At 41.6% G+C, this 144,179-nt stretch overlaps 1 protein-coding gene across 2 annotated transcripts; it reads right to left on the bottom strand.

Moving 5' to 3' along the window:
* Positions 1-34,288: 34,288 nt before the first annotated feature.
* Positions 34,289-93,046, bottom strand: CDC42EP3 (CDC42 effector protein 3). 2 transcript variants are annotated; one of them, XM_081943451.1, is made up of 3 exons: positions 92,875-93,046; positions 46,356-46,410; positions 34,289-36,575 (listed from the first exon to the last, which is right to left on the bottom strand). In XM_081943451.1, exon 3 carries the CDS (start codon positions 36,275-36,277, stop codon positions 35,507-35,509), a length of 771 nt encoding a protein of 256 aa, XP_081799577.1. In that variant the 5' UTR covers positions 36,278-36,575; positions 46,356-46,410; positions 92,875-93,046; the 3' UTR covers positions 34,289-35,506. The 2 variants fall into 2 exon arrangements, with proteins under 2 accessions (XP_081799577.1, XP_081799578.1); XM_081943452.1 differs by lacking the exon at positions 92,875-93,046 and adding an exon at positions 92,544-92,817.
* Between the last annotated feature and the right edge of the window lie 51,133 nt (positions 93,047-144,179).

Raw genomic sequence — 144,179 nt, 5'->3', positions numbered from 1 at the left:
CCTGGCCTGTTAATTTTAACTTATTTTTAATGTATTGTTTTTTTTTTAAATTCGGTTTGTTTTTTTGGATAGGGATTTAATCTTTTTTAACTTTTGGGATGTGTGTTTTTTAATGTTGTACGCCGCCCTGAGTCCTTTTGGAGAAGGGCGGCATATAAATCCAAATGAACCAAACCAAACAGCTGAGGGAGCTTGATGTTCTCTTTATCTCTTTCAATGCTAAGGTAGCCTTTTTCCTCTTCTTCTAATACAATTTCCCCATGAACATGATTTAGCACAACAACATGGTTAATGATGTAGCTGGGGACTGAGGTCTGCCTAACTCCTACTGGCTACTCCAGGCTGATGCAGCCAGGGCCCCTCTTGTAATTGTATATGGAAAAAAACCTTGGGAATCTGGCAGTGGTGGGTTTCAAAAATTTTTAGAACCTCTTCTGTAGGTGTGGCCTGCTTTGTGGGAGTGGCTTGCCAGCCATGTGACTGGGTGGGAGTGGCTTGCCAGTCATGTGACTGGGTGGCCGTGGCCAACTTGTAAAATGTGGTGAAACTCACTTAACAACACTCTTGCTTAGCAACCAAAATGTTGGCTCAGAAACTCGGACATTTGAAGCACACAAGTCTTAAAGCTGTCAAGTTACAAGACCCTTGCACCCCTAACCCTTTAGAAAAAAACCTCCAGGGGTGTTCAAACTTGACAGCTTTAAGACTTGTGAACTTCAACTCCCAGAATTCCTCCTCCAGTCATTTTGGCTCAGGAACTCTGGCATTGAAGCACGCAAGTCTTAAAGCTGTCAAGTTACAAGACCCTTGCACCCCTAACCCTTTAGAAAAAAAACCCCAGGGGTGTTCAAACTTGACAGCTTTAAGACTTGTGGACTTCAACTTCCAGAATTCCTCCTCTCTATCTTCATCTTGATGATGTGCGAACGGGCGGGGGGAGGGAGCTGGAACCGGTTCTAAACGGCACGGTAGATTTGCGGAACCTCTTCTATTGAAGAGGTTAGAACTGGCAGGAACCCACCCCTGGAATCTGGGCAAAAAGATGAGACAGAATACACGAACAAAGAACAGAAGTATACATTCCAAAATTAGGGTACCATATATTGGTTGCAAATACACAGATAACCACAGGATGGCAGCAAAAAGATACAGATCATTCTCATATGTTGCGGCCATCTAACGAGTGTTTAGATTTTTACAACTCAGATCTGGTAGCCCTACTAAAATAGCTCTCTCAAACTGTTTTTCAAAATTTAGTCCCACCTACGTCTATGAGGTTTCCTATCCACTCTGTGACCTTAAGCTCCTCCAAATGTTACATGGTTTGGCCACCAAACAGCTGCCCCACCCTTGCCTTAAACAAGCAGATTGTATCTTCTAATCTAAGAAGAATATTGCTTGTATGCTTTTTCTTCTATCGTTGGAAGGAAAAGCTAGAGATAATCTAAGCAATGGGCAATAAGAGCTTTGGGTAGATGGATCTGATCACCTTAAACACGCAGCTGAGTGCTAAAGGATCTACTAGTTCTTAAGAAGGCTAAATTCTATTTATCCAACAATGGATTATTTCTCTTCTTTTTCTTCTCTCTCTCTCTCTTCTCTTCTCTTCTCTCTCTTCTCCCTCCCTCTTTCTTCTCCCCCTCCCTCTCCTTCCCCTCCCCTCCCCTCCCCTCTCATGCCTTTGAGTCAGCATTGACTTCTGGTGACTGCCTCAACAGTTTCCTTGGCGAGATTTCAGAAATGATTTGTCCTTGCCTTTTATCTCAGGCTGAGAGATAGAGAATAGCCCAAGGTCATCTAGCTGGCTTAGAGCGGAAAGCAGTCTAGGTTTCTAGCCTGATGCTTTAACAACTACATCAAATTGATTTTCAAATTGTATGTACTCATTGTATGATTAAGAATGAGAAACCATCAATGACATGGAGCAAAAAGCTTGTTTCATTCTTGTGATTGCTTCCTACAATGAAACAAATGGCTCACTGTTGAATTCAACAATTTTAAGTGATTTTCCAAAGGCAGCATCAATGTATGCATTAGTCTTAAGATGCCAATATTTCATATGTCATATGTTATTAAACCAACGTTTTAAATCTAGTAGTGTAAATGTTGAGAAATCAAAGTGGGGGTGCCTTGTTAATCAGAATAATCACATTTTCCACCATACTCGGCAGACAAGCTCTTTCTAATGAAAATACGCTCAGCAGGCTTTTGTTAGATATAGATCATAAATATAGGAATGCTGTTCTTTAAAACTTTTATAGAAGCATTTCCTGCGTTAAAAAAAACAACAGGACTTGTGCCCAGGAGAAAAAAAACAAAAAATAATTTCTGTGATAAGATACTTGTACTACTAGAAACTTTCAAAATATTGTTGAATTTTGGGGTGATGGGGAGGGCTGCATCTTTGTTCAGTTGAATTTCTTTAACAATATGGAATATATACTGAGTTTCAAAAATCATAGATACTAAATCAAATATCAAGGTAGTTGAAATTTGATATCTCTATGCAGAGATCGTATGGTTTACTGATTGTATATTATTAAAATTCTCAGAAGACTCTTGAAGAAATTGCCCTTTTCACCTTGTTAGTGTTCAGGGACCAGACTGGTGAGTAATGGCAATTGTACTTTACTTTACTCAAAGAGAAACAAAATCCAATAAGCAAAATGTCTTGCTGGACTATTCTGCCATCCTGATGCTCATTCTATACCTTGGGGGGTAACACAGTGGTGAAATCTTTTTTTTTTTTTTGCCATTGGTTCTGTGGGCGTGGTTTGTGGGGGGGGGTGTCATGTGACTGGGTGGGTGTAGCCAACTTTTTCCTCACTTTTTAAAGCACCTTTTTCCTGCCAGTTTGACTGAACCAGCAGGAAAAAAATGCTTTAAAAATTGGGGGGGGGGAAAGCTTCCGACGATCACATGGATCAGCTGTGAGCCGCACGATTGTTGGAAGCTTTTTTCCCCACTTTTTAAAGCATTTTTTCCCCTGCATGTTCGCCCAAACCCGCAAGAAACAAATGCTTTAAAATGTGGAGGAAAAGCTTTCGACCATCATGTTGCTCACAGCTGAGCTGTGCGATCCTTGGAAGCTTTTTTTTAAAAAAAACTACTGGTTCACAGAACCAGGGACAATCATCTCTGCCGTTTTGGTCGAACCGGGCTGAACCGGGAAGTTTTCACCCCTGGGGTAACAGTTTCTGACCAATTTATTTTCATTTGCTTTATCTTTTCCAAATGTTCTTTACCGGATTTCTCTTGTTGCTCTACCTAGAGCAGAGGTGCCAAACTCAATTTCATTGAGGGCCACATCAGGGTTTTGTTTGACCTCGGGGGCCAGGGTGGCCATGGCCAGCTTGATGTCACTCATGTTGGGAGCATCTGTAGTGGCCTGAGTGCTCTGTCAGTGAAAACAGGCTCTCGAGCTCCATTTTCAGTCACGACAGCCTCCGGCTCCCTGAGCTTTGTTTTCACTGGCAGAGGGCAGCAGGAAGCCAGTCCTTTGCTGTTTCTAGGGCAATCCCGTGGGCCAGATCTAAGCACCCCATGGGACGGATCCGGCCCCTGGGGCCTTCAGTTTGTCATCCCTGACCTAGAGGAATAAAACCTGCTGGCTGGTCTCCACATAATCTGGAATTTACAGTAAGGAGCCAAGTTCTCCAACTGCAACATCAATGTGGTAGTTAGAAAGGAGAACATTGAGAGCCCATCATTGAAAGCTTTGCAGAACTCCTTCCTTCTTGACTTTATGTTTTGCCGATGAAGCCTCCGCTTTAGCTAGCTAATTCTTGGATGCAGTAGAGGCAGTCCACTAGTTATTTCCCCCTGGGGAAAGGCAGAACTCTGCCTACAACCAATTCTCTTTTCGACTTAGCTTTCCTGGCCTGTTACTGATGTAAAATGCCACTCATCACCAGTTTGGAATAAGATTTAGAGGCTGTCTAGTCAATTACTCAACATGGTATAGAGACAATGAGCACCAGGCTCTGCTTTGCCTTAGACTACAGAATGTATTTGGCCAATCACGAGGCTCAGGAAATTATGTGAAACTCAAACTTCACATCTACCTGACCCACCAGAGCGGGGAGACAAGGAATGTTGCTGGTCCCATCCATTAGGGAGCTACACCTGGTGACCTTCTCCACAGTGGCTCCCTCTCTCTGGAACATCATTCCCCCAGAGATTAGAATGGCCCCCACTCTAACACTGTTCCAGAAGGTGCAAAGACCTGGTTCTGCCAGCAGCCTGGGGAACACAGAGTGGGATGGAGCCAGTGGTGGGTTTCAAAATTTTTTGGAACCTCTTCTGTAGGTGTGGCCTGCTTTGTTGGAGTGGCTTGCTGGCCATGTGACTGGGTAGGAGTGACTTGCTGGCCATGTGACCGGGTGGGAGTGGCTTGCTAGCTATGTGACTGGATGGGAGTGGCTTGGCAGTCATGTGACCAGATGGGAGTGGCTTGGCAGTCATGTGACTGGGTAGGAGTGGCCAAGACGATGTCACTGAATTATTTGCCCCAATGGATGATCTACAAAAAGATATAAAAAAGAAAATTTATTATTTTGTGTACTTACTACCTAAATAAGATTAAAATAAGTACACAAAACAATAAAAGAGCTACTTAAAGAAGGAAGATGACTGTCCTTGCCAGTCTTCAATATCACTGACTCTAATGAATGGCCTGCACAAAGAAGAGACACAGAAATGAACTTTTTCATTGCATCTATTGCATTAGGATGAAACGAGCACACAAAATAATAGAAAAGGAAGATTACTGTCCTTTTGTGTGTTGAAGTCACCCACTGACCACTCAATGAATGTCCTGCACAAAGAGATACAGAAAGGAAGACTTTAATTGCTTGCATTACTATATTAAGGATGAAACCAGCACACAAAGCAATAAAACAGCTACTTACATAGGAAAGATGACTGTCCTAGTGGTCATACTCTGTTGCCTCTTCATCCTGTTAAATAATACTAACTGCAGAAGAAATAAAACAACATTGGACTCGATTGTGGTTGTAAGCTGAGGACTATACTACAGGTAACAAAAGGAACCTCTGTTTTCACCCAACAATGTACGGTCTTTTCAGGAAGGATGTCTCCCAACAAACAGGAAAGATATAGTTTTTCATCTAAGAAGTTAGATCAACAATGAATGTCATAGGTCACAGAGCAATACAGATTTCTTTTTCTGAAATTTATTCCTCAGTTCAAAAAACAGGAATATATGAATTAGGTTCAGAACTTAGGACAGACCAAGTAGCTATTCAAGAGTTAGTGGTGTCATAGTTAGAAGCAATGGTAAAGCAAGATATGGATTTAAAACCAGTAATATTTGGTTGGGCATTTCAAAGGGAATACAATACATATTTAATTTTACACATGTTAACAGCTGCTGAAATTGTGTTTGCATAACAGTAGAAAAACAAAGATATGAAAATGAATAAATATTAGGATGTGCAGGAATGAATAAATTGACAATTAAAATCAAGAAGGATTCGAATACTTTTTCATGTGAGATTTGTTTTATCAATTGCTAACTAACAGAAACAGAAATTAGAAATCTAAAAGTATGAAAGAAAACACCAATTATGTAAGGAAAGGTCACTAAAATATATAAGGAAATATTATTAGTACTTGATCATTATTAATGTGTAGATGAAATATTCTACACACAATAAATTAAAATAAATCATTTAAACATATTCTATCCACAATACTTTTAAATGTATTGTGGATAGAATATTTTTCAATTGTTTTATTTAAAAGTATTGAGTATAGAATATTTTTAAATGTTTTATTTTAATTTATTGTTGATAGAATATTTTTTTTAAAATAATCTAAGACAATTTAAAAAAAGATTCTACCAACAATAATTTAAAATAAAACCATTTTAAAGTATTCCACACACAATAATTTAAAATAAAACCATTTTAAAGTATTCTACAAACAATAATTTAAAATAAAACCATTTTAAAGTATTCTACACACAATAAATTAAAATAAACCATTTTTAAAAATTCTATACTCAATACTTTTAAATAAAATGATTAAAAAAATTCTATACACAATACATTTAAAAGTATTGTGTATAGAATTTTTAAAAATGGTTTATTTTAATTTATTGCTGATAGAATTTTTTTTAAATAGTCTCTAGGATAATTTAAAAAAAGATTCTATCAACAATAAATTAAAATAAACCATTTTTAAAAATTCTACACACAATAAATAAAATATTATTTTAAAAAAACATTAAAAACATAAAAGAAAATAAACAGGTCACTTACCAGCAGGCAGAATCAGCAGCTCTCCGATGCGATAGATGCAGCAAGGAGAAGGCAGGCGACGAGGCAGCAGGTAAGCTGGACTGAAGGGACAAGGGACAACCGGATCAGCTAGACCCGCCGCCTGGCAGGCTTAGCTAGCCAGGCGAGGCTGGGGACTGGGAGGGCGGTGGGTAGCAGAAAACCCCCTTTCAGCCACGTGGCATACGCCAGCCTCCCGCCACCGCTCACCCCCTTTCAGCCACACGGTGTATGCCAAACAGCAGCTTTCATGAGGGAAGGCCCACCCCCCTGCTGCCGCCGCCGCCCACCCCCTTTCAGCCATGTGGCATACACCAGCCCGTGGCTTTCGCGAGAGAAAGCTGAAGGAAGTAAGGCCTCACACTTAGTTGCTTACCTGAGGAAAGCAGCATACTGCTGGAAGGTGAAGTAAAGCAAAGCGATGGGAGGACCTGATCAGCAAGCGCAATGCGACAGCTGCTCGGGAACGAGAAAGACTCTTTTCAAAAGAGAAAGACTCTTTTCAAAAGAGGAATGTTGGCCGTTGGCATTGCACTTTTAAACATGTGTTAGAGGCGGGCAGGTCGACTGCACCCCGCTCCCTGATTGGCTGGACTCCAGCCAATCAGTGAGCGGCGGGCTGGGCTAGTTTAGTGCGGACAGGCGGGGGAGCGAGCAAGCTGCAATGGAATGGACGGAGCGAGCGAGCAACAGGGCCGGGGCAGGCATTCCGGAACTTACTTCCGGGTCCACCGGTGGAACCTCTTCTAATCAGTACGGTAGATTTGATGAACCTCTGCTACTGAACCGGTTAGAACCGACAGAAATTCACCCCTGGATGGAGCCCATTAAATGACTCATATGATGTGTTGTCGCCGGGGTGGTGGGTGGTAGGTTATTTTATTATATATGATTCTTTTATTAGTTTTATCATTTTTTATATGAGATTTTTATATTTTTGTAAGCCGTCTTGTGTCACCATGTCCAAATAGTTGGCAATATAAACCTCCTAAATAAATACTTTTAAGAGAATCTGCACTCTGCTTTCTTGGTCCAATAAGTAGATAGAACACAAGAGTTTGATAAAAGAGAAGTTTGAAAATAGAGCCAAAGAATAATTCCAAATGGCAAAGGGATTTTGCAATGATTCCTCCTACAAATTAAAGAAAGAAGAGGCAGTGGGATGAATGAAAGGAAACGGCTTATGACAAATAGATGACACTTCCAAACAACTGCCAGCCTCTAATCCTTGGCAGCAGTTTTATACTGTCAGTAATGTATTGCCCAACACACTCTCCAGATGACCAATAAGATAGCATAAAAAATAATAGTTAGCCAAAGGTCTGCCTCCCACTTTTTTTTCCTTGCTACATTTGCTTCTTATGATCAGGGGAGAAAAGGAAGTCTTGTCATTTTAATTCAATGTTCCCTGCAGCCTCTGTTGAATTTTATGAGAAATAGAAGCATAATCTTTGCTCAAAAAGCTCTTCTGAAATAATTTGATTTTAAGAATTAGTGGGTTTAAAATGGATAGCTCTTTGAACGACATCTCGTTCGATTGAGAAAAAGAGAATAAAACAGAGATTCTCTTTCAGCTCCTTACAATGTAAAACATAAATTTTTATCTCCTTTATCTCTTTACAATAAAGAAATGAAGGAAGATTTTCTTAGGAAGAAAATTAAGTGAACAAGATTTCTATAAGTTTGTGTAGGTTTGGACAGCCAGTAGACTTCCTTACCTATATTTCTAATTCCGATGTACAATAGAATTTGTCTTTATGGGAGCTCAGCCAAGAGTGCTGGAGATTTCTTTCTTTCCCCGTCCAGGCATGCTCAATTGTACCCAAATTGCTGAAAACTGGGAGGCCCAGTTTTGGAAAATGTTCACTCATTCATTTTTATTGACAGTTGTCAAAGTGGGCAAAGCTTATTTTTTTACCAGTAGCATAATACAGACAAGCTTATTGGACTAAGGCAAATTGTGATAATACATTGCCTGCTGTGATCCCCCCCCCCTGCCCCCAGGGCATGAGCTCAAGGAAACTGATGCTGCTTTTATTTTTAAAGATAGCCAGTCATTTATTTTAAGTCTCTGCAAGATGGGGAGTCCACTGTTCCTTAGAATTTCTATAGAAAAATCGAAAGTAGATAACATTGATCATTACTAAAGCTGAGATCTGGCAAAATTGGTGCAATTTGAGGAAATGACTGAATGATTAATTGCCTATAATGAAAGTCAATCATTATATACGCAGCCTTAGAAATAATATCATACAGTTTAGGATATTTTGGAGTCAAAGATAATGCACTTCTCACTGATATGTAAGCTCAGTGGAGTTGTTTTTACAGCTGCTGTTATGCTTCAGACTTCTATATTAGAAATGTGAGGACACATGAGCTTATCCTGCACATGACAGCTCTAATTTCACATGACATGGCTCTGTCACAAGTCACTTGCCAAGCACTAGAACTCAAGTCGAACTCAACTGACAGGGTTTCAGCTCACATTACCACAAAGCTAGAGTTTTGCCAGTGAAACTGTCAGAAAGGTTAGGCAGCATTTACTAGACACATTTTAACTTAATTGTGAATCCCATCTAGTTCATAAAAGAACAATTGTTTGCCTTTTGGGGGGGAAAGCTTGCCTCTTTATGGTTCAATTGTCAGCTAAATCCAAAACATGTGCTATTAAAGGCTGCTCTGACTAGCCACACAGCACACGGAGCTATAATGTGGTTTTAACTCAGTGTGGGTGTATGAATGACCTAACTGATTTATTCAATAAGCCATCCTGCTGAAATCATTAGATCTGTATGAACCTGCAGACAGCTAAGCTAGGTGAGCTAAAATCTCAATGTTTGTGATATGGGATATGTGTAATTCTTAGGAAACCAGGGTTTGAGTTGAGCTTTCAGATTTGGTTTCCTGTATGACAACTCATACAACATGTGGAATCCACTACAAACTAGCTGAACACAAAGCATACATCCAGGTTGAGCACTCACAGGCTGCACCAGAACTGAGATTGTGTGCCTGTAGCAGTTCCTGAAACCTGGCAAAAATCACGGCAATTAAATTAATACTTAGCTGTTCTTTCCCCATGTGTTAACTTTTACAGCATCACAAGGCAGAAAGTTCTAACTCTGAAGGCTGGGAGGGGTCATATATCCCACTGGTAATTTTCCCAAAGAAAACTGATCCCTGAAACAGTGGGGACCAGAAACTTGCATGACAACTTGGTACATTGCTTTCTGAAGCAAACCATTCCAGTCCCCCTGAACAGATTACTGGCAAAGCACAGGCATCGGATGAAGTTTTATTTTTTAGGTAGCCATTCTGATAGAATTTTTTAAAAATGTTCACCTACTTTAAATTATTTGTTTTAAAAACTTAAAATCTAAAGTTGTTCTTTGTTCTTGATTTCTGGAATATCTTGACCTGGTGAATCAGAGAATGTGGTGGAAAGAAAGAAAAGAAAGAAGGAAGGAAGGAGATTAAAGCTGACCAACAGGAGAAAGAATCTGGTGAACCCATAAGAGCAGGGAGGATAAGAAAAGGCAAGATGACAGTCACAATCATACAATCAAAGTCAAACCTCTTTTTTAAAAATTTGCATTGCATGTTTTTGATCAGGCAGTTACAACCCTCATTTTGACTTTTCTGACACATACATCGCCATGGAGACATTGGAATTTATAGACTAGTATGCAGTACATCATCTAAGATTTAACCAATAAACCAGAATTCTGGCATTTATGGTTTACAGTTCCATGAAGATGCTGCTTATGTGTCTGTTATTTCAGTTAGATGCAACAAATCACTTCTTGAAATGAGATTGAAACATGTGATTAAAAAATAATTCAGAGTAATGATGGGATGTCGAACTAAATTACAGGTAGGCCATGTAATATTTTATGGAGAATCAGTTAATGGAATGATGAGTGATGAAATGAAGCAGGCAGAATTGGGATTTCCCAGTGTTTTGGATAATGGTTTAAAACCTTTCACATTCCATCTATTTTATCTGTTTTGTTCAAGAGTGGGAAAGCGAACTTGATTGGCACGTAACACCAAAAAAGGGGATGACCAGCTTCCCCCTTTTATTACTGTATTTGGCAGTCATTTGATGATTAGTCCTGATGGTTTTGTATTAGGTTGCTCTAAGTGGTACGGCAGATGCAACTCTTGTTAGAAACTCTGAGAACTGTTATCATTCATCAAAGATGCCTTTTGGAAATAGACACTTGCATAGACCTTTGAAGTGTCAGCTGCTTTCTATGCTTGGCTGGAATGCACAGTGGTGAAATTTCTTTCCTACCCACTGCCTGCCAGCAAGAATTGGTCAAGGATATGTTCATATACATCAGAGGTTCTCAACCTGTGGGTCGGAACCCTTTTGGGGGTCGAACGATCCTTTCACAGGGGTCGCCTAAGACCAACGGAAAACACATATTTTCAAAAAAATACAGAAAACATAAAATAATTTTATGGTTGGGGGTCACCACAACATGAGGCACTGTATTAAAGGGTCGCGGCATTAGGAAGGTTGAGATCCACTGATATACATGAAGAGCAGGGGTGGGATTCTACCAGTTTGGCCCAGTTCGGGTGTACAGGCATCTCCGAAGATCAGCTGAGAGCGAACTGATTCTCTCTGACTATCAGATGGACCCGTCCGCCCTCCCCTGGGCTATACTCACCTGTATTTCCTTGTTTTTTAGCCCAGTTGCTGCACCTCAGCTGTTTTGGCATGCTTCAGCTGCAGTAGAAGGTAAGTTTTTTAGCTTTGTTTTAACCCACTGCGCGCACGCTCAGCAAATTGGTTGTTAGACCAGTTGAATCACACCACTGATGAAAAGTCAGAAAAAGAAAGCACAGAATAAATGCTTTGCTATATAAAGTGAAAGTTACCATTTTTTCCTGACTATAAGATGCACCGGAGTATAAGATGCACCATGATTTTGAAGAGGTAAATTAAAAAAAAAGTTTTTTTGCATTCTGCAGGCTTCCCAAACCCTCTGCACAACTCGTTTTTTGCACACACACAAAAAAAGGGCATGCAGAGGGTTTGGGAGGATTGTAGAGTGCTGGAGGTTGGGGGTGGGGACAAAAACAAGCAAAAAACAACCCATGTTTTGCAAAAACAGGTCTTTTTTGAAAAAAAAAAGGGGCATGCAGAGGGTTTGTGAGGCTTGTAGAGTGCTCCTGGGGATGGGGGGGGGGCAAACACAAGCAGAAATGGCCCATTTTTTGCTTGTTTTTGCCCTCCTCAGCCCCCAGGAGCACTTTGCAAGCCACCCAAACCCTCTTCACATCCATTTTTGCAAAGGGAGCAGGGTTTCGGTAGGCCAAAAATGCTGTATTCAGTGTATAAGATGCACCCAGATATTCACCCTCTTTTTTGGGGGGGAAAGGTGCATCTTATACTCTGAAAAATACAGTACTTAATAACCCAAGAAAAGCCCTTTGTGGTCAGCAGGGTGCATTTCATCTTGCAGTTTTCTACATTCCTGTACCTGGTAGTCCTTAATGGTATTAATGCTTTTGTAAATTGGTGCAGGTATTAACACTTTTATTAGGTGGTGCAAATATTTCGTGTGCATATTGGGTTAATAGCAATAATAGATTAGCACTTTCAAGAATCCTGCCGTATACATGTACTCCTCAACGTGCGACCACAATTGAGCCCAAAATTTCCATTGCTAAGCGAGACAGTTGTTAAGTGAGTTTTGCCCAGTTTTATAACCTTTCTTTTATAACCTTCAGCTGTTATGTGAATCACTGCATGTGTAAAATTAGTATCACAGTTGTTAAGTGAATCTGGCTTCCCCATTGACTTTGCTTGTCAGAAGGTTGTAAAAAGTGACCACATGATCCCGGGACACTGCAATGGTCATAAGTATGAAACAGTTGCCAAGCATCCGAATTTTTTTTTTATAAAAAAGTTTTTTTATTTTTAAACAAACATAGACAGACAAAACATATAACATAAAAACATCTTCCATTACATACAGTGTGTCGGTTGGTTACAAGGTTTTTGTGCATCCTTTCCATAGTCATCACTTAAACTTTATATAAAATCACATATTGTCAATCAAATATATTTATGTACATTGTTATTATAGTACTTCATTTACCTGACTTTCACTATTATTTCCTCATTTTAAACAAAATATTCTAAATATGGGTTCATTTATATTGTCGTAGTTCATTACATCATCTTCAATATATCCAATAATAAAATATTTTTATATCCTATTCTGATTCATTATTGGTAACATTCTCTAATAATTATTCAATTCCATGTGTATTTTTTTAATCTAACCACAGATAAAATAAATCCCATATCCTATAAAATTGTTTATCTTCTTGTTCTTTAATTTCATGTCAACTTACTCATTTCAGCACATTCCATTGTTTATATCATCAATCAAATATATAGATATACAATTATTATGATTATGAAAAATTCATTGAGTATAACTATTATTACCTCCTTTTTATGTGAAGCATGCTAAATTTAAAATAAATTATATATTATGGCATTTCATTACATCATCCTGGAATCATCCAATGGTATTACATCTTTATATTCTCACTTACAGTTTATATAAAATTCCATATTATCCCTCTAGTGTATATGGATACATTATTATCATTGTTAATCATTTTTTCAACTATAACTATTATTACTTTGTCTTATACATAATACTCAAAATTTAACTGTTTAACTTAATTTTCGTTGTAACATTTCATTTCATCATCCTGTATCCTTCCAGAAATAGTGCCATTCAATAGTGCCATCCAATATCTCCTGCCATTTGTAAAATCTGTATTCTAGTTGTTTTCTTGGCAAATCTTACGTGAACTTCTCTTGTTGTTCATTGCATATCTTTTAAAGTCTCGAAACCCTCCATCTGTTCTTTCCATCAGCTTGTCTTTGGTACTTCTGCCAAAAGTACTCTCATTGTTTCTGCCAAATTTTCTCCCCTTTCTTCTTCCATGTTTTGAGGTTTAAGATAGAGTTCCAGTTCATCAACCTCTCCAATATCAACAGTTTTCTTATCACTTTGTTCATGTTTTTCTGCAGTTTTTTGAACTCTATCCTCAAATTTCATCCATCGTTTTGTGGATATTCTCAGTTCTTCCTCCCATTCTTTCTACTCTTTGCTCTATAATCCCAAGATTCTTTTCAATGTTCTCTGTACTTATTAGCATTTTTTGGATTCCTAGCATAATTTTTTGCAAAATTAATTCTTTTTCTTCTCATGTTGCACCATTTTTCCAGGTTGTAAACACTACCACTAAAACATCCAAGGCTTATTGCTAGATGTCAAATGAATTCACTATAGTCTTTCAAGTCCAGGCTTTCTCTTTCCAGCTATTGATAATACTCCAAAAGAACACCTGTATAAACAACTCGTGCTCTTCCCACTGTTCCTTTCAATAAACAAAGTCAAGGACTTTAAAATATAACATATGATTCAAATGATCAAAGGAATTAGTGTTTCCAAGCCTCCAGCCTCTAGATGGCACTGTTACTTCATTTTCTTCTGCCTTTACCCTTCTCTTTGTTATGAGGTTTAAGGGGAAAATGCTTAAAAGGTAAAATCCACCTGAACATTACAAAAAGGAAGAGATTCTTGCTCCACAGATACAAAAAGTGAGGAAAAATAGAAGAAGGAAAAAAGAAACCAGTACAATTTAAAAGGTAAGAGGCATTTGTAAGAATTCCACCCCCCCCCAAAAAAACGGAGTTAAAGAAAGATAACACTCTAATTTTAATACAGGCTTAATCCGCTGCTTGCTCTCTTCTGCCTTCAATTTTAATTTTACTTTAAGTCTTTTGGGGTATTCTCTTCTGTAATAGTAAATAGTAAAGTTTATCTCACCACTTTCAACACATTCTCTCTTCTACTCAGCTTCCGTTCAGGGGTCTGTCCCAACCTTATGCAGCTTTAAATGGCTGTGTTAGGGTTCTAAATACCATGCAGAAATAAATCATTGTCCAAGGCAAAACATCCTTTAAGGTCCAATTTATTCCGCAGGCATGTTAGCACGGCTATGGAAATTTCAACTCTAAATTACATCCTCTAAGTTCAACCAGTTGAAAGTTCATGATCTCTCCCCACACCCACAAATCCATCACATGTTCCAATCATATTCTTCCACGCTGGCATGTACACCCATCTTCTTCCGGCCAGGTGTCGAGATGCGAAGACAAAAGATGACCTTGGCTTCTACAAAAGAATGTCAACAATCCATTCTACAATCCTACTCCTTTCTATTCCCCCTCCCAACTACTACACTAATGAAACCCTCCTTGGTAGGACTCTTCGTCACCTGAAGTTGGGGGTCCTCTTCCAGAGGTCGGTTGGGCATTTCCCCCTCCGAGGCCTCCCCCTTAGTTGGACTCTTTGTCACCTTCAGTTGGGGATCCTCCTCCGGAGATTGTTTGCCCTTTTCCTCTTCCGAGGCCTCCCCCTTGGTAGGACACTTCGTCACTTTAAGTTGGAGATCCTCTTCCAGAGGCTGTTGGCCCAGATGACTTTTCTGTGCGGCCATCTGGGGCCCTCTCTTAACCACCGTGGCAATTGGTGCACACGTTTGTTCTTCGGCAATTCCCTCCTCCGAGGCCTCCCCCTTGGTAGGACTCTTCGTCACCATAAGTTGGGGATCCTCTTCCAGAGGTCGTTTAGGCTTTTCCCCCTCCGAGGCCTCCCCCTTAGTTGGACTCTTTGTCACCTTAGGTTGGGGATCCTCCTCCGGAGAATGTCTGCCCTTTTCCTCTTCCGAGGCCTCCCCCTTGGTAGGACACTTCCTCACCTTAAGTTGGGGATCCTCTTCCAGAGGCTGTTGGCCCAGATGACTCTTCTGTGGTGGCATCTGGGACCCTCTCTTTACCGCCGTGGTGGTTGGTGCGCACGTTTGTGGCATTGGGGCTGGAGCCAAGCACTCTGACGCTCTGTGGCCAAGTTGACAACAATGGTGGCATTTAATTGGGCCCCACGAGGAATGGAACCTAGTTACATCTCTAAACTCAGGAACCGTTTCATCACACTGCTCCAACTTGCAGCTGCCCCCTTGGTAAACCCTTCTTCCATGGTGGAGATTGCTTCTCTGTAGGAAGGTGGAGTAAGAACCTTTTGGGGCATTGCAGATGCACCTTGTCCCGCTTCCCATCTTGCAGGCCTGGCTTTGGTAATCCCTTCTTCCATGTTGGTGATTGCTACTCTGTAGGAAGGTGGGGTAAGAACCACTTGGGGCCTTGCAGGCGCACATTTTCCCGCCATCCACAATGCAGGCCTCTGTTTGGTAATCCCTTCTTCCATGGAGAATTCTTCTCTGTAGGAAGGTCTGGTAAGAACCTTTTTGGGCCTTGCAGGGGAGACTGGAACCGGTGGGGAGGTCAATCCCTCGGTTGGCCACTGCCCAGCTTTCTGCCATGGTGCCATCTGCTGAGGGAGGGCAGGTGCCCACTGGCATCCCTCCCATCCATGACCTGGGGTTAAGACCCATCCCGGGGTTGCCTGCTTCACAGGTTGCAGCTCAACCAATGATGGCTGGCTAGGGGGTTTTACGTGCCAAGGACCCTCCTGCTGGCTTGGAGGAGTTATGGGCCAAGTAGGTGCCCTTTGCTGGCTTGGATGAGTTATGGGCCAAGTAGGTGCCCCCTGCTGGCTTGGAGCATTTCCCCATGCTGATGGCAAAGGAGTTGGTAAGTAGCATCTCTTCCATCCAAGTCCTGGGAGGAAAGCCCAATTTACTGCCCAATTTGCTTCATTTACTGGTTGCAGCCCCATTTGTGGTGGCTTGCAAGTGACAGATGCTGGAAAAATTCCTTCTTCCTGCCTCCTTTGAAATTCCCATTTTGAAAGAGAATCTTTCTCCCAGCTAATTGCAGGGTGACAAGCCATTTCATTTATTGCCGTCTGGAAGGAGCCCAAACCTTTGTTCTAGGTTTTTTTTTTCCAAGCCTTGTTTCCAAGCTGGGGGGAAGGAGGGGGAGCATGCACTCACAATTTTCCTGAAGAAGTCCGTCTGAGATTTCCTTCGTCTTGTTGTGTCTCCTCCTGCATTCCTCCAGATGCAATTAAACTGGAAACAGCATTCCATTGCCTTTGAAGTTCCGCACTCAGCTTCTTATCACCAAAAGCTTCTCATTAATTCTTCGCTGATATTTACGCTGTCCCGGTCAGCATTGGGAATGCCGAGACCCCATCACCAGATCTTCCATCACCAGCCCTTCCCCCTTGATAGGGGGAGGGAGCTAGTGAAATATTTTTAAAGTAGAGAGTTGAAATAATGTTAGGGTTCTAAATACCATGCAGAAATAAATCATTGTCCAAGGCAAAACATCCTTTAAGGTCCAATTTATTCCGCAGGCATGTTAGCACGGCTATGGAAATTTCAACTCTAAATTACATCCTCTAAGTTCAACCAGTTGAAAGTTCATGATCTCTCCCCACACCCACAAATCCATCACATGTTCCAATCATATTCTTCCACGCTGGCATGTACACCCATCTTCTTCTGGCCAGGTGTCGAGATGCGAAGACAAAAGATGACCTTGGCTTCTACAAAAGAATGTCAACAATCCATTCTACAATCCTACTCCTTTCTATTCCCCCCTCCCAACTACTACACTAATGAAACAGCATAGAGAATTATTAAAAAGTGTGGCAGGCCAAAGATCCTAAAAAGAATATAATTACAGGCCTGACAGGCTGCTTCTCTTGTAGCTGGCAAAAAGAGCTTCTTCCTGGATCAATCAGGGACTTTGCGATGTCCCTGAGATCAGCAGAACATGCTCTTCTCTATCACCGTTTCTTCGGGACAGTTTACGTCCAAAAAGAACCATCCAGCAACAGAGATTCGACAGCAATTCTGGAGCTCCAAGATTGCATGTCGTGTTGTAGTGACGTCAGGCCCCGCCTTTCTACCTAAGCATCCAAATTTTGATCATGTGACCACAGGGATGCTGCAATGGTTGTAAATGTGAAAAATGGTCATGCCACTTTTTTTTCAGTGCAGTTATAACTTTGAACAATCACAAATTGTCGTAAATTGAGGATTACCTGTACAGTAATGGCCTGTTGCTCAGACTGCTTAGCTTTGAAGCCAAACAACAGTTCTGAAACCAATCAATGGCCTTAACTTCTTTTCTAATAATATATCAACTGTGGCATGTTTGGACTGTTGTAATTACTCTTGGCAGATGTACCAGTAAATAATACTTTAAAAAGTGGTTCTATTCTTACTATGCCAGTCACGTCTATTGTCTTTTCAGGATTTTATGCAGTACCATAAAATTTAGAGCCTGCTTTGCAAGTTGAAGGAAGTGGTGGAAGATGGATAGCCAAGCCAATAAATTGCCTATTCTTCTTTACTAATTGAGAAAGAAGAATAGGAGGTAATCCTTCCAAAACTATTTAGATATAGATATGACCACTTTGGCCTCCAATGGTCAATGGGACTATCCATTATTGTTGTTGATTATTAGTTAAAATAGTATGTGTTAAAAATTATTTCCATATAATAAATGTTTAGATGCCAATGAACCATCTGAAATGGCATGAAGGAGTAGATGAGTTGAACAGTTTGGGACTCCTGATTTAGAGTTGGTATCCATCCATCCATCCATCCATCCATCCATCCATCCATCCATCCATCCATCCATCCATTTTGTTACATTACTGACCAGAAAAGTCTCTTGATAGTTTACAATTAAATATTTAATAAATGCATCCTGATTTCAAAGGCATTTAAAATGATATACAGTATTTTCTCTTTATACCAATCCTATGATTTGGTTGACGAACAATTACCTATTCCTGGCCTGAGGATGAATATGACTGGGTCCATGGATGGAAGATTCAAAAGAATGAGGAACCTTTTTAAAATAATCTCCCCGTTTGTTTTCTCCAATTCTTCAAAAAATGGCGAATTATAGTAATCACATTTAAGCCAATGGATAATCCTGGCTTCTTTATGTTTGTTCTGATCCCACATCCTGATCAGAAGAAAGTGAAGAACAAAGGCACACAAACCAAAGGATGTTGCCTTGTGCCAAATCAAACCACACTTCCTTCTAAATTCGCAAGATTGAAACCAACTGGATGTGGCTTTTTGAATGTTAGGCTTGAGGGTTTTTAAAATTTACTTGGACATGCCAAGAACTGAACCTGCAACCTTCTGCATGTGCTATCCCAACCAGATTCCTGCACATGCTATCCCAACTTTCTGCATATGCTATTCCAACCCTTCCTGATATGGACAACAATCAACCAGATAAACAGCCTGCAACGTTTTCCAAAATTGAAATACCAATGATGCTACTATTGCATACTGTGGAATGAAAGTTATTTACCTACAAGGACTTTAGGATCGTTCCCCTAAGGTCCTTCACTACATGAGGCAACCAGTAACCTCAAAGGAGAGTGCTTTTCCTGTTGGAGTGCCCATCCATGGAACAAGTGACTAAGAGAGAGATATGGCACCTCTATAAGGAGCCATGGGGCGCTAGATAAAGCTACAAACTCATTTCCCACTTCTATTTTAAGAACTGGGTTTTATATTTATAGCTTCTATTGTCGTGCTATTATTGTTGTTGTTACTTTATGCTCTATTTATAACTGCTGGCCTGACTTTGATCTTGTGGGAGGTTTTTCTACTGTTTATATATTGCTTTATTCTATGCAGTTTGATATTTTGTGTACCCTGGAAGATTTTTTATTGGATTTTGTAAAGGAGCAATAAATAATACAGTGTTGCCATTCTTACAATGTTTTTTTTTTATTTAGGAAGATTGCCATTGCTATTTGTTTAACAAAAATGACGTCTTTTTGTGCTTATTATATTCTTTAATATTTTTCCTACTAGCTGCTGAGCTCACAATTAGCAGGGACAACTAGTGTTTCATTTGATATCCTTCCACCGGGTATACCCACAGAAATCTGTGGCAACAGCAGGTCTCTCCAGATTTCCAGCCACATAGAAAATTGGTCTAAAGAGCCCCAAGTTCAGGAATGCTGTTTTCGGTTGTCACTCATCTTACTTCAAGCTTTGCATTTTTGTTCCCATTTGAGAAGCACAACTAGTGTATGGAAACGTTTCCAGGAACCTCTCCACAACCATTCTTTGCCTATTCACGATCTGTGGCAGACTTCACACAGTGCCAGCTGTGTATAACTGCTGAGCTGATTTCCTTCCAACTTTGCAGCAGTTTAGTTGAAATTGAAGTAAACAAGTGAATTTCAGATAATAATTGGCAATGGTTTGTTGGGGACATGGTGTCCCCATTGGCAGGAACTCTTCTCGCAGCCTACATATTGGCTTCTGAACTTATGCTGTGTTCTCCAACCCAGCATACAGGTTCACCTTGGAATATCGCTCAAGAGACTTTCCATTTCAAGGCCATTTTTCAAACACATAAAAATTCACATATCTCTACATGCACAATAACCAAGCACAACATCCTAACCTTTGTAGCCAGCTGGTTCCCCGCTTAAGAGCAAAGACAAACATGTCAATTTCATTCCTATTTCCTTTCCCTGGATTATTGTGCTCAGGGATCTGCAAACGGCTGCAACAGTCCTGGTCAAACTTGACTGTTGCTCCATTCCTGATGCTACAGCAACAAGTAACCATGGTTAGTGTCAATGTGAAAAGGGGCTAATTCCAAAAATGGCAACTTGCTAAGCTTTTGGCTTTGACATTTGCAGTGGCTTTTAGAGAGAAAAAGAATGGGATCTCTGTTGCCAGTTAATTCTTCTCATAGCTCAAGGTGTTTTGCAAGGTGAGATTCATCTCACATGAAAATTCATGAGAACAAAGATTTATTCCAAACAACTTACCTTCCTCCAAGAAAGGTTCAAAGAGAGTGAAATTGAGGTTTCCTAAAATTTTAGATTCTCTAATCCCCACCATGGTTGAAGACCTCTGGATCCTACCTAACCATGCAATGCATTTCATGGTGGTCTAGAGGCACCTGTTCACACTTAATTGAGTTGCCCTAAAGTTGACCTTCCCTGGACATCTGCTTTTGTGCAACAGCCAAGTTAAGTATGACAGTGCTTCAAACAGACCAGTGCCTGGCACCTGTTATTTTATTATTTATTAGAGATTGCACCAGTAGTTACTTCCTTGTGCTCACTACGGTCTAAACATGGAAAGGTGATCTGCTCTTCTCCATTCCCCCATCCCCGGCAATAGATTATCTGAGAAAAGAAACAAAGGAAGGGATATGCATACTTCGGAAGCCATAGTTTAAGAAAATAGTAACTTTCTCCAAGTTCAATATACTCATCTTGTCTGATGGAATTTAAAAGCAAAATTAGCCTCCGAAAAAGGGTATTGTGGAGATGCTGGGCATGATCCAAAACATCCTTATCCTATGAAAAAAAAAGGGTGTGTGTGCATGCTTTCAAATTCAGCAGTCTCCTCATTTCCTGACTTCCAAAATGGGTTTACATTCAGGAGGATTTATAAGATAAAACAGAGAAGAAATGAGGGAAGAGAAGAGCTTATTGCCCAGAGCTGTTTGATCTATAGTATGACTGCAGTCACATGGGAGGGGGGGGGGACTGTACAAAAGTAGGATGATTGTGTTAAAGTCAATAAAATCAATTAAAACAGGTTGCTTTACATTATAATCAAATCATCAGATGAAATATATAAATAATGTTATTGGGGCTCATGGCAGCCTAAAATATGTTAACTTGCAAGGGTGTCCAGGGAAATCAAAGAAGTCAAGAAAGCAACTCTGACCTCACAATCAAAATTCTTCCTCTTTTTTTTAATGTCTCATGTATAATGGCCCGTGCATCTGCCAGCTTGACTTTTGTAATTGTATTATCCATGCAGACATTCCTGTTTCCGCCTGTCTGTTTAAACATGCTTATCTACCCATGGACACTGCTGAAATCTGATTCTTACTGATGTACAAGTAATGGGTTCACTGACTTTGCACCTCCAATGCAGGAGCTATTAAGTTGATTAACTTTGGGTAGGCAAGAGCTTAAAGGGGGTGCAAAGGCTTCTGTGGGTTGGATGATGAGTACTGGACTGGGATTTATTTTTTTCCCTTTTGTAGGTCATGGAGACAAAGGAGGAAAGGATTTTGGGGGTTATTTAATTTATACAGCAATTTGTTTTATTTAAAGCCTGTTTTAATTATTGGGAAGCTTTCCACTGAAACGTTCCATTCCTTCTTCTGAAAAATGGAAGGAAATCAGCCATTTGCCTTCATTTGTGGGACATTACACTGTTGATTTTGTGCAGTTGTGTACCAACATTCAGCACTGCAAGTTTTTTTTTGGGGGGGGGATTACACTCTTGGAGCTGGGGAAAAAGAAAGGTTCAGATGCTCAATTGCTAAAACTCAAAAGGCATTAAAATGTGTGAGCCAGAACAGTCTTCAAAAATCTTGTATCTTCCAGATGTGTTGGAATTACAACTCAGAATCTATCCATGATGGGAAACAGTTAATAAGAACAAACAAGTATATATTATTAATGCTTGTATGTTTTGGTACTGACTGACAAATTCAAGATCTGAATGTGCAAGTTAGTGAACATAGGTAATATGAAACAGAGTTAATAACATCAAGTTTCAATGAATTTTTGTAGGGAAAAAATGGGTCTTCATAATATTGTTGGTCATGGAGTGTACTTGTGCATTTGATATTGCAATGAAATCAGGTCTTTTTAAAGAACATTAAAGTGGCAATCCTGCGCCCACTTACCTAGCTGTAAACACTGAACTCCATTCACACAGTACATTTGACCAGCTCAGTTGCTTAACATGAGCCTCAGATTCCATCACAGGCCAATGAAAAACCCAAACCCCTCATCACATAGTGCACTTTGATAACTTCGTTGTGTGAACTGAAGCAACCACACACTGTAAAACATACCGACTTTGCAACCATGCAGGACAAATGCTAGTAAGAAGAACTGCTGCACAACATGCTAAAACGTGTTGCATTGTTAACCTTGGCCTGTTTTGTCTTCTTTATTTAGATTTGAGGGGATGAGCTAAACCTGTTGCATAAATCCATCTTGTTTGGCTGCTTTTTCCCTCAATGCATTGCAATTAAAAAATAAAATTCAATACGAAGTTAAATGTGCAAATGCAGCTATTTGGATTTACTAATTAAGCCTGGGGTAGAATTCCATTCTCAGGATGGATCCAGATGGACGTCTGAAAAATCTGGTGCAGCTCTTCTGTCTTCTCTCCATTGAAGAGGAAAAAAGAGGGAAGATGATTGAGGAGAAGATCTTCTCAGCCGTTAAATGCTGTGAATGAAATAGGGTTTAATAATTCCCTAGTTAAAAGCATCCTAAAGATAAGATCTCACTTGGCCTTTCATATATGTTTTTATCTGTCTCTGATTTTTGGTGGGAAGACCAATCATCTCCCCCCTCTCCCCCCCAATGAAATGGTATAGCTAGGATTGGAGAGATGGTCTTCAGAATAGATGCTACATGAGTATCCATGGATATACAGCTGTAGTTCTGTGAGGTATACATACAGGGGTAGACAAAACAAGTTACAAGTTGCAAGTTACATTTTAAGAGTTCCAGGTACCTCCTCAGCTGTATAACCTCTGTGTACATAACTCTGAGATTTATCACAGCTTGTGAATTGTCTGGTTGCTTTGGAGGGCCCCAGGCTGTTTAGATAAGTGAGGATACACTGCACACATATTTGATTCATGAACGAGAAAAGCACTATTCATTTCAGTAAAGCTTTGCAGCTCGTTTTAAACAACTGTCTCCCTGGACCCCATGCTGGCAGTTCCTTCCAGTGTTCACAGCTGTGGACCATTTTATAAATGTTTGGGTTTGATCTGCATTAGGGGTGTTGACTGTTGACAGACCCAGTAGCACCCCTGCAACAAAGAGCAATTCTCTTTAAAATTGGTGGTGGAGGAGCAATTACTTGAGAATTACCTTTCATTAAGGAGAATTATACCCTACTGAAATAACATATGCATTGATTTATTTAAATCAATTTTTAAAATCCTGCTTCTTTAGCCCCAGAACTTGCAGAATAACCAACGAAGATCATTGATAAAACAGTCCTGGCACTGAGGCTTCCAGCTGAAAAGATTGGATGCTATCCATGTGGCTGTTTTGGTCTTTCTAGATCAAGATACTCAGTCAGGTTGTAGGAGGAAGAGAAGTTTATTGAAATAAACCATGTTCTGCTCTATGCACATTTCTTTGGGAGTAAATCTCAATTCACATCTTTGTTTGTCCAAGTAAATCTCCTGGAAATGTCTACTTCTGCTCTTAAGCTTTGCTGATGTGAGGCCTACAAGGTTTTGGAACAAGGCTGGATTTTAATGCTTTGCACTATTCAGTCTGGTTGGCTATAATTTAAACTAAAATTTCTCAATCTGGTACCCTTCAGATATTTTAGACTACAGACAGATATGGATGGGCTGGGGTTAAAGGGACTTTTCGACCTAGAGATCTGAAGGACAGTAGGCTAGGGAAGAACTGCTTAAATCTTTTATTTTCTTAATGAATCCTGCCTTGTCATTCCTTCTCTTCCCTAAGAGGAGATAAGTTTGCAGTCCAAAGTCACCATTCATCATCTTGTCTCGGGGGATTTTCTGCAGAGCCTGTGGCCATAAAATGATGGAAAGTGGTGTCATGAAGGTTGTCCAATTAATTGTCTAATGAAAACCATGCACCATTCTCTACCTTTGTGGAGAAAGCAAAAGGAAAGACAGCGAAAATGCATGCAGCATAATTATCTTTGCTATTCTTCTGGAGAGATTGTCTATGCCAGGGGGTGTCAAACTCATGGCCCATGGGCTGGATGTGTCACATACTGGTTCCATGTCCACCCAGTTTAGCAAAGGGGGAAATGCCCCAATACATCACTGTCACGTCACCCTGATGACACAAGTTTGACACCCCTGGTCTCTGCAATGAACCAAAGGATTGCTTCCTATCTGAGTAATTTTCACCTTAAAATAAAAAGTCATTTGATTATTACTAAATATTCACTGAAATCCAGAAATTGTTTTCCACAGCCCAGATCAACTGGGAAGTAATGTAAGACTTCACTGTGATAACCGTATGATCCTTAAATAATTTTTTAAAATATATTTGCATCCACCTTTATTTTTGAAATAATTCAAGGCGGTGAACATGTCCAACACACCTTCCTCTTCTTATTTCCCCCACAACAATAATCTATATGGTGGTTGGGCTGAGAGTGATTGGTCAAAGGTTAACCAGCTGGCTTTCATGGCTAAAGCAGGATTTGATGCCCTGATGGCGCAGTGGTTAGAATGCAGTATTGCGGGCTACTTCTGCGGACTGCTCACCAGCTGAAGATTGACTCAACCTTCCAACATTGTGAGGTCGGTAAAATGAGGACCCAGATAGTTGGGGCAACATGCTGACACTGTAAACTGCTTACAGAGGGCTGTAAAGCTCTGTGAAGCAGTATATAAGTCTAAGTGCTATTGCTATTGATCTCATGATCTCCCGCTTTCTAGCCTGGTGCCTTAACCACTAAATAAATGGCTTATTAATATCTGAATAGTATATTTATATTCATATATAATTTCTATGTTATATATTTATACATGAATAATCAAATTATTCATCAACCATATGACTAAATGCATATTTCTTAACCAGCTTACCAAAGTCAAATATAAAATGGTTATATAAAGTAATGGACTTTTAGTTGGTGCATAAAACACATTATGGTTTTGATTAAGATTATTTCACATTTTGACATGGAATACTTATATTTCAACCTACCACTCTGTTATATCAGGCATCCTGAAGTGTGTGTGTGGGGTTTGGAGGGAGAGAAGCAGAGACAGCCAATATTAAATTATCAATTAAATGTGAAAAATAAGTACATGGCACTGAAAAGAGAAAGATAATGAATAGCATGAAAAGATGGTTTGCTTTTAAGCACTAGCTCTTTATTTACTTTAACCACATTTTGAGTTCAGCTTACTTTGGTGTCTCCTTCTTAGTAGAGTTCTGTTCTGAAGGAACTAAGAAAGAGTGTTGAGATTTAGAAAAAGTGAACTTCTCTTTCTCTAACATTAACATAAAGATTTTTCTGATGGTTAGTTAATACTATCCAATAGGTCTTGAGCCAGCAGAAAATTACTAACCTAAAACTTGCTGTTTCCATTGGTTTCCATCTTTATATGTCACATATGCAAGGATATTACAATACAAGCTCTTAACAGTGAATGAGACATATTAAGAACAGGACTGGGTGGATTCCCCCAACTTTATTTCTCTGCCTTCCCACCAACCAGGCAGCTGGAAAACATCCACATATCACTCTTTTACATGTGAGATGCAACTGGGCTTGGGGAAGGAGACGAATTTTGACAATGACTAGACTGGCTGTTGTAATAATCTTTTAAAACCTGTTTTGGTTTTTCAGTTTTTTTTGTTGATGCACTCAAAAAAAGTTCCATTATTAGGTAACTGGGCTCCTTTTAAATATAGGCTTAACATGTTCCAAAATGATTAAAAGCAGCCGAAAAAATAGCTGACAGGCACAGGTGGGGCTGAATAGGAAGCAAGGAGAGAATCTCCCACTGCTGCTCAGTTGTTGCTTAGGCTAATCTAGGTTTACAACCTGGGGGAGAGGAATCAAAGAGAGATCCCATTTTGAGAGAATAATGCCCAAAGTCTGCTTGGAAAGGATATATATCCCTGTTCCAATCTAAAATGGCCTATGGAAGCCATCTGATCTCATACCAAGGGTAACTGAGGAATGGCTGACAGAGTGCAGTTACTGATATCTAAGGAAAGCTTATGTTGGCATAAGGCAGGGCTGTCAAACTCATGGCCCACAGGCCGGATGTGTCATATGCTGGCCATGCCCATACCCGGTTTAGTGATGGGAGGAACACATCACATGACATTGCTGTGCCAATGTGAGTTTGATACCCCTGGCAAAAGGGGAAAACACCAATTTAAGAATGGTAGAGCTATGGATGATTTAAGGCTGTCTCGGGTATGGGCTGGGGGTCAGGTGAAGGAAATGTCACAAGGACACAGCTACAACAAGTTGGTAAATGTTTATACCACAATTACGGGCATGTGAGGAAAGGTTTTCAGTTTATTACTGTGTAAAGGGCAGAGGTGGTATTCAGCAGGTTCTGACCAGTTCTGGAGAACCGGTAGCAGAAATTTTGAGTAGTTCGGAGAACTGGTAAATACCACCTTTTACTGGCCCCATCCCCAACTATTCTCCGCCTCCCGAGTCTCACCTGATCAGGAGGAATTGGGGATTTTGCAGTAACCTTCCCCTGGAGTGGGGAGGGAATGGAGATTTTACAGTATCCTTCTCCTGCCATGCTCACCAAGCAACACCCACCAAGCCACATCATGCCCATCAAGCCATACCCACAGAACCGATAGTAAAAAAAAATTAATCCCACCACTGGTAAAGGGTCAACATTTAGCATCTCTGTCCATTCTTAGAAGATGATTTCTAACTATCTTTGCCCTATTGTCCCTTGGCCTCTGCCCTGTTTTGAACCAACAGTAAAGCAGGTGAAAATATGACTGTCCCTTACATCTTTAAACATCTAAATCAGCATTTCTTAACTTTGGCAACTTCAAGAGAAGTGGATTTCAACTCCCTGCCAAAAATGCTAATTAGGGAATTCAGGATATTGAAGTCCACCTATCTTAAAGTTGCCAAGGTTGAGAATTGCTAATCTATAATATTTGCAAAATAATCCAACCCACCCCAAGTTTTTTTTTAAATATGTTGATATTATTTATAGAAAACAAGAACCAAAACCACTCCTAAATATCATATGTAGCCTTATCTATGTCTTTTGACCCAATTAAAGAGTTAAATGGGAAACATTACTGGAAAGAAGTGAAGCAAGAATCAAGAAATTTAGATATAGCAGCATGCTATATTTAATGTTGTTTTTTGACAGCACGTTCTAGAAGATCCTCATTTAAAATTTCAAAGACTACAGGATCAATGCTTCTTTCACTATGGAACAATTTATCTTAACTCCCATTGCAGCCCATAAACCTGTCATTTTGAGTATGTTGTTGTAACCTCCTGTTTTTGATGGAATGTGCTGAGAATCAAATCGAGAGCTGACCATTTTTAAGGCTGAGTCAAGGAGAAAGATAATTTATTGCTTTACGTCTTGCCAGAATAGGGTAAAGATAGGACAAAACCATAACATATTGATTAAAGTTACTCCAGATACAGTCTATCTCCAGCAAGATCTGTAAATCCGGGTTGATATTATTGGTCAAAGGTGCATGAAAAACTATTATTTCAAATTATTAATAATATAGGTCCAATGAGAATTAGATTAAAATAGAATTCACTGCAATGAAGAATGTATAATCCAGCTCCATTCGCTTTTCTAATTAAGCTGTAGAAAGTTTTGTTCAGCACTCTCTATAGGGCTATACTGTATATGTAGGTTATTTATTAATTTCAAGATGGAGAAAGCACCAGGAATTTCCAATGCAATCTGAGCCTCAGGACCAAGTTTAGCACCAGAGCTCAAATACCTTCAGAATGCTAAAGAAGGTAAGTTAAATTCCAATTTAACAGTTGGAATGTAAAACAATTGCCTCCTATTATTTATTTCTCCAAACTGGTGTGCTTCAATTGTTTTGGTACTATAACTCTATGAGTTCCTAATTAGCAATTGCAATTTCTTCTGCTGAAATAGTACAGTCCATCATATAGTTAGAGCAGGGGTCTAACTGGTAGCCCATGGGCCGGAGGCGTCACGTGCAGGCCACACCCACCCCAGCTCCGTGGAGGGAAAAAACATCACAATATGTGACGGCAATGTGACCTGGCGAGTTTGATACCCATGCGATAAATACAACACTTTTGATTCATCACCGAGAAGTTTTCTGCAGAACTTTTGATCTTGCTCCCAATTTTATAGTGTGACAATTTGTCCTAATAAAGGTGTATCTTTCTCTGGCAAAATATTTTTATTCGCAAGAAACCTATTAAATACTTCTTTGGTACCAACTCCAATCTATTTTACCTCGAAGTTAAAAGCAAAAGATGATAAAATTGGTGAAAATTGAAGTATCACCAGTTCCAATGAAATGCCTCTAATCATATATATTATGTATATTGGACATTAACACAATTGAGCGAGTCCAGAGGTATTTCACGAGAAGAGTACTCCATTCCTCTACTCGCAACAGAATACCTTATGCCACCAGGCTCAAAATTTTGGGCTTGGACAACCTAGAACTACGCCATCTACGGTCTGACCTAAGTGTAGTACACAAAATTATCTGCTACAACGTCTTACCTGTCAATGACTATTTCAGCTTCAACTGCAATAACACAGGAGCACACAATAGATACAAACTCAAGGTAAACTGCACCAGTCAATTGCAGAAAATACTACTTCAGCAATAGAGTGGTCAATGCCTGGAATGCACTACCTGACTCTGTTGTTACATCCTCAAACCCCCATAACTTTAACCTTAAACTGTCTGTTGACCTCACCACATTCCTAAGAAGTCAGAAGGGGTCTGCATAAGTGCACCAGGTTGCCTATTGTCCCTGTCCTAATATTCCCATTTATTTGTCCCCATTTCCTGTGTTCTTATTCATGTTTATTCTTATTCCTGTTATCTTGTACATGAGTGACAAACTAACTAACTTTGTTTGCCTTTGCCATGCATTTCAAACCAGCCTTCTTTCTTTTGTGCATGCAGTGTCTCCTGTGTGATCCACTGGTGTGAAAACAGTCATATTCTCACAACATCAGCATTCTCATTTGATGAGCTCAGGTAGAAGCAGTTCCTATTTTGTTCAAATAGTTTTCTCTCTCTAGTTAAGTGGCAAGGGAAATAATCAAAGAATACAAAACACAGGAAGGTATTATCTTAATTGCAAAATCACCTGATATATTTCCCTAGCGAGAGATTCCTTTCCAAAGAATAGCACTTTCTTAAAGGCAACATAACAGATTGCCTCAAACGTGCAATACAGCCAAAAATATCAGACTTCTGGTCAGTGCAGGTCTTGGAAAATTGTATTTTCTGATTCCATTATAGCTACTCTGAAAGACTATCTGGCCCTGCCAAAGATGAAACCATTCCCACAGACCCGCCCCCCCAAACCTCCAACACTTCTAGTATGTATTTGCTGACTTGACAGAAAGGTAGAAAGTTCACATTTATTGAGTTCATCTGTATTTTGTTTGGGCTTTGCTTTCTTCTCCTTGGAAATACAGGTCCATTCATACAACATGTTAACCTGGTTAAAGTCATAGCAGTTACTATACAATAATACAATATACTGTACATTTTGTTACTTTCAAAACATTACTTTTTCTGCAGCTTATCCCGCTAGGTGAACATGCAGATTATATGCAAAACACGTAAACCTGACAACTGATTTTGGGGGTTTATTAAGTAACCTAACCAAGTGGACTTGATTCACTCAAGGTTCTAAGACACAAAAAGGTCAAGATCAACCATATAGCATGTGCAGTATATGAGCCTGCTACCTCTTTTAATCGATTCAGCTAAATGTATTGTATGAAGTCACTAATTATAAGAACTATATATACAGTACACTAGGTGCAAAATATCTTGTTAAAGTAATGTTTTGTCCCATTGGAATGAGATAGGAAGCCTTAGATTAAGAAGCCTACATTTAGGCTGGGAATTATGGGGAATCAAAGACGGAGTGGCTGTGGCTACCGGTGCCCCGGTTCAACCAGTGGACTCCATCACTGGCCATAGGGGGCGAGCAACTGCCCCCCGTGGAGCGGGCGTGCAATTTGGGCGTCCTCCTTGATGCCCGGCTGTCGATGGATGACCATGTGGCAGCCGTGGCGAGGGGGGTGTTCCACCAGGTTCGCCTGGTGCGCCAATTGCGCCCCCTATTGGACCGGGATGCCTTATGCACAGTCACTCATGTGCTGGTGACGTCTCGTCTAGACTACTGCAACGCTCTCTACATAGGGCTCCCCTTGAGATGCACCCGAAGACTACAGCTAGTTCAGAATGCGGCCGCGCGGGCTATCATGGGGAGGACCAGGTACTCCCATATAACACCGCTCCTGCGCGAGCTGCACTGGCTACCTGTGGTTTTTTGGGTGCGTTTCAAGGTGTTGGTTACTATCTTCAAAGCGCTTCATGGCACAGGACCTAGTTACCTGCGGGATAGCATCTCACCCCATACATCCCTGCGACCAATTCGCTCCCACAGAGAGGGACTCCTCCGGGTGCCGTCCACTAAGCAGTGTCAACGGGCGGCGCCCAGGAGTAGGGCCTTCTCTGTGATGGGCCCAACCCTCTGGAATGACCTCCCCTCCGATATTAGAACTACTACCGACCTCTGCTCCTTCCGACAGAAACTTAAGACCCACCTGTTCCAATTAGCTGGCCTAGCTGATCTATAGTCCCACTTTCAACCTCCTGGCAAACATCTTATTTTGGGGTAGTTTTTAAGGGTAATTTTTAATTTTTATTCAAATTTTAACCATTATTGTACAGTGTATATCCTACCTCCTCCGTCTATCTATGTATATCTATATTTTTGTATCCACATTGTTGTTTTAATATGACTGTACACCGCCCCGAGTCCTTTCTAGGAGAGGGCGCGGTCTAGAAATTAAAGTATTATTATTATTATTATTATTATTATTATTATTATTATTATTATTATTATTATTATTATTATTCACATCTGCAAGGCACTAGGTTTTGGAAGGTTACAATTATGCACTGTAAAAGCTCCACTACTGTTCTTGATTTAATGCCCAATATAATTGCCTTCATGTATCACATGCATCAGAAATCTCATTAGGTAGAATTCCTTAATTGTTCAAACTCTGGCAAAATCTTAATGACTAGCATTGTAGAGGTAACAAATGTTATGGGAAAATAGGCCACCCTATCTTTGTTAAAATGGAATGAAAATCTAGCTTTGTGAAGATAAATAATGAAACAGATTTTATATCAGATTTTCAAGAAATAATGTATGTATGCTCCAGTGGTAGGTTGCAAGCGGTATGCCGCTGCACGGGCGTACCGGAGCCTGCCCGGAACACCGGATACCGTTCCGTTCCGGTGCTACGGAGGGCCCACCCGCCCGCCTGAGCTCATCTGTGCTTTAAGCCTTTGGCACTTCCGCACACATGCATGGCGCATACAGCGCCTGCACGATGCTCCACCGAGCATCTGGAGCATCGTGGAGGCTTGCGGAAGCATCGCAGGCAAGTACGATACATGCGCTGCAAGCATCCATGTGGGTGACGCCGGGGCCGTTCCAACCGGTACGGAATCCAGAACCCACCACTGGTATGCTCCTACTTTAATAACTTTGTATGTGAGCATTAAGTCCAAGAAGGGAGACCTTATATACTTCAATAGCAGAACCATGTTTAGACATCCACTTCCACATGTATACAAATCTATGAGAAAGGAACAAGGAGATCAGCCATATTGGACTTAATTCTCATTAACAGAGGTGAAATTATAGGTGTTGAAGCTACAGGAACCTTGGGGGTGAGTGATCAAGTAGTATTGGAATTCAACATTATGCAAATACAAGCAATAGAACAAAGTCAAACTAGAGTCTTGGACTTTAAGAGAGCTAATTTCAATAAATTTAGGGAGAGCTTGGTAAGGATTCCATGGATGAGAATCCTCAAGGGGGAAACAACTCAAGAAGCTTGGGAAATTTTGAAAAGTGAGATTATAAAAAACCCAGTCTAGCACAATACCAATGAAAAAGAAAAATAACAGCTCTCAAAAGAAACCCCATGGCTGCATAAAGAACTCTGACAAATTGAAAGACAAAAAGAACAAGTATGAAAAGTGGAAAGAGGGACACAAAACTAAGGCAGAATATCAGCAAATAGTCTGAGCCTGCAAAGATGAATAAAGGAAAGCTAAGGCTCACAATGAATAAAGGCTTGCAACAAAAGTAAAAAATAATAAAAAAGCTTCTTCCAACATGTTAAAAACAAGAGAGAGAAAAATCAAGGAAACAATTGGTCCATTGCTGGGAATAAGTGGCAAAAAGATGACAAGCAACAGACAGAAAGCGGAACTACTTAACTTGTTTTTTTGCAACTGACTTTACACAAAGAGAAAAGAACGGTCCAACCTATCAAAAACAGCACCACAAAAAACAGATTAAGAACACAAGTTAAAATAGGGAAGAAAATGGTAAATGAGCACCTGTCTACCCTAGACAAGTTCAAATTACCAGGACCAGATGGATTACATCCCAAGGTTTTGAAAGAACTGGTAGATGAGATCTCAGAACCACTGAACTATATTTTTCAAAGATCCTGGAGTACCAGGAAACTGCCAGAGAGCTGGAAAAGAGCTGATGTAGTTCCCATCTTCAAAAAAGAGGGGGCAAAATAGATCCAGGAAACTACAGAACTATCAGCCTGACCTCAATACCAGGTTACCAAGATTCTGGAAAAGATAATCAAGCAACGAATCAGCGAATACCTAGAAGCAAACAAAGTAATAACCAAAAGCCAACATGGGTTTGTCAAAAACAGGTCATGCCAGACTAATCTTATTGCATTCTTTGACAAAGTGACAAAATTAGTGGACCAGAGGAATGCTGTCCATATAATTTACTTGGACTTCAGTAAGGCATTTGACAAAGTAGACCATAACCTACTACTAGATAAAGTAGAAGAATGTGGGTTAGACAGCATCACCACCAGATGGATTTGTAACTAGCTAACGAACCACACTCAACATGTAGTCCTCAATAGAACTGCATCTACATGGAGGGAAGCATGCAGTGGGGTACCCCAAGGCTGTTTTAGGCCCAGTACCCTTCAACATCTTCATCAATGATTTGGACAAGGGGATAAATGGGGAACTCATCAAATTTACAGACACCAAGCTAGCAGGAATAGCCAACACTCTGGAAGATAGGCTTAAGATACAGAAGGATCTTGACAGACTTCAACATTGGGTGCTAACAAAATGAAATTCAAAGGTGAAAAAAGTAAGGTTCTACATTTAGGCAAGGAAAACAAAATGCACAGATACAGTATATGTGATACCTTGCTGAATAGTAGTTAACTGTGAGAGAGATCTTGGAGTCCTAGTGGACAACCATTTAAATATGAGCCAGCAGTGTGCAGCAGCTGCCAAAAAAGCCAACACAGTTCTAGGCTGCATAAACAGAGGGATAGAATCAAGATCACATGAAGTGTTAATACCATTTTATAATGCCTTGGTAAGTCCACACTTGAAATACTGCATCCAGTTTTGGTCGCCACAATGTAAAAAAGATGTGGAGACTCTCAAAAGAGTGCAGAGAAGAGCAACAAAGATGATTAGGGGACTGGAGGCTAAAATAGCAGTTTTCCAATATCTCAGGGGCTGCCACAAAGGAGTCAAGCTATTCTCCAAAGCACCCAAGGGCAGGAGAAGCAGCAATGGGTGGAAACTAATCAAGGAGAGAAGCAACCTAGAACTAGGAGAAATTTCCTGGCAGAACAATTAATCAGTGGAACAACTTGCCTCCAGAAGTTGTGAATGCTCCAACACTGGAAGTTTTAAAGAAGACATTGGATAACCGTTTGTCTGAAGTGGTGTAGGGTTTCCTCCCTAAGCAGGGGGTTGGATTGGAAGGCCTCCAAGGTCCCTTCCAACTCTGTTGTTGTTTTTTTCTTTTCTATGTACTGTATAGTTGATATAAGAGCTCCATACACTAATTGAAAAACTCAAGAGAGTAGGGAAATCTGAACTGCAATAAAAATGAAGATACTATTTTATTTTAATGATAACACTAGTGTACACAGCTCATGACACAGAGATCCATTGTTCACATATTTTACTTAACCTGGGTAAAGTCATAACAATTGCTATATAGTGCTACTACTAGTAGTTAGAATTATGTAATGGGAATACATTAAATGATACCCAGCAACATTTTGAAATAACCCATTCTTTCATAATATATAAAGGAGTCACAAACACGATTTTACATATTTATTCTTTATTGTATTGCACAAAGTAGTATCTACGCAACTCAGGGCCATCACAATAGCCCCTGAATACCAATTGCTCTAGCACAACCTCTTCTGAGCATTGCAACTAGCTGGTGCTTCCTTCTAAAATGTAAAAGAATCCATCACAAAATTTTAAACATTTGTCAATATTAATAACCAAGAGGACAAAGTTAAAAGATCAAAATATGGATTTTATGTGAATGCACACAAATATACAGTTTATATTCAGATTCTCAAAAAAAAAAAAAAAAAAAAGGGAAAGAAGCAACAGTTCTCTGGTGCAATCACAAGAGTTTGTTTGTAGAAGTTGTTAAAAGTGTAATGTGCATAGAAATAGATTTCAGCTCATAAAATAATGCAGCTTTAACTTCACTTTGTTTCTTCAGATTGTCTAGTACTGAAAATGTATTGGCGTAAGAGCTTGCACAGGAATCGCCCTTAACTTCAGTAACACCAGTTTGTATTGGCTACACATTCTTAATAGTTAAACAGAAAAAGCCATTCCCATTTCAGCTTAGAACTATACATTAACACTAAACAATAACAGTGCAGCCAGAATGAAAAAAAAAAACATTGCTAATATAATAACCACAATAGTTATAGTAGTACTAGTAAAAAGAATTTCATCATTCTGGGGAGTTACAAATAATTTTGAACTAATTATTTTTATTTCATAAAATGTCTGCCTGGCATACACAGAATATTTGAGAATCAAACACTTTCTGATTTTCAGAATAAGTTCAAATATTACATGGACATATCTTGTTTCAATGAAACATTTTAATACTGCTGAAAATTGTGTCATTAAAATATGTACTCACTCGAAAACATTTGCCATGCTAAAAAATATGTAAAAAAATAGTTTAAAGTCATTTGTTTTTAGAAAACATGTCAATTGCAAAAAAAGAACCAATTTCATTATATACACACAAAAGGCACAATCCATCCAAAGGTAAGCCTATTTCTTTTCCATTTATTCTCAATAGCTGAGATTTAAATATTTACTTAATTTTGCTCATTCAAAGTAGTTGACGTTTGACACCTTTTTTATGAATAAGCAAAAACAACGTGGGACTGCAAAAAGTCAGTAATGCATTAGATTGTAACTTTAATCGCTTGGCATTGGATGGATGGTGTCTGCACATTTCAAATATATTTATTTGAAGAAAACTGAGAGGGCACAAAGCAGCAAGTTCTATGATTTGTTTTTGTCCATTACACTGAGTACTTCATCCAAAAGTGAGGGTCCGAGGTCAAGCTGCAAAGAAAGGAGGGGCTCTGTCAGGTCTGAAAAAGAGTCGTCTGATTTAGGCTGCATCTTGGTTTGATCACATGACAGATGGGGGTTGTCAAGGAACTCCTCTGTTTGCCATTTGGTGTATTGTTCTGAATGGCTAGTTGAATGGCTGTCTGTTCCATTAGTATAATATGATGCTGGTGCTTTCTGCTTCCATGTGATGTCATCTTTGTATATTTTCCCATTCTCCAAGTGTTTGCTCTTCTCCTGCAACTTTTCTTCCATTACGGGCTCACAACTATGCCTGGGATTCCTCAGGGGTCCCAACGAGTCCCGCTTTGAATTAAATGTCACTGGTGACAACAAGGGCAACATAAGGGCTTGAGAACCACCGATGGCAGGAAGTGATATGGCATTTTTAAGGACGGGAGAAGGAGTTTCAATAAACACTGAGTCAGAAGTGCTGTTTGCCCTTAGGAATTCATTGCATCCTTCATATTGCCTGGCTGCTATTTCTCCCTCATTTCCAGGTAGAAGCTCATAATTTCCTTTCAGAAAAGAAATGTCTCCAAACACATCGTGTTGTCCTTCTTTCCCAATGTGAATTGTGTGGCGGAAGTCACCCAAGGGTGGACTGATCATATCCGGAGACAAAATGTCCCTCAACTTGAATTTCTTTCCTTTCTTATTATTGTCAGCTTTCAAGTAGATGGGTGTTTTGGCTGGCATCTTTTGACAATATGTGGAAAGAGAAGACTTTGTCTTCTTTGTTAAAAAAAAAAGGGTGTGTGTGTGTGTGTCAAAATACTCTAGATGTACAAAATCTTTTTCTCCATCCAATTATTTTGTCTTAGTATGAGTCTATGCTACATTATTGATTGCAGTATCATTTATAAAAACATTCATATAACTACCACTGATTCCATCTCACAAACAAAATTTTGGAAGCTGATTTGTTTTTATGTATAGTATGTTTCTTTAAGTCGACTGAGAGAGCTAGAATGCTGTGTTGTTTTCTCTCCCAACCCTGTAAAAGGAAAAAAAAATATCGCTTAGTATTTACTCTCTATAATACATTTAATCTCTATTGCAGAAACAATGAATGGTACTTTTAATAGTTCTGGTCTGATTAGCTTCATGAAATAGCTTTTCTTTGTTAAGCAAGATAAAAAAATAATCTAAGTATGAGCTAACTAGCCTTTTTCTAACCTGGCTCCTTGGACACATTGCCAAACACAACTATCTTAATAAATTTACTATTGTGGTTTCTTGTTTTTCTTGTTCTATCATGGAATAGAATTCTTACGCTCGGTGGTTACACTTAAGGACATTCCATTTAAACATCTATGCCAAAAAGGACCTTCACGTTTATTAGCCTTTGAAATTGAAAGTTGAAATATATTTCTATTTGAGATTTTAAAGGTCAAAATCAAAACTGTTTAAATAAATGCCTACAAATATTCTGACTCACCCAGGTGATTACCGGTAGTTCAAATAGTGGCCTAACTTCCTATTTGTATAATGTGGCAAATTTAATACTTCATGCACGGAGTTAAATGAGTGGGGATAGTTGTATGGTACCTGTGTGGTGTGTGTGTGTGTGTGTATACCCATCAACGTACAGATGCAGAAAGTTCAGGTTGCATGTGAAGTATAAATATTGAAATCATAATCTTACCGTGTTTCCCCAAAAATACGACATGTCCTGAAATTAAGGCCATGCCACATTTTTCAGGTGGCCAAAAATATAAGCCCCCCCCCCCAAAAATGAGCCCCCTGGACAATCCCCCCCTCCGGCCAGGCAGAGCACCACTCGCCAACCTAGCGGTATCCCGAAGGCGCCAAGCCGCGAGTGCCCAGCTGGAGAGGGGGGTTGCCAGGCAGCTGCTCTCTTGCGAGCAGGCTCCTGAAGAGCCAGACACAGCCTCAGGGTCGAATAGCTGTGTTGCACTGGCGCAGCAGCAACACAGCAGCCATGAGGTGACCATGCTCATGAGCAGCTGCTCGGCAACTCCCCTTTCCAGCCAGACACAGGGCCATTCACTGACCTAGGGGTATCGCCAAGCCGCAGGAGCGCCTGTTCGCTGCCCTCCGGTTCCCGCAGTTCCGGTGCCTTCATAATGCCCCTAGGTCAGTGAATAGGGTTCTGCATGGCTGGAGATGGGGGTTGCGTGAGCGGCTTTTGCACTCCCTGCTCGCGTGACTCCCAGGCTCACGATGCCCTTGCCTAACTCTCCCTGCAGAGCCAGGGCATCTCCGCTGCTGCCACCGCTCACCGCATGGCTTTTTCTGTGGCTTCCAAAGCACGAAGGTAGGATGCTGAGTCTTCTGGCAATTGCCACTCTGGGAGTACGCTCTATGGTTGTACGCGGGCAGCTGCTCATGAGTGTGGTCACCTCATGGCTGCTGTGTTGCTGCTGCGACAGCGCAACACAGCCAATCGACCTTGAGGCTGTGCCCGGCTCTTCGCTCGCCCACTCGCAGCAACCCAAAACAATAAGCCCTCTCCTGATAATAAGGCCCAAGCTAGATTTTGTGGGTCAAAAGAAAATAAGACCCTGTCTTATTTTCGGGGAAACATGGTAGTATTAAAACTGTAGTTTCAAACCTTATTGACATGTTTTGTCCCTGTCCAAATTCGCTTTTAGTGCCTGGCTTCCAATTTTAGGGCAAAAGAATTTAACAAAGTGAAACCATGATTAAATTATCAGTTAAGATCCACCCATTGAAATCCTGCCTTGTTATAGTAACCAATTAAATAATCGCTTCCTCAACAAACAAATGGATTTTAAGCTGTGAAAGCAGATTTCAATAAAGGATTCAAATTAACTTCCTATTCTGAATTTCACATATTTCATAAGGACACACACTAAGTAATAGTTATTCTAATACATACAAAAGTATAAGTTGCTCTTCCCATAATAAATAGAAGTAAAGAGAGGCACTTAAAGAAATAAAAAATGCTAGAAATATACAAACATGTATTCCAATTATATAATAGAAAAAAAAGGAAATAACTTAATATTCTAAATCAAAAGTCCTTAAATTTTGCAACACTATAGCCCTTTAAAATTAAAAGACTATTCTTCAAAATTATCAGAAAGGGCATTGGTACTTACCTGATACTCCTCTTCTCATAGTGGGGGAGGAGTATCCAGGATGGCTTGACCTTGTCCTCTTTTGATTGGACTGAGTCAGATAAGCTCTTTTAGCCACACCTTGTTCACCAGGCTCCACCCAGTTATCGGCAAAGAACTCTATCCGACTCTCTGTTTCATCCACTCTAGACTTTATTTTAGTCTCAAACCTTTATTTTTGTTTGTAGAGGAGCCACTAGAGGGTGCTGCTTGTGCCTACTGTTTGGAGTGATTGGTAATGGTGCCTTCCTTGCTGTTAAGATGTTGAGATTTGAACTGCCAAACTGCAACTAGCAGTCAGCTGAAATAGCCTGCCGTATTGCCACCTCGGCTCTAGTTGCCAAGGCTATTCTGCTGGTTAGGTTGTCAAGCTGACTCTCCAGTTTTTGGAATTCATAAGGGTCTTTACCCGAACTCGGAATTCGTCTTAGACCTGGCTAGCTTGGTACCTTCTATAGGGGTTGAGCCCTTCCCAAATAATTCATAAACAATAGTAACTAATCCACAAGAGCATAACAATCCCTTTGGCTGAACTACATCTGCCTTTTGGCCCTTTGGCTGCCCAAAGGCTTTGCAGACACAAGGTAAGCTGTTGTCGGGATGGTTGGGGCGTCTTTATTGCCCCTCGTTGTCAGGACAACTTATCATTAAAGTTCAAAGGATTTGGGAGGTCGGGTCTGGGCTAGCTGACCTCTTTCTCATTCAAGTTTCGTTTCCAGATCTTTCCACAAGGCTTTTACAATCACTTAAGGAGTAAGGCTTGGAATCTGCATCAGGTTTCTCTTTCTTTGTTAGGCCACATGTGTTTGGCCTTAACAACAGCAGATCAGATTACATAGGTTGGGAAAGGGTGGGGTTGCTTTATCATGCGATTCCTGGATCCCTTCCCCTGGAGCTTAATTCAATAGAAACAAGGTCGATCTTGCTTTCAAACAAGGAGAGAGAGGAAACATGCTTTTCTAACTTTGCAGAATCTGCTTTCTCGGTGCATCAGAGAAGAACAAAAACAGGCTTTTCAGAGCAGATTGAATCGGCTAGGTGGTAGACGCTGCATTTCTCATGCAACTCTTGGCCTTTTTAACACATTTTCTTAATCACAACAGAGTCCTTCATCTCAGGAGGATTAATTAGCCTTTCTCACTGAAACGGGATGTTCCTCTTTGCTCCAAGAGGGGGTGGGGGAAATCCCGGCACCTGATTTCAGTTAGACTGCAAACAGAGTTTGGGATTCAACTTCAATGTCCCTTTTACTCGAGGGGAGCTCAAAATAACCTCATCTTTACACTGTTCTGCCTCGGGTGGTTGCCCCACCCCAATGCCTGCAGAGGTAGAAGGGAGGCTTGAGGAAAATGCTTCACAGTGAGGGTGACTGCCATCCCTGGATAGAACCCCAGATGCCTAAGGTATCAATGGGAATCCTCACTTGCTGGGAGGGATCCTCCTCTGTGATCACATCAGGCTCCAGACCAGGGGAAGCCTTCTTGCTGATGGCCTTATGGCAGATGCGCCCTACAGCTTTATGCCTCTGCCTTTCATATTTAGAGGCAGGTTTGAGATGCTTGGAGCCGGAGTTTGCCTCTTTAGCTGCCCTGGAGGAGGTGTGCTTCATTTTGCTCTTTGTCTTGCCACCCCCACCCTTGGATGGACCTTCAGGGGTAATCTCTAACCTGATTGGAGGCTCTTCTGCCCCTCCAGTGGGGCTGCCGGCTTTAGAAGCGAGGACTTGATTCCTGCCTGTGTCCTCCGAGCTGCAGGAGGCCGCCATCTTGGGCCACGTGGAGACTCTCCTCCCCCTTCTTTTCAAATGGCGCTGCACGGCAAATACAACAGCACTGCCAGTCAGGGCTTTGAAAAAGCGGCTTGTGCTACTAAGAGCTGCTGCGCTCTCTCCTGTGGCCTCCTGCTGTTAACAGTAGCTCGCTGAGAGCCTTGCCGCCCCCTCCTCCAGCTGCTTTCCTTTCTCTTCCTTTAAAGGGAAAGTTTTTCCTTAAAGGGAAGACCTTCTTTAAAGGGAAAGCCTCAGCAGCGATCTGAGCCTCGTTGCCCTGTCTGGGCTTCTCCGGCTAGTCAGGATTGAAAAGGATTGAATAGGGCTTGCATAAATCATGATAGCAAGGTTGCCAGAACACAGGATGACAAAGCCCTGAGGTGTCGAAATTAATCAACACCTGGAGGGTGGAGTCCCCTTCTGCAGCCTTGTCAGGTGAAGAGAAACCTGGTAATCTTCCCTCAGGTTCCAGGCCAGGGGTGTGTGTGTTTTCCTGTTGTTGGCCTTATGGCAGATGCACTCCAAGGCTTGGTGCCTCTGCCTTTCATACTTGGAGCTAGGCTTGGGGGGTTTGGATCCACAGCCTGCCTCTTTAGCCCCCTGGATGGAGATATGCTTCCTTTTGGCCTTTGCCTTGCCTCCCCCATCCTTGGCTGATGCCTCCGAGATGGTTTCTAAACTTTCTAAGGGCTATTCATTGCCTCCGATGGGGTTGCTGGCTGCAGGGCTGAGTGCTTGGCTCCTGTCAGCCTCCTCTGAGCTGCTGGGGGCCGCCATCTTGGACCACGTGGTTTCAAAATGGCTCCTGGCTCCAAATTCAAAAAGCTCCTCTTCCTGAAAGCACGTGGAAGTGGCTTGTGCCTTTGCAGGCTGCTGTGCGGCTTCCGCTGTGGGCTCTCTCTCGCCTCCCCCTGCCTCCCACAGCTCTTTCTGAGCCTCTCCGGCTCTCACCTTGTTCTCTGGCAATCGCTGCCAGCGTGGGCGCTCCGGGGCATTTTAAAACGCTGCAGTTCGTCGCTCAACCCCTGGGGGGAGCGGTGGAGCACCCCGGTACCCTTAGAGCCTCCTTGGGCGTTGTCCTTGCTGCAGAGGCATCGACGGAGCTCACTTGCCTGTCTTTGGTGAGAGTCCTCACCTAGTGCCCTGGGTCTCGCTCTGTGGCCTGGGCTGCAAGCCACCTTAGCAGTTGCTGCACGGGCTTTCTACCCCCGCTGGGGGTTTCCTCAGCCTCTAGGCAGCATGGAGGCAATTTCAATATCTTTTGCAGCAATTTAAAATTTTCCCTTTAAATTTCTTCAGGATCTCAGGATGAACACAGCCATACGTTGATGGACTGAGTCGATAACTGGGTGGAGCCTGGTGACCAAGGTGTGGCTAAAAGAGCTTATCTGTCTCAGTCCAATCAAGAGAGGACAAGGTCAACCCATCCTGGATACTCCTCCACACATTATGGAGAATGTTGCTCTTAACATAATTTATTGTAAATAACTCATTTTAAAATATTAGAAGCGTAAGAAAGAAAAATATGCTGTAACGAAGAGCAACCTACCATACCATGGGGATCAGAAAGAAAATGAAACTTTGCAGGATTGAGTGAATCCAAGTGCCTTCAAGAAGGAACTGTATTGTGAAAAGCAAGGGAACAGAAAATATTTCCAATGTTTAAATGAGGAAAAGATCCAAGTGGCTTTCACAACAAGCTATCATGATAACCAGAGAGAGGATGAAAGGCTTGGGCAATGAGATAGAAGCATACACAATGACTGGAAACAGGCTTTTATCTTCAAGCAAGAAAGAATAAGAAAAGATATGCAAATCAAGAATGTCAATAATTAGAGGAATATAACCAGAAAACGGAAATGAGAGCTCTTTTAAGAGAAATCACAGGAAAATATAGGTAGAGCAGGAATGCTCTCAAGAATAATCATGATCTGATAGAACAAATGAGATTGAAAAAAAGGAGAAGTTGGAACAGATAAATATGTACATGTACTAAAAATGCAAATAGGAGATTAAGGAGGAATGCAATAAAAATTTAGATAAGATTATGGAGGATAAGGTTATTTCTGTAACAGCAAAGCTGGAACAGTTAGGCAATAGTCTTTCTAGTAGTAATATGTGAAAGACAAATACTGTGAAAAATAAGGGAAGAAATAAAAATATTTAAATTATGGATTTGAAAATAATAAACTTTAAGAAGAATCAATCAATCATGCAAAGGTCCCTCATGATATATTTAAGATTGCTTGGACTGGTTTGTTAAGAGTATGCCTGCACTCTTCATGTTCTCAGATCTGATTGTAATATTATTCCTGTAGTTAAAAAGCAGTAAACAAACAAACAAACAAACAAAATGCACAGTTGCTTTTTCTGTCCTTGCTTCCCACAAAGCTAAAAAAAATAAATCCAAAATATACTACAGGTATTATGTCACCTCTTGAAAAATGTGGGATGGTAATAATGCCTATAGAAAATAGAAGGAAATATAATCTGTGGCTCTAGGGGTTCTGTAACTTCAGGCTGAAAAATGTGCTAATTGAATAGTATGTTAAAGAGGCTAGTCCTCTTTTTCTGATATGCCCCTTAGCGAAGTGCCTGATAACATACTCTTTTTTAAAAAAAAAAACCACTGTTTTTCAATGCGTAAGAACAAAATTGTGCTTCCATTGTTTCCTGTGAGGATTTACTTTATTGTTTTCAAAAATGTTTAAAAATCATACTCTATGCTAAATTTTCTGCAATTTAAGTGGTAGGCAGCATTATAGACTACTACCCAACTACTACCCGACTGCTTGCAGCCTTGGGTAAAAAAAATCAAATAGCTGATCAAAATACCTAAATCATATTCTTACTTAAGGGACAACAGTTTAGAATCAAAATCCTGCCCTTGTTCCAATCATTTTGATTTTTACAAATCATTTATAGGGTAAAGAAATAGTTTCTAGAGATATTTGGAATGTAAATCTTTCTAATAAAATGCACAAATAGTATTTAGAAGCAGTAAACCTGTCCTAGCATGGCTCTACACATAAATGCTCAGAATTAGAACCCAACAACTTAAAAAAGTATAACACAGGATCTAATCTGAGTCAGTCACTGGGACCAGACATGTAGTCTTTCGAGCTTTCGGACTCATACTGGAGCCTATCCTCAGGGACCTTGTCAGGAACCGAAAGCTTGGAAGACTAAACCTCTCATTCTGGTGACCAACCCAGTTTGGATTCTATAAAATTAACCTGCGGGGGGCAGGGCCGGTGTCGCGACGATACGATGTGCGATCTCAATGCTCTGAGATCGCAATTGACACTTTTGCCACTGGGAGGAGGGTCCAAACGGATCTAAACTGTCCCGTAGAGAGAGTGAACAGGAAGAATATGTCTTGCTGAACTCAGGGATATTGCAAAATCCCCGAAAGAAGCAAGAGAAATTTCTTCAAGGTGACAAAAAATCCAGCCAACGCTGATGTAGTCGAGGCGGCCCCAAAACGAAAGGAATGGAAAGTGAAAGTGTTTCCAGCTGGTGAGGAATCTTTATTGTTTTAAAAGAGAGATTGTCTATAAAAACTTATAAATTGATTTGAAATTGAAGAATAGAAGATTCAAGCGGCGAAATTAATCTTGCAACGGTTCTGGACAGTGGCTATCCCATTTTCTTATATGCTATCTTCATGGATAAAACCCTTACAAGCTTTTTAAAATGGACGGATTAAGTCTTCTGTTTCTATTTTTTTTTCTGTCACTCTCGGTGATTTATAAACCAAATCTTTCCTCTTTCATGCTGTGAGTATCATTATTTTAATTCATTTAAAGACTGGATCTCTTTTTCTAATTTGAAATACAAAACAGATATAAAAAAAGAAATATTTTAAAAGTGCTACGTGCCGGGAGGTTTTGTTGATTGGAGCTTGGTGTATTTAAGCGGAACTTTTCCCTTTCTTTGTGGTTTGTTTTGATGGCTCATTACAGAGCGATAGGGGTAAGCCAAATGTCCCTTTGAAGCGTGTTTTCAACCAGAGAAGAGGGGAAAAAACGGCTTTTGTGAATCCATGTTTTAACTTTAAAAAACCTTCCAAGCGAGAGCTCTTTGTTTAAGATGGCAGAGTGTCAGGAAAATGGAGAGATTGTAACCCTGCAGACAATATTTTCAGAATTACTAAAATTAACAAATAAATATGAGAAGATTGAACAAAAACTGGGACTTTTGGAACAATTAACAGAAAGATGTGATCGAAAATTTGATGATGTTCACCAAATGCAAAACGAGGGGAATAAAATTCAAAGAATTGAAGTGGAAAAGGAATATAAAGCAATTAAACTTGCTGACATTTATGGTAATTGGTGTGTTTTTGAAAATGCAAAGAATGGAATACTGAAAGAGGAAATAAATGGAGAGGAAACCTATTTCAAAGGGCAAGACATAGAAGAAGAAGAAAAAAGTAAATAATTTATGGACTATGAAACTTTATTAACGAAAATATGGATAACACTGCTGACAACTAAAGACAAGTGGAATAAAGAAGCAGAAAGAGGGCATAAGGATTATATGAGAGATCTTATAAGCAAGGAGTTGCTAGAACCAGTACATACAAAGCTGATTAAGAAGAAACTTAGAAGATTGATACCACAAATGGCAGAGGACATAAGATTGTTTTGTTATTGGAAAGATACAGGTTGATAAATGGAAGAGTATAATTTAAAACTACTAGCTAAACCTAGTGAAACTCTTGTGATAATAGGTATAATTAAATAAAAAAATGATAATGATAATACTGTATACAATGTGCAGTGTTATGATAAGCAACATTTGGATATGAATATTGAATGATACCCTAGATTATATATAAAGGTTAATAATAATAATAATAATAATAATAATAATAATAATAATAACAACAACAACAACAACAACAACAACAACAACAACAAAAAGAGAACTAAATTAGACACAGTTAAGTTTTGATTATTAGGGGGAAAATGTTGTGACACAGAATATAGCCAAATAAAGAAAGGATAATAATAATAATAATCTATATATATGTATGGGTATAATATAAGGAAATTGGATGTAAATTGTAAACAGCAATCTGGAAAGGAGGATCAGAAAACTCTGTTATTAAATATTATGGATGTTCAGCTAGAATAGGATATAAGGATTTAATGTTAATGGAGGATTTTATAAGTAAATGAAATACCAATATGTGGTTATGTATTAAATTTTGCTATATTTCATGATGAAGGACGTTTAAACAATTATAGTCAAATAAAAATGGAGGTATGATGATGGTAATATGTATAAACATTTGAGTTAAGATAATAGAGTTAATATGAATTATACTTGATGACGGTAGAAGAGATGCACAAAAACCGTTTGTAACCAACTGATATATTTTCTACAGGATGTAAAGAAGGAGGATTTTTATGTTTGTATTAAAAATTAAAAATAAATAAAAAAGTTTTTGGCAAAAAAAAATATTAACCTGCGACGCATATATTTCCCTTGATTCTTAAATATAACACACTCCACATATCCCCTCTTCTCCTGAAGGTGCCTCTCTGTGCCCTCAAAATATGTTACTAGAAAGATATGTCTGCATTTAAATGTGTGTATTTAATAAGCATTTAATTTAAGAGCCAAGTTGGCACAATGGTTAGAATGCAGTATTGCAGGTTAACTCTGCCCACAACCAGAAGTTCGAGCTGACTGGCTCAAGAATGACTCAGCCTTCCATCCTTCTGAGGATGATAAAATGAGGACCCAGATTGTTGGAGCAATATGCTGACACTATAAATTGCTCAGAGAGTGCTGTAAAGCACTATGGACCAGTATATAAGTCTAAGTGCCATTGCTATTTAATTTAACAAATCCACTGTTTGTGACAGATTGGCTTATGGGAAATGCTCACCTTTCGTTGTCTTTATAATGTTACAAAGTTTGTGTTGTTGCAGTAGAGGGTAGATCTGAAAGAGAAGAAGAGGCAAAATTGAAATAACAACAACAACAACAATATATGTGATAAAAGCATATTAAAATGTATTATAAATTATTTAAATATACGTGTCCCTTTTATATTTTTATAATCCTCTCCTGTCTCTTTAGTGGTTTTTCCATTGACTTATTTCAAATAATCTCATGTGGGAAATCTAAACCAGTGACAGTTTTTATACAACAACAACAAAATGTACATTTGTGAGCATATGTTTATTAATTATATTATAGATTTTCTAAGGTTCACTAATTTATTAGGAGAAAATTTCATTTGAAATACTAAAATCAGTTATGAAATCCACACTTACACAATTATGGTGACAGTGACAATTTAGAACACAGCTACATAATAAAAGCTATGTTACTCATTGTTCAGTTTTACACAATTCTTTTCCAAGCTTGCAACAGAATGTGGAAATTTAGAAATAAGCCAAGACCCTAAAAAGAAAGAAAACCTTAAGTATTAGTGTCATCTAGTTAAATTTGAAATTAGTCATGTTGACCATTTAGAAGTATTTATGGTATTTTTCTGGAACATTTGTAAATCTCAGTTATATATGTGGATTTTAAGACAGCTTTGCTTGTGTTTCATTGCAATCAATAGGCTTGAAGGTTTATTTCATCAATGAAACCATCTGTATTGGGAGATTTGCAAGGCTTTATTTTAAATAAATAATTGAACTTGCAGGTCTTTATCTCTGTCTTTTTCTCTATCTCAAGTAAAATAAATAACCAATCATCAGAACGGGAGGCTATATGTATAAATGTCACCTATTTAATGTTTTTATTCTTCATTTTAAAAAACAACCAATTTCTTTTTAATATTTAGATATTAAAATTATAGAGAATGTGAGGATTGCAGCCTCCAGAATTTTGTTGCTATATAATCCAAATATGTCAGACTGCAGAATATAATAATAATTAAAAATTACGAATTATAAATAATGTAGTTTACACTTGGATTTTCTTTTGCTAGAGTCCCCTTATATGATTTGTGAGCAGCCATTCAACCTACTGTGGGAAATTTGTTTGTTGATGGATTTAAGGTAAACATGAGCAGAAATTGGTATAAATGTTATGAAGCTAAAATGATAAGAGCTGGACTTTTTCAGTGGACTTGTGAGTTTTTCATTTACCCATTACGAACTGGATAGGCCTGAAAATTATGGTTTTGTAGAGTTTCTTTGCCCAATATCAATAGTTATTCTTCAAATGTTATGAGATTAGTGTAAATGTTTGTGTAATAGCTGCCAGGAAAGGACACTAATGCTGTAAGACTATTGTGGAAAAATATGTGCATATAAATCTGAAAAACCTGTGCAAATAATGGCCTGGGCAGAAAGCAAGAAAGCAGTTTTATTTCTTCAAAAAAAAAAGAGAGCAAGTAAAGTCAAAATATGCATTGAATTAGTGAAAAGACAGGCAAGAAAATACATGCAAACCATTATCTTTAAGCTAGTTTATTGCTTATATTTGACATAAGGCAATGTTTATTCTTACTATGTATATATACATTTACACATACTCTGTATATATTAGCCTTGGAGGTTTAATTCAGTAATTCCACCTCTGCATGCCATATGCAACTGGACTGATCTATGTTAGCCTTTGTACCACAGAATTGCTTTTAAAAATCCTAATATAGCATTTATATGTGTGTATGTGTCTCTTGCATGAGTGTACAATATGTGTATATGTCACCGTGAAAGACCGAAATTGGTGAATGTCGACACATACCAATTTCGGTCTTTCACTGTGACATATATAACGAGTCAGCGTAACGCTTTACTTTTGCTTTTCAATTCTAACCGCACAGGATTGCAGGTTTAAAAAAAAAAAACTCCGCGAACAGAAGACGCTTAAAAGGAAGCGAGGAGCCGAGGTATTAGGTTAAGGGTATTAGGGTAAGGGTGTCGAGAGGATAAGGATATACACCAAGCGACTATGTGAATGTCGACATTCACCGGTGAATGTCGACATTCACCAGATTTCGGACTTTCGTTCACCGGTGAATGTTGACATTCACCAGATTTCGGACTTTCACAGTAACATATATATGACATGATCACAATTAACAAAACATAATAAGAAAGTAAAATGAGCAAAAGTCCATATTTTAAAAAATACATATAGCATGAGAACATATAAAAATGCATCTGTAGCATGAATTTTAAATTCTCCATAGCAGAGGTAACTTATTACCATAATTAAACAAGGGAAGCTAAATATGAGTTGACCAATTGTTGAGTAGAGGATTCTTCAAAACATTTTGTTGAATTGTTAATTTGGTACTAGTATTTTCTGTGTTTTAAATACAATTTGTCCCTGAATGATGGATTATGTACTTTAGTTTTCCATTATTGGATGGAAAATGGAATTGTAATTTGTGGTCACAATATATGAAAATTTTAAAATGAAAACTATGAACCTTCTTATTCATTCCATATTTCTATAAGATGAAACAAACTGGAAAAAATGGATGTTCTTGTTTAGTAACCCAATTTATTTATTTTTAAAAAAAATCTGCTCTATTAATCTTTACTATTTATGCCAAAGTTCAGCAGTAAAGTTATGTCCAAATTTCCAGTTATAAGATTTAAAACTTTTCTGAAGAACAGAATGTTCATATAGCACAAAATACTCAAACAATATATTTTTTGTTAGACGTCATTGATTATTACTGATCCTTACATGTGTTCGTAAATTGCTACAGATAATTTCCAGTTTACTTTGTCCATCACACTCTCAATCAATCCCCATATCCAGATCACAACATGCTCACATACCACTCCCTACAGGTACCATAAATATAGCTTGATGTTTATTAAACATCAGCAAAAACCAAATACTGTATGGATAATAATAGTGTGGGAAATTAGTATCAACAATCCCAAATGGAATGGCCTTTGGTTAGGTCTAATCTTTTTTATGTACATAATGGCGGCAGAATAGAGATGGAATGTAGGACAGTAGGAAACCCTCCTCTATTTTGCACCATTAAAGAAACAATTAGATGGGTGGGGATGATGTATCCAGACAATAGATTGTATGGATGAATCACAGAAGGCCTGATTTCAACATTCTCGTGGTTGGGTGCCGTTTGGCAACTCTATTTATCCACGTTACTCTTTTATATAATTAAAGGTTAATACCCTAAATATCCTAAATAAATCCTTTCTTCTGATTTCCATGCTAGTAATGAGCATTTGCCACATAACTCACTCTTTTGTGTGTGTGTGACTGTGAAGGAGTTTCCCAGATCACAAGCTTCTATGCAAAGAACAGCTCCTCCACAAAAGTATAAGGCATCTGATTCTGTCTTTTCCATGAATGATCACTTTCCAAACCAATTTAATGAGGGTCAGTCAACATTGAAGAAAGGATAGACAAGCATTCCATTTTTGAAAAGCTCTTCATCAGTTTATATACAAAGTAACAAAGGAAACAAAAATGTTTTTAAAATATAGGTACACTGATTGAGCTTTGAGGCCTGACATGTAAATCAGTCTCAAACGGCGTATATAAGTACTAATTAGTACTGTAAGTATTCATTAGCAGTAGATGTTGTGGGAGGAGTAAGTTACACCTGCGATTCAAAGGGAAATAATAGTAGTTCCTCTCCTTTTAGTTTCTACCCCCTGCCCATTCCAAGGCACAATGGATATGGATTCAGGCTCTGGCTCTCGGGGAAATAGGTTAAGTTCCTGGCCTAGTACAGAGCAGAAATAAACTTTATACTAAGAAATTTCCACAAGTACACTTTCAAAAAGGGATGCTTAAGGGGATACTACCATGTGATTTCCCGAATCTTTCAATATGCACTCACTAAATCTGAGAACAGTTTACAAGAGCACACAGTTGCTTGGCAGAACGGCTGCTGAAATACAACACATCACAAGGGATTTCTAAATTAATTGTATGCTGTGATGTAACAATAGGAGGTGGCATTCTAATGAATTTATTCCATGTGTTTCATGAGCTGTCTTCTTCAATCTGAGAAGCCTACATCTATTTTGGTTCAGCCTCTCTGTGAAGAGACTCTGCATTTGGGAAGGCAGAATTCCAATTCAAGCATGATTAGAAATATAATCAGGAAATGAATGAGTTTAAATATGCAGGATTGGATGGGTTGCACTTAGGTTACAGATAGTTTGGCAGAATCTTTATGCATTCTCTTTGAGAAATTTTGCAGAACAGGAGAAAAACCAGATGACTTGGAAAAGGGCAAATGTTCATATCTTGAAAAGGGAAGGAATGGACCTACCGAATTTGTCAAGGCCAGCCTTGTCAGAGTAAACTTTAATTGTTTATTTATAATTCCAACAGAAGTAATTAAAATGCTGTGGACACACTATTTCTTGATATTTGACAAAGTACATGTCTGCCTTCCAAGGTAGACCAAATTTGGAAACCCAAAATATACAACTAATACTACTTTTATTATGGCTGTAGTAATCTTGCACCGTAAGATCAGCTTCCCCCTCCCCGCCTCTTTATCTTCTTGCAAACTAGGAAGATCCTTGCTTGAGATGTTGACTCAAATTACATTCTGCCTGGGTCTCAGATTTTTTTTAAATGTAACCCTTGTTATGTTGCGTTTCTTTCTCTTCTTCCTCAAGGCTATTCTTTTTACCCATTACAGTAACCCATAATTTTCTCTTCAATACTATTGAAATACAAGGGCTGGATAAAAAGTATTTGTTAACAGTTTTTCACCAGACCGGAATATAATATATGAACCGCAGGACAAAGATAGTTCAAGAACATAGTAACGATATGAACAAAATAGGTGGAGCACTCTTTCTACCTATAAAAATTAGAAAGGGCTCCGTAATAGTTTTTCCTTGAATTATATTTATTGATATTTACCATACTAAAAATTAAAATTGATGCACATACTTCTTACGATTATTTGAAGTGATTTAAATATTGCATTATTTTTTCAATTATTTTCAATTATTTTTCAATATAAGCAAAGTATTTTGATCTTGCAAAGTCTTGGGGGACCATGAAGGGTCCTTGGACCGCACTTTAAGAAACAGTGTTCTAGAATGTTTCTCAACCGTGGGAAGGTCTTCAATGTTTGCTGTGGAATTCTGGGAGTTGAAGTCCATGAATGTTAAAGTTGCCAAACCTGAGAAACACTGATCTCTTAATTTCTAGCTGGAGAGAATATATGTGAAAATAATTTTTGAATTATATTTAATCACAAGTTGAATATGACGCAGCATAGGTCATGGATGAACTTTCTCCCAAGAATAAAATAAATTATGTACTATCAATATAATCCTAACTATGGGATTTAATAATATATTATGTACAGTTCTGGACATTATACTTTAAGAAGCATTTAGAGAAATTGAAACAAGCACAGAGAGAGCCAACAAAGATGATAAACAGACCAGAAACTAATTCTTATGGGTAAAAAAACTATACTTAGTGAATTAAAAAGGAAATGACAGTACTTTTCAAATATCTGCGGTTTTGGAGGCTCAGAAAAAATGGTCAAATTCTGTTTTATAGTCATGTGTAAAGAACACATAGTAATGATATTCAATTTCAGGAATGCTAAGAAAATATTCCTATTAGTAAGTTAAATTCCATAATGGAACTGATTTTAATTACACTGATTTTATGTTCATTGTACTACCTTTTCCCCCTGGCATTTATTTACCTTAGTTCATCTCAACTAATGAACTAGTTACATAGAAACCTGTCAAAGTTATAACAGATCCCGAAAGAGCTACCTATCTCTTGGATTCAAAATTCCAACATTTGCCCCACCAGACATGTGACCATATTTTGATCACTCAGCAACTGCCCCACATTTATGGCCATTTGCAGCATCCCACAGTCATCTGGTCGCGATTTATATTTTTTCAAAAAATTGGTGGTTATTTCTGGTTTCCGGCAAAAAAAAAAATGCCCCACAGCAAACAATGGATTCACTTAATGATCATGGAAAGAAAGGACATAAAATCTGGAGTTCCGGTTCCGCTGGCGGGGGCAACGGGCAGCTCTTTGCCCGCTCCGGCTCCCCGGTGGGCTTCCCCACTCCTTGGGGGGCACAGGACACCCCGCAGAGGGGTCCTGCCGGAGGGGCGGCATCGCGGGGGTCTCCTGCAGCGGCGGCGGCCGGCGGGAGGTCTCTCGCGCGCCCAAGGCACCGGGGAGCAAGATCAGAGGGCGCTTCGCGTTTCTGCGCCTCGCGCCTCGCTAAAGCCGACCGGAGAATGCAACAATAGAAGGACGCAACTGCGGTGCGGTGAGGTTGCTTCTCTCTTCACCCCCTATTCTGCACGAAGGATTATTCAGCTTTCTTTAAAACAACTTTCGGAGCAAGTTGGAGGCGTGGCTGGAGGGAGGGGTTTTTTTCCCCCCCCCCTTGGACAAGCGCCGAGGAACAATTTTGCTCTCAGCCCCTGGGGGAGGAGGAGGGGGGAGAGCCAACGAATGAAGCCTCACCCAGGTTGAGATGATTTTCTTTTCAATTTAATTTTATATATTACTGTGATTTGAGGACTTCTGGAACTTTTTTAAAAACTTTGTTATGCCTCTGTGCCCAAAACTGGCAGGGCAAGATGGCACACTTCCGTTGTCTTTATGAACTGTGAAACCTGACTCCACCTTTAAAATTCAGGCTTCCGGTCTTTGTCTCCGTGTCTCCCAGAGGAAACTCTTGTGGATTGGTATTTTTTGAACTTTCTAGGGGAAACTTTTCATCTATTGCCAGACTTATTAGAGAGATTCTCTTCTGCCTGGTTCTCCTGCTCCCGGAATTCACCTGGCTACCCTTCTTTTCTAACTGTTTATCTTATATATGGACTGAACTTTTAACGTTATAAAGGATGGCATCCAAAAGACCACCTCCTGGAAAACCTGGCTTTGCCACGTCTGCTCCAACATCTGCAACATCCAGTCCAGCCACACAGTCAAAGATAACAGAACTGATGCAACCCAAGACTACAGAGATGGACTTTCAACAAATGCTTCAACAAATTTTACAGGGCCAGGAGGAAATCAAGAAACAGCTAAGGGAAATGAAAGATGAAATTAAAGAAAATCAAGCCCAAATTTATAAGAACTCACAAAGACTGAACCTTGTGGAAGGGGGGGTGGAGGAGGTGAAGGGGGTGGTAGAAGCTGTGCAGAAAGGGAACAAAGATCTTGACATCCAACAGATGAAATTAGAATTTGAGAGAATGTCCTATTATCTTAGATTTCAAAATGTTATAGAAGATGGGGAAAACATAAGGGACATCATGACAAACATCCTGGCTGACACACACAAAGAAAAACAACAGATGGGGTGGGATATAGACCTGGTTTATAGAGTGAACTCAGCTTATGCTAGAACACACAATGTACCCAGGGAGGTTCACATTAAATTTCTTAGAAAAAGCACAAGAGATGAAATTCTGGGTGTACAAAGGGGGCAAGCATTGACATATCATGATATGGAGATAACCATTCTGAAGCAGATCCCTAAGAAGATTAGAGAAAAAAGGAAGAATTATTCGCAATTAGTGAATAAATTATACCAGAAAGGGGTGTGGTTTAGATGGTTGATGCCTGAAGGTATGCTGATATTCTGGGAGGAGACAAGAATCAGAATCAATTCACCCATAGAGGCGCAGGCCTTTATGGAAAAAAATAAAACACTCCTAGAGAAAACACCAGACATTACAACGGACACGCAGGACACGGGAGGGGCCAGAGCTCTGCCAGTGGAGGGAGATGGGGCAATAGCAAGAAGACTCAGATCACAAAAATAAACAAGAAAATCATATTATTATAAATTGACCGAAAGTGATAATGGAATTATACTTGGATTTTATACTGTAATGTTTAATCTGATTGAATTTAGTAATAGAACTAATATGCTGATTGTAATCAATTATATACCAATGCATTACATATAAATGTATACTATGGGTATGGAGGGAGGGGCGCCTTTCACATTTTGCAACTGCCAAAATTTGTAGACCTGTCCATTTACCCTTTTCCCTATAAATGTTGAAAACCCAATAAAATTTTATTATAATAAAAAGAAAGGACATAAAATCATGAATGGTCATGTGGTGACTCACTTTATGACCATCATGACATTCAACCGCAATTGCAAGATCAATTGTGGTCATAAGACGAGGGCCACTTGTATTGCTATAAGCTACTGACAACTTCTGTAAGCAGAACAGATAGGGCAGAAAACAGATAAATAAAATAAATAGGATAAGAAATGAATGCATTCCCCCCTTTATTGAAAGTATAGAACCATGATGGTGAACTTGTGGCATGCAGAACCTTCTCTGCAGGCATGCGAGCTGTTGCCCCAGCCAGATCCCCCGTGCATGCGTGTGCGTCTCTCGCTGGCCAGCTGATTTTCAGGTCTCTGCCATGCATGCATGGGGGTGGGGCACACGTGGGGGGGTGCCTCTTGCACCCCTTTTGTTGTCCCAGGAGGCTCCAAGGAGGCCTGCTAGGCCCATAACAGGGCATGGGGGGGCGGGGTCATGCGCGCATGCACAGGGCAGCAGGGTGCATGGGGGGGTCACACACGCATTGCATTATGGATGTGGGCATGCGATGACAAAAAGGTTAGTCATAACTGGTATAGAAGCACAGGTTGGATTGCCAGAAGTGCTGCAGCTGACATCCCCTCAATGAAGTAGCAGACTGGACTCAATAGCCCAAACATCCTCTTCCAACTGGAATCAAGCAAACAGAAAGGTTTAGCTTGTAAAAAATTAAATGCATTGAACCTTGCTCGTATGAATCAGCTCAGCATTTAAGCTGGCTTCACTACAGGTAGTTCTTGACTTACAGCAGTTCATTTAGTGACCATTAGAAGTTACAGCAGCATTGAAAAAAGTGATTTATGACCTTTTTTCATTCTTACGACCGTTGCAGCATCCCCATGGTTGGATGCTTGGTAACAGACTCATAAATTCAGATGCTTGGTAACAGACTCATATTTATGACCATTGCAGTGTCCAGGGGTCATGAGATCACTTTTTGACGCAACCTGACAAGCAAAGGGGAAGCCAGATTCACTTAAACAACTGTGTTACTAACTTAAGAACTGCAGTGATTCACTCGACTGTGGTAAAAAGTAAAATGGGGCAAAACTCACTTAGCAAATGTCACACTTAGCAACAAAAATTTGGGGCTCAATTGTGGTGGTAACGAGACACCTGTGTCTCTTTTTACTGTTATGTTTACTGTCACCAAACAATTCCTCAATTAGATCTGTTTTATTTTCTACTGACATTTTCCAGTCACTTTGTGAAAGGCGCGATAGTGACATTCTACAGTCTTATGTCTAGCTATCACCTTTGGCTAGGATAAGACACAAAGGAAAAGCAGCAAGAAGCATTTCTAGACTCCGACTCCTCCTCTTTTAATCCTCCTTGAGGTCATCTAACCATTGCCAATTGTAAGCTATTACCTTGAATTCTGCCTACTATAATAGAAAAAGACTGACTCCATCTTATGCAGCACTGTGCATGCCTTTAGTGGGAAGAAGAACCCGAGAAATTGGCAAGGCTTATAAATCTACAAGGCAACACTTATTTTGTATTTATTTGTGTTTTTTTTAATATGGTCCAAATATCTGTTTACCTAGGAATCAACATGGGATACTCTGGCTGCTATTCTAAAGCCCTGTCCTCAGTCGCTGCCTTTCTAAAGTCAACTTTATTATTTATCAAATGTATTGTTTATCACATTTATTGGCTGCCCATCTTTAAAATGAGTTATATTTGGAAAGAACGTTGGTCCTTGCCTGAACGTTTCTTTTCTGCAGTGAAGGCGGAAGGGGCTACAGCTGGGTTTAGTCACAGACTGATTGGTCCAGAGACTGAGGGAATTTTCTTAAAGGCACCATCCTTCCCTACTGGCTCCCAGTTTCCTCGAGGTCGATGGAGAAGCTGTAATCTTATGTAAGGCAAAACAACCGGAGACACATATACATATACCCCACGACCGCCCCTCGCCGGCCTAACTGAACTTACTAGGGCGGGATGTAGCCCCTCCCACCTTCACTGCAGAAAAGAAACGTTCAGGTAAGGACCAATGTTCTTTTTCCTGCAGCTCGGCGGGAGGGGCTACAGCTGGGACATACCCAAGCTAAGTCCCAGGGTGGGATGAACACCCCGGGAGAGGGGAGGTTGCCACGTGCTGAAGAATTCGACACCTGAAAGATGCGTCTGCCCTACAAATGTCCTCCAGGGGAGCCCTAGTGGCCCACGCGGCCGTGGTAATGGCACTTCGGGTGGAATGGGCCGTGATCCCTTGGGGAGGAGTCTTCCCTGAGGCTAAATATGCCTCACTAATGGTCTATCTCAACCATCAACCAATGGTGATAGACGAAACTCTAGCACCCATTGTGCTGGGCTGAAAGGATAGAAAGAGTGCCTCTGACGGTGGAAGGAGGATGTGCGTCTAAGGTAGATGCGCAAGGCGCGTTGTACATCCAGCCGGTGCCACAGGTGTTCCCTCTCATGTGAAGGAGAGGGGCAGAAGTTAGGGAGTATGATTTTTTGCGACCACATGGAATTATATATCTGTGTGGTCGACGGCCACCTGGCCGCTTTGATGGTGGAGATAACCTTGGCCGAGAGATGTGCCTCCCTCAGGAGGCACCGCTCAAGTGCAAGGCAGTCAATTGGAGCCACTGGGGCTCTGGATGAAACAGGACCCCTGGCACAGGATGATCTCCTGAGGAATCCTCCACGGGGAGAGATGAACAGCTGAAGAAGGTCTGCAAACCAAGGCTGTCTCGGCCAATATAGGACTACTAGGATGATGTGTGACCTCTCTATCATTACCTTTCTCAGGGTCTCCTGGATCAGAGGAAGAGGGGGAAAGGCATAAAGGAGGCCTGGAAGCCATGGACTTCTGAGCGCGTCCGCCGCTTCCCCATTGAGTGCTGGGAAGCGGGAGAAGAACCGGGGAAGTTGGGCATTTGTCGGGCTTGCAAACAAGTCCACCAATGGGTTGCTGAAGCAGTGGCAAATGTTGTGGAAGAGCTCTGGAAGCAGCTGCCACTCGCCATGATTGACTGTCGCCCGACTCAGCCAGTTGGCCTGATGATTGGCAATGCCCGAGATATGATCTCATGTTATTGAGGCCAGGTTCTTCTCCGCCCAGAGTCCAAGCTTCTGACCTTCCAGCCAGAGACAATTGGAGTGAGTCCCCCCTTGGCGATTTATATGCACCTTCGTGGCTACATTGTTCATCAAGAGGAGGACATGTTGGTTGGCAATCGAGTCTTGAAATTGCAAGAGTGCAAGGCGTGCTACTTTCAGCTCCAGCCAGTTGATATTGTGGCTGAAGGTCTGATTTTGACCAACGACCCTGTGCCAGTCTGGATTCCATCAAGGCCCCACAGCCATAAAGGCTCGCATCCGTGGTGACAGTAATGCGATCTGGTTCCCAAATGTCAGAACCGTGAAGTAGGGCCGGAGATATCCACCACCTCAGAGACCAGCGGAGATCCGGAGGCAGTCTGACTAGAGGCAAGGAGTTGCTTATGCAATGACGTTGGTAGGGGATGAGCAGCCATTGAAGTGTCCGAGAGTGGACACGCGCCCAGGAAATTATTCCTATGCATGACACCATCTTGCCCAGGAGGCGGGCCAAGGTCAGGATGGAAACTGACCGACTTGCACGGACATGGCATGCCAAGGATTGGAGACTTTTGAGACAATCCGGAGAGAGCCGAACAAGTCCTGCTACAGAGTCTAACACTGTTCCTAGGTGTTTGATTCTTGTCGAGGGAGAGAGATGACTTTTGGGGAAGTTGATGGAAAACCCCAGGGAATGAAGAGTTTGGATGGTCAGTTCAGATCGTGGACAGCCTGCATGCGGGATTGGGCCAGGAGGAGCACATTGTCCAGGTAACAATGGAGTCTCACCGGATGGGAATGCAGGTGAGCAGCCAGAGCTGCTAGGACCTTTGTGAACGTGTGCAGGGCAGAGGCTAGACCGAATGGGAGTGCCCTGTATTGGAAGTGACATCCTTTGTGGGAGAATTGGAGGAATCTGCGATGGGCTGGCAGTATGGAGATGTGTAGATACGCTTCTGTTAAATCTATTGAGGCCATGAAGTCACCCCGCCAAATCCCCAGGGGGATAGACCTGAGAGAGGCCATCTTGAAGCACCTGTAGACCAGGTAAGAGTTCATGCACTTCAGATCCAGTATTGCCATCCATCCCCCCCGAGCTCTTCGGAACCACGAATAGTTTGGAGTACAGGCCTAACCCGTACTCCTCCTTTGGAACAGGTTCCACCGCCCTGATATCTATCAGATGTTGGATGGCTAGGCTCATGAGACAGAGACGTTCTGGATCCCGAGATGGAGAGAAGATTCTGAAGAGCATTGGGGGAAGGGAGAGAAATTCCAACCGGAGGCCGTACCTGATAGTGGACCTGACCCAAGCGTCTGACGTTATCTGATCCCACTGATCCACGAAGGATGCCAGGCGGCCGCCTATGGGTTGACACGGGTTGGAGTCATTTCCCTCTGCGAAAGGGCCGCTTGGAATGTCCCTGAAATCTACTCCTATCCTGGTAGAATGATCAATGACTCTGCCTGTCATACATGTAGGGGGCATAGAGCTGCTGCCGGAAGTCGGGTTCGGGAGGTTGGTATGAAGAAGGTCTCCTGTAAGAAAAGGGACAAGAGTCCTGCTTTTGGAATTAGAAGGGAGAACCTTTTTCTTATCCTTGTTCTCCACAACGATCGGGTCAAGAGATTCCCCAAAAAGATTGGGACCGGTGAAAGGAGCTGCGGCCAACCCCATTTGGACTTGTTGTCCATTTGTCAGTTGCGAAGCCACAAGAGATGTCTAGACGTGACTGACGTGGACAGCGTCCTGGATACAAACTTGATGGAATCTAGAGTGGTATCTGCAGAAAATTGTGTGGCCGTGATAATTTTAGCCAGGTCTTGATGGACATGTTCATCTTGGATCGGACTGCAATCCTGCAGCTGGCAAAGTCACATGACAGTTGTTCGGTTAAAATAGGAAGCTGCGGCTGCTGATTTGATCGCCCAGGCGGAAGCAATAAAAGTTTTGCATAAGGTGAGCTTCACTCGTTTATCCTCGGGCTTCAATTTATCCGCCACATCACCGGAAACGATGGTCAAGGTGTTGGCCAGGAGTGCAATGGGGGGAATCTACGGTTGGCAATTGAAGGACCTTGGAAAAAGCCTGCTCCATATTGTAGAAGCGGCGGTCATTACCCCCAGGGTTGGGCAAGGAGGACGGTCGGGCCCACTGGTTCTGAACCACCTCCAGGAAGAGAGGAGGGGCTGGAACCTCCTCCTTATCTGTATTGGGATTGATGAACATAGCTAGATTTGGGTCCCTGTGTTGAGTCACAGGCGGGGCCCCAGTGCCAATCTGGACAGTCTTCTTGGCCTTATGTAAGAGGGGCTTGAAGGCCGGTGGTGTAAAGAGGCCTGGAAAGGCCTGGGAGTCTGGAGGAATAGTATCCTCGTCATCTGAGAAGCCTAATTCTGGATGAGTACCCTTCCCCAGTGCTGAGGCGTCACTGACCACCGATGGAGAATGGGCCCTAGGCTGACTCTGGCCCCGGGACAAAGAAGGAGACCTATGATGTCTATAGTCAGCATGAGATCTAGACGCCCTTTGGGAGGAATGGTCCCTTTGGTCTAATCCTGAGGCAATGCCTCTAGAGATTGCAGAGGAGATGAGCATCTTGATGCTCTCGGGCAGGAGGTACAAATCCTCCAGATCATCCTCTGAGGGTCGCATGGGAGATGGACCCTGGGGGGCTAGATGAGAGGAAGGTAGATAATCTCCAGATCCCCTTTCCAAAGGTTCGCCACCCCCATCCCTAAATGATCTAGGAGAGATAGGAGGGGAAGGTGAGGTCACCTGCCTGCAAAGTCTAGACGGGGACACGGAGGGAGAGGAAGGACTGAAGCCCCTAGGAGGGGAGGGAGAGGGCTGAGGAATGGGCCTCACAGGAGATCTGTATCTGTCTGGAGATGCGGGGTGAGATTGTTTCTCAGCTCTGGCCACTCTCTTCTCCAAGGCCTTTTGTCTTCCAAGTTCATTCCTCACTGTAGCTCTAGTGGGGTGCTGATCCACAGATGACCTAGAAGCAGCTGCCCTGGTTCGCAGCCTGCCCTGGCCTTCTTCTCTCCCATCATCAATGCTCCCTTCAGGCGCCTGCGCTAACCTGGTACTTGTAGAGGCCATGCCTCACTCATGTGTCTGGTTCTTATGGGGAGTCAAGTCAGAGCCTCCCGGCCTCGATGTGTTGCTGCGATACAGGCCTCAGTTGTATATATCTGCCACCGCCATGAGCTCGCTCCAAAATGGCCACCGCACCTTGTGGTGAACCAAAATGGTGGCCTCCGGTGAAATGGCTCTGAGGCAATGGCCTTCTGGCGAGCCAAGGCCATTTGCTCTGCTCCCCTCTTTGATTGCCTTTGCTGCACAGGCTTCCGAGCCTCAGGAAATGCTGCAAGTCTTTGAAGCCGCGGTTGCTTTAAAAACAAGGCGAGACTAGGGCGATGCAACGAAACTTTCTCAGCCGCGGCAAGGCTGTTAAGACCGTGGTGGGCTTTAAGTCGCGGCGAGGCAATCCCAGTGGTGCGGTTCGCAACCGCAGGTGCGGCCCCTGCGATCCTACCTAATGCTAACAGTTCGCCCTGGAGCATCTAGGAATTTCAGCTGCAATGGTAGCCCATCACCCCAGCACACCCAGGAGTTGGGCAAAGCCCCCTCAGTCCAGAGGCAAGGACCAGGAAGCCCTGCCTCCTTATGAGACTGACTAGCAGACTCGATGGCCAGCAGTCCGATAATTTAAGAATTTAGAATACCCAATTAATTGAATTAATATAATATCTATAAATATCCCAAGGAGCCAAAAACTAGTGCTTGGACCAGAGACTGAGAGGAAACTGGGAGCCAGTAGGGAAGGATGGTGTCTTTAAGAAAATTCCTTCAGTCTCTGGACCAATCAGGCTGTGACTAAACCCAGCTGTAGCCCCTCCCGCCGAGCTGCAGGAAAATTGTGTTTATTTTAACGTTAGGTTTTTTTTAATAATAGCCAATGATCTGCGGTTGAAGGAAATAAATCAATTCTAGGTATAAACAGGATATTTTATGAAATTTGTGGATGTTTATGAACTGAATAGCTTTGAGTCATGTATTTGTATAAAATGCAGAGTAGGAACTGAAGAGCTCTTATATATCAACATTCCTCTTAAAAATATGGATCACAAAGACATTCATTTAGAAACACATCCCACTGAATTCAGTTGAAAATATTTTCAAGTAAGTGAACTTAGAATTGCAAGTAAACAACTCTATCCATAATCACAGCACCCCATACTGCCTACCAAAATTATACCTTCCTATCAACTTTTATCCAAGTGATATAATTACTGTGGTAGAGCAATATTATTTGCAATAGGGAATCAAGTCAGTGGTTAATTTACAAGTCAGAGTTTAGTCAATTATTAGGCATTTGATGATCTGTTTGTTGTAATATTTTAAGTTGTGTTCATCGATCATATTACATCATTATAGATAGTCCTCGATTTTAATAGTTCAGTTAATGTCAGTTCAAAGTTATGAAGCCTCAGAAACTGATGTATGACTTGTCCTTAAGTTACAACATGATTGTACCTGGCAACTAGCTTGCATTTATGACAGTTGCAGTGTCTTTGCTGCCATGTGATCATAATTTGCAACCTTCCCAGCTGACCTCTGCCAAGCAAAATTAATTGGGGGAAGCCTATTAATTGTTCAGTGCCAGTAAAGAGCTTTTCCTATGATTGTCAATATTCTCTTGGATATTCCCTTCCACTGCCCGTTACGGCTTTGATCGTTCAAGGCTTTCACGTGCTGCTTTTTAATAAGGTTCAGAAGTTATAGACCGAATTACCAGTCTGGGTATCATATCAGAGGTGGTATTCAGCAGGTTCTGACCAGTTCTGGAGAACCGACAGTGGAAATTTTGAGTAGTTCGGAGAACCGGTAAACACCATTTCTGACTGACCTCGCCCCCATCTGCCTCCTGAGCCCCAGCTGATCGGGAGGAAATGGGGATTTTGCAGTAACCTTCCCCTGGAGTGAGGAGGGAATGGAAATTTTACAGTATCCTTCCCCTGCCACGCCTACCAAGCCATGCCACGCCCACCAAGCCACGCCCATAGAATCAGTAGTAAAAATTTTTGAATCCCACCCCTTTATCATATGTGCAATATACAGTGTGTGTCATCCAACCTAGCAATAAGAATAGTACTGGTCATTGTTGCATGTTTTGGCCAATATGTGACAAGAGCAATCCTAATCTATTTTATTTCAAAGAGGTTTCCTGGTCCCGATGTAGAAATGGGCTAAATACAACACTATGCTAAGGTTACAAAGCCATCTAGGAGGGAGTGTTCTTTTGTTTCTGGTTTTTAAAAACATCTCTGTCTCTCTCTTTTTAACGTGGGGAAGACATGCAGAGCTATGCAAAGCTCTTGACTATCTGATCTGAGGCCCCCTCTACAAAGGAAGGAGGAGCAGGGGAGCATGCAGCAAAAAGGAAATGACAAAAGGCGCGGGGTGGTGGTGGTAGGGGAGGCTTACAAGTCCCAAGCAGGGCTGAGAAAGGGAAAGAGTAGGATGAGCTGCAATTGTCTCCTCAGTGTAGTTTCATGGCAGATAAAGGGCTAGAAGAAACTGACAGCCTACTCATGTTTTGCAAGTGGCAGCATTTTAATAGAAGCCGATTTAAAGTAGGGAACCGCCTCTTTCCCTTTCCCCCTGACTGGTAAATGAGAGAGGATCAAACTTTCTGAATTTAGGCAAAATAAGCAAACTCATACTTCCTACTAAAATATAGTTTTGAACATTATTGGGGGATTGCTTATTTTATAAAATTCCTTTTGTTTATTTTATCAAGTTATAAAATACTATCATTGTATTATCTGCTTTATAGATTAAATTTTATTAAAAAGGCCCAAACCTGACCCGTGTTACATCATTTGTTTTATTCATTGCAAATCTGTGCTATTTTAAGGGAATTTGATATTGCAGTTTGAGAACTTCATCCTAATACATGTGAAACTCTTCTTTTTCTTACCAAAACACCATTATTATTTTTCATACTACTCACAAAGTTTTATTCCCCTGACTTTTACTATAGCCAGAGAAATTTGTTAGGAGAACTGTAGAAGGATTAAAATGAGGATCTGACTTGAGCTCAAGAAAAGGTGGATAGAAATCTAGCAAAGAAACACAAAAATGTTCCATCCCAACACAGAAATTGAAAAGAATAAACGTAAACTAACATATTTTCCAGAATGATTTTAGCTATTTGTCCTCAAGATTAATTTTTAGAGGTTAAATAAGACATTACAATTTGGCTGGCATTGCACATTGCTTTCAGTAATATGGTTTGCTAAATAACCCACATTAACTGGATTTATACAGCATGTTACGTTAAAATTAGTTTTCCCCAAACCTTAATTGCCTGGATTCACTCACCCACTAAACCAAAATCTTAGCATTGTGTGTGAAAGCAGCTTATAACCATTGGCAATTTCTCAATGTGAGCCAAAACTGCTGACTTCCAGATATTATTGAAGCAGAACGGTGACAAGATGCAAACAGCAGGAGAATAAAATAAGCTGCTTATATTGCCCATGTGCTGAGATATTACAAATCAAAATTGTGCCTTGGTCCAGAAGAAAGAAGCTTTCTACTCTGGCAAGTACTCAAGACACAAAATAAAATTAAGAATGTAAACAGTTAAAATTATAGGTAATCCTCACTTAAAAATGGTAATTCTGTCGTTAAGGTCATAAAGCAGGGGTGGCGAACACGCGGCTCGCGAGCCGCATGCGGCTCCCGGCCAAAATAAATGAGGCTCTTTGCCTCTTATCATTATTTAGTATACTGTGGCTCGGATCGCACGCTCCCTTTCGGAAGCTGGGGAGGTCCTTTGCAGGCAGCTAGAACGGGCCGCCTGCAAAGGACTTCCCCAGACTTGCTTTGAGGAGCACGGGGCGACTGAGGCTAGTTGTGAAGCCCCAAAGCCCCCACCGCCACCGGAAGAACTGCTGCCACCTCCTCCTCATCCTCCTCTAACAGGCAGCACTGCCGGATTTGCCGCCCGGCGCTGCGGCTGAGATGAAGCCGCCAAAGCTCCAGCCGGCATCTCCGCGCGTGGCAGCGGCGCCTCCCCTCCGCTCGGAGCAGCTGAGCTCAGTCAGCGCTGGGTTACCCCTGCCCCCTCCTCCTCCTCCGCCGTGCTTTTGAGGAGCCATGAGGCTGCAGGAGCCAGTAAGAAGGCGGGGGGGGGGAGCAGGGGAAAAAAAGCCTCATGGCTCCTCAAAAGCACGGAGGAGGGGGAGGGGACAGAGGTAACCCAGCGCTGAGCTCAGGAGCAAATCTGGTGATTCTGTTGGAGGAGGAGGAGGAGGAGGAGGTAGCAGCAGTTATTCTGGTGGCAACTCGTACTCGTCGGCATCTTCAGCAGAAGCCCTGCCCACAATGAAGAAAGCAAAGATGGAGCAGATCCACGCAGATGACGTCGCTGCAACATGACTGGAGGAGGAATTCTGGGAGTTGAAGTCCACAAGTGTTAAAGCTGTCAGGTTTGAAGACCCCTGGGGGTTTTTTTCCCTAAAGGGTTAGGGGTGCAAGGGTCTTGTAACTTGACAGCTTTAAGAGTTGCGTGCTTCAAATGCCAGAGTTTCTGAGCCAACATTTTGGTTGCTAAGCAAACATCGAAAAAAAATTAGAGGGAACATTGCTTCCGGGTCTGTTTTGGCAGGTCACTGCGTGGTGTGGCTCTCTGACTCTGAGAGTTTAAAATTTTGGCTCTTTTTGTCGAACTTGTTCGCCACCCCTGTCATAAAGCATGATGTTACGTGACATTGCCAACCTACAACAGCAGCTGCAACAGTCCCGGCTGCTATTGCTAGGTGAATCTTATGCAGTTGCAGGTTATGTGATCTTGCCATTTGAAACCTCCTGCCAGCTTCCCTCACTGAAATCAGCAGTGAAGGTTGCAAATGGTCACTTGACTACAGGGTATGGCAACTGTTGTAATTGTGAGTCGGCTGCCAAGTGCCTGAATTGCGATCGCATGAATGTGGGGATGCTGCAACAGCCACAACTATGAGCAAAGCTGGAAGTCCCCCTTGTTTAGTGCTATGGTAACTTGGAAAGGTCGCTGAATGAGGACTACCTATAAAGTCAAAATTTAATGACAAATGCTAAAATCGTCTACCTATTAAAGCTTAGCAAAAGATAAGCTTCTTCGCAGTTTTCCCAAACATTGAAAGTAGAGAGCCCAATTAAACTCCTGCAGAAGCATGGGTTATGCCTGGAAGCAATTCCGCAGGAAAATGGACATCTTTGAAAAATCAGATCTTACCAGCCAAATAAGAACTTAACAGAGAGGTAGTCCCTTAGTCAGTCAGGCCCTAAACCAGGGGTGTCAAACACTATTTCATTCAGGGCCGCATCAGAGTTGTGTTTGATCTTAGGGGGTGGGTGGGTGGCCAGCTCGACGTCACTCCTGTCATTTTTGGCTGCGACAGCCTCCTGCAGTGCTCTGCCAGCAAAAACGGAGCTTGGGGAGGGGGGGGGGGCTTCGCATAGCCCTCCTGAGCTGTTTTCACTGGCAGAGGCACCGTGGGCCGATCCTTCACTGTTTCCAGGGCAGCCCCACAGGCCAGACATAAACACCATGCAAGCCTTGAGTTTAGGCCCTGCCCTAAACTGTTTTAAGAGCTTTAGCACTCAGTACAAACAACTTAAATTGTCCCTGGTAAGTAATTAACAACCTGCATCATATTATCAGAGGAAGGGAGGCAAATGACAAAATAAGCATTGCAGCATTGTGTCCTTTTTTGTGTGTGTGCTGTGACATTGCATGGATATACATGCATTGTGACATTGCAGTGCTTTTTAAAATCATCCTGGAAAAAAAGGATTCTGCAGATGCCTCTGCAGTATGACCTTATGCTTTGTATTGATTGGCAGATTAGTTAATGCATTTTTTTTATCAACAGCAACCTCTGGACACTTTTGAAGGATACCTTCAAAACAGCATGTACTGTAGTGAAAGCAGGCAATGAAGGTGTGGGTAACCACTCAGTCTCGGAAACTGTTGTAGCTGATGCACTTGGCGGATTTGTGTTAAAAGTATTCCTGGCCATTGCTTGTTATAGCTGTGAGTCTAGTGACAACTGAGGATCAGTATATATTCCAAGGCTGCAGATCTGTCTTCTTGTGGAAAGGCAACCTATCTAAAACAGGTTGAACTTTAATCCCTATTCACCAATAGTTTCTATGTTTGCCTGGATTTAATCAATGCACAGATGATGAATATATGGCCACTGCTTTTAAAGCATTCTTTTAAAATAAAAATCAAACACTTTTTTGTAAAATTAATATAGTTGACAATATTTAGTAACAATGTTTTATTTATTTTTGCTTCCAAGAAACTCAGGCATATATGAATGTCTTTTCCTGTTTTCTACCACACAGTATTTGATCCTTCCAACAGCCCAATACAGCACATTAGATTGAAAAAGAGTGACTTGTCTCATATGACCTTTGTGAATAAGTAATTGCTCATAATAATGTATTTGGTTTTAAATCTCTGCTTGAATTACATGGAGCAAGATCAGCGCTCACTATAATTTGAGCACAGACTTAAATAATTGGTTCTTTTCCACCAAAATATTGTATTATATTTTCAAAGAAAGGTGTTGCATCTTTGAAACACAGAAATGTCACACTTTAAAGATTGTTAAAACTTATAAAACATTTCAAAACTATGTTGGATATCTTTAACCACTGGCCATTCTCTTATCCTACTAATCTAGGCTAATGAAAAGAGTTGGAGCAGACATTTTAAGTATACATATTTATGCTTTTAGTAGCAATTAAGGGAAATATGTTCTTATGAACATAGGTGCTGCTTCCATTCATGGAAGTGTCTGAGATCCAGTGAAAACTTCTAATGGGAGAAAAAGAAACAATCTGTAACTATTTTGCTTTTCCATTTCTCCCTTCCACAAAGAAGTCAACCAAAGAACACAAGCAAGGTTGTGTTGGAAGGGGTATGGAAGATCTTTATTATCTTTTTGTTAGCTGGTGAAATTAACCAAATAAAATAGAATGAAAATAGTTATTTAGACACTGACATATATTCAAGGTTTTTTGGGGGGATGCCATTGCAAATCCTGCAATCTCTGCCTTGTTTTCGCGTAATATTTTCAAGTGGAGCTTTCATGCTTATAGCTGAAATCCAGTGCTTATATCTCACACATCTCACAAGGTAAAATTACAAACTACTGGTCCCAGCACCTCAAAAAGTGTTGATAGTTGTGGATAGAAGAGCTCTGTCTTCTTTTCCTACTGTACAGATAGTGTTCACAAGAAACTCAAATTTGGTGATGGGTTTCTGGAGGGAGAGAGAGGAGATGTGTCTGTGAGTGAAACACAGAGAATATAAAAAGGTATGTGTGCATGGCTGTCAGTGGTGGGATTCAAAAACATTTACTACCAGTTCTGTGGCTGTTGGCATGGCATTGCTTAGTGGGTGTGGCAGTGGAAGGATACTGCAAAATTGCCATTCCCTCCCCACTCCTGGGGGAAGGATATTGTAAAATCCCTATTCTCTCCCCACCCCACTAACCTGCTTTCCAGATCTGTTCTCCTGTGCAGGGCAACAGAAGACCCAGCTGATCAGCTGGGACTCTGATCAACTGGGACTTGGGAGGCAGCAAATAGATGGGGCGGTAAGGCCAGTCAGAGGTGGTATTGCCGGTTCTCCGAACTACCCAAATTTTCTGCTACCGGTTCGGCAGAACTGATCAGAACTGGTTGAATACCACCTCTGATGGCTGTACATGAGAGCCGAATCTCCAACCTTATATTTGGCAATCAAAGCCACAAGAATATCCAAACCTTGTAAAGTTAATCCACTGATTCCCAAACTGTGAGCCATGACCCCTGAGAGTTTGTGAACAAATTCAGTGGGTGGGGGAAATGCAGCTGCCAGAGCCAATAGGGGAATGTGCTTCATCATTGCTCAGCTGTTGGTGCAGCTGTCCTTCCGCCCACTGATGCTGAGTGATTCTTGCTTCTTCCTCAGCTAAGTTGGGCTAGAAACAGTCTTAGCGACATCATTCAGGAAAGGTTAGTAGGGAGGCTAAGGCTGCCTCCATCCAAGGATGAGATTGCACATAAGCCCACGTTGTCATGTATACACACCACACCCATGTTGCTTGGACTTGTGCATTTGGTCATACAATATCCTAGGGATATAATGGCTGAATAGGAAATGGTAAATCTGAGGGCAGTGAGTATTTAATGGAGGAACTCTGCATTTCTTTGTTAAAGCAATTTTTCTACCTCTTTTGCAACAGAATTCCAGAAAGGATGAGGATGATGACAACACACAAGATAATGAGGTTGTATAAAAAGAAGCAGGCACTGGAAAGTCCCCTCCTCCTCGCATTTAACTGAGTCCTGCAGAAGGATCATTAGTGGAAAATGTTTTATGCTTCTCTTTTACTGAAACAGTAACTGAATAGCTGAGTTAACAGTAACGGTTTATTCTGCTCAAGATACAATGTAACGAACTTAACGACTCTCCGTCTGACAGCCCTTTTATAGCTGAGCTGTCAGACAGTTAACCAATAGGCTTGTTTAACGTTCCCCTCGAGCCTGCACGGACGCAGGAGCCAATCACTGGACACAACAGAATGTGTTTATTTTGCATTTTTTTTTCTTCAACATCATCACTGTATCATTATTCATTACTATTTAAATGTTATTTTATTAGTATTAATGCTAATATTGTTATTGTTGTTAGTGCGCTTTCCAATGTGACACCAATGAAAACGTTATACAGTACATTGGGGGGGGGGAATTCTAAACACTTTAACACATCTCAGCTGGCCCTCGCCAAACCATTTATCCTTTGGCACAGCTGTCACATTACCATCCCCAATGGGCAGCCACGTTGATTTTCTTCCAATTCCTGTATCCCTAAATAGAGAAACTGTTCATGCTGTTATTTCAGTTACCCTGAATGGGAGGGAGGGATGTCCTGAGACTGCCCTTTTTTGGAATGAGGATTCTGTAAATATGCACCCAGTTTGGGGAAGAAATACCTCCAGTTCTTGTTGCAGCTGGAGTTAAGAAAGTGGATGTTGCACAAGACTTTTGTCTGTGATCTCTCCTCCCTTGTCAACTCTTCCTTTTAGGGAGTGGTCGCCTTAAATTGACTAGGGCTGTGCTGATTGCTATGCGGTATCCAGTGTATTGGTAAATTATATTCATGGGAAAAGGGGATCCATATAAATTCATTTATTATTTCAGAGGGATCACGGCACCATAAAATTTGAGAATAACTTGGTTAAGTGAACAAAATAAAATTACACATCATACAACATTCCATTCCCACCAGAAGATTGCAGTTTAAAGACTCTACTGCTGTTCTGAGTATAATTACTGTGAATAGGAGCCATGAGCACAGTGAGATTAATTTGTAAGCAAACATGCATTTGATTGGCCTGTATGTCAACGTTAAAAGCTGATTAAACAAAAGATACCATGGCAAATGGGAATTTTCCCAGGCGTTTCAATGAAGTGACAATGCAGACAAATGTGAGAAATCTTTTTAGGAGGGTTTTTTTTTTAGAAAGAAACATTTTTTTCCTAACTTCATATTATTTTCTTAAAAATTCATTTCATTTTTAATATTCAGTACATATAATATTTGACTTATAATATAATACTGATAATGCTTGTCTTTCAGAAAAGTAATAAGGTATTTCCAATTAAGTAAATATTTGATCTTGAACATTTTTTTAAATTATTATTTTTCAAGATTTATAGACCGCCCCCTCTCCCCGAAGGGACTCGGGGCGGTGTACAGGCGTCTCATTAAAAACAGATACAAAAGATAAATACCCTATACCCTTAAAAACGAATTAAACCTAATACAGCTGTACAGAATGGTAAAAGTTAAAATCAACTAAAAAGCATACCCCTAAAAATTTAAAAATGCAGGCTTGAGGGACTAAAATTGGGAATTAGGCCAGGCCGGCTAAATTGAACAGGTGGGTTTTAAGCTTCTTACAGAAGGAGCTGAGGTCGGTGGTAGTTCTGATATCCGGGGGGAGGTCATTCCAGAGGGTCGGGCCCATCACAGAGAAGGCCCTACTCCTGGGCGTCGCCCGCTGGCATTGCCTAGTGGACGGCACCCGGAGGAGTCCCTCTCTGTGAGAGCGAATCGGCCGAAGGGATGTATGGGGCAGGATACGATCCCGCAAATAACTAGGTCCTGTGCCATGGAGCGCTTTAAAGATGATAACCAACACCTTGAAACGCACCCGGAAAGCCACAGGTAGCCAGTGCAGCCCGCGCAGCAAAGGCGTTACGTGGGAGTATCTAGTGACTCCCACAATTGTCCGCGCGGCCGCATTCTGAACCAGCTGCAGCCTTCGGGTGCATCTCAAGGGGAGCCCCATGTAGAGACCATTACAGTAGTCCAGTCGAGACGTCACAAGCGCATGAGTGACTGTGCAGAGGGCGTTCCGGTCCAATAGGGGACGCAATTGGCGCACCAGGCGAACCTGGTGAAACGCCCCCCTTGCCACGGCTGTCACATGGTCATCCATTGACAGCCGGGCATCCAGGACGCCCAAATTGCGTGCCCAATCCACGGGGGCCAGCTGTTCGCCCCCAATGGCCAGTGATGGACGTAACTGGTTGAACCGGGGTGCCGGTAACCACAGCCACTCCGTCTTGGATGGGTTGAGCTTGAGTCTGTTACTTCCCATCCAGATCCGAACGGCTTCCAGACATCGGGACATCACTTCGACGGCATCGTTGGAGTGGTTCGGGGTAGAGATGTACAGCTGCGTGTCATCAGCGTACAGATGGTAATCTACCCCGAACCCACGAATGATCTCGCCCAGTGGCTTCATGTATGTGTTGAACAGGAGAGGCGAGAGGACCGAGCCTTGCGGCACCCCACAAGTGAGCGGCCTCAGGCTCGACCTCTGCCCCCGTCAACACACATTGCGTTCGACCAGAGAGGTAGGAGGAGAACCACCGCAGAACGGTGCCCCTCACCCCCAACCCCTCCAGGCGACGCAATAGGATACCATGGTCGATGATATCGAAAGCCGCCGAGAGATCTAATAGGACCAAGATGGAGGAACAACCCCCATCTCTGGCCCTCCAGAGATTGACCATTGGCTTACCTGAAGGGTCCTTTTCTGTGCACCGCGGGAGAGTCCAAGCAATGGGTTAATTCACTCTGGTTGCCCTGGATACTGAGGAACTTTTTTTCTCCCTTTAACCACACCTCCTCGTGTGATCACAGCCAGAATAATTTCCGAAAAGTCAATCTGTCGAGAGGATGGAGCGAAGGCGTCCAAGGAGTTTCCAGTTGAAAAAAAAGAGGAAAGAATCCCCGGGCCGAAGACCAGGGTGGGTTGGACTCTCCCGCGGTGCACAGAAAAGGACCCTTCAGGTAAGCCAATGGTCATTTTCCTGTGCACCGCTTGGAGAGTCCAAGCAATGGGACATACCCAAGTTATTGTCCGATTGGGTGGGCAGAGTCAGAGTCCCGGGATTCGGTCGAAGACACGACCCCTTGAAGTACCCTCCTGCCAAAGGACGCCTCAGCCGAGGCGTAAACGTCCAGTTTGTAATGACGGATGAAGGGCGACGGGGAGGACCACGTAGCCGCCTTACAAATGTCTAGTATTGATGCCTGGGTGGCCCAGGCCGCCGTGGTAGCCGCGCTGCGAGTGGAATGCGCAGTGATGCCTCGGGGCACCGATCTGGACTGACTTTCGTAGGCCAGGGCGATGCAGGCGCGCAGCCACCTGCCAACAGTGGAAGAGGAGATTTTCTTGCCCAGGGAACCTGGATGAAATGACACGAATAAGGACTCCGACTTCCGGAATTCGGAGGTGCGGGCGATGTATGTTTTCAGCGCCCTTCTCACGTCCAACATGTGCCACTGTCGTTCCCTGGGATGTGACGGTCTCGGACAGAAATCAGGAATCACAATTTCTTGCGTTCTATGAAACCAAGTATTAACCTTTGGAATAAAGGTAGGGTCCAGTCTCAACACCACCCTATCTGGGTGGACGGTACATAGGTCCTGGCGAACTGACAGGGCTGCCAGTTCTGAAATACGACGAGCTGACGTCACGGCGATGAGGAATGCCGTTTTTAGTGTAAGAAGACGCAGCGACGTAGTGCTGAGAGGCTCGAAGGGTGGAGCGGTGAGCGCCTGCAGAACCACGGACAGCTGCCAGGTGGGGTAGCGGTGGACCGTGGGAGGTCGTAAGTTACAAGCTCCCTTGAGGAAGGAACGGACCCTGGGCACCTTGCTAAGGGGCAAGACCGGGTCACCGGCCCAAACGGTGGAGAGGGCCGCCACCTGTCGTCGAAGGGTATTTGGAGCGAGGCCCTTGGCAAGGCCCCCTTGTAGGAAGTCCAGGACGCGGGAGACCGGAGCCGTCACCGGGTCCAAACGTAAGGCGTCGCACCATTTGGCGAAGGAGGCCCACGAGGCATCGTAGATTCGAGTGGTCGATGGTCGCCTAGCTGCCTGAATGGTGTGTATTACCTCCCCTGAGAAGCCCTCGCGCCTCAGCTGGTCCCCCTCAAGTGCCAGACGGCCAATTGTAGCCATTGGGGCTCTGGATGAGTTACGGCCCCCTGGCTGAGGGAGACTTGGTCTGGAGGAATCTTCCACGGAGGTGATAGGGAGAGGCTGACCAGGTCGGCGAACCACGAACGACGGGGCCAGTGCGGGGCCACGAGGAGTACCTCCGCCTCCTCCGCGATGATCCTGTGGATGACTTGTGGAATCAGGGGCAGCGGAGGAAAGGCATAAAGTAGGCCCCGGGGCCAAGGAGAGCGAAGGGCATCCGTCCCTTCCGCCCCCGGGGACTGGAAGCGGGAGAAATAGTGGCGAAGTTGAGCATTTTTCCTGGATGCGAATAGGTCGACCACGGGAGTGCCGAACCTGCGGGACAGCTGGTGAAACAGAGCCGGATCCAGTTTCCACTCTGCCGGGTCTATGGTGGTCCTGCTCAGCCAGTCCGCCTGGGTGTTGTCGACTCCCGAAATGTGGTCGGAGCGAAGAGATGCCAAATGCCTCTCCGCCCAGCGCCCCAGGGATTCCGCTTCCTTCATCAACGTCTTGGATCTGGTGCCCCCCTGGCGGTTTATGTGGGCCTTGGTGGCCACATTGTCCGTCATCAATAGGACATGTTGATGGAGAATGTCTTGGCGAAAATGCCGGAGTGCCAGGCGGGCCGCACGCAGCTCCAGAAGATTGATGCTGCAGGAGCTCTCTGCGGGTGACCATTTGCCTTGCACCACTAGATGACCCATGTGTGCCCCCCAGCCGGCGAGGCTTGCGTCTGTGGTGACCACTAACCGGTTGGGCTCCTTGAACAGGTGGCCCTTGAGGAGTGCAGGGGACGTCCACCATCGGAGCGATCTCTTCACTGCTGGGGGAACGCTCACCAGTCGATTCGAGTTGCTCCTTGAGGCCCTCTGGTGAGGAAGGAGGAGCCATTGGAGAGCTCTGGAGTGAAGGCGAGCCCATGGGACGATCGAGATGGCAGAGATCATTTTTCCCAACAGCTGTGACAGGAGGACGATCGGTACCTGTCTCGCGAGCATCACCTTGCGGGTCATGGCCACTAAGCTGTCTAGCCTGTCCTGGGATAGGAAGACCCTGCATAGGGAAGTGTCTATGACCGCCCCCAGGTGGATAAGTCTGGTGGTGGGAACCAGATGGCTTTTCTTCAGATTTAGGGAAAAACCGTGGCTCCTCAGGGTTCTCATTGTGATGCGGAGGTCCCGCAAGGCCTGCTGCCTGGACGACGACTGGATCAGGATGTCGTCCAGGTAGCACTGGAGCCTTATGGGTCTGCGCCTCAGTTGGGCTGCTACAACTGCCAGGACCTTGGTGAAGGTCCTGGGGGCCGACGACAGGCCGAAGGGAAGGGCCCGGTATTGAAAATGCCTGCCGGCATAAAAAAAGCGCAGGAACCTCCTGTGCTGGGGACGGATGGGGATGTGTAGGTAAGCCTCCTTGAGGTCGATAGAGGTAAGGAGGTCTCCCTGACGGATCCCCGACAGGATGGACTGGAGGGACTGCATCTTGAACCTCCGGTAGGCAATGTGCCTGTTGAGGTTCTTTAGGTCCAAGATGGCCCTCCAGCCCCCCGAGTTCTTTGGTACCAGGAAGAGGATGGAGTAGAACCCCCTCCTTTCCTGGTCGGGGGGGACCTGCTCTATCGCGTCTATCTCCAGGAGATGGCGAATCTCCTGGTTCATAAGCTCCCTCTTCAGAGGGCAGGAAGGAGTGGGACACCGGATGAAGTTCCGGGGAGGGGGGGATAGGAATTCTAGGGATAGGCCCTCCCTCACGATCTGGAGGACCCAGGCGTCCTCCGTGGTCTGGACCCAATGGTGGGCGAATAGCTGGAGGCGCCCCCCTATGGGTGACGGGCCCGGGCAGTCACTTAGATTTGCGGAAGGGCCTGTTAGAGGCACCTCCGCGGTTGGATTTACGGAAACCGAATTGTTGTCTACCTCTGTCCTTAAAGGAGGACCTGTCCTGGAACCTGTCCCCTGACTGACCGGCCGGTCGGTAGGGCGGGGAGAAGGAAGTAGAGGTAGAGGGTTCAGGGGCACGAAAAGGCTGCCTCCTGGGGTATGGAGCGGACTTGCGGTCCTGCTTTTTCGTGGTGGAAGGCAAAATCTTCCTTTTATCTTTGGATTCAATGAGGAGAGGCTCAAGCGCCTCCCCAAATAATTTGGCGCCCTTAAAGGGGGCTGAGGCCAGCTTCCACTTGTGCTTCTGGTCCGCCTGCCAGTGGCGGAGCCAGATCAGGCGGCGTGAGGTGACGTTGGCCGCCAAGGCTCTAGAAGCAAATTTAGAGGCGTTAAGGGATGCGTCCGCCGCATATTGGGAGGCCGCAATAATTTTTGAAATATCCTGGCGGAGGCGCAAGTCTCCTGCCGGGAGTTTGGTCAACAGTTCCCTCAGCCATATAACGGAGGCCCTGTTAAAAAAGGAGGCGGAAGAGGAGGCTTTGATGGCCCAGGCAGCCGCCAGGTGGGCCTTATGGCACACCCTCTCCGCCTTCTTATCCTCCGCCTTGAGTCCATCCAGCAGTTCTGCTGGGAGGGAAGAGTTGGAGGTTAGGGCAGTGATAGGTGGTTCCACGGCCGGGAGAACCAAAAGGTCTTCCAAGGTGGGGTCCATAGAGTAAAGTTTCTTGTCTGCCCCGCTGGGGGAAGACAAGGTGGCTGGTTGGGCCCACTGGCGTTGGATCACGTCCAGGAACAAGCCCGGAACCGGGACCAGTTCCTGTTGGGGGGCCGGGACGTCGAACATGGCCGCATTGGGATTCTCGGGAACAGCATCGGCCGAAGGTTGGGCCGGCTTAGGTTTAATCCCTACCCTGGTAGCTAGTTTGGCCTTACGGAGAATGGACTTAAAAAGAGTGGGTTTGAAAAGTCCGGAAAAGGCAGGGGCTTCCGGGGGGAGGCCCTCGTCTTCAGATAGCTCCAGGCCGTCCTGGTCAGCGTCCTCGATGGCGGAGGTTTCGCTGACCACGGATGACTCAAGGGACGGATGGCGGGCACGCTTGGCTGGAGGGGGGGCCGCCGGGCCCCGGGAAGAGGTCCCTGGCCCCGAAGGGGGAGGGGAGCGCTTTTGGAGGCCCTCAGCAATGCCTCTGGCGATAGCACGATCGACCAAAGCCTGCACGCGCGGTGACAGCTCGGGCTCCTGATCAGAATCTGATCCCGGGTCCCTGGGGTCTTGGAGATGGTAGGGAGAACCCCCAGCCGGGGGAGCCCTGGTGTGACCCTCTGGGACTGGGTCCTGCTCATATGACCAGGACGGGGCAGCAGAAGATGGCTCCGCCAGTGATCTGTCCGGGGACAGATCCTGAGACTCTACCTCCTCATTCAGCAATGCCAAGATATCACTTCTGGATGGGGGAACGGGGGCCACTTCTGGGGGGGACCCTGTCCCAGCCTGGCGCCGGGCCTTCTCAAATTGTTTATCAAGGGCCCGCTGGCGTCTCTCAGCGTCCTTGGTTTCGGCTGCAGTCGGGGCCTTGACAGGGTGCCTATGGGTGTCCCCTGAGATGCCCTTGCCCACACTCCCACCCCTACTGGAAGGGGGATCCTTGCTAGGGGCCTGAGAGGGGCCGGATCTAGCCTCAACGGAACCTGATGGAGGGAGCTCCATGCCAATGACCGCACAAGGATGATGCAGAAAACACAGGCAAACGGGTGGGCTGCAGCGGAATTCGACTGGCTACACTGAAAGGCCTAAAGAAAAAAGACAATTATGATTAATAATACAGGTATAGGAAAAATTAATAAATCCATTTCAGCCTAACACCAGTAGCCAAATGGGAGGAGGACACCCAGGAGGCTGAGCTATGAGGTGGGCCTGCAGCCCAGGCTGCAGTAACCCTTGCAGGAGAGGCAGGGAAGTCAGTAGGCCAGGAGACTAGAGCTTAAAAAAAAAAAAAAAAAAAAAAGGCGAAGGCCTGGCCAGATCTTAAGGATAAAGAAAATCCTTCCCTGTGCCGGTGCAAAGGACACGTGGTGGCCAAATTACCAGCGCCGCTGATGTCCAGTGGGTGGTGGCCGAGGGTCCGTTGGGCGGGCCCGGCGAGGCCCTGTAGCCACCAAGCGGCCTCCTGCAGGAGCGTGGCTGAGCGGCAGAGGCCTAAAATTAAAGGCGCGAACTTTTCGCGCCTAAAAATGGCCGCCGCAACAGCGAGGAGCTGGGGGGAGAGGAGAGCGGCAGCCAGGATCAATCCGGGCCGCTCGTAGCTCCGCGGGGGCTGAGGGGTGTAAAAAACGCAGGGAAGTCAAAAAAACGAAAAAACTAGGCCGGAAAATAACAACCGGGGAGGGAACCGACCAAAAAACAAAGAAAAAAACCCCTTCGCCGCTGTTGCCGCGCTCTGGGAGCAAGCGGCAAGTTTCCAAGCCTGCAAAAGTGCGAGGCTGTGGAGAAACAACCTCCCCCACACACGCTTACCTCCTGGCCTCCTAGATAGCTGTGTTGATTGAAGAAGAATAAAAGACAGGGAGAAAAGTTGGTTTTGAAGAGGAAAAGGTTTTCCAAATTTTTAGGAGAGTCCAAGCCAAGGATTAATAGCCTGAACTCAAAAATACATCCGATCTGGGCAGTGAGGAAAATTATTCTGGCTGTGATCACACGAGGAGGTGTGGTTAAAGGGAGAAAAAAAGTTCCTCAGTATCCAGGGCAACCAGAGTGAATTAACCCATTGCTTGGACTCTCCAAGCGGTGCACAGGAAAACATCCACCAACACGACCAAAGCCGTCTCCGTGCTGTGACCGGGCCGGAAACCGGACTGGCGCGGATCCAGATAATCAATTTCCTCCAAGTGCCGTGGGAACTGTTGCGTCACCACACTCTCTACAACCTTCGCCAAAAAGGGAAGGTTGCAGACGGGACGGTAATTAACTAACTTAGCTGAGTCCAGGGAAGGCTTCTTGAGTAGGGGCCTCACCACCGCCTCTTTCAAGACGGCCGGCAAGGACCCCTCTCTCAGTGAAGTGTTCACTAGTTCCTGGAGCCAGCCTCGTGTGACCTCCCAGGATGCCAGTATAAGCCAGGAGGGACACGGGTCCAGTAAACATGTGGTGGCTCGCAGTCGTCCACGTAACCTGTCCATATCGTGGGAAGTAACAGAGTCAAACTCATCCCAGGATGGCACCTCAAGACCCACCTCCGACGTCTCTTCTGAACCGCTAACGGAGACCCATTCGCTGTGAATCTGAGCGATTTTGTCCTGCAGATATTCCCCAAATTCCTCTGCTCTACCCTGCAAGGGGGCTTCCCGCGGTCTCTGGGAAAGGAGGGAGCGGGTCACCCTAAACAGGGCGGCAGGGCGGTTATCTGCGGACGCAATAAGAGTGGCACAATATTGTCGTTTGGCCACTCTTAATGCCACAAGGTAAGTCCGTAAATAGGCTCTTACCTGTGCTTGGTCAGACTCGGAGCGTGACGATCTCCAACTGCTCTCTAGGCGTCTCTTGCGGCGCTTCATCACCCCCAGCTCCTCGGTAAACCAAGGGGCCTGGGTGATTCGATGCCGCAAGAGAGGCCGCAAAGCTGCAAAGGCACATCAGGCAATTAGGTATAACTAGTAAGTTTGGCAGATTCCCAAATGCAAAAGGATTTTCCTTTAGGAAGCCAAAAACACTGAGTATTTTCAGGAATTGACATTGACAACTGACAAAGCACTAAATTTTTTTGGCATGTAATTCATGTAGCTAACCTTTTCAGGACTAGATTTATCTTATTTAACTGAGTCAATTTACCAGGGTAAACTAAGAAAAAGTTCCCGTCTTGTTTTGTTTTGTTTTTGCATGCTTGTTTTGTTGACTACCCACTACAACTGCTGGAAACAGGCTGAATGAAAGTACACAATTTAAACATTTTTAATGCATTTTAAATTAGCTGAGATTAAGTGAGTTGAAATTAAATCTCTTCCAGTGACCTCTATGGATCTGTGATTTATGTTAATAGTCACTCTCCCATATATTTTCCATTTTTCAAGGAGACTTATTAATTTCATCAAATAGTATTGGTGCCTTGGTGGCACAGTGGTTAGAGTGCAGTGTTGCAGGCTACTTCTGCTAATTGCCAGCTGCCAGCAGTTTGGCAGTTCGAATCTCACCAGGCTCAAGGTTGACTCAGCCTTCCATCCTTCTGTGGTGTGTAAAATGAGGACCCAAATTGTTGGGGACAAGGGGCTGACTCTGCAAACTGCTTAGAGAGGGCTGTAAAGTGCTATATAATTCTAAGTGCTATTGCTATTGCTGCTATCCTACAAGGTAGAGATTGAGACACAATAAACTACATCAAGGATTTCTTCTAAGGCACCTAGAATTAAACTACAGAGCATTGCAAGAATGTTATTCATGTATTGGAATTTATAATCCATTAGGATTTCCTTGCCTTTGGTGCCATGAAATAGAGAGTGGGATATGTGTTTAATAAAATAAGCAAAAGTTTAATAAGATACACTTGTGATCATTTATCTATTCCAGTTATGGCTAACCTTTTCGGTACCACGTGCTGAAACTAGAGAGCAGCCTGGCCAGTGCGCATGCGTGCTGGACCAGCTGTCCTGCGCACATGCGTGCGATGGAACCTGGAAGAGCAGCTGGCAATGTGTGCGTGCTCACAGATAGGGCTCTGTATGCCACCTCTGGCATGTGTGCCATAAGTTCACCATCACAGATCTATTCTATTATAGCTATGCTTAGATTAATTAGAGTTAAGATTAATTCAGCTTTGGCAAATAACATTATAAAGATAAATATCTGCTTCTTTTACAAACCATTTATTTGAAGAATTCATTGATTCATTTGAAATCAGGCAAAACCTTTTGTGAACATCATTCCTCAGACAGAGCACTAGTTCAAGAACTAGTTTTTTTTTTAAATTAACACTAGAATCATTGGAGAAAAGACTTAGAAAATGACTTTGATGTTTGGGCATATTTCTGAAAGAATAGGCTACGTTTCTGCATATTCATCACCCTTTGGCAGATAAACAACCTTCCATTCTATATTCTGAATTTCTAGAAAAAAGTCTATCTTCTAAAAGTCTTGGCTATTTGTTTTAGCAGATCCTATCTCTATCTTATTAAAGGTAATCCTCGACTTGTGATTGGTCACAACCAAAGTTCTGACAGATCTCCAAAATGTACTTACAACTTGGATTCAAAATTCTGTTGGCTGATCTTCACCCCACCCCCACCTCCATATGTGATTGCATTTTGGGTACCTCATTTATAGTCATTTGCAGCATTCTGTGGTCACAAATGTGATTTACACATTTTGTTTTGATGGAAACTGGTGATTTCTTGCAGCAAAAAACAAACAAACATATTTTGGACAATGGGTTTGTTTAATGACCATGGTTTTAAGATTTATTATGGTAAGCTGCCCAGAGTTACCCTGTTGTAAGATGGGGAGCCAATAAATTTTATAAACCAACAAACCTACCTACCTACCTGCCTATCTATCCTACCACTGCAAAAGACGTCATAAAATCAGGTTGGTCACATGGGTGCCTCAACTTACAACCATCATGGGATATGGCAAAAAATCCAGGTTCCGTTATAGTTGTAAATCGAGGACTACTTGCATAACATTTTCAAATAGTTGGACCAGTCTGAAATAGAATGGTCCAACCATTCTCTGAACTGCTTTATGTACCCTAAAATAAGTTGAAATAAGATCATTTAACTGAGTGAATTATTCAACTCAAGGGGCAGAAGTCTTCAAAGAATTATTCAAAGCATACAGAGAATTATTCAGAAGAATTATTCAAAGAGAGAGAAGTACTTTCAGGGATATATATTTATATACTACAGAAAATTATCTGTGACTATTACATTCTATATTTGACACTATAGCATATTATTTTTAATTGTATTTTCCAGTGTATATTCCAGCTATATATTGTAATGTCAACATAAACATTAACTTCAGCAATTACAGAAATATTCCAAAGATAAAACAAGAGATACCAGTGCTATAGTCAATAAAACAAAATGACTTTGCTTTTTACTATTTAAATCAGAGAACATTTTAATACTTTACTAATCATTTATGTTTAAAATTTATGACAAGTTAGCATGTTGCTACCAGACAGCACAGGACAAAAATATTAGTATTTTTAAAATTGTTACTCAAATGCTTTCTCAATATCTGCGCCCAAAGAATATGTTCCAGCATTTAATTTCTTAATTATTGGAGAACCTATGTATTCATGAACATAAATACATCCATGTAGCTCTGAATTTCCATGTATTTTTGTAGAAATGTAAGCCACAGCCACCTATGGAAAGTTCAACTACCTGTGGTCATTAGCCAGAGCACAGCTGAGCTTCCACAGCAGCACATGAACCAGAAACCAATGCTATGCACCCAGAAACTCTAGCTTTTTCAAATACTGCTCTGGGCAATGAGAAAGTCATATTAGGCGACAGTGTTAATGCATACCCAAGTGTCAACAAGGAGGAAACTTATGCATGACAAGCACTGTGCACAGAAGACAACTTATGCACACTCCATATGTGTTGGAATGGCAATGTTCAGAATTCTTGGCCAATATGAATAACACCAGGAAACTCAGAATGTTATAGACTCAACAAATTTAGCTGGAGCAGGGCTGAGGGATAAATGTTTGAAATAATGAAGATCTTATAATTGCTAACTAAAAAATTAACAACTGAATGAAAATAAAAGTTCATCAGAAGGAAGAATATTCTTATCAAAGTCCTACATTGCTTTCCAATGGAAAACTTCCTGTTAGTATTATAATTTGAATTTAATAACAGTAAAAACCATTTCCAATTGGGAATTTAATTTATTATTGGTACCCTGTTTCCCCGAAAATAAGACCTCCCCAGTTAATAAGCCCAATTGGGCTTTTGAGCGCACGCACTAAAACAAGCCCTCCCCAAAATTATTGCAACACAGCAGCAGCCATAAGGTGACCAGGCTCACCCCTCCTGCACCTCAAAAATAATAAGAACTCCCCCCAAAATAAGGCCAAGCGCTTCTTTCGGGGTTCAAAAGAAAATAAGACCCTGTCTTATTTTCAGGGAAACATGATAGTACTGGCAGCAAGCCGTAGAATCATACTATTATCTAGTTTCTGGATATTTGTAAGTAAAAACAGACACTTCACAGAGTGTATTGAATGTGTATCCCAAAAACTTTAGACAAAATAATAGTATATGTTTCTGTCTTCTAAAACATCCACCCTTAAGTTGTATACCCAGAGAATAAATTGAATTAAAGGCAGATGGGATTCAAAGTTAAATCACATTATATATTGAACTTAATTTGAGCTGTTGGCAAAAGTAGGGGATTTATATCAAATACAAAATGATAATTAACAACTAACTGCAGCAAGAATTTAAAATAATTTTCATCCAATTCTGTCATAGATTCCCATACAGGCAATATGTGTATACAGAGAGCAATTTGCCTCTTGTGCAGTATATAGTAGAGTTTATAAAATGCATGTAAAATGCCAATCTTGCTAAGGATCAGTAATAGAGAATGGCATCTGAGAATTTTTTTTAAGAGCTGAATGTCCAGATATGTCTGGATATGTATATCTGATGCATGTCAAGCTGTGTTCCAAAGTCAGAAAGTCAGTGGTGATTTGGTTTTGAAATTCAGATAGCATAACTCATTAAACTGAAGTGCATTTTTCCATGCCTACCAGCAACAGAGGGAAAAACATATAGTGACATAGCTGAACTATTTTCTATATGCAAACATGGGACTCTAAGGCTCAATAGAGGAGTATATATTTTAATAGTGGGCAAGCAATATCTGATATACTTATTAAGGGCAAGTACCAAATGCTTTCCCCTTATCATTACAAAACTGGATACTGCACATATGTTATTTAAGAAAAAAGTGCTTCCATTGTAAATGTCAAAATAAAGATTCCACTTAATTTTGTCTTTGAAGTTGTACATAGCTTTGTACCATGAAAGGGGTTGGGAAAATGTATTTCTTTTTTAGTTGCTTCCCTTTCCTTAACCACAGGTCAATGCCATTCCAATAATCCAGGGGTGTCCAAATTTGGGAACTTTAAGACTTGTGGACTTCAACTCCCAGAATTCCCCAGCCAGCATGGCTGGCTGGGGAATTCTGGGAGTTGAAGTCCACAAGTCTTAAAGTTCCCAAGTTTGGACACACCTGCAATAATCGATTCTTTCAGTGATTTCACTTGAAATTTGACAGATCATTATGGGAAGAGAATCTGAAACTGTAGAACTGCCACTTATAATGCCACTTCTAGTGCTCTCCCTGATTAAATTAGAACACAGATGATGCTACCTGTACTGGTTGACTTGAGAAGTCCACAATGCACTAAAGAAAAAAATGGTAATGCATTAATCAAAATCCCTATTAATGAGTTATGACTTTTCTAGAATAGTGTTTCTCAATCTCAACACTTTTAAAATGTGTGCACTTCAGCTCCTAGAATTTTTATTATTTATCTATTAATTTTAAATCTCACTTTTATTACTTTGTAAGTAACTCAAGGGGGCAAACATACATTGTACTCTTTCCTCTTCGTTTTCCTCACAACAACCCTGCTAGGTAGGTTGGGCTGACAGTGACAGGTCCAGAATTACCCAGCTGGCTTTTATGCCTAAAATGGGACTAATAACTCACAGTCTGTATAATTTGTAGACCAGCACCTTAACCACTAACCAAGACTAGCCTGGTACAACCATCAATACATTTGCTCAGCTAACACCGTTATCACTAATACCCCAAACAACATGCTGTACAATTCCCACTTATCCTTCCCTCCCTAGTATTCCTCACAAACTTTTCTCCAGGGGGCTTTTAAGCCATCCAGAACCATCACCAATCAAAGTCTTCCACCCTGGGAGATCATCCCAACCAACATTCTTTCACTTCACAAAAGTTGCAGAGCATTTTTGGATTTCACCCAGAAGCACATTCTAACAGCTCCCCATTTCTCCAATCTAATCTTATCTTCGTCCGCTACTTTTTTCTTGATCAGTTATTCTGCAATTCCTGATCCAGCTTGTCCATGATGGAATTTACTCACCAAATCTATGATGGTGACCCCCAGTTCTTCCCTGCGCAGTTATCCATAGTCAATTGTTTCCTTCAGTAACCGTAATTCTCAGTGCATCAACCCTGCCACAATTAATTCCACCAATGTTACCTGATCTAGGTTCAAGAATTGCCTGGCAGTCTCTCATCCCTGCTTCTAGCATTGCTCCTCTTGCCACACCTCAGCTGAAAATGGTGATGGCAATAAGTTTCCTTTGTAGTCCCCCAACCATTCTTGCTGGAGCTAAGCAGACCCCACTCTGGCCACTACACTGGTCAACAACAGAGGCTTGGAATTCACACTAGAATAGCTCTCAGAGGAATCAAGAAGCAAAGAGTGGGCCTCTCTAAAATAGATCACATATCATCTCTCTTCTTTGAAGAAAACCTTGGTGTAGAAATTATTTAAGATTCTCTAAAAGCCTTTTAAAGAGATGGTAATACTTTTAAAGAGATGGTAATACTTTTGTCAGAGCTGACAAAATTCATGACATGATATGAGTAAAAGGTAATTAGATTTCAGTATGGTACCAATTCACACACTGAAATTAAGTGTTTATAACTGCTATTGCCTCTATAATTATAGGGATAATATATGAAATTATGTTTGGTATGCATGTAAAACTATGCTCCCAAAAGAAATACTTTCTTGGCAATGCAACACAGCCCTTGCCTTTTGATATTCCGTCTGTTACTAATATCTCTCTGTTTTCTCTTATAGTAACAGTGAGAATATCCTGAAGTATGGTTAAGTTTTCTTATCAAAAACAGCTTGGTCATTTATATCATATTACCTTAAACAGAATAGTTTTACTTAAAGACTAATGAGTGTTAAAATAGTTATTTCCTAAATATCAGGATAGCTACAAACTTAAGCAGACAATACAGAATTTATATTATAATTAAAGAGGTTCACATTTTATAAATATGATTATGATCACAGCATAATAGAAACTAGAGAGTAAATTTGGTGTAAAAGTTAAGGTACAAGGCTAGAAATGAGGAGACTATGGCTTCTAGTCCTTCTTTAGGCATGAAACTATCTAGATGATTTGGGGTCAGTGACATACTCTCAACCATAGGAAGCAGGCAATGGCAAACCACTTCTGATATCTTGCCAAGGAAACTGCAGGGACTCCTCTAGGAAATTTCCAAGAGTCAACATTGATTTGAACACACTCACACAAAATAGAAACTAGCACCAAAATCCAAAGTACTCCGAAATCAAAGGGATTTGTTTGTTCCATATTAGACATGATATTGCAAAAAGAAAAAAAAATTCCTATACTAAATAGTTTACTAAAAACTATCAAAGGAAAACCCTATAATATTGTTTTCATATCCATTGCTTACTGAGATTTTTTGTATTTCTTTACTGATTGATTAATCGTGTTTAAAATATATCCACGCCTGCAATTTTGGGAATTCTTGTGACACTTTCCTTGAATCAAGCTCCTTTTTCTAATCTTTGAAAATACAAAGATAGCAAAAAAGTTGGCAAAGAGTTGATTTGATTCACTTTAATCACATTTAAAATGGGCACTTCTACACTCCAGAAATAATGGTGGAATTGTTCCATGTATTATATTGGAGCAATTAATTATAAAGAGGAAGAAAAACTTTTTATAACGGCTCCCAAGTAGAATCTGTTTGCAGGATTAACTCAACCATGGTTATTCAACTCAGCTTTCTAGATTTACATCATATATAAAACCACAAGGTAATCACAAGGAATAGATTTTCACAACTTGCTAGGCTAAAATATATAGACTATTGTGCTTTATATACACAAGTGAAAAGTCAGATATAGCCTTATTAGATCTAGCTGAGAAGTTTTAATTTTAGAAGACAATATAGTATCTTATCTAAATCAGGAAGAGTTTAGAAAAAACAAAAGAAATATAGGCACACTTGGAACAAGAAAAAAGTTGCCTCCCTAAACACATTTCAATTTTGTTGGTTTTAATTAGCAAGGCCAGAGTTCTTAAGTTAATGTGTTTAGTAGGTTCATTTTAATTTTGCTTTCATCACTTATATTCCAGTACTTCCTAAACATGAAAACAATTATAAATTGCTTTACTCTTTCATCTCCTATTGTTATATGACAAATGTTGAGGAACCATAGAATGAATTATCGTTTCCTACCACCAAATAAGCAACTCAAAGAAGGAAAGAAAAACACTTTCATTTTTTCAAAACTAATAAATTTATTTCAGATTTTTGACATGTGCTGTAGTTAGTTTGCATATTAAAGCTTTTACAGCATTTATTTATGAAATTTATTCACTACTGCAATTCAGTTAGACTGTAGTACAACATAACCTTGAACCCTGGTTAAAGTACAGTATTTTAGGAAAACTCTGTCCACAGCCTGGAGTTTCATCCTGATGGGACTCAAGGTTGCCTCAGCCTTCCATACTTCCAAGGTCGATTAAATGAGGACCCAGATTGTTGGGGCAATATGCTGATTCTATAAACCGCTTAGATGGGGCTTGAATGCACTATGAAGTGGTATATGGGTCTAAGTGCTACTATTGCAATTGCTATTGAGACAGCAACAAATTTGATTGAGTTAAAAAGGCCCATTGAGTATATTAGGCTTATTTTCTTCCATTCTGATGCTGCAAGTCATCCTCTTCATCTCAGTTTGAACTCAGCTCCAATATGAGTTAGGACATGAAAGTTAGGACCACTCGTTGCTCCCGAGATAAGCCTTCATACAGCCCTCAATCCCTTTTCTTAGACTATTCTTACTATTTGTTAGGGTTCCAAGACAGTAGAATCTAGCAGAATGATATAGCATAAGTTGTGTTCCTGCAACATATTAACCCATAATTAAACAAACCATGGTTTACAGTAAGTACTCAATTAATCCAATTTTATAGATTTGTGCAACGCAAACCAAAAATTAACTACAGCGTTTCTCTGAAATAAGCGCTTAGCCCTATTTTCAGGGAGGTCTTATTATTTTTGAGGAGCAGGAGGTGGCAAGCGTGCTTACCTCGTGGCTGCTGCTGTGTTGCAATATTTTTTGGAAAGGGCTTATTTTAGCGCATGTGCTCAAAAGCCCGATTGGGCTTATTATCCGTGGAAGTCTAATTTTCGGGTACACAGATGAAGTTCATCCCTCATATTCGAATAAAAAGGTTATTAAGGATTCAGCATGAATATAGCCAATGTATAGTTTGTACTGGCCTCTGCAGAGGTGAGGGTTGTTAAAATCTTCAGAAGGGAGATAGATGCAATGGCACAATCTAAACGCCAACACTTTTCTACCTGTATTAATGTCACCTGCACATACAAAAGGGGTAAGTCTTCTATTGTGATACTAACATGTCATCGTTCAGACCATAGTCTCTGCCTTCCTGTGAACACCCTTGGTACTTTGTGATCATCCATATACAATTTTCTTTATTTCAATGAATTATTTCCTGATGCAGGCCAAAAAATTTTTTTTTAAAAAAATTGCTTTATCAAAAATTTTGTTCCTTTAATAGTTCTGGTGATAATCATGTACAAAAATCATGTACATTTGTCCCAAACATCTGTTCTTTGCTAGGGTTCACAGAGTACACTATCACAGGATAGCATTCTCCAAACTGCTATCATATATGGGACTCACATTTTCAGAATTACAACCACTGGCCATACTAAGTGGGGATTTCTGGAGATATAGGCCTCAACCTATCCAGCAGGCATAAGCTGAGGAAGACTACTATCCCTTCGGCTGATTCGCTCACACAGAGAGGGACTCCTCTGGGTGCCGTCCACTAGGCTGTGCCAGCGGGCGACGCCCAGGGGAAGGGCCTTCTCTGTGATGGGCCCGACCCTCTGGAATGACCTTCCCCCTGATATTAGAACAACCATGGACCTCCGCTCCTTCCGTAAGAAGCTCAAAACCCACCTGTTTAATCTAGCCGGCTTGGCCTAATTCCAGCTCTCCCACCTCAGTCTGTATTTTTAAATTTTGGTCTTAGGCTAAGTTTTTAATTTTTATAAATTTGTACAGGGGTTTAAAGTTTAATTCGATTTTAACTATATTTATGATTATTTGTAAGGTTTTTAATTTGGTACCTGTACACCGCCCCGAGTCCCTTCGGGGAGAGGGGGCGGTCTAGAAATCAAATCAAATCAAATAAATAATAAATACTATGAGTCGTTTATAATGCTTTCCTATCTTCACAGCTGCCATTCCTCTCTTTTTGAGGCCTAACTCAGGGGTGTGAAACTTGCGGCCCGCAGGCCAGATGCGATATGCGCTGGGGGAAAGTTATGATATGTCACATGACGACAATGTGACATCGCAAGTTTGACATTCCTGCCTTAACTGATTAATGTATTAATCTACTGATTTTCTTTAAACCTATTGTATTGAGAACTATGACACAGTATAATAATAATAATAATAATAATATATTTATTTCTTAGCCGCACCCTCTCCCGAAGGACTCGGGGCGGCGTACAACGAAACATACGAAATAAATATGTAAACAAAACAAACATATAACAAAGACATACACTGAAACATACACAAGGAGGAGGTCGATTGATAAAACAATTAAAATACAGTATTTAAAACCCCTAGAAATTAAATATAATTAAAATACCCAGTTAAAAACCCGTCAGGAGCGATATGGTTAGATCAGAGTTGAGCCAGGCCAGCTGCTTGAAATAGGTGGGTCTTCAGCTTAATACGGAAGGAGCGGAGTATCTTGTGAACGCTTGACAATTTTTACACTAAGCAAACTTAGTTGAACTCAGCATATAAAATGGTTAGAAGCATATTTTAAATGGCTAGAAGTCTATAAAGATGAATAATTCCAATCAGTTCAGATGAGTATGGACAATGAAATTCTGCCAAATATTTTTAAAAGTTATTATTGAAACTTATTCTTTTGCTTGAACATCAAGCTAAAATTTGATTTTGCCCTTTCTGACGGACAATGATGGATTATGGAAGAGTAGATAAAACTAATAAAACAGATCAAGTCTTGACCCACATATACAATTGAATTGACATATTCCTTTAAGAGCACAGAATGATCCATCTACCAGATGCATTATTGTTCCTACCCTCTGTTTTAACTGACAGCCTCCAGTTCAGTGTCATTTGTATGAATGTGTTTGCCATCTCTATAAATGCAAGCCTCACTACTAAATTGTCAAGAACAGAGAGTGAATATAGGGAAATTGCCATAGGCAATTGAATAAAATTAACCCGTACTCTGACAGGATGACACTCTGACAATTTAATTGCTGCATCCCATCTATAATTAAATACTGCATCTAAAAGCAGCTACGAAGTTGGAAAAAATATAGGGCTAAACCTAGATGCAAGAAAATGACAAATAGCTTTAAGAACACACATCATTATTTTTCAGATGACACAAACTAAAATACTACAGATAAAATGAAGTACTGTATGTTCCAACTCAATTAATGTATGGGATTAAATTAACTGGGAATGAAGATCCCATGACTCTCAGAGGTTCCTGAATTCCAGTTTCCCAAAGCCTCAGCTAAAGTCTAGTACAGCAGTTCCCAAAATTTGCCTTGGGGATCCCTGGGGGATATCACTCCTTCAGGGGGTCTACAACATCAAATAAATATGTTAACATTTCTAAATTTTAATTTCTATTTCAGTAGTACAATAGTGGTAGATATAACCCATAAACACCATAACCCAATCATAGTATGTAAAGGAGTTCTGAGGACAAAATGATTGAAAACTGCTGAAGACATAGGTATCCATTAGAAGGCACATGGTGGACGGTGTAACATTGTGATACAAGCTCAGCCTCAGTCTTTTGTATATACATTGTCTTTAATGTTCATAAGGGCACACCGCTAATTTGGTTATTCTGACAAAACCATTGGATTCTGTGGATGCCTCTCTCTGGAGTGTCAGAAGACCCTACCCTTAACGTTCAGGGCCCAGCATTCTTATATAACAGTGATAAGAAACCTGTGACCTCCTAAATGTTGCTGAATTAGAAATCCATTACTGTCCAAGCTACCTCTAGGTTGTTGTACTTGCTGTAAGACCATTTTCATTCCAATTCACTCCAATTATGGGGTTCAAGCACACCCTTTATTTACCACATCGGTAATGCAAAGTTACCAAGGTCACGCCTCTAATGCTCAACCTTCACCTGTGGGATTATATTTCTCAAGAAACTTTCCAGAATTTCAAATCAGATATCTTCTGGCACTAGCACAAATACCTCGGAAGACAGGCTTTATAGCTCTTGTATTTATTTTTATTTCTTTTATTAATCACATTTATATGACCCTCCATCCCAAAAGAAGCAACTCTGGGCGGCATTTGCATGATCACTAGAATAGCTATCTATTCTCTCTTTGTCTATAAGCAGAATAGCTACATCTATTCAGGAGCTTTCTAGGAGTGTCTGGCTGACTCAGGCTGAAGAATGTTGGGCCCAAAAGACATTTCTGTTTCACGATCCCCTCTTGACCATTCGTTCCACTTGCAAATGTTAACACAGGATAGAGAGCAAAATATAAAGCTTTCATCTTAGCTCATGCAGATTTTACATTGATATTTAAGGACAAATGAATCCAAGAGCCACTTTTTGAAATGGCCATTAGTAACAGTTGAAAATACAGAGAAATATTCTAACCAAGACGCTCATGAAAATAACAGTGAGCAGAACTCAGCTAAAGTAGCACCTTCTTCCTTTCATTTGAAACTTCCTTTCAAATTGATTACCATCACAGCAGGGTTGAAAAAAAATATGTCAGCTCCTTTAGCTGAAGAAATATGGCATCTCTCTAGGTTTATGAGATCTAAGTTTTATCTTACAGGATTTGGGCCATGTGCTCACTTTCAGTTTTCTGTGCTCTCCGTCCTTTCCTTTGAGGCAGTTAAGATCACAGCTGCTTGGCTATACAATAATCCAGTGTTTGAGCAGACGTTTATTTTTAAACTTGTCCACCCAGAAATCCAGAGTTAAAAAAAGAAAGAGGGCAAAAAGAACACTCTTTCAAAAGTTACAGTGTGGATTTAAAAAATAATAACAACAACGTATTTTTGAAGGAAAGAATTGCAATGTAGATTTGTAAGGAATATCTACTTGGCAAAACTGAGGTCAGGAGACAAAGCTAATCCTGTTATTTTTCACCCTACTCAGATGCTTAAAAAATAAGAATTTCACCTCAGTCCAATATCTCCATGCTGTGAGAATGGAACAAGTCTAGGAAAGAAGTATAATATTTCAAGAAACTGCAGCATTGAACAACAGTGGCCTCATGCCTGGTATCTTTCAAACACAACAACAGCTTTGTCCATTGGAAGATGATTAAAATGTCCTAAACGGGGATGAAGATGTTCACTTGAGGCTCTTAGTAAACTTTGTTATAACATTCTCTCATATTTGGTTCTTTGTTTTATTACAGAAAAGCAATTGTGCTGCAGTGGGACCTGTCATCCATAGTAAGCATGTTTCTCTGTAGAGCATAAATGCTGATCTCTAGCACTTCCCAGCATAGTGGCTGGTAACTAATTTGCAGATATATTACTAAGCTAAGTTTCATTCCCCAATCAAGATTTGCTGAGCTATGGCTTGGTTCACACAGAATTCTAAACATCAATTTCTTGTTCAGGCATCATGAGAGGCAAAAATAAAGCTCATCCTATTATGGCTCAATGTAAAATATCTTTCCCCAGCTGAAAGCCACCCTAGATGATTTTAATCAGTCTCTTTCAGATTAAACTCCTAACTAAGCTCACAGAATTTCCAAATAAGATAGAGTGGACAATACATATTGCCTCAGGCTCTTTATCTCCTAGTAGTTAGTCACTGATTATATTTTCTTTTTCTTTTTCTGGATACCATCGGCTGTTTATATTATTACGTTATGAATCTGGATGTGAAAAGGGCATGCATATTAGCTCCACATAAGGAAGGGAAGTGCGGTTTGGAAATATCAGATCTCCCCATCAGGCTGTGAACAGATAGCGTAGCCATTCACAACCACGTGCCCGCTACGGCTAAAAATCAAATACGGCTAAAAAATAAAAACCAAACGAGGAAGCCCATTCTGGCAATACATCTGTCCATAGCTCTCTAGGCAAAATCCGTGCTTATTCTGCCAATCTTTTTCCACAGCCCAGCCTCCTCCTCCCTTTGCTCTGGTGTCTCCTCAGCTAATTGCGAACTCGGTCCCCGCCCCCCCCCACCTGCCGAGTCCCTCTAGTTATCCCCAACGTCGGAATCCACCGATCTCGCACACAAAGCAACCTCCATCCTTACAAGCACTGGGCGGCTCCCCGCGCCCTCCTCGTTCCGGGTTGCACGCGCCAAAAGAAATGTGGGTTATCAAAAAATCATATCCTACCAGGCCGGATTGAGGGGTGAGGGACGGAGGAGAGAGAACCCGCCTGGTCCTCGTCCCTCCTAGCCAGACAATTCAGCGCCTTGCCATGTCTTGAACCCGTTTGCAGTGGGCGCGCGCGACCTGCGAAGCCCCAACCCGTTCTCTCTCTCTCTCTCTCTCTGCCGGTTGAGCTACAGCCGTGCGGCAACAGCAAAGCGGCGGGCAAATATATATATTTGCATATATATATACACATCCAAGGGACAGTCGCGCCTTGCAAAGAGAGGCAATTGCACCAGTCCAGCGAGAGCAGCAGCTCCAGCGGCGGCGGCGGGAGCACCAAGCAACTTACAGGATTTCGCTTCGCTCTCCTTCGATCTCTCGTTTTCTCGAGAGCGCGCGCTCGCGCGCACAAGATGCCGAGCTCGCGCTAACACTCCTGCACGCCTCCGGCTCAAGAGCAGCAGGAACTGTAACAGCGGCGGCGGCAGCTGCCACCCGAAGGCAGGCAGAGACGGCAGTGGTGGCGGCAGCAGCAGCAGCAGCAGCAGCTGGTTGGAGCACGGAGGCGCCTCTCCTGTGTTTCAAGGCGGCCGCAGCACCTGTGACCGCTTGTCACCTAGGAGCGCCCGCCTTCAGCGGCGCTTTCTCCTCCTCCTCCTCCTCTCTCTCTCCTCCCTTCACTCTCTAGTAGCTGCGTCGCCCCCTGACGGGGAAAACTGTTCGGTCTCGGCGCCAGCCTTAGCCAGAAGAGGGAATGGGAGACGAGGCGTCGGCGGCAGGTTTGCGAAGGCGGTTGCCTCTTCTCGCCTCGTCAGCAAGAGCAGCGCCGCTGAAAGAATGCAGAAGGAACCGAGGTTCCGGTCTTTCTTAGAGGGGCAGGCCGGCTCAGATGGCAGTAGGCGAGGCGCTGCCTCCGTCTGCCTGATGAGCGAGCGGCGTGGGCTGGGGGTTGTGTGGAGGCAGAGGGAGGACGACCCCGAGACCGCGCTACTACAGGACTGAGTGGCCAGAGGTGGAGTGACGTCACTGGGTTCTGGGCTAGTGAAGTCTTTACTTCTGGACGAACTGGGCGGTAGGAGAGCTTGAGGATCCTACTAGGCTAGGGAGAGTAGAATAGAAAAGCAGCTTCTAATCACGTTGAAAATTGCCTTTAACTACTACTACACTATTAGAAACGTTCACACCTACAAGTTTGAGAAAATGAGAATGGAACGGTATGGTATGGAATAACTGAGTTGGAAGGGACCTTGGAGGTCTTCTGGTCCAACCCATTGCTCAGGCAGGATACCGTACCATTTCAGACAATTGGTTATCCAACATCTTCTTAAAAACATCCAGTGTTGAAGCATTTGGGAGGCAAGTTGTTCCACTGATTAATTGTTCTAACTAACAGGACATTTCTCCTTAGTTCTAGGTTGCTTCTCTCCTTGATTAGTTTCCATCCATTGCTTCTTGTCCTGCCTTCAGGTGCTTTGGAGAATAGCTTGACTCTTTCTTCTTTGGGGCAGCCTCTGAGATATTGGAACACTGCTTTATTGTCACTCTTACTCCTTCTCTTCATTAAACTAGACATACCCAAGAGGCTAGTCCTTCAAAGGTTTTATCTTTCTCCCTTGGTTATTGACATGAAATGGAATGTAGTATTGGCTAACCTCTCCTTATTTTAAAAGTTCTCAACTCAGTAGCAGTTGGAAGCAATTACCAATATTCCGGTAATGTTCTTGACTTGCTCTGACATGCCTTCTTTTGGGAAAAGACTCACGATCCAAACCTAAGCAATACTTAAAAGCAGAGGAAGGAACTTCAAACACATTCCGTGAACATAAGGTTTTAGTTGGATTCTGATGCATACAACCACCACTGCGTAGGGCAGGGCTGTCAAACTCCAGGCCGCGGGCTGGATGCATCACGTGCTGGCCACATCCCTCCCCCTCAGTTTAGCGAAGGGGGGGAAAGTCTTAATATGTCATGTGACACCAGAGTGACGACATGAGTTTGACACCACTGGTGTAGTGATATTGATACAATATAATTGCTAGATTTAATCACATTCACACAACCACCCTGCTTTCCATCTTATGGTCTGTTTCAGGTCTTGCCTTTACATTGTGAAAACATCTCAATGCATCAATAATTATTCGCATGATTTTGATGCAAACATCCAGTTAAAGTAAGTTATAAATAATGTAGGTATGACTCCAACCAACTATATTTATTGATAGTTTGCTTGCGCTTGATTTTTTTAAATAGTTGAAGAAAACAATTGCTTTCATGTTTTTGAATCAATTCACAAAATGAAACTTGAATAGTACTTGAAATTCTCAATTGTTCATATTTTATAATGCAAATAAATCAACTATGTATTTTGGATCTACATAAATATATAGAAATGTATATATTCATTAACATAGTACAGAAAATACATTGTTTTTTTTTTAACCAGATGCAATTCTAGGGTCGCCTGACTTCAGAACTACTCTGGGTTGTTTATAAATTAAAAAAGGAAGCGACATCATAACATAAAAAATGGCAGTAGTCATCCAGAGGAAACACCCTCTTTCTCACTTAGCACCCAACTTAAAGGGGTCTGACAATCACTCTAGCTTAAAACCTGGAAAAAGAGCCATGTTTTGAAGACTCTTTTAAGACAGGCAGAATAAGAGCAATTCAAATCTCGGCTGGATTGCTTTTGCAAAGGGCAAGTGCTACAACAGAGAAGGCACACAATCCTGCTCGATGACAATTTAATTGATGGAATCCAGAGCATGCAAATCTCTGATTGTATCTAGTGGAAAAGAACTATGGGAATACATGGTCTCTTAGATAATTAGGTCCTATGTAATGTAATGCTGTATAAATGTTAATAAGTACCTTGAGTTGCACCTGGAAGTAACCAGTGCAGCTTGCACTTGACAAAACCTGAAAGAGATGAACATAACAATATTTGTCCATCACTACTTGCATTGCCACATCTGTAAGCTTCCAAGAGATATTCAAAGGCAACTCAATGTAGAGTTCTTTGGAATAGTCTACAGATGTGATGACTAAGGCATGAATTACTGTAAAGAGGGTCAAGAGGTTCAAGAATGGGCACAGCTGGCACACAAGATGGATCTGTGCAGACTTGCCTAGCTATAAATGCCTCTTGTTCCTTAAGCAAAACCTGAGAGACTAGGAACCCTCACACATTGGGGACTAGGCCTTAATTTAAAAAAGTGCAGTCCATTCAGCCCCAAAGGTAGCCCCAACCCCTAAGCAGAGTAGCACGAGCCTATTCCTCTCCAGGCCCCCTCAGTTTCCAACCCCTAGTAGCCTCCAGGCACTTGACAACATTCTTGGCTAATTGATTGAGATAAACAATTGGGTCATATTCATAATTTTCACAGACCAAGTATTGATAACACAGTTAATCTCACCTTGTAGAATACAAAAGCAAGCACTATCCAAGAAAGTCTGTATGCTTCATCATTCATTTTGTTTTGTAATAAGTTGTTGAAGAGTGTAATAAACAATCATACTCCTGATGGTAGTAGACAGTTTTGTTTTACAGTCTGAAAAATCAGTCGTATATGTCCTTTTTAGTCACAAACAAGTAGCAAGCATGTTGTGATCATGAACTGTTAGGATGCCATTTTGTGGGGAAGCTTGTAATATATTCTCAAAATTCCACATGTGTTCACCTGCCCAGAATGCTACCTATTCCCAATGTAAATTATACTGGAGAAAAAATACCATTTGAATACTGTGTTCCCTCTGAATTGTTGTTACTGTTCATACTCCTCTTCCTCAATCAATTATACCTTAGTTGTTTTAGTCAATATGAGTTGGATTGACCTCATATGTTAGTCACACATATTCCACTCATGGTATTGGATTTGAAATCTAACATCTTTAACTTCATTGCTTTCAATGGGAAACATGTCCAACTGTCTAGAGCCTATAGCAAGGGTGTCAAACTCACGTGATGTATCGTGACTTTTCTCCTTTGCTAACCAGGCATGGGCGTGGCCAATGTGTAACACATCTGGCCCGCGATTCGCATATTTGACAGCACTGCTATACAGTGTTTCAACTTCCTCAACAAATAGTTCTTCAATTTCACCTTTCTTTGGAAACAAGCAAAACAACCTCTCTTCTTTGATTCATGAAGACTATCACTCTTTTGGGAGTCTTTTGTAATAGGTATATAACTACTTCAAAATCCAAAATTCTGGTCTTTTTGCACTGCCAGTTTTAGTAGTCACTGTTACCTTAAATTTATTGTAATGTTAAAGCTCTCCCATACCCTCTTTCATTTTGGCAGGTGCACATATATCATCCAAGCAAGTAAATCAATTCTTACATACAAATGTTCTTTCTACATGTTTTCTTTAAAACGTAGTGTGTTTAAGGCTTACATTATGGATAGTTTTGGCTCCCTAATGGTACACCTGGAAAATATTCAGCAAGAGTTGGGGTTTTTTTAAAAAAAACTGTGTTTATTGGAGACACACTTCATGGAGAAACATTCACCATAGCTAATGCTGAATCAAGCTTTTGACACATGCAATTTTATAAACATTAGCATTCATATGGGTCTGTTTTAAATATGGCCTGGTCATTTTTGAAATGGCAAAGGAAATAGTGCCAATTTAAGAGGAATAATATTAGCTTCACCAAAATGGAAAGAAAGAAAGGAAAAAGAAAAAAGAAGGAAGGAATAGATATTTCTTCCTAGATATTTCTAGCAGGTTACTGGATAGAAAACGCATAAAAAGGGTTAGAAATTTTTATAAATACTGTAAATACTTAGCTAACATTGTTTAATTTATTCCAATGACATACTCTCAGAAATTTCTGTTGGCAAACACCTAGACTTCACACTTTGACAGTTTTATTTAAGTTTCATTTTTCAAAATATGTTACCTTTGGCACTGGCAATCCAGTGCCAAATGGTAATGGCCTGAAAATATAAAATACGCTGCAAGTCTTATTTACACTGAGAGATTTTTTTAAAAAACATTTCCACATAACATATTCATGCCAAGTGCAAGCATCAGGAATAAAATACATGTAACTTCTTTTACCTCAGATGTGAAACAGTATTTTTCCCACGTATACACACATTTCTTTACTTGACTCTTATGTTTGAAATATATAGTAGTTCATTCCACTCACTGCAAAAAATGAACATGAATTAAACTAATTTTAAAAATGTTTTTAATTGTGCGAAGAGAATATATGTTATAATTGATTCAGAGACACTGATACGAGCTAATGTTAGTTGGATTCCCAGTTTGAAGGTACAATTTAGTTTTGCATCACTCTAAACCTACATCATGTACAAATAAAATTCCTTAATTCTTAATTAAACATTATGTTTCTATGGGGGGAGGGGAACTCTTAACAAAGGATTTTAAAACTAGTATTGACATTTATCAGAATATCAATGAGTAGACACATGAAAACTTCAAACTTCAATTTTATGTACTTTAGCTATTTGAAGAGAATTATGCAAACTATATGTCATGTGATAGGTTTTTTTTACAGAGATTATTGTAATAATGAAATGAAAAATGGAGACAATCCCAGAAAGGTTTCTTGGTACTTCTAATAACATCTAAAACCACCTCCTTATATAGCATTCTCAAAATGCTTCTCATTCTATTAAAAGCATAATGCAGATGAATATCTCATTATTAGACATTAAATACTGTAATAATGTTCTTTGACTCTAAAGAAAAATACTATACATGATTGTATATGGCATTACATTGCAGTGCATTAAAGATATTTCTAATAAACTATATTGCAATAAAAGTTGAAAGTAAATGTTTTCTTCAGGTTAAACCTGGCTTCCTGTGAAGTTTGGCAACACACTATGAGAGGTATTCTGGAACTGCAAAAAACAAACAAAACAAAGGATTGTGTAGTTATTCATATCTATGAGCTGCTGGTTGTCCAAACTGCATTAAGAAAGGTTTTTCATTAGGTGAATTGATAGTTTAATAGAGACGGATCCTTAGAAGTGACTTAATTTAATATTTTTCCACAAGAGGAGAACATCTGCTTAGATCTCACAAAAATAGATCAATCTTAAAATATGCTGTGGAAATTGCTCACAGGGGAAATAGGAAATGCCTTCTGATGAACTATATATTGTATTCCATATTCATCACTAGCTTTCATAATTGTTCTCCAATTGAAAGTTTCATAGAACTAGGGTTGTTGGTAATCTGCTTCCATCCACTTGAGTCAGTTATCCATATTTTTTCCTCTTTCAGTTTATGTAGTCAGCATAACATTGCAAAGAATATCTGTTCTACATAAATCTGTTTTTTATCAGATAAGTTTGTGTTTGGGGTCAAGAACAAGATAAGAAATCACCAAGGTACTTTGTTTGAAGTTGACCTCTTAGAACAGCACAAGTTTCTTCAATGTGATAATTTTGCTTCTAAACCCAGCATAAAAGGAGCATGTTGTAGGAAAGGGCAAATTAGCTCCAAGAGATTCAGTGCTGCTGATTTGGCCTGGTTAAAAAGCCTGCTTGTCCCAGCTATAAATAACTTGAGTGTGAGGAAAATCTGAGCTTCCCAAGGAAATTGTATTAGGATATGACAAACAGAAAATAAAAGCCATTTAGAAAATGTGTCAAATTTCCTCTGACAAACTGCCTACACATTTTTTTCATTTGGATATAAAGTTTGTTGTACTTCTCTAGGCTGATAGATATCATCTCATGCCATTTTAAAAACAGAAAATCCCAATCTGGATTTCATTTTCATTCTTTTTATATTTAAAACTATTAAAGATAATACAAAGTTTGTATATGTGGTTGACTCTGATTATTTAAAAGAAACCCCTCTCTGAAAAATATTAAACTGAATATCTAACACACAGTTTGAAAACTATCTAGAAGGCTATGAACCAGTTCCTAGAGTTTTATATTATCATTAATCTCCTACCGTAGCAATTTCTTATTTTGAATTACACTATTGCAATTCAAAATATTATCATAAAAATGGGGAAATGCCTTTTCATTGCTCAAAATTTCCACAAGTTGGTGCCCTCAAGAATTGCAGCTTCCAAATTACCAGTTGATGTGGCCTTCAAATTTTTGGGCCATTTATACTTTAGTCTTTAGTGTTTACATATTTGTAGATTACAATGCAAGTTGCCATTCCCAAAGACCCTCTTTCTATTTCAGGATGAATGGATGCTGAGTGGTTTGGTATATCCTCAACTGCAGTAAAACTGGTTCTTCAGCAGAAGTAACCATAGACCGAGGGCATCTCGCAATTTTCTGCTGGTGTGCATGATTTCCAGACAGCGTGAATGTCATGAGAGTCCTCAATATCCAGTGGGCTAGGCAATTTCTGCTGCTTTTATAGTAACTATGTTTCCAGAGCTGCTTCTTTGCATAGTTAAATACTAAATGCCAACTTGTTCCAGTCCAAAATTAATCATTACTTTGAAATAGTATTTATCCTCAGCGTCTTTAGCTCCAAAGGCAGCTTCATGCATATTTTTTCCTGCATGAAGACCAATGGATATACTGTTTTCATGTAAAGATATTCCCCCCTAAGAATACTGAAGCCAGTGCACACCGGACTTGTTAAGAGAGATGAGTTAGATGTGTGTTAAAGATCCTACCAGGTTGTTTCCTAGGGATACATAATACATTAAAAACATTTATGTGCAGATACTGTATGATTATCTTGTGAACTCAAAACAAAACTCCTTCAGGACAGATTGGCTGATTGTCCCAACTTTCAATGGCAATAGGAAGTGTTTTGTCTCATACCCGATAAGTATACAAAGTCTGTGGATGTATGGCTTGCTTTGCCTCCATTATCCATTTAATCCTTCAGTAGTAAGCATTTGTTTTAGGTGGGAGCAAGTAGATTACTTACAAAGAAACACAAAGAACCCTAATTACAAAGCACAGGGAAAACCTGCAAATTATTTTTTTTTTCCTAAGACTTTGCTAATTTCTAAAAAAAACATATATGCCAGCATGGAAACAAAAGAACCATGGTGGTTGTGTAGAAGGGCAATAGCTAGCCCAAAAGAATTGTTAGAACCAGTCTGGGCTATATCCTTTATCATGGGAGACCAAAGGAGGCCCTCACCAGGCCTCTCCTAACTACCTGTCAGCTTTCTTGAAGCTGATTTAAACTGAGACAAAAAAAGTAAGTCTAAATCATAACGTACCCTTTGCTTCAGCAATCTATGTTCCGGATCTATCCCAAATCAAGGAAGGCAGGTTTACCATTCCCTCAAGCCCTTTCTAAATAGGAAACATCTTGGTCTTAATTTATCAGCATGCAGAATTCCATTTGGGACCTGTGTTGCATAAGAAATATTTCTTCCACAAAGAACTAGAGATTCTTTTACGAACTGATAGCTACTGAATGGACATTACCCCCCACTGATCATAAAGACTGCATTTTTTTAAAAAAAGGAGGTGGTTTTAAGGCAAGAACAACAAGCAACAAGCAAGCAGCTACGATAGGATTTCCCCCTCTCTTCTTGTGTCCTTTTGGTTTGACTTTATATATTTGCTTCTTTGCTATGCTGGTTTCAACAAAGCCAACAATTGCATCTTTGCTATATGTGGGGTACTAAAAACTTGGCTGTGTCCCCTTGCCTTGAAGAAAAGGAAATTCTTTATACAATCTACTTGATTATGATGAAAAAATATGCCTGTTTTTTTCTTTATTGAGTAATAGCAGTAGGCAAAAATAACTATAAACCACAAGAAGTTTGAACAGTTTGTTCATAGCTCCCGTGACTTTGTTTCAATGTTCTAAGCCTATAACAAATGTTTATAGTTCTTATCATTCTTAAGAGGCATTTGCTGGATCCAACAGTTATGGACAATTTTCATCCAACTTCCCTGTTTGGGGAAGGTTATGGAGAAGGAGGTCAGTTTACATCTACAAAGGCCACTGGGACAAAGTGACTCTGAATTCTTTTAAGTCAGGATTCAGATCTGATTATAGTAGTGAGATGCACTTAGCAGACTTTTGGTGAGCTCAGAGTGATTCGGATAGTATAGCCATCCTGATCTTCCATGATTGCTCAGCAGACTTCAATATAATCAATCACAGTATCTTTCTGGACCAATTGAGGGGACTTGGAAGCATTCTTCTTCAATAATTCTCTTCCTTCCTCTGAGGCTGATTCAATTCAAAATTGGTAGGAGGAGAGAGAGAGAGATCAAGTCCCTGCCATATGGATGCTCTAGAACTCCACTGTCTTTTCATTTCTATTTAACATAAAACCACCTGGGGAGGTCACCTGCCAGCATGGGATGTGATATTATCAGTACCCAAATGTACCTAAGCTGTACATCGGCTCTGGGCCAAATGGGTGAAGCTAAGGTTGTTTCCCAGTGCTTGGGGGCAGTTGGAATTTGGATATGGGAGAACAGTCTTCTGGCCAATCTTGGAAAGACCAAGCAGCTGTGGGGTTTACTACCTCCCTGGACGTGAAGATTTGCCATATTTAATTGTAACCTTAAGTTGCTGAACTCAACATCTCCACCATGCCAGTTTTAACAAAGCCAGCTGTTGAATCTCTGCCATAGCTGGGACCCTAAAGATTTCTTATAGTGTCTTCAAAATATATATTACCTAAATGGATATGATGCATTTTAAAAAAAATACAGGGAAAGCCCATGAAAATAAATAAAAACATAATAAACCAACAAAGTTAAAACTAACCGAGGAAGAAGATCTTCCAAAGAATGACCAGAGATAATCTCAGCATATAGGGATAGGAATATCTACAGCAGGGGTGTCAAATTCATGTCATCACGGCAGCGTCACATGACGTATCATGATTTCCCACCCACTTTGCTAAACCGGGCATAGGCATAGCCAGTGCGTGATGCATCTGGCCCATGGGCTGGGAGTTTGACATCCCTGATCTACAGGGACAGAGGAAAGAAGCTTTAAAAAGTCAGAAAGGCATCCTCAACCACATGACTGAACACCCCCCTTTTTATGTGAATCAATTATTTATTTATTTTATTTATTTATTTGTGCTTCTAGACCGCCCCCTCTCCCAGAAGGGACTCGGGGCGGTGTACAGTCCATAGAGAATATCACAAAAATACAATAAAAAATTAAATATTAAATATGTACAGTTTGGAGGAGGTTAAAATGCAATTAAAAGAACTGTACAAAGCTGAATAAATATAATTTTTTAAAATCCCTAAAACGGACACAACAGATTAAAAACCCTAAAATAACCAGATAATAATACATTTGCCAGGAGGGACAGTTGTAATTATGCCAGGCCTGCTAATCGGAACAGGTGAGTCTTCAATTTTTGCCGGAAGGAGCGGAGGTCAGAAGTGGTTCTAATGTCGGGGGGGAGGTCATTCCAGAGGGTTGGGCCCATCACAGAGAAGGCCCTACTCCTTGGTGTCGCCCGTTGGCATTGCCTAGTGGACGGCACCAGGAGAAGTCCCTCCCTGTGTGAGCGAATTGGCCGCAGGGATGTATGTGGGAGGATGCGATCCCGCAAGTAACTAGGTCCCGTGCCATGGAGCGCTTTAAAGATGGTAATCAGCACCTTGAAACGCACCCGAAAAACCACAGGTAGCCAGTGCAGCTCGCGCAGGAGAGGTGTTACGTGGGAGTACCTCGTACTCCCCATCACAGCCCGCGCGGCTGCGTTCTGAACCAACTGCAGTCTCCGGGCGCGTCCCAAGGGCAGCCCCATGTAGAGAGCGTTGCAGTAATCCAGGCGGGACGTCACCAGCGCATGAGTGACCGTGCGTAGGGCATCCCGGTCCAGTAGGGGGCGCAATTGGCGCACCAGGCGAACCTGGTGGAACGCCCCCCTCGCCACGGCTGCCACATGGTCATCCATTGACAGCCGGGCATCAAGGAGGACGCCCAAATTGCGCGCCCGTTCCACAGGGGGCAATTGTTCGCCCCCTATGGCCAGCGATGGAATCAGCTGGCTGAACCGAGGTGCCGGTAGCCACAGCCACTCGGTCTTGGATTGAGGTCCAATGTTATGGCTACCATCTTAACTTTTTATAGACTCTCCTCAAATGACCTTTTTCAGGGAAATATGAAAGAGAAAGTATGATGCAAGAATTTTTTCAGGCTGGGCGCTGCATAGTTATTGCTTTCCCCAACAGTACTTAAAGGAATTAAGTGCCTAGAACAGATTATTTTCCTCTGATTGAGCTTAAAAGATTTGATTAAAAAGGACAATTGTTTTTGATAGGGCATGAGCCCAGAGGTAGGGGTGTGTGTGTGTGTGTGTGTGTGTGTGTGTGTGTGTGTAGATAGATGACAGATGGTATATGATTGATAGATAATAGAAGATATAGATAGATAGATAGATAGATAGATAGATAGATAGATAGATAGATAGATGATAGATAGATAGATAGATAGATAGATAGATAGAAGATAGATAGATAGATGATAGATAGATAGATATTTTTTTAGTATCTGGAGATTTTTCTTTCTTGTTAATTGAAAGCATTCTGCATCTGGAATGAATAATAGAGTCATGTGCTGTTTTTAATTTGAATTAGAATATATAAGAATTTTGCTGGAAATTATTTATACTAGAACTTTGTTTTTTTGCTTTTGTTGTAAAAAAATGTAAGAGGAAGTCATGCAGACCTTCAAGTCTGTAATGCAGCAGGCAATTCCAGTTCTTTGTTGCCAGAACTTGTCAAATGGTACTTGAAGCTCATCACAACCTTAAAACAATCCATTTGATATCGTCATCTTCGTTACCATCATCAATTACCAGCTGGTAAGGAAGACAATGACATGGCCACATCCAGTGTATATACAAAGCCATTTTATTAATCAGCTTTTGTTTCATTGTTCTTAGTCTGAGCTTGGAAAGCAGCTTCTGCCCTACATTCCTAGGAAGTGAGTAATATCGGTGGAGATTACCCTCTAGTACCACATCTATTACTAACAGGCCATTATACAGATTGAATGCAACCTAATTAGGAAATGCTGTAGTCAGCTGGGTGGGGATGTGGGCTGGTAAAGAGTTGTTTTACATGAGCTTTGCTGGTTATAAAGAGTGTTTGTAGTGAAGGATTTGTGAAAGGTATCCTATGTGGTTTCCAGTGTTGAGCTTAGATTTCACAATCAGATCTCACATTCCTTATATGAGTAAGGCCTGACATATTCTCATATCTGATGGTCAGGGTTTAAAGGTAGGAACACAGAATTTATGTAAACCAAATTTTGCTATCTCCTTACTTGTGTTTAATTATGGGGTAGTAATGAGTAGGTTCTAAAATTCTGAGCACTTAAGGGTGTATTCCATTGGGGCCTGCCTCTATCATCCACAATTCTATTTGGATTGTCTCTGAGAATCTGGGCTGGGGTTTGTTGCCATTGCAAAAGGTGAAAAGTCAATTTCCCCATCTTTTTGTTCTAAATGGGAAGAAGAATGGTTAAGGTGCCCATAAGATGCCATAGTGATGATTTTGAAAAGAACCTGAACATGCCTGCTTCATCAAGTAGTTGACAAAGATAAGGATTTTGAGGAACAGTATCTGAGGAATACTAGCCCATAGCTACCATACTGAAGCTCAAATACTTGGGCGAGAGGTGGGTTCCTACCGGTTTGGACCAATTCAGTTGAACTAGTAGTGTTATGCCAGCCTGGGTCGCCAGAACCGGCAGCGACCCAGGCCTGCCATGCCTCCAAACTGGTTTCCCGGTCAGTGTGGCATGCTTTTTTAAAAAAATTAATGTTCTGCGCATGCACAGACCTATTTATAGGCAACTGCACATGCACATGGAGCAAAATTGAGCATGCACTGAACCGGCAATAATGCTGGCAGCAACCCACCCCTGACTTGGGCCCCCAAAGGAGAAGAAAGGACTCATTGGAAAAGACTCTGAGGTTGGGAAACATTGAAGGCAAAAGGAGAAGGGGACAGCAAAGGATGAGATGTTTATATAGTGTCATTAATGCAATGGGGACTATCAGAGAGAAAGTGGAGGACAGGGGGCTTGTTGAGGTGTTGTTCATGATTGCACAGGGTTGCAAAGAGTCGGACACGACTTAGTGACTGAACAACAATCATCGTGGTTTTCACCATCCTATATTGCGTTAAATACTGTACAATTTTAGAAACACATTGTACAAGATCTTGCAATTCTTTTGCGCACTCTATTTAATCTCCCATGATCTGTCTCAAAATAGAGTGTATTATTCTTTTCCCACACAAATACCCTGCTATACTGTTTTTAAATGGCTCAGGGACAGGAATCGCATTTTATGGTGATCAACATAGTCCTTACAACTTCTATGACGTACAAATTTGTTAATCTTTAGGTGTCACAAGATTCTTTGTTGCTTTCATTGCAACAATTAACATGTATATTCTTTGGGAATTAGAAGGGTATCTTGTCTGAAATGCTAAGTATTTCATTAGACTAAATGGGGATTGAATGGAAGAAAGAAGATGCTGGTCTTACATATTCCATCTTAAAAGTCTTCTGTAATTGGCTTAAGAAAAATATTTACTCAAACGCGGGCATCGATATGTTACTATTCTAAGATCTACATATTCTATGCTCAGCAGCAACACGCACACAAATTGCATAGTGCATGAAGAACTTAACATATTCATTGCATGTGTTTGGTGGAGATGGTAATCAGATCCCAGAAGTTAATATAAGCTTTAAAGAGGAAAGATGCTTGTCTAGAAAGTTTGATTTCTGTAATTGGTATCTATTGCACGACAACGGCTAAGCTATAATCTCTAATTAAAAGATTGGTGATCTGTGTCCTGTTGGACTCCTTTGTGTTACACCATTTATTTATTTATTTTTGGTCTGATATGTCTTTTGGAGCTCTGTGTCAGGTTTCTCCTGGGCAGGCTGAGATGAAACAAAGTGAATAGGCGCACAGGAATCCAGGAACTTCTGGTAAGTAATTTATTGTAGAAAAAGGTAAGTCATTACAAAAGAATTCCAGAAACTACCGTGTATCAAATGCAATTCTATTTGCAATGATATCAAAATTTGTAGTTGGGGACACTTTCTCACACCTGAACTATGCAAGAAGCTAGATGGCCCTCTCTTCGGGCAGCAAGCCCAGTTTCCATCTATTTCTTATTTTAGCAACAGACAAACGTCAAGTTGTTTTTCTCTGACTTTGAGAGAACTAATCCTTACTCCTTATTTCTTGGCTGCCATTCACTATCTTTTTTTTTCTATTGAGAACAGCAAGAGATGCCAACAATACTCTAAGCTTCCAGGTATCCGTCAATCCTCATGCAGAGAGATTCTCAGGCAAAACATCCTTGAATAGCTTCATCACATTGAAAAAAAATGGGTACAATACAATTCTAGGGTGGGTACAATACAATTTTAGTATTTAGGGAAGAAGGGAATGAATACCTACTGCTGTCCACTCACTAGGGCGGGTCAAACTGCAGATAGATTTCCCTGCAAGGAGAGGTGGGGCAGAGGAACAGTTGAACTACAGGTCTTAAGGTGGGGAAAGCCTCATTTAAGCTTTGGAAGTGTTGGTGTTTGCTTATACCCCATTCAAAGAGCCCTGATGAATCACCCTATAGTCCACCTACACCAATTTCTGTTTCTAAGAGAGATCAGCCAAGCGCCCTTGAAACACTGACAAGCACCACAGAATGAATTAAATCATTATTTATTTATTTTTCTTCTCATATTAGGAGACATGTTTGCCCCTGGGGCAACCACTTAGCTCTTTTGCTGAAAATACAGGTCTGCACCGATCTCCATGAATCTGCCAAATTGTTTGCCAGAGAGAAAAGAAAGCTTGTTGCCATTAGTGCATAGGATTGAATTTGGGTGGTTCAATCTTTAGATGCTCTATTTTCTTCTGCTGGCAAGCCAATGTTTTGCTACTGCAGGATGTGACGTGCTGCTTCTGGTGAAAGAAACATCCTCAAACCCATGACATTAAATTCAGAGGTGAATGTTAAGAGGCTGAGATGGCAGAAAACCTTTCAGTGGTTTTGACAGCAACCTGCTAATTAGCAGGGTGTACCATCTAAAGAGTGCCAGGCGTGAAATTTTTTAGAGGAGGTTCCTGCCAAAGAAGGTGGAACTCCCTGTGGCAAAGAGGCCAAGAAAAGAACACTGAGCACCTCTTTCTCCTTAGTTCTAATGATAGATGGTTTTGATTATTGATGGCCTTTCTGAAGGGCAATCAGAAGCTGAAGTATTTTTCTACACCAGCAACACTTTGTTGTCTACCATTCCCTCTCCATCCGGAAGCCTCTGTCCAATTCCACTCTGGCTCTCCAATAGCAATGGAAAAAAAACATGTCTTGACTGCTGTGCAGAAAGCTCTCTGCCCAGGTGTGCAATGGAAAGCAAGCAAGCAATTTGGGTTTCTACCTATTGCCAGCAGGGAACAAAATCTGCAGAAACGCTCTGGAGCTTAAGGGCCTTCCCAGGCTATTAGAAAGGCCTCTTTAATTGATTCTGAGCACTACTAACGCTTTAGCTGCCAACTGAGGTTTAGAAGACCTATTTCTTCCTGCTGCATAATGAGTGGGGGAAGGTAAGATTCCTTAAGAGGAGAAAAGTTGAGAAAATTCTAGACATGTACAGAGTTATAGACACCAAGCTGCAATATGCAATCAGATATCAAGAAAGGCCCTGGTGGTAGTAAGAGAGATTTAGAATGACGGCATTAATTCAGGTTTACTTTCACCACATTTATAGTCCTGGCTAGCACTTTATCAGTGCTATGGAAATCCAGTAGTTTACATAGTCTTATTTGTTTTGTGTTTGACTGATTTATGACATGTCCTCCAACCACTTAAAAGTGCTACACACAGAAGTTTCCCTAGCTCTAATCTAACACTTTAACCATTTCCCCACACCATTTTACAAGGCTCAACAACACAGCACTTTTGGGTGCCAGAGTGATTTTCAGGATCCCAAATGGTAACAACAACACAACACCCCCCCCCAATCAAATGAATTAATAAAAATGAATTTAATAATTCAGTGAACATACCACTCCTATTCTGCTGGTTGACCATTCCTATGGTCAGGAATTCCTTGCAATATCTAACCTGAATATATCTCCTTGTAGTTTAAACCCACTCGTTTTGGATGTGCCATCAGGATAAAAGAGAACAAGTCCACTCCTCCTTCTAATCTAAATGATCCCTTAGACAGCTGAAGAGTACTACCATATCACCCCTCAATCTTCTCTTCTGCAGACTGATCAAATCTAGCTGCTTTAACTGTTCTTCATGGGACCTGGCTTCCAATTCTCTCACCATCTCTTCTGAATTTCCTCCAATTTGTCCATATCTTTTTTAGATAGCAATGCCCAGAATGGGACATAATATTTCAAACGGGATGGGGCTGACAAAAAAATGGGCAAACATTTCTTATGATGCAGACTCTGTTCTTGTTAATACATTCCTAAATAGCACATGCTTTGTAAACAGATACAGAACATTATTGTATTAGAACATTCAGATTCTTTTCAGTACTACCAAGCCAGGTTTCCCCCATCTTTCACTTATACAAGGCTTCATAATGGTGCAGGACTCTTTCTGTAATTCTGTGTTTGTTTCAGCCCACTATTAAAGGCTTTCTAACCCTTAATTAAGCCTTTTGTTTTCTTCTAGAGTGTTAGACACTCCTCCTGATTTTGTATGGTCTGCAAATTTGATAACGTTCAACTCAACCTCTTCATCTACATCATTAATAAAAGTGTTGAGCCACATATGGCCCAGCAGAGAATACCTGTGGCTTTCCACTCTTACAGATGTCCAAACCGATGTGGAGCCCTTGGGGAATGCTCTCTAAGGGTGGTCATTCAGTCAATTATAAACCCACCTAACAATTGTATCATATAAGCTCTTATTTTGCCATTTTATTAAAAGGGATATTGTGAGAAATTTTGTTGAATGTTTTGCTAAGGTCAATGCTTTGCTGAGGTCAACATTTCCCCAATCCATTAAGTTAGTAACTCTGTCAGAAAAGGAGAGGAGATTAATGTGGCATGACTTATTTGTGATAAATGCATGCTGGCTCATGTTAATTACTGCCTTCTTAATCAAGTGTTCACAAACATGCTGTTTAAAAACCTCTTTGCAGACCTTGCCCAGTAGAGATATCAAGCTGACAGGTCTGTAATTTTCTGGATCCTCTCTATACCTTTTTGTAAAAAAGACAAAACGTCTACTGCTTTCTTCCAGTTTCTGAAACCTTACCAATTCCCCAGGAGGCCTCAGAGATTACGTTTAGTGGTTCTGTGATGACCTCTTTTAGTTTCTTCAATACCTGAGGATGTAATGCAGCTGACCTTGGTGACTCAATTTCTTTAAATTAGTTAAGTGTTCTTTTACTCTTCATTTGTCTCTCCTGAACCAAAGCTTTCTCCTTCCACCACTTATGCAATGATGATCAGCTAGAGCTTTGTTTCCTTTCACAGAGAAGAAAGATGTAAAATACAAATTAAGACATTCTGTCTTCTGACTATTACCCATTAATCAATTCATCCTTTTCTTTCTGGGGAATGTTTGCAAGCCTTGGCTCATTCTGAGCGTTTGCCTTTCTGCCATAATCCATAATGTTTCTGGCAACTGCCCTGCATCCTTTTTTGGACATACCATATACCCCTCTTTCCATTTCCTATAGATGTCCCTCCCTTTTTTTCCTAGCATTTTAAAAAGCCCTGTGTGAATTTGACTTCATCAAAATCTACTCTTCTGAAATTCATTCTATAAGCTTGACTTTTCTCTGTTCCTCTTCCCCTTCATACCATGAACTCAAGGATTATATGGTCACTTCCTCCAAAGGTTCCATTCACATTCATTTCTTCAGCCAAGTTCTCTCTATAGGTAAGGAATGAATCCAGGGTAGCAGATCCCAATATTCCTTCTTGACAAATGATGCTGTCAGCAAGAGAGGAAAGGAATTTGTTGGCAATTCAACTTGGCAGAATCCGATTTCCAACAGATGTCAGGGTATTTGAATATCCGGTTGTCACTACAACATGCCTTTTTAAAAGTTTAATCAACTGATACACAAAGAGCTTACCCATACCTTCTGCCAATCCAAGGAGTCTATAAACTCCTACCATAGTATAACTTTGGTTTTCTCTCTCTTTATTCTTATTCCATCACTTTCAATAGGGTGCACATATTCCAATGAGAATAAAGAATACTAAGCAATGAAAAGGAACCTTTTGGGTGCTACTAAAAAAGGAGATATTAACAACACAATCAGACTTGCAAGATTCTGTTATTGTAGCCAATCTCAATAAAAGTAGTTTTTGCCTTCCTGTGGAGTTGTCCCAAAGGTGCTTTTTTCAAAAGGCAACTGGACTCCCTTGCTTTTTGTGTGAAGACATTTTCATCCAAGAAGTTTCTTCAGTTCTGAACTGTAGAAGTTTCTTGGATGAAAAGCGAAAGGTCTTCGAGCAAAAACAAAGAAAGTCCAATTGCCTCTTGAAAAAGTACCTTTGGGACAACTATGACTTGGATGATTAAGAATCCCCAAGACATTCCTGTGGAGCTGATTTTCTGTACCAGTCTACCTAGTAAGGCTTGACGGATGTCTTCCAGACTGATCAGTAAAATAAGAATAAAATGTCTTTCTCTAAGGATTTAAAAAAAAATCTAAAGTGCTTTATTACTTAGGTCTACTTCACGGGTGTCAAACTTGTGGCGTCACGTTGCCATGATGTGACTTTTCGTGACATTTTTCCCATTCATGGAGCTGGGATGGGCGTGGCTTGTGCATGATGCATCCAGCCCGTGGGCTGCCACTTTGACACCCTGGCTCTACTTCATGAAGTAAGCAATGTCTGTACATATACTGAAGTACCCTGATGACATTGCCCTTTTAGAAAAATAGGTTCCTACATCATTTGCTTTCCGAGTTAGAGACAGAAAATAACTTGATAATCAATCCTCGTATAGTTATTCAGGGCAGAGGGAAGGGAATTTGACAAAGCATGTAACATAATACAATTACAAAAGGCAGAGCTTGATTGTGATGTCACAGCATACACTTTGGCATCAGCATGGTTAGGAACAGACAGCTATGAATCTTCATTATTAACTGGGAGCAAATTCCACTGAGTTCAAACAATGCTTTTACTCAGGATTTCCTGTAGCCCAAGATTGCCTATCTTTGTCAACACTCTTTCTTGTAATGCACCACAACAGGAATTCATATTTTAGCAGAAAGCCATGAGTAAAAAGGATTTGCATTAATCCTCAAGTATTACTCATGAATGATATAATATGCATTTTTTAAATTAGCCACAAAACTGCTCATGTTTGGGGCCTGGAACTGCAAATGTCAGGCATTCTCTTAAATGTGGTTGGTGCTGAACTTTGAGCCTAAGCTATGATGTCACTGAAGCAAGAGATCCAAGATGAGAGAATGCAAATGTTAATTAATGTGATTTGCTTAGACTCAGCAGGGCTGAGTAAATGTAGCTTTCAAGTTCTGAAAATATCACTCACGGAAACCACAATGAGATAAATGTAACAGGCAAGTATTTGAAAGTCAGTAGTCTTGGTTTTGTTGACACTTTGATGTCTTGAGATTCATTTCAATATGCTCTGCTTTTTAAGTGCCATGGATAATAAAGAGCCTTGTTCTTTTGCTTGGATTTTTTCCCCGTGACAAAGACTGTGAGGATATGTCTTATATACCTTTGATTGTACAAAATGTATAGTTACCGAATACCTCTGTTCCAGATATAAGTTAAAATCAAGTGATGATTTTAGTCTCCTGGATTTTAATGGATCGCCTCTAAGTGTGATTATCCCCCTGTTCTTCAACATTCTTTAACAATCATATATATATGCTTATCCAAAACTAATTCCCATGGAGTTTGTTAACATGAAATCCAGAAAAATGTAGCCTTGGTTTCATTTCAATTCCAAATTCTTGGGGGTCTTCTTAGAATTAAATCTCTATATCCTTACTATTCAAAATGGAAAAATAAGAATCCTTTTTCCTTCCTGAGTAAGTATTTGGTTAAGGAATTAAACATGTGATGGCTGATTTGATTCCACGTTTGTAAAAGAAATATGGGCAGTTCCACACAAAATTTCCATTCCTCAATCCCTCAAAACAGCTTTAAAAGTATCATTGATTGTCTTAACTTCAGCAACCCCAAAACACTGAAAACAGGGAGCCAAGAATGCCATTTAACCAATACTCCGCCCTGTGCTGGCACAGTTTCTAAAATAACTATAATCCATTCATTGCCAATCCATGCAGCAGAAAAATTGGGGGTTCATAGGTCTCATCCATGTCCTTCCTTCACGTTGAACATATTTCGTCTAACAAAAACCAGCTCATTCCTATAAGAGAGCTGAAAACCCAGGTAGATTTTTATTTAGCAATATCTGGGAAATCTGCTAGACACAGTGCAGTCCTGACAGCCTAAATTGCTACTTCATTCTGTTCAGTTCTTGTGTGCCTATCCTTGATGCACCGTAGGGGGCAAACTAGATTATACCACCTGATGAGCAGAGCTTGGATCACTGGCTCTTCCAGGTTCCTCTGCTGGTTTCACTTCATCTTGCCTCATGTTGCATAGTCTCATGTCCGGCCAGGTCCAGCACCAGCTTCCACTCCCTCCACACACAAATGCAGCTAGTTTTTCCCACCAAAGTGGTACCCATTTAACTACTCACAATAAAACTGCTGGGTGGGCCAGGAAGCAGGCAGCAAGAGCTCACTCTATCTCATGGAGCCAGGCTCCAACCACCAGAGTCCAGACCATTTCGGGCCAGCAGTTCCAGCATCATTAAAGCACTGCACCACCACGTCCCCTTTGTAGATTTCTATAACAAAATGTGATATTTCAAGGAACTTGGTTTCAGGTTAGTAGGATTTTCAAAGCTGTAACCTATGTTTTGAATTGTGCCAATATATGACCCAGTACAGGTCCTATAATAAAAGCTTCATATGATTCCTAGAAATGGTTCTGTTCAAATAGCTTTACTACCCAGTTCTGAACCAGTTGAAGTTATTTTGGAAAACATCATCATAGGTGGTTCAAAAGAGATTAGTTGGAGAGTATAATTTTGACTAGTGTCTCTCAATGTTGGTAACTTTAAGATATAGGGACTTGAATTCTTAGAAGTGAAGGATGACTGGAGAATTCTGGGAGTTGAAATCCACACATCTTAAAAGTTGTCAAAGTTGAGAAACACTGATTTAGATATGGCATCCTGCCTCCAAAAATTGGTTGAGTTTTATTTTGCAGCCAGGCCACTGCAAAAATGTGATATCCAAGTTCAAAGCTAAATCCGGAATTACATCTATATTACCTACTTTTTGGAGAGGAAAGTGACCCCAGGCCAGGCAGGTAAAATCTCTGCTTTCTTATTAGTTTTTTTTGACTAACTAGACACACCTATGTTTGTCTCAATTCAACTTCAATTTGTTTGTCCTTTGAAACAGTTATTAGTATCAGATGAGTGAATTACTGAGTCGAATTCTAAAACAAAACAACCACAAAACATTAGTCATTTCCTCCTTTCCATTTCAACTTATTGCATTGCTTGTTTTATTATTATTTTTTGCTAATTGAATAGGAAGAAAGTTTACATTTACCTTCAAGCCCTTATGAAGACCAAAGCCATTTTACCTTAAAATACAATATTTTTATGCCCAAGATGAGAAAACTCATAAAAGTAACAGGAAATTCCATGGGTTCCATTTGGATGAGTTTCTAAATAATTTTCCTGTCAAAGACATGCTCCAGACTCCAACAGACTAGAAAAACTGAAATGCCTTAGACATTATCATCAGTTGCAGCAGGAAGAAAAGGGCCCAACAATTTTTTACTATTGTCTCACCAAGTTAGGTGATATTCACAAAATTTGCTTTACAGGTGAAAAGTAAATTACCTTGGGAGCAGTGGTGGTATTCAGCTGCTTCTCTCTGGTTAGGGCAAACTGGTAGCGGCGGCTGTGGGACACTCCGCCCACCCACCCCAACATAATGTGTGAGCACTGCACATGCACAGTCATGGCGTGTGAGCTCACATTTGCGTAGGGAAGGTAAGTGAATCCCACCACTGCTTGGGAGGTAATGGGGAACTGTTCCACACATAAGAAGTAGATATATGGTTGAGAGATGTGTTTGTCAATAAATGAACACTCTTCTTCTTTGTTCATTTATCACTTTTTGAGGAAGCTAAATGGCTGGTTTATATGCACAATTTCACCATCATAAGTGAATCAACCACAATATATTTGCCCAAGCCACATCTGAGTATGGCAAGTGGCAAGTGAATATGCACACCTTGTTCTTGGCCATATGTATGTAGAACGTGATCAGTATCCTGATTCTCCCTAAAGGAGAAACAGTTACAACTTAAATTACAAGAATATGACAAAGGGTTATATCAATAGCAATAGCACATATACCTTCACAGTGCCTTACACCAGAAGTGGTATTCAGCAGGTTCTGACCAGTTCGGGAGAACCAGTAGGGGAAATTTTGAGTAGTTCGGAGAACCGGTAAATATCACCTCTGACTGGCCCCACCCCCATCTATTCTCTGCCTCCCAAGTCCCAGCTGATTGGGAGAAAATGGGGATTTTGGAGTAACCTTCCCCTGCCATGCCCACCAAGCCACACTCACCAAGCCATGCCACACCCACCAAGACACGCCCACAGAACCAGGTAGTAAAATGTTTTAAATCCCACCACTGCTTTACACCCTTCTCTAAGCACTTTACAGAGCCAGTGTATTGCCCACAACAATCTGGGTCCTCATTTTACCGACTTTGGAAGGATTGAAGGCTAAGTCAACCTTGAGCCAGTGAGAATTGAACTGCCAAACTGCTGACAATGTGCAGTCAGCAGAAATAGCCTGCAGCAATACTGCGTTATAACCACTGCGCCACAATGGCTCATATAAATTGCATGCATTAATTAATGATTATTTATGGACAGCATTCTATCCCTTTCAAAATATTTACATGTATTTTACTGGAAAGAAGAGCTAATGAATGCCTTCATCAGAGGTGGGTTGCTCCCAGTTCAGCCCAGATTGGGCAAACCGGTAGTGGTGGCAGCGGGAGACTCCACCCACTCTCTTGCATGCTTCTACGCAGAAGTGTTGCACGTGCACGCACCAACAAACTGATAGAAAAAAAATGGAAACCCACCAGTGGCCTTCATGTTTGCTATCTGGTATTCCAGCATTCATTGACTTACCATTCCATTTTATAGACCTAGAGCAGAGTAACTTTACTACCCCCGTTCAGGCAAAAATCCAGCCAAAATTTGTCAGATGGATTAATGTTTTGCCTCTGCTTAAAGACATCCAATAAAATGGAGCCCATCTTTTTTTAGGCCATTGTTTACACTGATGACATGCAGTCATCATTCTGTTTCCTCTCTTCTGAAATGATACAGAACAAGTCTTGCCTTCTATGTGACATGCATTCAGGTATTTTAAGAGTGCTGTGAATGATTAAGATTAACGGGGGGGGGGGGAAATGAAGAGCAATTTGACAGAAATAAAGAGCTGTTTTGGAAATGGGTGAAAGAACTACACAAGGAGTCTCTAACAGAGCAAATGGAACTTAAAAAAAAGTGTAATGAAATAGTTTGGGATGAAACTGAATTGAGTGAATACTGGAAGGAGTCTTTCAGAAATCTGCATGGAAAAGGTAGTGTTAGTACTGTAATACATTAAAAAGTAAAGTTAAATAAAAAACTAAAAATTAATAATTCCCTTGTTAATTCTAAGTGAAACAATGATGAAAAGATAGTATAAGAATAATGAAAAATAGTACTGCTGCTGCTGCTGTTAGAAAAAATAGAGGATCTTAAAATATGAATATGATTTCCCTATGAAGTGGCTGCAGGACTTGTTTATCAAGTGTGTGATGACTGCAACTATGTCTAACAGTTGGAAAAATCATGTTACCTTTTTCTTTTATGTAATATGAGGGGTAACATGAATGAATGCATAAATTACAGGAGGTTGGTTAAGTTGTCTGGCCAAATTTTGATCAAAGGAGAATCCACACTGTATATCGGACATTAATACAATTGAGCGGGTCCAGAGGTACTTCACAAGAAGAGGTACTCCACTCCTCTACTCACAATAGAATTCCCTAGGCCACCAGGCTTGAAATTTTGGCCTTGGCCAATCTGGAACTGCCCCATAAGCACAAAATTGTCTGCTACAATGTCTTACCTGTCAATGACTTATTCAGCTTCAACCTCAATAATATACGGGCAAACAATTGATACAAACTCAAAGTAAACCGTTCCAAACTCGATTGCAGAAAATACAACTTCAGCAACAGAGTGGTCAATGCCTGGAATGCTCTACCTGACTCCGTTGTTACTTCCTCAAACCCCCATAGTTTCAACGTTAAGCTGTCTACTGTGGACTTCACCCTATTCCTAAGAGGTCCGTAAAGAGGGTGTGCATAAGCGCACCAGTGTGTCTACTGTCCCTGTCCTACTGTTGCCATTTATTTGTATTCATTTCTTTTGTCCATGTTTATATTTATACCTGCTGTTTTTTACATGTTTCACAAACTAATAAATACAAATGCAAAATACAAGATAAGCCAAGCAAACTTTGGGAAATGCAATGTGATTTGATGCCAGACAGGGACTGTGCAGACTAGGTGCATACTCTTTAGCAGATTGTTAAGAAATGTATTAATATGGGCCTTCTGTGGGGAGCTGTGGCAAACAAAGGCAGGGCTGACAACAGCAGCAGAGACCAAGGAACTAGTAAGCAGAACACTTCTTTGAATAAGGAGAGGATGGGAGATCACCCACATATGCTCCAAACAGCTGCTACTTGTCAGAAGACTGCAGGACAGCAATCTTCCACAGGTTTGAGCACTAGGGTATTAGACATCTTGGTCACTTGTTGAGATGAGCAGCTATAGAAATCAAATAAACAAACAAACAGGTAAATAAATATTGATCATGAGCATGGTTTTTAAATGACACTAATCACTTTAGAAATTGCTTGTTAACTTCTTTTAAACTATTAGAAATCTTCATACCCACAAGTTTGAAAAAATGATAGAAATGGAAAAAGTACCTGAAATGATGAAGAGAACCAGTGATCTAAATATACTGAAGACAGAAGAAGCAAGTGCCTTGCGCCTTGGAAGTCACAGGGTCCCACCAAGATGCTCCTTGTCATCCATTCATTGCCCCATTCCACTGGTGGGTTCCCACCTGTTCAGACTGGTTCAGCCGAACCGGTAGTGGTTTGCCGGCCTGGGTCACTGGAACCGGCAGCAACCCCGGCCTGCCACACCCCCAAACTGGTTCTCCAGGTAGTGCCATAGATGCCGCCATCTTGTTTTTTGTCTCTGTGCATGGACAGAACAATTTTTATTGCACTGTGCACGCACACAGCGAACATGAAGTACGCGCACAAAGCGCGCCCATGAGCAAACCAGCAGTAGTGACTGTTGGATCCCACCCATGCCCTATTCCCCTTGTTATCCATTCATTTCCCCTTCAAATAACAAAAAAAGAGATCGTATTGGATATGCTGCAACCAGTGGTGGGTTTCAAAGTTTTTGGAAACCTCTTCTGTAGGTGTGGCCTGCTTTGTGGGAGTGGCTTGATGGCCATGTGACTGAGTGGGAGTGGCTTGGTAGTCATCTGACTGAGTGGGAGTGGCTTGACAGCCATGTGACCGAGTGGGAGTGACTTGCCAGCCATGTGACCGAGTGGGAGTGACTTGACGGCCATGTGACCAAGTGGGAGTGGCTTGATGGCTATGTGACTAGGTGGGAGTGGCTTGGCAGTCATGTGACCGGGTGGGACTGGCCAAGATGATGTCACTGAATTATTTGCCCCAATGGATGATCTACAAAAAGAAGATATAAAAAAGGAAATTTATTATTTTGTGCACTTACTACTTAAACAAGATTAAAATAAGTACACAAAACAATAAAAGAACTACTTTCAGAAGGAAGATGACTGTCCTCGCCAGTCTTCAGTATCACTGACTCCAATGAATGGCCTGCACAAAGAAGTGACACAGAAATGAACTCTTCCATTGCATGAACTGCATTAGGATGAAACCAGCACACAAAACAATAAAGACAGCTACTTACACAGGAAGGATGACTGTCCTAGCAGTCATACTTTGTTGCCTCTTCATCCTGTTAAATAATGCGAATTGCAGAAGAAATAAAGCAATATTGGACTCAATTGTGGTTGTAAGCTGAGGACTACACTACAGGCAACAGAAGGAACCTCTGTTTTTACCCAACAATGTACAGGCAATGTAACAATGTAATGAAGTTAGATCAAGAATGAATGTCATAGGTAGATTCACAGAGCAATACAGATTTCTTTTTCTGAAATTTATTCCTCAGTTCAAAAAACAGGAATATATGAATTAGGTTCAGTACTTAGGACAGACCAAGTAGCTATTCAAGAGTTAGTGGTGTCATGGTTAGAAACAATATATGGATTTAAAACCAGAAATATTTTGTTGGCTATTTGAAAGGGAATACAATACATATTTAATTTTATACATGTTAACAGCTGCTAGAATTGTGTTTGTACAACAGTGGAAAAACAAAGATATGAAAATGAATAAATATTAGAATGTGCAGGAATGAATAAATTGACAATTAAAATTAAGAAGGTTTTGAATACTTTTTCACATGGGATTTATTTTATCAATTGCTAACTAACAGAAACAGTAATTGGAAATCTAAAAGTATGAAAGAAAACACCAATTATGTAATGAAAAGTCACTAAAATGTATAAGGAAATATTATTAGTACTTGATCATTATTAATGTGTAGATAATTGCGGGACATTACACACCCACACACATAAACTATGACAGTGCCAGGAAAACACCAAAAAATAACAATTTCCCCCCAAAGGTCTGCAGATGAAACCAGTTTTTTTCCCTAACCCTAAGGACAGGAAAGACAAAGCCACTGGAATAAAAACCACCAAGGCATTGTGGGAAATTATAAAGGACAGTGCCAGGAAGCTCACAGAACCAGCAACCACCTTACAATTACCTAAACAACAGGTATCATATAGAAACATACAAAATCTGGCAAAGCTGCCTTGCACCACCCTGGCCTGCCCATAGAAAAGCAGCTACCTTGAGACACATAAACCATGCACCAACCTGCACACTTAAACGCAACATATTGCATCACAAATAAAACATTTGCAAAAAGGAATAACATTTCTTGTAATAAACATATTCTATAAACAATAAATAAAATTTTCCTAAAAATAATTTAAAAAAAAGATATTCTGTACACAATAAATTAAAATAAAACAATTAAAAATATTCTATACACAATAAATTAAAATAAAACCATTAAAATATTCTATACACAATAAATAAAATTTGAGATTGTGGAGATGTAATTTTGAGGCCGGTCATTGTGGAAGGTCCTGATGAGGAGTTTGTGATGACCACGAGGCAAGAAGCATATAAATTTAATAAATGGAGAAATAAATGCCCTGTGGTCTCAATGGTTTGCTTGCAGATGTTTTATTGTCATCACTGGGTCATGAAATGTCTGCAAGAAAACCACCAAGCTCAGGGAACACCAAGGACCCCACTGTCGTCTCCCCCCCCACTCCTCTTCCTCCTCTCAAGATACCCCACTCTTTCTAGCACTGATGATGATGATAATACCTAGTTTGGGTAATGAGACATCTGCAAGAAAACAAGCAAGCTCAGAGAGCACCAAGGACCACACAGTCGTCGCCCTCCTCCTCTCTGTATACCCCACTTTTTCTAGCACTGATGATGACACCTAGTTGGGTAATGAGATGCCTGCAAGAAAACCACCAAGTTCAGGGAGCACCAAAGGACCCCACAGTACTCTCCCTCCTTGTTTTTTTTCCCCTTTTTGTCCTTCTACTTCTCCTCCTCCTTTCCCCACAACCCCATTCCCTTCTAGCACTCATGGTGTTACTTAGTTTGGTAATGAAATGTCTGTAAGAAAACCACCAATCTCAGAAAGCATTAAGGATCCCACCATCCTCCACCTCATCTTTCTCCTTCTCTTTCTCCTTTTTGTCCTTCTATCTTTCTGCTCCTTCCCCCCCAACCCCAAATGGAAACGGTGTAAGCACTGCAGCTAAACCCATCTGGAAGAAGGAGCGATTGCTCACTCCGCCTGCTTCTTCGAGCGGCATGCCTCAGGAGTGGTTAAGTCTCCTACCTTTAAACGTGGATCTTTCCTCGCCGCTTTATGAGGTTGGGCCTGAATTTGCTTTCTGAGCATGGGGCAACAGGCAGTAGTTTGCGTGGCATGCCCATGCTCAGAAAAGCAAGTCCGGGTAAGTCCTCTGCTGGCGGGCAGGTTCTGGGATGCCTGGTGGCGGGCTGCCCGCCTTCCCAGGACCTTCCCAGACTTGCTTTTCTGAGCACGGGGATATTAAATACTCAGAGGGGGTAATGCCTGAGGCGAGGCAGCGGTTTAAACCAACCGTTTATTAGCAACTGAACAACAACTTCAGAACCAAGGCAAAATGACAGTTCCCCGCTTGACAGCTATTTATATGCATACTGTCAAGCAGGGCAGCCAATCAACGGTCACCTAATGTCCCATGCTAGCCAATGCCATTACCACTTGGCTGGAGTGTGCGTGGCCACGTCCTTGGGGTACGGACATAACACTCCTTTCTGCCAGCCTGGCACATGCGTAATCCTGCAAGTATGCAGGCTGCCTGCACACCCAGCCAGATCTTCTTACTTCCGTGGCAGTTGCTGGAGACTGATTCTCCCGAGGAATTACTGGAGTCTGCCCCGACCCCTCGTTTGACAAACCTGATGTAGAACCTGCTGCGACAGGTAAGTCCGGCACCAGAACGGCGGAAAGACTGGGAGGAGGATGTGACTTGGATGCGGGGCCAACCAGAACACCTAGAGATTCAAAGGGGTCAACTACTGGTGGATCAGCTTGCATCTGTGTCAAGGCTTGCCGCCCTCACAGCTGATCAATGTGAAAAGCAAGTCCAAGTAAGTCCTCTGCTGGCGGGCAGGTTCTGGGACGCCTGCCCACCACCAAAGGACTTTCCCAGATTTGCTTTTCTGAGCACAGGGTGATGGACGGCGCAAACTACCGTCCATCTCCCCGTGCTCAGAAAAGCAAGTCCGGGTAAGTCCTTTGCTGGAGGGCAGGTTCTGGGATGCCTGCCCACCACCAAAGGACCTTCCCGGACTTGCTTTTCTGAGCACGGGGAGATGGACGGCGCAAACTACCATCCGTCTCCCCGTGCTCAGAAAAGCAAGTCCAGGTAAGTCCTTTACTTGAGGGCAGGTTCTGGGACACCTTGCCGCCAGCTAGGGACCTTCCCGGACTTGTTTTTCTGAGCATGGGGAGTCGGACAGTAGTTTGTGCAATGTGGCTGGCATCTAGAGGGTCCTAGGAGACTAGCCATGCCTCATAAGCTTCCACCGCTGTCCCCATCCCTGCGCCCGTGCTTGCTGGTGGCCAGGCATCTTAGGCAAGTCCAGGAACCTTGCAAAGGCATTGTGAGGTCCCCAAATGTGCCAAAGACACCGGCTGCACCATATAAGCTCCTGCTGCCATCCCCACCCCCGTGCCCATGCTTGCTTATAGTGAAGGGCCATGGCAGACCGCTCCAGCTGGCCTGCTGCCGCCCCCCCGCCCCACGCTTACTTGCAGCTTACTTACCTCCTCGGTGTCGGCAGGCAGCAATGGAGAGCTAAGCAGGAAAAGAGGTAAGTGGGTTTAGATAGGGCTCTTAGAGGTGGGCGGGACAATTGGTGAGCCAGACAATCAATGAGCGGTGGGCGGGGCTAGCATAGTGTGGATGGGCAGTGGGAGCGAGTGATAGAGCAGCTTCCGGACGGGCGGGGGTGAGCTAGCGAGGGGGCAGGGGCTGTTTCACCGGTGGAACCGGTTCTAAACAGCTCGCTAGATTTCTGGAACCTCCTCTAGCGAACCGGTTAGAACAGGCAGGAACCCACCCCTGGCTGCAACTATATCAAGTAGGGCTGCAGAAACTCAGACAATCTCTAGACAGAAGCAAACAGGGATTGTCTTTTTTTACAACTCTTTGCTGCTATTTATTATTTGGCATCTACTTTGAAATCCTGGGAAGTCCTTTAATGCTGACATCCCCCTGCATTTCCAGCAGTGAAGGCAGTTACTTAGTTTTTGATGTTCTTGAAAAAGAAATGAAAATGAAAATTGGGTTCATATCTTCTTTGAAATAGTATTTATTTAAACATTGGCGAATACCTATTTCTTATTTTTTCCACATATTTTTCTGGAATATTTTTTATATCACCATTTTTTTTTCTGAAAGATTGGAGCCAAAATAAGAATGTTACCTTATATCAGCTACCGATCAATAAATAACTGCTATTAATTTTAAAACTTTTGAGAAGTTGCACAAAATAATATAACATAATATTTTTTTAAAAGGTTATTATGTATTTTGAGAGCCACTTCTCTTCCAAATCTTAGCTTGAAAAAAATGCACACACTCTCAGTCTTAAACCTAGGTCTTCATCACTACCAAGGAAGCCCAGACTATGTTGGAAAATAAGATTCATTGTAGTCAGGGTTCAATTTGTTATTTAAAAATGAGTTGGGTTAACATTTATATATGTATAGTTATGGTAACAATTATTACAATTGGTTTTTTTCCCATTCTCTTGTCAATATCTACAGGTGAAACTCAAAAAATTAGAATATCGTGCAAAAGTTCATTTATTTCAGTAATGCAACTTAAAAGGTGAAACTAATATATGAGATAAGACTCATTACATGCAAAGCAATATAGTTCAAGCCATGATTTGTCATAATTGTGATGATTATGGCTTACAGCTCATGAAAACCCCAAATCCACAATCTCAGAAAATTAGAATATTGTGAAAAGGTGCAATATTCTAGGCTCAAAGTGTCCCACTCTAATGAGCTAATTAAACCATAACACCTGCAAAGGGCTCCTGAGCCTTTAAATGGTCTCTCAGTCTGGTTCAGTAGGAATCACAATCATGGGGAAGACTGCTGACCTGCTTCAATAGCGGCCTTCAGCTCTTCTGCATTGTTCGGTCTCATGTCTCTCATCTTTCTCTTGGCAATGCTCCATAGATTCTCTATGGGGTTCAGGTCAGGCAAGTTTGCTGGCCAATCAAGCACAGTAATCCCACGGTCATTGAACCAGGTTTTGGTGCTTTTGGCAGTGTGGGCAGGTGCCAAGTCCTGCTGGAAAATGAAGTCAGCATCCGCATAAAGCTTGTCTGCGGAAGGAAGCATGAAGTGCTCCAAAATCTCCTGGTAGACGGCTGTGTTGACCCTGGACTTAATGAAGCACAGTGGACCAACACCAGCAGATGACATGGCTCCCAAAAGCAACACAGACGGTGGAAACTTCACACTGGACTTCAAGCATCTTGCAGTGTGTGCCTCTCCATTCTTCCTCCATACTCTGGGTCCTTGGTTTCCAAATGAGATGCAAAAGTTGCTCTCATCAGAAAAGAGGACTTTGGACCAGTGAACAACAGACCAGGTCTGCTTTTCTTTAGCCCAGGTAAGTCACTTGTGACATTGTTTGTTGTTCAGGAGCGGCTTGACAAGAGGAATACGACATTTGAAGCCCACGTCCAGGATCTGTCTCTGTGTGGTGGCTCTTGATGCACTGACTCCAGCCTCAGTCCACTCCTTGTGAAAGTCCCCAACACTTTTGAATGGCCTTTTCCTGACAATCCTCTCCAGGCTGCAGTCATTCCTACTGCTTGTGCACCTTTTTCTTCCACACTTTCCCCTTCCACATAACTTTCTATTAATGTGCTTTGATACAGCACTTTGGGAACATCCAACTTCTTTTGCAATTACCTTTGGAGGCTTTCCCTCCTTATGGAGGGTGTCAGTGATGGTTTTCTGCACAACTGTCAGGTCAGCAGTCTTCCCCATGATTGTGATTCCTACTGAACCAGACTGAGAGACCATTTAAAGGCTCAGGAGCCCTTTGCAGGTGTTATGGTTTAATTAGCTCATTAGAGTGGGACACTTTGAGCCTAGAATATTGCACCTTTTCACAATATTCTAATTTTCTGAGATTGTGGATTTGGGGTTTTCATGAGCTGTAAGCCATAATCATCACAATTATGACAAATCACGGCTTGAATTATCTTGCTTTGCATGTAATGAGTCTTATCTCATATATTAGTTTCACCTTTTAAGTTGTATTACTGAAATAAATGAACTTTTGCACAATATTCTAATTTTCACCTGTATGTTTTGTTTTCTTCTTTTCTTATAATTCTATTTGCTGCAGAAAATGACAGGCTTAGACTTCTCAGGATACAGGAGTAGTTTATTTGGCAGCCAGGTTCAGAAAGCTAACACGTAGCTAGCATTGCAAGTTCTGAACAACCTTCATTATCGAAGCACGCATTCTTATACATTCTCAAAGGCAGCGTAACACGGACACACTTAACTCATTTCTTATTGGTTACTTTGAGGAAAAAGCCTTATAAGGAGATGGGGTCTTACTTCTCCTTTTGTCTTGGGCCATAGGTACTGACTACGTGTCTTTACGCAAACTTTAATTGAACCTTGTGGTTTGGACTTTTGACATAGGGACGTTGGCTGGAACATCTTGTGGTTAGAGGCTGATGACATTTCCCTGTCCCTTTAAGCAAGCTTCTAACTGTTCCTTTTGCCATGTCTCTGTTTTTATATTTTTAATCCATATTTTATTCTACTTTATATTAAAGCAATAAAAATATGTTTGTTGCTATGTCTAATGTTCATCCTGATTTTGCAGCCCAGACATGGCAGCTGAAGCAAAGGACCTCAGGAGAAGTCAAAGTGGAAAAGCAGAGAGAAAGAAAGGATGGAACAAATGAAGGAGGCCTTCCACCATCACCATGGCCTCTCCTGTGGTTCTAAAGATGGCTGTTAGCTCAGCGGTGACAGCATCTGCAGTAGCAGCCACACCAGCAGTCACCAGAAATTAAGACTTCAGAGGCCCTAGAAACTTTCTTAGTAATCTTTTCTGCCAGCTTTCTTTCTCTTCATGCTCTCCTCCTCTTCCTCCTTGTGGAGGAATGAAGAGAAGGAAAATAGACATCCTAAACCCAAGTTTTCAAAATCTGAGTGAACCAAAATCTGGGTGAAGTATGGTCTTATACCAAGGCATTATAAAGTGGTATTAACACTTGATGTGACCTTGATTCTGTTCTTCTGTTAATGCAGCCTAGGATTGTATTGGCTTTTTTGGCAGCTGCAACACATCACTGACTCATATTTAAAAGATTGTCCACTGGGACTCCAAAATCCCTCTTGCAGTTACTACCGGTACTATTGAGCCAGGAACCACCTATACCAGCGATGGCAAACCTTTTTTGGCTCACGTGCCATAAGTGGGTGGAGCGCAGGGGAGTTGTGTGCGGGTGTGCCACACCCATAATGCAATGTGCGACCCCCCCAGTGCGCATGCGTGCACTACAGGTGTTCCCCCCCATTTTTACATGCTTTTTTCACCCTCCCCAGGCTCCAGAGGCTTTATAGGAGCCTGAGGAGGGTGAAAACAGCCTCCCCCCCCCGACGCCCTCCGGAGGCATCAGGGAAGCTTCCGGATGGTCCCTGAAGCCTTCGGAGTGCTCAAAACGACCCTCTGAGCTCGGAGGATCGTTTTGAGTGCTCCGAAGGCTTCAGGGACTGTCCGGAGGCTTCCCTGACGCCTTCAGAGCGCTCAAAACGATCCTCCGAGCAATCAGGAAGTGACTTCCGATTTGCTCGCATTTTGAGCACTCTGAAGGCATCAGGGATGCTCATGAAGCCTCTGGAGGGCCTCCAGGGGGGTGGGGGAGGCTCTTTTCGCCCTCCCCAGGTTCCTATAAAGCCTCTGGAGCCTGGGGAGGGCGAAAAATGGCTTTGAAAAAGGGTGAATTCAGCTGACAGGGCAGTGCCTCACGTGCCCTGACAAATGGCTCTGCGTGCCACCTATGGCATGCGTGCCATAGGTTCGCCATCACTGACCTATACTATACCATGTTGCTGAAACAGAGAAACAGAGCCATTCTGGTTTAAGCTACCAGACCAGTAATGGGACACTGTGAGTTCTAGTCCTACATTAGGCAACAAGACAGTAGTCAATCCATCAAGACTAGATTTTACTGTGGAATTATTTTTTTCAATATTGGAACTGGGAAGAAAGCTCATATATTACGTACAAAATATCCATTTTCTGTTTGTGGGTGTGTGTAGACAAATGCAAGTATGTATGTGCATATGCATGCCTTCATTTCTATGTATATTTTATTGATTTTCCTATGCTATTTATTTAAATAAAAATATGAATAAAGAATGAGAAGCACGATGTACAAAAAAATAGATTAAAAGTTTTATTATTCAGGAGACCAATAAAAACAGTTCTCTTTCTCAAGGCTAGTGTGATTTCAGATCTTCATTAGCAAATTGCTCTTTGGGTTAATATTTTATATGTGGAATTCCATATTTTGGAATGGTTTTCTTCATGGTTTTTCTGGGAAGCTAGGAGCACCCAACATCTCTAAATAAATACAATCAGAATTTTTCTCTTGTCGTATTAGAACTTGAGGGATATTCACTGAAGCTGAATAGTGGGGAAATCGAAAAAGACAAAAGAAATTATTTCTCCATTGAAAACAGTAGGATTTCCTGCTCCCACCATTTAGCTCCTATATCAACACACGGACATGGGCCAGACCACAAAGGCTTTTCAGTGAAACAGAGGATTTGGCTTCACAATAACCAGGAACTATTGCTTTTTCTTACTTTTTTTTTTTTTTTTACTATCAATGCAGAAGTTACAGGACCTCTCAGACTTTTTTCAGCATCGCCGGAAAAATGGGCAATTTACAAATTGGGTAAAACATCAAAAAACCAAAAGGAAGTGTAATAAGTACTAGTGTTCCCTATTTCAGCTTATGTATACATAAGCTGAAATGGGGAGCACTAGTACTTATTACACTTCCTTTTGGTTTTTTGATGTTTTACCCAATTTGTAAATTGCCCAGAGTGATTGGGAGTCAGGTGACATATATGCATGTAGATCAGTGTTTCTCAACCTTGGCCCAGCTGAAGATGCGTGGACTTCAACTCCCAGAACCCCCCCCAGCCCGCGAATTCTGGGAGTTGAAGTCCATGCATCTTCAGCTGGGCCAAGGTTGAGAAGCACTGATGTAGATGATAGTGGTGGTGATGGTGTTGGTGTTGGTGGTAGTGGAGTGCGGTGAAAGCCGTGACAGCAGAGATGGTTGTCAAGCATCCAAATGTAAATCCCGTGACCATGGGGAAGCTGCAAAAGTAAGTGTGAAAAAATGGTCATAAGTCACTTTTTTCAATGCCATTGTAAGTTCAAACAGTCACTAAATGAACTGTTGTAAGTTGAGGGCTATCTGTATTTACCAGGATTCCTGGTCAGATTTCAAGCAATAAACTTCTCATTTTCAATGTAGTAGATTAGCGCTACCGTTTTAAAACATTTGAAGAATTCTTTATAAACTTATGACTTCTTGTGACAGCAACAATTATTCAGCCAAACTGAAAATATGCCTGAAGGGAATTGGTCAGTGACGTGCAGTCAGGTGAGGCAAGTGAGGCACAGCCTCACCACTCTCATCATGAAAAAAAAGTAAAAGGAAAAAGCTGAGCTAGTTACTGCCTCACCGTGGATGACTCTGCTTAACTGTTAAAAAAAGCTGGAAAAGGTATGTGTGGGTTGGAGGGAGGGGGAGAAATTCAAACTTCATCCTCCTGGTGCTGTGCAGGGCTTTGGACAAAGGCTGGAGGGAAGGACCCTGGCTCACTTGTGCTCTCCCTCCCCAAGAGTAGTTTGATTGCAGGCAGAGCCACGTTGTGGGGCTGGTGTGTGTGCTACAGCATGGCTCTTTACCTGGCTTCCTGCCTCCTCCTGTGGTCTCGTCACTGGTGCTCTCCCTCCCCAAGTGTAGTGACTTCCTCCCCGGGCCCCCATTCATTTCTCTCTCACACACACACAGCTGGATAAAACTATAGAAAAATCTAGCCCAGCTTCACTGATTACAAGTTTGAAAAGGCAACGTGGCTCCACCTGCAATCAAACTACACTTGGGGAGGGAGAGCACAAGCGAGCACTGAGACGACCACAGGAGGAGGCAGGACGCCAGGCAAAGAGCCATGCTGTAGTACACACACTTCCCTCCAGCCTCTTTCTTTTGGAAGGCTTGGATCAGCTCCCCTCCGGCTTCTCTGCCTCTCCTCTCACCCCAGCCTGCCAGCAGGAGGTGGTGGGTGGCTTTATTGTGTTCCAGGCATTTCCCACCAGACAGCAGGCTGCATTTGCAATGGTGGAGGTGTTTGGGAAAGGCAGCAGGGGAATGGGGGGGATGGCAGAGGAGCTGCTTTCAAGCCACTGGAAAAGATATCCAATCCAACTTTTGTGTGTGTGTGGGGGGGTTTGTTTGAGAGTGAGTGAGAGAGGGAAGGGGTAGGAGAGATAGTCCAATCCAACTTCTGTGTGTGTGTGTGTGTGTGTGTTTGAGAGAGGGGGAGGAAGGGAGAGAGGGAGGAAGGAGGGGAAGGAGAAGAAAAAGAAAAAGAAAGAAGGAGCAAAGGAGAAAAACAAACGCTGTTGCTTTAAATCGGAACTGAGCATGCCTGGCTGTGGAATTCTGGGAGTTGAAGTCCACAAGTCTAAAAATATTTGAAACCCAGCACTGTGTCAGTGCCTCACCAGCCATAAACCTCACCGCACGTCACTGGAATTGGTTAACAATGACAACAGAAATACCAGGGATTATGATTTCCTACTCTTCTTATTTTTTTCCCCTTCCCCTCCTTCAAATAGTTACATAAAACTTCTAGGGAACCATCCATTATTGCAACTTCTTGCATCTACTACTTTGTATCTGTATGGCCACAATGGGTTTTTGGGATTTATTCTTGTTACAGCTGTCTGGTCTAAGACAACTCACCGCAGCCAATTTGCCATGGTCAGCCTGCCACAACAAGCTTGCTGCAGCCAACTCACGGCAGAGTTATATTAATAACGAAGAAATAGTAGAATAGAATCATTAAAGAAAGGATGCCAAAGGAGGGACAAAATAAAATATGAGTGACAAAAATTTAAATAATTTTAAGATTATTTTAAATAATTAAATTGAATTGTTAAATTGTCCCGCAGTGAATTGTTCCGTGGCCAGTTGGCTGTGGCGAGTTCTCCAGTGGTGAGTTGGCTGTAGTGAATTGTCCCATTGTTCCCCAAGAAGGAGAGCATATCGTAACAACCCCTGCAATCTTGCCTCCTTCACAGCTGTATGATTTGAGCCGGTGGAGATGCTGTAAAGATGTGTAGCAGTCGAATGGAATGTCCTGGGTTGGTCGTTAGTAAATGCAGTGTTTATTTCTGAGTGCAGGTTTTGCACCTTTGTCCTAGGAGAGTCATGTATATTTTAGGTTGGCCAGTAGTCCAAGAACTTTACAAAGCTATTGTGTGAATTGTCTCTTCTTTTCCTCCCTGTACTGCCTCTTTCAGAATAGCGGTGGTGAGAAGCATAGGATTCCTCTAGTTGTGTAGAAACTGAATGTTGCTTTAGATTTCGGTATTCAAACAACACATGATTTTTCATTGTTTAATTTTGGCCTTGCATTCACTGCTCTTTAATTAAAAAGAGAAACAATCATTTTAAAGCCTGGTGCTCAGACATACTATATTTTGCATAATTTATTTGCTCTTTGGATTACAAAGATGTATATATTGTGGCATGGGAAAGAAGAAGGGAAGGAGGGCCCAAAGAGCTACAGATAAATGGGACCCAGGTTGCATCTAAGCAGTTCTCCTCCCTGACATTCTAGTAGTGAACTGAGCAGATTCTTTATGCCGTTGTTGACATCTTCTAGAGTAAGACTGGCATAGTTCAGCATCTATAAAAAGTTACATTCTTTTCAAAAACCAGAATTTCAGGCTCTATTATTTCCATAATGTGAAGGAGATTAAAAATAAAGCAGAAACAGGATGCTGGAAAGCCACTTGCCCACTTCTGAATGCTGAATGTAGCATTTCTCATGTAATAACAATGCAATATATAACTCTGATATCTGTGTCGAAACCCACAGAGAACAGGAACTGAATATTCAAGAGACACTGCTTCATTATGCTGTTACTGCACTGAACAGAAAGCAATTAAAGACAGTAATGCAACGAGGACAATTCTAATTAAAGTTGCACAGAGTCTGCTGAACTGGGTTTATTACTGAATAAGAATCTAAAAGAAATCTCAGTCATAGGGAAGTATGCTACTGGAGCATGAATATCTTAACTGCTAAGTTAATTTCACTTCTAGCTGATTGTATACAAGCAGAGTAATTTTTGTAAATAGGTGTGAAATAAAATGCCTATCCTGATGTCCATAAATGAACTGCTTCAACAGCCACCCTGAAGGAACATGGCTATATTACAATTACCGTTTCTCTAACCATCAGTTCACTTTCTACAGGGAGAATATTAATAACCTGGATGCAAGGATTCTTATAAAGGCATCCAGGATATAATGCAGAGTAGATGTCTGCAGCATTTTTAAATGGTCTATAAGCTTATAAGTCAAAAAGACTTTTGACTTATAGGCTGAGAGCTATGCTCTAAAAGGAGGTGGAGCCCCAAGAAAAACTAAATTTGATTTCATTTCATTACATTTAATTAAATGTAATGAATGTAATTACTGGCTATCCATTTTTTTCCTCCTCAATCATACTACAAATTACACTTTCGTTGTAATATTAAAAATGGTTCTGTGCCTTATATGCAAGGCTGTAGGAGGTTGCAGGTAAACCTGGGGACATATCTCAATTGCATAGCATTTTATTAAATATTAAATTAATGGTTGAAAAGGCATTGGACTAAAGACTGCTATGGCCAAATAATTTCCTCTCACGTACGTTGTGTAGATTGTTATGAGTAGCCAACAGGCAGGACAGATGATAAGAACAACTTTCCCTCATGTTCTCCAGCAGCTGGAATTTAGAGACATCACATTGGAAGAGAACTCAGAGGTCATAATATTAACTGTTAGATATATAATCCTTCAATACCAGAAGAAATATATTGTCATAATATTCATTGTTAGCCTTATTGGCTATGAATTTAACTCATCCCCTCTTTTGCAAATTTTCAAGCTGGCAAGCATGGTTTATGAGAGCAAATGCCATTGTTTAATGATATACAGAGTGCATTGTATATTATCATCTATCCTGAACCCACATACAAAGCAGAGAAAAGGCAATGAGGTATAGGAGGAACAGCTGCTATGAAGCAATGGTCACCTAAAAGGGGCCCCGAGCCTAGCCCAAGATTGTAATATGAGTAAACATCTCTTTCCAGTTCGCACAAAAATAAAGGGCAGGAAAACAAAGTGCATTATTCAGACTTGCAAGATTCTGGTATTTAAGATTTATGATCAAAGTAGTCCATGGCACTAGTTTCCTTATTTGGTCTATCTTCAACCCTTCTCTAACTTTATTGGGTTATCCTGTGCACATGTATTCAGAGGTGGAAGAAAAAAGAAAAAAAGATCATATAAGTGTCAGGACATCATCTTGCAAATTGCGACCCTTACATAATTGCATCAAGTGTCATCATACATGCTACATCATAGTGTATGTGTCGGCATCTTGAAATTATTGTCGTTTGTTATGAAGGCCTACGTCCCTAGGTTTTCACGGGATGAAAGTTGGAAAAAGATTTACCCTATTTTTATTTATCGCATTATGTTCATCTGCTTACTCAAATTATTCTAGGCATCTTACGAGTCTACTAACCTTATTATGTTTAGCTGGTCCAGACACAATTTTATGTATTTCTATTGTGTCTCAATTTGACTTTCCCCCTTAAGATTAAAAAAGAACTTATAATATTGCAACCTGTAGCATCACAAGCTTTCCTCTTGGAGAGCTATTCCATTCTGACTGCATACGTGTTCAGTTCTAGATCTGTAATACATTGGAGGTGCAGAATTCCAAGCGTTTCCCCATCATATCTATAATAGTGGGCATTCTGCTTTCCTACTGATTCCCCAAAAAACTTCTTTTCCACTGCAACTTGTCCAGTCCGGATAACAGAGGTGGGTTCCTACTGGTTCGGACCGGTTCACTTGAACTGTTAGTAACTTGGCAGCCTGGGGAGCTGGAACCGGCAGCAACCCAGGCCTGCCACGCCCCCAAACCAGTTCTCCTATGGCGGCACCATCTTGTTTTTGGGTTCTGCACGTGCGCAGAACAATTTTCATTGCAAAAATGTATTTTCTCCCCATTTCTTTAAGGTTTTGTGCATATGCGCAGATCTTTTTTGCAAATGTGCACGTGCATTTGCGCACACCAAACTGGCAGTAAGGCCAGCAGCAACTCACCCCTGTCAGACAATATAGTTAAAAGGCTGATTTTCTGTAATTCCTGGACAGATATGGAGTCTGTGGCACATAAACAGAGAAGTCTTTATGATCATCTAGTCTTTCCCAGAAGGAAATAGAGCTTGGAATAGAAAGAGACTCTTCTATTATCAGAGTCCCTACATTTCAGACATATTTTGGGTCTGAGGGTGAATTAGGAATGAAACGAAGCAGTAAACAAATAGCTATGAAATCCATTCTAATCAAAGCTCAGAAACTGGAGAAGATTTTCTTTAACCTCTAAAAGATCGGTTTCATCAGCCACTGAAATGAGGGGAAATATTCCCACCGGGCACTTCAAAGTCCTAGTAAAAGAGTTTCACTGATTTCTGTTTTTCACCCACAAGTTGTCAGACCAATTTCCATGATGAGAATAGAAACTGCATCAACAGTTTAGAAAGCAAAGAAAGAAAATATGATCCAAAGCCATATCCAATAACAAGAACACTGTCAGGTTGGCTAGCAGTTTCTTGCTATTTAGTAAGCAAGATGGAATTCATATATTCATGTAGAACATGTAATGGATATTTGTCGAGAAAAGGGCTGTCAAGTTGGAATATTTATTCTCAGTCCTATTTATTTTTCCATTTTTCTGATTGCTCCATCTCCATTGGGAAATTTTATTGCCCGCTCTCCCACTTTAAAAAAAAATCTACAAGGCCTTACAAAAAGACAGTGAGCAAATTCTTGGCTTAAAGTTCTACAGTCTTCCAGATGCAAAATAAATCTGAAACAGAAAATAAGAGGGTGCCATTAAACATGGCATCTTAATCATACAACCAGCAGCAACCACTATTCCCTTTATGTATTTCCCTGGAAAATATATTCAGCTCAATCGTTTTAAAAAAACCCATTGCTTTAGTCCTCAAAAAAGGAAGAATATATATATATATATATATATATATATATATATATATATATATATATATATATATATATATATATATATATATATATATATATATATATATATATATCCAGGCAGAAAACCATATTTTTTATTTTTACTGTTGCCTTTTTATATTTGTGTTGTATTTGTGCTGATAAATAAATAAAGGGAGACTAGTAAGCAGAAACTCCAAGTAAGCAGAAACTCCAAGCAGAAACTAGGTGTCTACGTCAGCCATTCCACTCTATGGTGAAGCCACACTATCAGCCCCCTCTGCCACAAAGATCTTGCAGGAGAAGAGCTGTCTGGACAACTGTGGGATCTGGCAGGTTGAGAGCTGTGAACCATAAACCCAAAGCTTTTGCTGTGACCCAGCAAAACAGATATAGTGCCCTTGCTGACCTTAATGGGGACACTAAAGAGATAGGTCAAGGCAGTTGTGATAATGATGACTCAAATAAGCAGGGGATCGTGGTCCAAAACGAAGAACTTTCTTCGGAAAGGCGAAAAGGGGAACCAGGTATCACACATCAGTCGCAGAAGAAGATCAAGGTATGTAAAAAGAGAAGTCACCTTCTGGTTGGTGATTCAATCGTAAGAGATGTTAATTTAGGAGAGGATAAGGAGGTTTTAAAAGAGGTCAGGTGTCTGCCAGGTGCTACTGCCAGCAGAGACAAGAGGCGTATTCTTAAGATAGTCAAGAATGCAAGTAAGGACTGTGACGTTGATGCTATTATACATCTTGGCACTAATGATCTATCCCAGAAAGATGTACTTTCTGTGCAGAATGATTTCCAGAACTTGGGGTATGAACTTAATAGTATAGGTTGTAGGCTTATCTTTTCAGAGGTTTTACCTGTATATAAGGAACAAAAAGGGAAGGGCCAGCGTGTAGCAGAGTTTAATGTTTGGCTAAAGGAGTGGTGTAAAAGGGAAGGCTTTGGTTTTATTAGTCATGAAGCCTGTAGCTGGTCCAATGAAGAACTGTACAAAAGAGATGGGTTGCACCCATCCAAGAAAGGAACTGAGTTACTTGGCATTAAATTCACAGATTTTCTTGATAAACATTTAAACTGAAGAGCGGGGACAGAGAATTAATAGATACAGAACATCTCTGTCCCCAGCAAACTAAAATTCATAGGGTTATAAATGCATGTAACATAGATGTGTGTGTGGGTAAGATTATCACTCCTGCTGTCAAGCAAAACCAAGCATGTAATAGTGATTGTCATACCATGTGCATGAATCACACAAGTGGCAAGAAAATAGGGGCAGTCAGGCATAATACAGGTTATGTAGACAGTAAACACAAGGTCAATCAAAATGGACTCAAATGTCTATATACCAATGCACAGAGTATGAGGAATAAACAGGGAGAATTAGAAATTCAAGTAAAAGAGGGCAGATATGATATTATTGCCATTACAGAAACTTGGTGGGATGAAACTGACAAATGGAACATACAGCTAGAAGGATTTAAATTATTTAAAAGAAATAGACCAAATAAAAGAGGAGGTGGAGTTGCACTATATATAAGAAATAACTATGTCTCTACAGAAATAGAGCACAACAATAATGAGAACTATCTTGAATGCATTTGGGTCAATATTAAAGGTTGTGGGGGAAATGACATTGCCATAGGTCTATACTACAGGCCACCCAACCAAGCAGAGGAAGAAGATGAACTTTTTGCTAGTCAGCTAACTAAGGTATGTAGGAAGCACACCACAATAGTAATGGGAGATTTTAACTACCCTGACATCAACTGGGAAACAAACTCTGCACCAAGTGGAAGATCCAACAGGTTCCTAACAAACCTAGCAGACAACTTTGTTTTCCAAAAAGTAGAGAAGGAAACAAGGGGATCAGCCATACTGGACTTAATTCTCACTAACAGAGAGGAAATGATAGAAGGTGTTGAAGCCATAGGAACCCTGGGGGCAAGTGACCATGCAATATTGGAATTCAACATTATCCAAACACAAGTAGTAGAACAAAGTCAAACTAGAGTCTTGGACTTTAAGAAAGCTAATTTCAATAAACTTAGAGAGAGCTTGGGAAAAATTCCATGGATGAGAATCCTCGAGGGGAAAACAACTCAAGAAGCTTGGGAAATTTTGAAAAATGAGATTAGAAAAGCCCAGTCTAACACAATACCAATGAAGAAGAAAAACAACAGCTCCCAAAAGAAACCAGCATGGCTGCATAAACAACTATCTGACAAACTGAAAGACAAAAAAAGTAAGTATAAAAAGTGGAAGGAGGGGGACATAACTAAGGCAGAATATCAGCAAATAGCCCGAGCCTGTAAAGATGAAGTGAGGAAAGCTAAGGCTCACAATGAAGAAAGGCTTGCCACAAAAGTAAAAATTAACAAAAAAAGCTTCTTCCAACATGTTAAAATCAAGAAAAAAGTTAAGGAAACAATTGGTCCATTGCTAGGAGAAAGTGGCAAGAAGGTGACAAGCAACAGGGAGAAAGCAGAACTATTTAACTCATGTTTTGCATCTGTCTTTACACAAAGGGATAAAACAGTCCAACCTATCAAAAGCAGCACCACAAAATTAGGAACACAAATTGAAATAGGGAAGAAAATGGTAAGTGAGCACCTGTCTACCCTAGATGAGTTCAAATCACCAGGACCGGATGGATTACACCCCAGAGTTCTGAAGGAACTAGCAGACGAGATCTCAGAACCACTGAATTATATCTTTCAGAGATCCTGGAACACCGGGGAACTACCAGAGGACTGGAAAAGAGCTGATGTGGTTCCCATCTTCAAAAAAGGGAAAAAATTAGATCCAGGAAACTACAGACCTATCAGCCTAACCTCAATACCAGGAAAGATTCTGGAAAAAATAATCAAGCAACGAATTTGCGAACACCTAGAAGCAAACAAAGTAATAGCCAAAAGCCAACATGGATTTGTCAAAAACAGATCATGCCAGACTAATCTTATTGCATTCTTTGATAATGTGACAAAATTAGTGGACCAGAGGAATGCCGTTGATATAGTTTACTTGGACTTCAGTAAGGCTTTTGATAAGGTAGACCATAACCTACTACTAGATAAAGTAGAAGAATGTGGGTTAGACAGCATCACCACCAGATGGATTGGTAACTGGCTGACCAACCGCACTCAACGTGTAGTTCTCAATGGAACTGCATCTACATGGAGGGAAGTATGCAGTGGAGTACCCCAAGGCTCTGTTTTAGGCCCAGTACTCTTCAACATCTTCATCAATGATTTGGATGAGGGAATAAATGGGGAACTCATCAAATTTGCAGATGATACCAAGCTGGCAGGAATAGCCAACACTCCAGAAGATAGGCTTAAGATACAGAAGGATCTTGACAAACTTGAACATTGGGCACTATCTAATAAAATGAAATTCAATGGTGAAAAGAGTAAGGTTCTACATTTAGGCAACAAAAACGGAATGCACAGGTACAGTATAGGTGATAACATACTCAGTAGTAGTAACTGTGAAAGGGATCTTGGAGTCCTAGTGGACAACCATTTAAATATGAGCCAGCAGTGTGCAGCAGCTGCCAAAAAAGCCAACGCAGTTCTAGGCTGCATCAACAGAGGGATAGAATCAAGATCACGTGAAGTGTTAATACCACTTTATAATGCCTTGGTAAGGCCACACTTGGAATACTGCATTCAGTTCTGGTCGCCACGATGTAAAAAAGATGTGGAGACTCTAGAAAGAGTGCAGAGAAGAGCAACAAAGATGATTAGGGGACTGGAGACTAAAACATATGAAGAACGGTTGCAGGAACTGGGTATGTTTAGCTTAAGAGAAAGAAGGACTAGGGGAGACATGATAGCATTATTCCAATATCTCAGAGGTTGCCACAAAGAAGAGGGAGTCAAACTATTCTCCAAAGCACCTGAGGGTAGAACAAGAAGCAATGGGTGGAAACTAATCAAGGAGAGAAGCAATTTAGAACTGAGGAGGAATTTCCTGACAGTGAGAACAATTAATCAGTGGAACAGCTTGCCTCCAGAAGTTGTGAATGCCCCAACACTGGAAGTCTTTAAGAAGATGTTGGATAGCTATTTGTCTGAAACGGTATAGGGTTTCCTGCCTAGGCAGGGGGTTGGACTAGAAGACCTCCAAGGTCCCTTCCAACTCTACTATTGTATTATTGTATTATTGTATTATAGTATAGATCTATTTCAAGTTATTTAGCTCTCATCAGCTAGCCATACCCTTACTGGGATTTGAACCTGGGCTGTATTACATATTAGGCAGGAGTCTTAGCCACTAAGCCACAGGCTCTCCTCCTTATCAGCTGAGTTTTCTGCCTGGATGGTTTTCTGTAATGAGCCGAAGGACAGAAAGGGGGAGTAGTGCGCTTCCTCCCATATTTGGGCATACCAGAGGTTGTAACACAAATACATACCTATCCCCCTGGCTCAGCTGATAAGGAGGAACAAATACAACCTCCCTAAACACATCCTGGACCTGACCAACCACTGCCTAACCAACACATACTTCATCCATAATGGACAAAGATACAAACAGATAGAAGGAGCACCCATGGGATCACCCCTCTCACCTGTCATTGCAAACTTATACATGGAACATTTTGAAACCAACCTTAGATTTGCCTTAGACAAATTTGAACACAAACCCAAACTCTGGCTTAGATATGTTGATGACACTTTTGTGATTTGGCCACATGGGAAAGAAAAACTGGACAACTTCCTCACACATCTCAACAGCCTACGCCCCAAAATACAATTCACCATGGAAATAGAAACAAACAAACAACTTCCCTTTCTGGATGTCCTAATCTACAAAAAACCCAATGGCTCCCTAGGACACACCATCTACCAGAAAAAAACACACACCAACCGCTACTTAAATGCACAATCCCATCACCACCCTACACAGATCAACTCTGTAGCCAAGACCCTCATCTCCAGAACCAAACGCCTAGCTGACAAAGACCACCTGAAAACTGAATTACACAAACTCACAAATGTATTAATCTCCAATGGATTCCAAAGAAAAACAATCACCAACCTAATCCAAAAGGAGACTCCCCCAAGAAACCAAGACACAGAACAGGACAATGGCATCACCCTCCTCCCTTATTTCAAAGGCACCACAGATAAAATCAGCAAAATTCTCCACAAGCACAATATCAAAACAGCCTTCACCACTGACCAAAAAATAGCCAACATTTTAAGAAGCCCCAAAGACAAAATCCAGCTAGAAAACCAAGGAGTCTATGAAATACCATGCAAAATCTGTCCGGCAACATATATAGGACAGACAAACAGGAGAATAAATGCACACATCACAGAACACAAGAACTCAGTAAGAAAAAAAGAAAAAACTTCCTCCCTTTTCCAGCACCTTAAAGCTACAGGACATGAAATCAATTTTGAAGGAGCCAGGTTAATCTCCAAAACAGAACACCTCAACAAGAGAATAATTATGGAAACCATCGAAATAGAGAAACACCCCTACAACATGAATAAACGTGATGACACCTCCCACCTACCAAACATCTGGAAACCAGCCCTAGCCAACAAACGAACACCACCCATCATCCAGGCCGTTACAATACAAAAGAACACCGAACATACAGCCAGCACCAATCAGCACCAATCTACCAATCAGGATACAACCACACAACCAATCATTCCACCTACTGAAACAAAACCAGCACTCCATCCCCTCCCACCAAGATATACAGAAAGACGGCAGCTCTGGTCACACTTTAAGCCAAAGACCACAGCCTGAAGATAGCGAGTGCGATCTCGCTGAAACTTTGCAAAGACAATCTCAATCTTACATGGGAAAAGACCCGAATACAACAAAACCAGCATACCTACACCCGTGAAAATCTACGAAAACATTATATATATATATATATATATATATATATATATATATATATATATATATATGTATGTATGTATGTATGTATGTATGTATGTATGTATGTATGTATGTATGTATGTATTTGTGGTATACCCAAATATGGGAAGGAGCTCACTCCTCCCTCTTTCTGTCTTTCTTTCTAAATAGCTTGAAATGGATCCATACTAGTCTCCCTTAATTTATTTATCAGCACAAACACAACACAAATTATATATATATATATATATATATATATATATGTTTTCGTAGATTTTCACGGGTGTAGGTATGCTGGTTTTGTTGTATTCGGGTCTTTTCCCGTGTAAGGTTGAGATTGTCTTTGCAACGTTTCGGCAGGATCACACCTGCCATCTTTTTAAGCCCACAGCTTGAAGATGGCAGGTGTGATCCTGCCGAAATGTTGCAAAGACAATCTCAACCTTACACGGGAAAAGACCCGAATACAACAAAACCAGCATATATATATATATATATATATATATATATATATATATATATATATATATATATATATATATATATATATATATATATATATATATATATATATATATATATATATATATATATATATATATATATATATATATATATATATATATATATATATTCCTGAGGTTTTCGCGGGTGTTTGTATGTAGGTCTTTGGTTGTTCGGGTTTTCTCCTGCGTAGAATTGGAAGTATCTTCACGACGTTTCGATGAAGTCTCATTCATCATCTTCCGGCTGGTGCTTCCGGCTTGGTGCTTCCAGGATTGCTATATAATACAATACAATACAATACAATACAATACAATACAATACAATACAATACAATACAATACAATACAATACAATATGTGTGTGTGTGTGTGTGTGTGTGTGTTGTATTTGTACTGATAAATAAATAAAGGGAGACTAGTATAGATCTATTTCGAGCTAATTAGCTCTCATCAGCTAGCCATACCTGTTAGATATTAGCATATATCGGAGTAAGTCTCCCCTCTGGTCCGCTGCTACAGCGGGAAACAGGTATCGTTCTGATTGGTCGAGGGGCGTACCCGATCCCTATAAAAGGGGAACCCTCCGACCACAGAGCAAGCTGGAACACTACTATTACTAATAAAGAGCTGTTAAGTCACTTCGTGTCCGCAGTCTGTCTCTCGTTGCCCAGATCCAACATTGGCGATGAGGATGGGATTGAGAGGCAGATAGGACGAAGAACGCTACCTCCAGAATCTCCGGATTTGATCCAGCCCAGGAATTCGGCAGAAATTCCGGCAGCCATCTCAGATCACCGCAGCGCGGCAAATTCAAACAGAGAAGATGGCGATGCATGCTCCCCCTGCTCCTTTCGACCCAGCAAACGACGAATGGGAAGCCTTCATGATTCGTTTCGAGTGTTTCCTCGAAGCGAACGAATACACGGGGATCACCGACGTGAGGAAGAAAAACATCTTCCTCGGCTACTGCGGAAAGGAAGTCTTCAATACGGCCAGAGACCTCACCGCGCCTACTCCAATACAGGCAGTATCGTGGACGGCGTTGTAACAGGCTCTGCAAACTCATTACGCGCCAAAACCTTCCCGCCATGTCTGCCGCAAGGAATTCAACACGAGGAACCAGAAGGCGGGAGAATCCATAAATCAATATGTTGCAGCCCTACGAAAAGCAGCAACTCACTGCGAGTTCAGGGATCTGGACGAGCACATTTTAGCGCAGCTCATCTGTGGGTTAAGAGACATTTCGCTACAAAAGAAGCTGTTGGCAAACCCGAATTTAACCCTACAGATAGCGCTAAACGAAGCAAGAGCGTCAGAGTTAGCGGAGAAATCATCGGTGACCATACAACGAGGGGCCAACGTAAACCAGCCAGCACCAAGACAAACCAGAGTACACTACGAGGACACAAGCCCCGACTACGAGAATCCCGAGTTCGAGGACAGTCACCTGATGCAGAGCAGTCACTTGAGGCCTGGGGGGAGACCCGGATTCCATTTGCCGCCCTGCGCAAGCTGCGGAGGGAATCACCCCAGGTCTACCTGTAGGTTCAGGAATGTTGTTTGTTCGCATTGCAACAAACTTGGGCACATCGCACGAGTGTGCCGGAGTGGAGTCCCTGCCACATGGCAGCCACCCATGTACCGCCAACAGAAGCCCAACCCAGGGGCTTGGCGAAATCAAAAAGGGCGCCCAGAGAGAAATCCACAAGTGTTTACCCAGAGAGAAAATTTCCAAAGAGCTGAACGAGCGTATCCCCAGAGAGATTACTCACAAGGAGCTGAGCGAGCGTATCCCCAGAGAGAATACACACAAAGAGCTGAAAGGGCGTTCTATCAAGACACTCAACGAGAGTATTTTCAGGATGTAGACGATGAGATAGAGTTGACCCAGAGAGAGGAGTTGCGAACGTATCTCACCACAATACATCAGGTCCGCCCTAAGCGGCCCAAAAGGCTGAGAGTCACAGTCCTCTTGGAGGGCTCACCCTGCGAGCTAGAAGTTGACACAGGATCGACCCTGATGATTATTTCATGGGCATCCATGAAACAGGCTATCCCTAGCCTCAGAAAGAGCCAACTACGCGCTCCAGACGTCCTGCTACGAGACTACCAGGGGAACCAAGTCCCCATCGTGGGCCAAGGCACATTCCACATCCGTTTCAAGGACATCGAAGCCCAGCTGCCCGTGACCATCGCCAGCGCGCCATTACAGAACCTTCTGGGGCTTGATTGGTTTGAAGCCCTGGGGTTAGAAGTCACCGGAATCAACGCCGTGAGAAACAGCAGCGCTGAACAGATTTTTAAGGAGTTCGAGGATGTGTTCAGCCCCGGTCTTGGTAAGTATGTGGGTAAACCAATATCATTCAATTTAGACCCCAAAGTGGCGCCAATCCGACTTAAACCGAGACGAGTGCCTTTTGCACTCCGCCCAAAAATAGATAAGGAAATAGATAAGTTAGTGGAGCAAGGAATCCTTGAGCCGGTAGATCACGCGCGCTGGGAAACACCCATCGTGACCCCAGTCAAACCAGATGGATCAGTCCGCATCTGCGCGGACTATAAATGCACAATTAATGTCGCGCTACAACAGAGCGCATACCCTGTGCCTGTAGTACAGCACTTATTGCACTCGTTGGGGCCAGGAAAGGTATTTGCTAAGTTAGACATGGCACAAGCTTACCAGCAACTGCCAGTTGATAGCGCCACAGCGGAGGCCCAAACTATAGTGACGCATAGAGGAGCATTCAAATGCAACCGGCTACAATTCGGTGTGAGTATTGCCCCAGGATTGTTCCAGAGCGTCATGGAACGACTTTTGCAAGGGATACCGGGAGTCGTCCCCTATTTTGACGACATCTTGGTGTCCGCTGCAAACGAGGAGCAATTGAATAAAAGAGTCAGAACTGTTTTGGCCAGAATCAGAGAAAAGGGTCTCCGCCTTAAAAAGGAAAAATGCCAAATTAACGTTCCTAGCGTAGAATTCCTGGGTTATAGAATCGATGGTCAGGGAATACACCCCACTTCAAAGAAAATTAAGGCGATCCAGGACGCCCCCACACCACGAAATCAGACCGAGTTGCAGGCTTTCCTCGGACTACTTAATTTCTACAGCGTTTTTCTGAGGCAGAAAGCGACCGTTGCTGAGCCACTACACCGTCTACTCCAGAGGAACGCACCATGGAAATGGGGACGATCCGAAGCTGCAGCTTTCGCCGGGGTAAAGCGCCTGCTCACCACTGACTCACTGCTTGTCCAATACAGCCAGACCCTACCGCTGGTATTGACCTGCGACGCATCACCCTTCGGAGTTGGAGCAGTCCTCAGCCACAGGATGCCCGACGGAAAAGAAGCACCCATCGCCTTCTACTCCAGAACTCTTTCATCGGCCGAAAGGAATTACAGCCAAATGGACAGGGAAGCGCTGGCTGCTGTAGCTGGAGTAAAGCGTTTCCACGAATACCTCTACGGCCGCGATTTTGAACTAATTACAGATCACAAACCGTTGTTGGGACTTTTGGCGGGAAACCGCCCCACTCCGGTCTCCCTTTCTCCACGCATGACCAGGTGGACTGTTTTCCTGGCTGCGTACTCATACAAATTGATTCATCGACCGGGCTCCACTCTCGGACACGCAGACGCACTCAGCCGTTGCCCATTACCTGACATTCTGCCAGACCCCACTCCAGAAGTACCGGTATTGCTCATTGACTGTTTGGACTCTGGACCGGTTTCCTCATACGACGTTGCAAGGTTCTCATCTAAAGACAATGTAATAAAGCAAGTTCAAACTTGGGTTTGGAGGGGGTGGCCGAAGGGCAACGTGGGCCCGGAATTCAAAATGTTTTGGTCAAAACGGGACGAACTCTCAGTGTTACAAGGTTGTTTATTGTGGGGGGATCGAGTTGTTATTCCATATGTTTTACGTAGGAATGTATTAGATGCTTTACATGTGGGTC

The sequence above is a fragment of the Natrix helvetica genome (genome assembly GCF_964273705.1).
Source record: "Natrix helvetica genome assembly, chromosome: 2".
Lineage (NCBI taxonomy): Eukaryota > Metazoa > Chordata > Lepidosauria > Squamata > Natricidae > Natrix > Natrix helvetica.
This window is presented reverse-complemented; position numbering and strand designations above follow the sequence as displayed.

What these genes read in the sequence shown, in the direction of transcription:
- CDC42EP3 (XM_081943451.1), bottom strand. Translation starts at nt 36,277, where the DNA reads ATGCCAGCCAAAACACCCATCTACTTGAAAGCTGACAATAATAAGAAA.